The sequence below is a fragment of the Mirounga angustirostris genome, unplaced genomic scaffold (assembly GCF_029215605.1).
Source record: "Mirounga angustirostris isolate CCGP_5_RB_7025 unplaced genomic scaffold, mMirAng1.0.hap1 SCAF_6, whole genome shotgun sequence".
NCBI lineage: Eukaryota > Metazoa > Chordata > Mammalia > Carnivora > Phocidae > Mirounga > Mirounga angustirostris.
This window is the reverse complement of record NW_026991714.1, coordinates 100,014,463-100,156,721: the sequence shown is the minus strand read 5'-3', so window position 1 is coordinate 100,156,721 and position 142,259 is coordinate 100,014,463. Positions and strand designations below refer to the sequence as shown.

The 142,259-nt window shown below is 52.6% G+C and overlaps 2 protein-coding genes across 16 annotated transcripts; one reads left to right on the top strand and one right to left on the bottom strand.

Annotated features, from left to right (window-relative positions):
- Positions 1–27,410: 27,410 nt before the first annotated feature.
- On the top strand, positions 27,411–31,429 carry PRF1 (perforin 1). 2 transcript variants are annotated; one of them, XM_045878009.3, is made up of 3 exons: positions 27,411–27,481; positions 28,853–29,428; positions 30,301–31,429. In XM_045878009.3, the coding sequence occupies exons 2-3, from the start codon at positions 28,890–28,892 to the stop codon at positions 31,427–31,429; spliced, it is 1,668 nt and encodes a 555-aa protein (XP_045733965.1). In that variant the 5' UTR covers positions 27,411–27,481; positions 28,853–28,889. The 2 variants fall into 2 exon arrangements, with proteins under 2 accessions (XP_045733965.1, XP_045733966.1); XM_045878010.3 differs by lacking the exon at positions 27,411–27,481 and having other exon boundaries at positions 28,843–29,428.
- Positions 31,430–52,069: 20,640 nt separating this feature from the next.
- PALD1 (phosphatase domain containing paladin 1) lies at positions 52,070–141,040 on the bottom strand. 14 transcript variants are annotated; one of them, XM_054508196.2, is made up of 20 exons: positions 122,995–123,269; positions 85,730–85,943; positions 82,696–82,798; positions 81,306–81,485; positions 79,780–79,944; positions 78,754–78,914; positions 78,452–78,527; positions 77,581–77,732; positions 77,132–77,231; positions 76,833–76,937; positions 74,644–74,796; positions 74,074–74,202; positions 73,454–73,570; positions 73,208–73,363; positions 72,698–72,880; positions 71,504–71,644; positions 71,194–71,265; positions 69,037–69,177; positions 55,351–55,506; positions 52,070–53,842 (listed from the first exon to the last, which is right to left on the bottom strand). In XM_054508196.2, exons 2-20 carry the CDS (start codon positions 85,912–85,914, stop codon positions 53,690–53,692), a joined length of 2,628 nt encoding a protein of 875 aa, XP_054364171.1. In that variant the 5' UTR covers positions 85,915–85,943; positions 122,995–123,269; the 3' UTR covers positions 52,070–53,689. The 14 variants fall into 14 exon arrangements, with proteins under 14 accessions (XP_054364171.1, XP_064450835.1, XP_064450825.1 ...); XM_064594765.1 differs by having other exon boundaries at positions 74,644–74,739; positions 122,995–123,267; XM_064594755.1 differs by lacking the exons at positions 52,070–53,842; positions 55,351–55,506; positions 122,995–123,269 and adding exons at positions 64,726–65,893; positions 86,411–86,592; positions 140,724–141,040.
- Between the last annotated feature and the right edge of the window lie 1,219 nt (positions 141,041–142,259).

Genomic DNA, 142,259 nt, shown 5'->3' with positions numbered 1-142,259 from the left:
TGGTGCCCACACGAGATTCTCCCACCCTCATCCCCTGAGAGGTCGTGTGGGTCAGTGTCTTCCTTTTTTCTTTTTAAAAACCTTTCTGTTGTGAAAACTAGAATGCACACAGAAGAGTATTATCTGCTCGTTTTCTACACAGGGTAAACTGAGGCCCAGAAAGCAGAAGTGACTTCTCTGAAGCTACACAATGGGCTTGTTCAGGGGCAGGATAACAACCCAAGACTCCTGGCTCCTGGTCAGATGATCCTAGGGCATCACCCTGTTGGTCGCTCCCACCCAGGACTTCGGCCCTTTGGCTACTCATCATTGGTTCTAACCTCATTGCTAAGGGAAGAAGAAAGGTTTAGAGTTCTTCCTCCTGGTATCTGAGAGCCATAGTCCAACTAAGAAGTTCCAGGTCAGTAGTTCTCCAATCAGGGTCCCGCAGACCCGCAGAATCAGCATCACTTAGGTGTTTGTTATCAATTTGAATTCTCAGGCCCCACCCCAGACCTGTTCAACCGGAATCTCCGGGGGTGGGGCCCAGCAACCTGTGCTTTATCAAACCTCCCAGGGGATTCTAATGCATGCTCAAATATAAGAATCACTGTTCTAAGCAAAGCCTTGCAAACGAGGGCCAAATTAGGATGAGAACAAACTCACTGAGGATCTGTGACCTGCTCCTCATTAAAGGCTGCCACCCTCACCGCCTATCGTCAGTCTCTAAAGCCTGGCCTCGAGCTATATCTGAAGTCTGGGTCTGGACAGAGATCCAGATGCATCCAGAGCAACCAGAGACCATACCTTGTGGTCCTTCTCCACATCACCCCCCTCCGCCCCCCTCCCCTCCCCACCCCTCCCCTCCCCTCCCCCCACCCCTCGCATTCCCTTTGCACATTTCTTGGCAAGCATTTAGTGACTGTATCTAGGAGACCCGGACGGGTTAAGTTAACCACAGTGATTTGTCATACATTACAGAACAGCTGACACCCCCGAGACCGGCTGAACCATGAGATCAGTTAGAAACAATGCTGTTTGTGCCCTGTGTGTAGACACTGTATGGTTGTGGTTACTGCATGTTGAGGGGTTCAGGGAGAGGAGGTCTCCTTGTCCTTGTAAGGAGGGATGCCAGAAAGGCCAGCTGTCCTTCAGGAATTCTGTTTCTGCTATTTCCTTTCCAGAAACAGTAGGTTTATAATTGCAAACCGAAGTCCGGTGCAGCCCCTGTCATTGGCCCCTTGGGGCTCAAGAGAAGCAGGCAGAAAGCAGAGACCCTCTCCTATTTCCAGGAGCCCCTAGGTTGTGATAGGAGGTCTCAGAAATATTTGGCAAGGACTCATTGCTCACAAGCCTTTCTTTGAATCCTGGTGTCCTCTTCGATGTCATGGTAGCATCCTGCAGCAAAGATGGGCCAGGCCTCCATTCTGGTCCTTTCTCTAGATCAGTTGGGTTACATGTAACCAAATAAATAAATATGGCTTAATGTATTACTCCACATAATATGGAATACTGAAACATGCCTGTGCCTGCCTGGTTAATTTGGCAGCCCAACAGAATTATCCAGCACCCCATTTCCTTCCTCTTTCTACTCTGCCATGTTTGTGGTTAGTCTTATCCTCAGCCTTGTCCCCTCTTAGTCACAAAATGGCTGCATTAGCACTGGCCTAATGCATATGTTCACCAAATGCAATGGTGACCAGAGGCAATGGAAAAGGGAGTTCTTTCTTATGCCCTCATTTTAAAAATTTTATTATGCAAATTTTCAAGCACACACAGAAGAAGACAGAGTAGTATGAAGCCACCACCCACCCCCCCAACACCCCCTGCATTTACCCACAACCCAGCTTCGATCATTGTTAGCCCAAGATGGGTCTTGTTTCACTGTTATCCCTCCCCTCCATACATCCTGGGTTATTTTAAAGCAAATCCCGGACATCATCTCCCATTTAAAATGTATCAGTAGCTAATAGATAAAGACTCCTTTAAAAACAAAAACAAAACAACATTAACAACAAAAAGACATTTCTTTGTCACATCTAACAAAATTATTCACAATTTCTTAAAATCATCTTATATCTGCTCATTGTTTACATTTCTAGGTCATAGAAATCTTTGTTTTCTTTAGTTTTGTTTTGAAGACTTGGTTTGTTCAAATCGGGGTCCAAACGAAGTCCACACAATGTGTTTGGCTGATGTGTCTCAGAAGACTCCTTTAATCTAAACCATGGGTGGGCAGACACATGGGGCCAAACCCAGCCCACAGCCTGTTTGTGTACACACACCCCACCACCTTCACTTGTTTATGCTTTCTCGGCTTCATTTCATGCTGCAAAGCAGAGTGGAGTTGTTTCTACAGAGCCAGGTTGAGCCACCAAGACTAAAATATTTATTACTTGGCCTTTACAGAAGAGGTTTGATGACCCCTCATCTAAACAATTTCCCCCCGTCTTTTTTCTTCCTCTCCATTTTTTGGGTTGAAGAAAGGAGGACATTTCTCCCACAGAATTCCGCATTTTCTGGTGTCCCATTTGAAGGGCCAGGTAGAAGCTTCCAGAGGCCGACCCACAGCTGTGTACCCAGCTGAGGCCCTCCTCGGAAGCACGTGGCTGCTCAGGAGCTGAACGAAATCGGATTTCTATCGGGAAGGAAGGAGGGGAGTGAATAGTTAGGTTGGAAACCGAGGATGATGATCCCAACCTTCCAAAATGGGCCAACTCAGCAAAATGCCGGAGGGGGTTGCATCTCCCTCTGCTGGCTGTAACCAGTCGGGGTGCCCCTGCGCCCCCAGGACACAGATTCTCCTTGCTCCATCTTCCAACTCGCGATCAGCATCTAACAAACCCTTGGTACGCCCCCTCTCCCAGGTTTGTGCCTGACACTAGAGATCCAGAGGGGACTATGGCACACCCCTCTGAGCTCATCATCCACTGAGGGTGTTTCCGGGATGGGAGCAAGCACAGGCCCCGGGAGGGCATGGAGAAAGGATGCCAAACCTGCATTTGCACAGCCGGAGGAGGTGCCCAAGGGCTGGTGGGGAGGATGGGGCAGGATCCCACCTCTCAGGAGCTGAAAAGCCCTGTTAAGGGGTCTGGCCCATCCAGAAGGCTCTCAGCAGCCCCTGGAAGCTTCTATGCGGGGCCAGGAGCAGCATTAGACTTGAGAAAGTTAGTGAGGTGTAAAACCTGCTATCAGATTCCTCACTCACACAGAGGCATGAGTCAACCATGGTTGTATACTGGGGTGATTAGACCCCAGGGGGTGAAAGCGTTAAGATACAGTATGAGGGGTGTTGATAATAGGAATTTGTCTTTTCCAAAATATGTCAAATATGTACATTTTTAATGCATCTATCTTTATATTATATTTCATATTATATAATCTCTATTTTAATGTACAATTTATGAACAATCTGAGGGTTGCTGGAGGGGAGGTGGGTCGTGGGATGGGGTAACTGGGTGATGGACATTAAAGAGGACACGGGACGTAACGAGCACTGGGTATTATATACAACTGATGAATCACTGAACTCTATCTCTGAAATTAATAATACACTATATATCAACTAATTGAATTTAAATTAAAAAATTTTTTTAAATAACGTACAATTTATGCATTATATATTATATACTATAAAATCTGTAATTATACCACAATGTATAAGATGCCTAATTTATTATATATTTAATATAAAATTTTATTTATATAGTTATTAAATTATATATCAATATAAAGATATCTATCTGAATATCTATCTGAATATCTATCTGAATATCTATCTGACGTATTTCATACAAGAATACTCTTGTATGTCTGTATTTCCAACGTCCTGCGGTGCATCGCAGGGTGGCATTCTAATGATGAAACTGAGCCTCTGGAATGACACCACGGAGGTAGCACGTTTTCTCTCTTCACCCAAAGCCACCTTTGCTCCAATAGGTGGCTCTGGGCTATGGCCCCTCTTGGAGCTGGTTTTTAAATCTGGAAAATGAGAACAGAAATCCCTATCTCCCATCAGGGATGGACACACACGATACCAGCCATATATCTGGAAGTCCGTTAAGAGCCGGGGCAGAGGAGGCAAAATACTATTGGCATTTTGCTTCCTTCTTAGCTCTTAAAACTGAACGCCCTGCGTGCCTGAAAAGCATCACTGTCTGCCACTCAAAGGGCAGACGGGTTGGAGGTGAGGCTACATTTGCTCATTTCCAGGATGACCCGCCCTCTTTTAAATGGGGAGGGGGTGGAGGGGACACACAGACACCCACACTTTGCCTGTGGAATTCCTGCCTTCCATCGGCACAGAGCTTTCACAAGCCCTGGCTTCAAAATCATCATGAGTAGACAATTGTCCTCTGTGTCCTCCAAAAGAGGGAGAGGTCTTTGTTGAGCACCGACTGTGTACTGGGGGCTCTGGAAAGCACTGTCCAGGCCCCTAGAAACCCAGGAAACATCCAATTCTCCAGCTCTGCTCTCCGTGGACAAACTTTGAACGCAGTTCAGGTGACCTGGATGTATGCCTGCTTGTGAGTCCAGCGGTGAAGGTGATGTTGTGTATGATGTTGTGTATGCATTTGCCCAGCGAGAGGAAAAACCTCAGCTGGGAAGTTGGAAGGCTGGGGTTCTGGTCAAGACTCTGCTGCTAACGGGCTGGGGAGCTCTGGGCAGTGCCTTCCGGCCCTGCGCTGTGGGCGCGCAGATGAGATCACCTCTCGGGGGGGCCTCTGAGCGCCCCCCATGACTCAGCCCCCAGGGTGTTGCACACAGGCTCTTTCCTGAGCCAGGGGTGCCTTCCCCCACACCTCCTCCTGGCAAGCTTTGACTCTTCCTTTAGATCCTTTGTCAGCAACCACCTCCTCCCTGAACCCATTATGACACATACTTCTCAGTGAAGCATTTCTTATCAATTTTTAAAAAAGATTTTGTTCATATATTTGGCAGAGAGAGAGAGCACAAGCAGGGGGAGCAGCAGGGAGAGGGAGAAGCAGGCTCCCCCTGAGCAGGGAGCCCGATGTGAGGCTCGATCCCAGGACCCCGGGATCATGACCTGAGCCGAAGGCAGCAGCTTAACCGATTGAGCCCCATAGGGATCCCTCTTATCAATTTTCTTAAGGGCAGGGCTCAGGTGCCGTCTCACTGAGGCTTGGCACACAGCAGGTGCTCAATAAAAGCGTGCTGTATTGACCAGCATCGAGGTCCCTTCCCTCAGCCCTCCACGTTGGGTGAGTAGCACTCTCCAGAGGGCTAAGTCATTCTTCTAACGGTTTAAACCCTTTGCAGTGAAAGCTGTGAGGTGAAAAAGGACAGAGGCCTCCAGAGATACTCAGGCCTTGGGAACCAAGGGAGGCTTGAAACGCATCATCTCCCCCAACAGCTGATGATGACACCCTTGCGGTCACCATTAATCACCCACCCACCACAGGCACTTCTGTTCCTTTTATAACTCTGGGCAGCTGAGGCCAGCGGGCCCTACACCTGCCCCCACATTTATGCTCCACAGGCCTCCAGGATGTGCTTTTTGGCAAGGCCTCCAGATCAATTAGCCAAGTCAGTGCTGAGAAGTTGGGAGGTTTGTGGGGTGGGAACCGGGTCAGAAATCCCTCGCAGCCAGCAAAGAGCTACTTCGGGCCAGTGGAGCTGAGCCTTGGGCGGAAGGGTGCCAAGGGCTGTGGGAAGACCAGGTCACAGAGAGAGCAAAGTGCACGGGGCATTTAAAGCACAGGGTGAAGACCCAAATCCGGAGCGGGCTAAAAAAAGGGCCGTAGATTGCATGTTACAAGCTGTGTGCTCTCCCGGGTCCACTCCAGCTGGCCAAGAGGAAGCTTCCTCCCACCCGGCCGCGACTGACCTCCACCGAATGTTCCAAATAGGTCCACATATGTCTCCAGCGCCGTGGCCCAGAGAGCAGAGCAGCTGAGAGATGGAGCCCTCCCGGGAGGCAGCCACACCCAGTGACCTCATGGCTCACCACTGAGCCGGGAGCACCAGGGGGAGGCAGAAGGCTGGGCCCTCCATCAGTCCCCGGGGAGTGGCTTTTGGAAGGGGCACCCCTATCAAAGGGCAAATGGCCCAGATAGCCAAACACAAGCCACAGATTAGCTCCAAGACTACATGGGTTTATCGGTCACCTGCAGACATGTCAGCAGCTGCTGCCCATCGTGGGCTGGGGTGTCGAGCTGCGACAGCCTGGTCTCAGACTGGATCCGTCCAGAGCTGTCAGCTGTCAGCTCTGGGGACTCCTTGGCCCTTCCTCCTCCTCGATACAGGAGCACGAGTGACAGCCAAGGTGACGCTCAGCCCGCTTGCTTCCCTCCAACCTCCAGCCCCACAGCCTCAGTGACAGGAAGGACAATGAGGGACCCTTACTCCTCAACCCTCCGCCACCACCTGGGTGACAGCATCCATGGGGTCTTCTATCCCTCATCATGGCTCCCATGGGGCTCTTGCTCTTCCCTCTTCCAGAAAGCCATGTCTCTGTAGCACCCACCCTCATCACCGTAACTATAAAGATCTGTGAAGGTCTGAGATGTTACCCTCCTTGTGGGCTCACCCTCTTTTCCGGAGGAAGACACTAAATGCCTGGGTCAGAGACCAAGGACTTTGTTGTTCATGGCATGGTGGGCTGAGTGAGCTTCTCCTCCCCTGATGCCAAGTCCCATGGGGCCAAGTTGGAGGTGGGCCCTGGTGGATGCTGGGCCCATAGTGGGTTGGTGTCGCAGTTGAGGAACCCTGAGTTTAGGAAATGCCCGTCTTACAAGGGAGCTGCTAGCAAATGGCCCTGCCCTGGAAAAAGACAAGATCATTACATGCCAGGGCCATCTGCTATGCAAAAGTCCTCAAAAATGTGGTCCAGAACCAAAGCTATTCAGGAGACAGTCTCCTTAGAATCATGTCCCAACAAATACGGTGGAAATAATGCACGTCTGTGAGCTGTGCAGAAAGAGGCCACCTGTCTCCTTAAGTGCAAGGGCAGTGGGGAACTACATCCTTTTTTCCCTTGGCTGAGCCCTGACTCGGACTAGAGCATCGAGAAGCAGGGTCTGAGACACCCAGGGGAAGGCTGCTGGGGGAACCAGGTACCTGGGGTCCAAGAGAGGGAAGGAGGCTGCAGAACGGGCATCGGAACTGATAAGGGGGCTCCGGGAGCCCAGCCTGTGACTTAGGTGACCTGTTTGTGTCTGCCCCCAAAGAACCCCCACCCATGGGACTTCCTTCCCTGCTTGATCCACCTGACCTCCCCGATCCTAGCAAAAGGGAAGGCCCCAGGGGAATCCTGATCTCATGCAGCTGGTAGGAACCTGAGGGCTCCACGAATTTAGCCCAGAGGCTAAAGCCTTGGCCCTGGCGTCAGACTGGGACAGGTTCAAGCCCGGAGCAAGCCACCTCACCTCTCAAGTGCCTCGCTTTCCTTCTACGTAAAATTGAAAGAATAAAGGTAGCTCCTCATGAGAGATCTTGTAAAGATTAACCCACCAGTCCATGGCAAGTGCTAAGCTATCATGAAGCAGCTGCACCATGAATGATGACCGCTTGTTTCCCAGCGATGGTTCTGGTGGGAAAACTAAAGACAGAAAGTAGAGGCAGACTGGCCAAGGTCCCACAGCAAGAGAACATAAGCTCTGTATTCCAACCCAGGTACACCAACCTCCCTCCCAAGACGCCCACCACCAACTGGGGCTGTCCAATCCACTAACCCCACTTCCTTCCTTCCACCCCTTCTCTCCCACTCGGCAGCCCAGCACCCCCCACCTTGGGTGGTCGATGCCTGGCCAAGGGGATTCCACCCACTGTCCTAGGTTTGTCCTGTCAAATGCACACCCCGGAAGGGCTCCAGGAAAGTCCGAAATGCTTGTGACTTTCGGAACATTTCTTAACCCCCTCGAGCCTCAGTTTCCCTATCTGTAAAATAGGAAACTCAGAGCTGGTTTATAGGACTGTGGTGAGGACTGCTATATGCAGAGTACTTAGCAGAGTGCCAGGCACGTGATAAGGACTCAACCAATGTCGGCTGTTACTCTGACTGCATTTAGTAGTATTATCCTAAATGAAGACACCTAGATCTGGGGGCTTTGTGGATTCTCTGCTCCAAATGAGAGCAGGTGAGGGGGTGCTGACCATGATTAAGTGGCTCACACACGCACTTCTGTCAGAAAGGCCTGGAAGCAGAGCGAGTACATAGTGCCACAATGGAGGAAGGACACGGCGGCCACCAGCTGGACTCAGCTCTCTGGGGTCCCTCTGGGGTCCCTCACCGGAGTGGAAAGATGACCACAATGTGCACAGCTGTCTGATGGAGGTCCCCACCGGGCTCTCTCACGTTCACAATGACTCCATATAATCTGCTGGGCAGGTGGGGACCAACACTCCTGTTTACAGATGTGGAAAAAGCCTCTGGGCCACAGTTCCACGGGCCCAGAACTGGAACCTGTCCAGCAGAGCGCCCAAGGTCCCACAGAGGCAGAGGTCCCAGTGGGGCCAGAGCCAGCTGGCTCTGCAGCATCTAGAGGGCCTCTGTCCTACTGCTCACAGGTCGGGTTAAGCGTGGGCTGGGTGCATGGCTGGGGTCATCAGCTTGTCTTTGCCTGGCTTCTCCAGTTCGGGCATTGCCAGTCCTGGGCACACTGAGATGGGCGTGCACCCCTGTGCACCCTCAGTGGAGCCATCCCCAGCTTCTGCTGTGCACCCCACCCTAGCTGCACCATCGCTAGGAGACCTCCCCGCGCAGGAGGTGGAGGTACTAAAAAGAGGGTCAGGTGTGTCCGAGTCAGCAGTGGGGAGGTTGAAAGGAGGAAGGAGGCAAGAAGCTGCAGAGATCTGTCTCTTCCACTCCCTTTGCAGGCTCCGCTCCCCATGAGCTAGTGTCCCCCCGCTACCCCCATCTCTGCAGCTCCATGCTTCTCCTCCTGGGGCTCCCCTCCTGCCTGCCTCCTGGCTGGTGGCGGAGAGCAAGGATGTGACCAGCCACCAGTGCTTGGGCTCCTTCCTGGGGGACACAACGCTTCCAGCAGCCTGATGGCCCCTGCGTCCTCTGCCACAACACCCTGCAGCAGGGTGCCCTTCAGCACCTGCCCTGGCCCTCCCCAGCTGCCAGCATTACCTGGCCAGGGCCACATCCGGCTGTCGTGAAGTGGCCCAGGATTTGGCTGCTAGTATCCACAGTGATTGGCAGGTCCGACTGGACATGGCCCAGATGCCAGGGGTCAATGTGACTGTGGCTGTGACTGGCCCCACTCCAAGGCAGCCAACTCCAAGGCCCTGAAGATGTGCCAGGATCACAAACTTGGTGGCGTATCAGTTCTACAGGTTGTCAGGCACAGGGGTGAGGCCTGCTGGATGGCTGGCGGGGGCAGATTAAGTGCTTAATGCAGTGTCTGCCCCTGGTAGATGCTCAAAACAGTCGTTTTTAATTTGACCTTTCATCCCCAATATCACAGTGTGCACCCTCCCCTTCCAGCTCCCTTGCCCCCATGGTTCGGTACCCTCTAGATGTATAGCTCCTAACTGGCACCCTTCCCAAATCGGACATTTATCCCTTAGGTGATAGGGAAGCATGGACAGTGGTTGGGCAGGGGCTGTGTGACAGGCCATGGGAGAGATAGGGGTTGGGGGGCTGGCCCAGGATGCTGCCCACAGGTTCGGGAAAGGGCAGACTCTCTGAGAAGAAGCTGGGTGAATATACTAGACAGTTCGCAGCAGTCGGGGGAGAGGCTTGGAGGAGAAGGGGGAGCACATAAAGATGACCCCACTGGTTCTTGCCTTGGTGATTGCGGATGGGTGGGAAACATCCCCTGAAATGGAGAAGAAAAGATCAAGAGGGAGAGGGAAGAGCTCATTTGGAACAAGGTGAGTTTGAAGTTTCTGGAACAACCATGGGGGCCCACCCCCGGCATGCAGTGAGCACCCATGCCTGGAATTCCTGGGCGATGAGAGATCTGAGAATCATCAGCCTCTGGGTGGCAACAGAAGCCACAGGGATTGGTGAGCTGACTCTGGGGCCAAAGCAGTCAGGAGAGAGGCTTGATGGTAGAATTAAAACAACACTGACTCCTAGTAGCTGAAGGTCTCGTCCTCTGAGTTTTTTGACTCCTGGGCAATTTGCTGACCGTCTTATGGGACAGGATTAATTTTCAACCCCTTCTGTACATAACTCTCCAGCCCCTGTGCCAGGTACTTAATTCCCATCCTTGAGACACGTTCTTCAGTAGGATTCTGGGTCCTTCCGTAAATGGCACTTCCAGTGACTTCCCCTCCTCTCCAAGGTAGATGGATATGCAAATTACATCTCCATCATCTCCCTTGCCAAACCCTGGTGTTTGGGGCTTTTTGCTTTTATCTTTTAACTTTGGGCATGAAAATTTTCAAATATATACAAAAGCAAAGAGTATAAGAAACCTTCGTGTACCCATAAACAATCTTAAATAATTAACTTGTAGCTAATCTTCTTCATTTATACGCTCTGCACACCCCTACAGACACACACACACACACACACGCTCCATCCTCACCAGATTATATTGAGGCAAATTATAAATAGTTTAGTATGTATCTCTAAAATACAAGATCCCTTTAAAGAAAGTAAATTTCCATTTGAAGGGTAATATATATACTGAAAAGTGCACAAAGAGCATGTGCTCAAGAAATATAAGAAATCTACACCCCTAACTCATGTAAGTACTTCCCAGAACAAGCAATAAAGCATCGTGAGCTCCCCAGATGCCCCTCCATGTAGTCTCCCCATCCCTAACCCTTCACAAAATGATCACCATTCTGACCTCTGCCACCAAAGATTAGTTTTTCCTATTTTGAACTTCATATACGTGGACTCGTACAGTTTATATTCTGTTGTGTCTGGTTTCCTTCACTCAACATTTTACATGCAAGATTCATCCACCATTGTTTCCTGTGTTGGTTGTTGGCTATATTTTGTTGCTGTGCAGAATTCCACAGCATGAAGATACCACCGTTCATTCCCCCATCCTGTTGTAAGTAGACATTTGCATGGTTTCCATTTGGGCTGTTATAAATAACATTGCTATGACCATTCTTGTATGCAGCTTTGGTTGGACATAGCAATCATTTCTGGGGGGTATGTACACAGGATCGGGATTGCCTGACCATAGGATATATGTATGTTAATCTTTAAAAATCTTAAAAACCCATGGTTTAACCACGGGTTGTCTGTCTTTTTCTTATGGATTTGTAGAAGCTTATTTATATTCTGGATTTTAATCCTTTGTTGGACATGTCTATTAAAAAATGATTTCTTCTGGGGCGCCTGGGTGGTTCAGTCACTTAAGTGTCTGACTCTTGATTTCAGCTCAGGTCTTGATCTCATGGTTGTGAATTCAAGCCCCATGTTGGGTTCCATGCTGGGTTTGGAACCTACTTAAAAAAAAAAAAAAAAAAAAAAGGATTTCTCCTACTCTGTGGCTTATCCTCTTTACTCTTTTCATATCTTTTCATGAACAGAAATTCTTCATTTTCATAAATTCTAATTTATCCATTCTTCCTCTAGTAAGCCCTTTTAAAATCCTACTTAATAAATCTTTACCTCACCAAGGTCTTAAAGATAATCTCTTATGTTATCTTTTAGAAGCTTTACTATTTTTTTCATTTGGGTCTACATTCATCTAGAATTTATTTTTACATGAGGTAGAATAAGGTTCAACATGCATGTTTTTCCTATATGGGTATTCAAATTTCACATATCATTTTTTAAAATTTTTATTTGTTTTTATTTATTTGACAGAGAGAGAGATAGCGAGAGCAGGAACACAAGCAGGGGGAGTGGGAGAGGGAGAAGCAGGCTCCCCGCCAAGCAGACAGCCCGATGTGGGGCTCAATCCCAGGACCCTGGGACTATGACCTGAGCCGAAGGCAGACGCTTAATGACTGAGCCACTCGGGAGCCCCTCATATATCATTTATTGAAAAGAACATTCTTTCATTGCATTTCAGTGACACATTTCTCGGAAATTTGGTGATCATATATGTGTGTCTGTCTCTGGACCCTATTCTGTCCATTGGTCTATTTTTCTATATGTATGCCAACACCATACTGACTCAATTACTATAGCTTTACAATAAGACTTTATATTTGGTGGTAAAAGTTCTGCATTCCAGCTTTGTTCTTCTTTTATATATCCTTGACTATCCTTGGCCTTTTGCATTTCCATATAGATTTTAGAATTGGCCTATAAATTTCCATATTAAAACAGGATTTTGTAGAATTGCCTTATATCTATAGATCAAATTGGGGAGAAATGACTACGCTACAACCTTAACTCTTCTAATTCATGAACATGGTATATCCCTCAATTACATTATTTACCTCAGTACTGTTTTGGAGATTTTTGTATAGCAGACATTCTTCATTAAAATTTTTCCTAGGAATTTGATGTACTATGATGTTATGATAAATGGAATCATTCTTTAAAATTTATTTTATAATCATGGCTGGTACACTGACTTGGAATCCAGGGACATTGCTAATTTACTGTTAATTCAATAGTTTATGATTAGATTCTTTTCAATTTTCGATGTACTTAATACACCATCTTCATAAAGTGATAATTTCATTTCTTTCTTTCCAATCATATGCCTTTATTTCCTTTTCTTGCTTATTGTACTAACTACAACCTTCAATATAATGTTGAATAAAATTGGTGAAAAGAAGCACACTTGTCTTTTTCCCATTTTTCAAGGAAAAGCTTTTACTATGTCACCATTAAGTATGATGTTAGCAGTAGTTCTCATCTATTTTTAGATTTTATTAAGAGTTTTTATCATGACTGGGTATTAAATTGTATCAAGTGCTTTTCATATACCTGAAAAGGGTCTACTATCCAGAATATATAAACAACTTTTACAACTCAACAATAAGAAAAATAACTTACTTTTTAAATAGGCAAAGTATTTGAATAGACATTTCTCCAAAGAAAGTATACACAATGACCAATAAACACATGAAAAGATGTTCAACATCATTAGTTTTTAGGAAAATGCAAATCAAAACCACAATGAGATGCCATTTCACATGCACTAGGATGGTATAATCAAAAGGACAAATGACTACAAATGTTAACTAGGCTGTAGAGAAATTGGGACCTTCATACACTGTTGGTGGGAATGTAAAATGGTGCAGCTACTTTGGAAAATGGTTTGGCAGTTCCTCAAAAAGTTAAACCTGGAGTTACCATATGACCCAGGAATTCCACACCCAAGAGAAATGAAAATGTAGATTCACACAAAAACTTGTACATGAATGCTGACAGCTCCATTGTTTATAATAGTCAAAAAGTGGAAACAATCCATCAACTAATAATTAAATAAACAAAATGTGGTATAACTATACAATGGAATATTATTTAGACATAAAACAAATAAAGTACTAATAAGTGCTACAACATGGACAAACTTTGAAAGCCTTATGCTAATTGAATGTACCCAGACACACAAGAACACATATACTTGTCATATGATTCCATTTGCATGAAATTTCTAGAATAGGCAAAGCCATAGAGAGGAAAAGTGGATTAGTTGTTGCCAGGGACTGGCACAAGGAGGGGAGGAGAGAATGGGGAGTGACTACTAATGGATATGAGGTTTCTTTTCGGGGTAATGAAAATGTTCTAACACTACATAGTGGTGATGGTTGCACAACATTGTGCATGTACTTAAGACTACTAAATTTTACACTTTAAAAGAGTGGGTTTTCTGGTATGAATATCTTAATTAAAAAAATAAAAACAGTTTTACAGCTGATAAATAGAGTTAAATTGACTTATAATCCAAATTATTCTTAACAATCTCTCAGGAAGGCATAACATTGGAGACAATGACCCTGAATAAATCAGTTGATTTCTATATAAAGACAATATTTTATACAACAACAAAAAAAGGAAAAACATTTTTTTTCTAGGTTTGGGATTATTCAGACATTTCATTCCATGTAAATTTTGGTAAGCTATTGCTTTAAGGAAATGTATTGATTTTATCTAAATTGTCAAGTTTATTGGTATAAAATCATTCATAATAACTTCTTATGATCTTTTTAATGTATGTAGGCTCTGTACTGATAATGCTTTTTCATTCCTGATACTGTCGATTTGTACCTCTTCCCTCTCTTTGTCTATATCAGCCTTGCTAAGGGTTCATAAATTTTATTTATCATTTAAAAAACCAAGCTATGGCTATTAGTTTTCTTTATTATATATTTGCTTTCTGATTCATTACTTTCTTCTCCTCATTATTTCCTTCCCACACTGTTTGGATTTAATCTGTTGTCCTTTTTAACACCTGGAAATGGTTTTTTGATTATTGATAGTAAATCCTTCTCTCTTTTTTTGATGTGTGTATTTATGACTATAAATTTTCTCCTAAGTATGATGTTAGTCGCATCCCACATATTTTGGTATATCCTGTTTTTATTATCATCCAGTTGAAAGTATTTTTCAATTTATTCCTTGACTTAGGGTTATTTTGAAAGAATTTAATTCCCAAACATTTGGGGATTTTCTTTTGTTTTTTGTTCATAGAATTGATTCTAACTTAATCCATTGAGTCATAGAATACTGTCTGTAAAATTTCAACCTTTTGAAATTGAATTCATTTTCTAGACTTATTTTATGGCCCATTATATGGCCAATTTAGAGAAATATTTAATGCGCACTGGAAAAGAAGATTTATTTCTTTAGCACATGGATGCAGTGCTCTATACACATCAATAGAGCCAAGTTTATCAATCATGCTGTTCAAATCTTCTATATCAATACCGATTTTATTGTTGTTTACTTACTTAGTCAGTTATAGAGAGAGGGAGGATAAAGTCTTTCACTGTGATTGTGTATTTACTCTGTCCCACTGCTTGAGTTTTCTTCTTTAGGTTCTCTTTTACACAGAGGTTGGATCTTCTCTGTCTTCCATATCTATCTCTTTCTCACATGTCTTTTCTTTTTCACTCCCCAGTTTATTTTTATTTCTTTTTAACTTTCCTCCTTTTCATCTATTTCTCTAATGATATTATTTGTGTTATTTGTTCATTCTCGTAGTCACTCTAGTTTTTTTTTTTCATTTCTGACATGGTTTTTCTTTTTAGAAAAGAAAAATTGTCTTTCTTAACTCTATGTGAGCTCTTTTCAAGTCTTCCTTTTGTCCAATCATCTCATTTATTAATTTTTATGATCCTGAGTTAAGCTTTAATTTCATAGCTTCCATCATTTTAAAAAAAATTCTTTTAGCTCATTTTGAAATATTAAATTAAAATTTTCGTTTGTTTGTGGGCAAGTCTTTCTAGGGGCCTTCATGGTCTGATGGCCTGTTATTATGCTCATTAGTCTCTTTTCTTATAAGAACTCTGAATGGAGCTGGGTTCCTTCTCTGCAATCCTATTCTGTTGCCCATGTTTAAGTGAGATAGGCTTCCCTGTACTCCTAAGTGGGGAGAATGGGAGAGGATTTCTTGGCTAAGATTCATGACTCTAGGGCTCCATCTTCAGTTGTACTGAAAAATGTCTTTGAAACTGCCTTCAGAGGAGTTTGAGAACTGTTTCCTCTGGTACCCCCCCCCACTGTGTGTGTGTGTGTGTGTGCGCGTGCATGCACGCGCGTGCGCACGTGTTGTGCATGCAGGCATTCACAGAAACCTGGGTCCCCTATTTTATCTGGATCTTCTCCCTACTTGGCTCTGCGCTGTCCTTTTGTTTACTTCTAGCCATTTCCCCTCAGTGTAGGGCTTTGTCCTAGAAGAGATATTTGGCTAATGAATTCCAACATTTCATAGGGAGATGCCATGTGTTCTTGGGAGGATTAATTTACATCATGATTGTAAAGCATTCCCCAAGGTTCCTGGCAGATAGTATTAGACATAGGATATTTATAATAGTTATAATTATTAATGCCTACCACCTTGTACCATACATATTAGTCCTACCCCTAAACACTCTCTCTTTCTTGCCTCCATGCCTCTGCTCCTGCTATTCCTTTCCCTGAAAAACTTCTGCACAATCTCTGTCACCTACCAATCCTTCAAGAGCATCCTATTCTGGTTATATGAGTGGGTTAACTGAACCCAACCACCACTCTGGACCACTGTAGCTCCATTTCTAAGCCACACATCCTAAACCTTCTCTAAGATTTTATGCCAATGCCCTAACTTTTATTTAGATTTTTTGTCCTATGCCAAGCCTTTTACATATATTACCTCTTAATCCCCACAGCAAAACCCTGATTATAGGTATAATTGGGTAGATCTAATTATTGGCCTTATTTTACATTTATGGACAATGAGGTTGAAAGAGATTAGATGCTTATGCCAAGGTTGATTGTTGGTTGTAATAAAGCAGGTATTTTGACCAGGTGGTCTGGTTCCCAAGACTATAAGCTTGATCATGGTGCTACAACTCTCTGGATTGTGGTCTCCATTAAGGATGGAGTCCTGGCTTATATGCCTTTGTAACTCTCTCTGTAATCATCAGTTCCTAGCAGCACCCAGCACACAGTAGGTGTTCAGCAAAGATTTAATCGTGAGCTACAGTAGATGAATGTGCACAGTACGTTGTGCTGCTTAAATGCACAGGGCTGTGAGGTTTTAGGAAGAAACTTTTCTAGCTGAAAGGCAGATGGAAAAGTCTCAGACACTGCTCAATTTCTTCCAAAGAGTCATTAGTCAGACTCTTACTCAGAATTTCTTTTTTTCTTTTTTCCATTCAGGTTTGAGCTCAGTGAGATGTTTATGTTGTCACAAACCCTTGGCCACTAATAACTCATCGCAAAACTCCCAGACATGGCTAGGCACAGTGCTGAGAACATTCAGAAAAGCCACACCAACTTTCTGAGCTCTATAATCTGAGGCCACCACTCTCACAGAGAAATCCCAGACCTACTGTTCTTTAATAGAAATATCAGAAAATTGAAAGCTCACTGATGAGTTAGAAATCCAGTTTTTCCAGACGTTGGAATTTCACTTGGATGTGGATTTACTAGGCAGCTGTATGTGAGCTGGACTCCTGAGAAAGCACTGGCCTTGAGCCAGAAAACCAGGGTTTGGTCCCTGCTCTGCCACTTGTTGGCTGTGTAATGTTGGGCAAGTACCTCTTCTTGTTCGTTCTTTGTTTTTTCTCATTGAAAAAACAATTAGGGATAACAACATTCTGCTTATGTCACAACATTGTTAGGCATAGACAAAAATAATGTATGTGAAGGTCTTTGTAAGCTAGAAAGTCTGTGCCATATAAAATCAAGAAGGTAAGCCATGGAAGCCAGTTGGGAAGGCTGGGCTGCCATTTTCTCAACAGCCATGATGGCACCACTGAAGCAGATGGGTGAGCCAAGAAGGCAGCCTGGTGAAAGTGGAGAATGGAGCAGAGAAAGGAAAGGAGATGAAGGCCATGTCATCTGAAAGAGAAATACAGAACACACAGGAGGAGAGAACGAGGAGCCTGATGTCTTTCTGGTTTCCACAAGTACAGGCATTCTGGGTGATTTCCACAGTAGGCTCTCCTTATAGCAACCTCATTATTCACAAAAGATTCAATTTCTACGACAACATCATTTCCATGATATGTACATTAGCAAACTGGAGTCTTATTTTTTTTTTTTAAGATTTTTTTTATTTAAAGATTTTATTTATTTATTTGACAGCGAGAGACAGCGAAAGGAGGGACACAGGCAGGGGGATTGGGAGAGGGAGAAGCAGGCTTCCCGCCAAGCAGGGAGCCCGATGCGGGGCTCGATCCCAGGACCCTGGGATCATGACCTGAGCCGAAGGCAGACGCTTAACGACTGAGCCACCCAGGCGCCCCTGGAGTCTTATTTTATTAATCAATAGAGATTAATGTGATGGGATAAACTGCAAACCAAGGGTATGACCAATGCCCTCTTAGTGCCACTTAAGTTGGGTCAATCTCACATAAAAATGTTGTCAGGGGCACCTGGGTGGCACAGTTGGTTAAGCGACCAACTCTTAATTTCTGCTTAGGTCATGATCTCACGGTTGTGAGATCAAGTCCAGCATGGGGCTCCATGCTCAGTGAGGAGTATGCTTGAGATTCCCTCCCTCTGCCCCTCCCCTCTCTAAATAAAAATAATAAAATAAAATAAGATTGTCCAAGCATGCTCTTTCACTCTCTCTCTCTCAAATAAATAAATAAATCTTTTCAAAAAAATGTTGTCAGTATGTAACCACCACAAACCTGGTCATAGCCATCGTCTACCATGGGCTTAGACTTCTTTGTTGAAACAGGAAAAAATTTCCCCTTCATTTAATGGTGTGTGAATTAACTGGTGATTGCTATACTTACCAGTTTTGTGCATCTTTTGGAATGAAATAGAGTAGAATAGATTAGTCTAGCACATAGTAGGTGATCAATAAACATTTATTTCATTCAATATTATTGAATGAAATATTTATTGAATAAATAACATTTGTGAGATCAAATATTGTAGAATAATTATTCTTAAAATCTACCTTGCTGCAAAAACACCTAGAAAGGCTGAGTTAAATACAACGACATGTATCAGAAAGCATAGATGAAATTGAAAATAAGTGAGAAATATCCCAAGGAGTCAAAAACTGAAGAAGTAAGAACTAAAGAGAAAAGCAGGCCAACCAGCCATGGATGCCCTGAGGCACATGCCAATCCAGGAAAACCAGATCCGGAGTCATAATGACCACAGAAGTAAAAGGCAATAATGTCTTAGGGGAGGGGGAGGGGAATGGAAGCTGAGATCATCCCACATAAAGCTTAAATAAATTCTCCATGGGCTAATAAAGTCAACGGAAGTGTAGACTAGAAAAAGGATCTATTTACTAGGAAAAGGAATCAAGGAAGATACTTGTTTGTGTCAGTCTCAAATCTGAGTAAAACGACAGTCTCTCCTAAAACCTAGTAACCACAGACTTACCCTCCCTACATTTGTGGTTCAATTTTACCCTACTGCTATAGGGCAAACTATGCCAAGCCAACAAATGAACATAAATAGGTGGGTGGGTAAAGCTGGGAGGTGCCTCACAAAAGCAAGTGCAAAAGAATATTCTTAGCCCAGGCTTTGCAGGATGCCCACAGGTAAAGAGAGGCCAAGCATGAGAACACAGTCTAAACTACAGGCAAAACACCCGGGATACAAGCCACCAAGAGGGCAGATTCCATTGATAGAACAAGATAAAGAATTAGATGCACCAAAGTCTTCGGATATTGGCATGCCTAGATGTGAAATTTTAAATAAGTATGTTTGAATGTTTTAAAACTTTTTATTTTATTTTTTTTTTAAGATTTTATTTATTTATTTGACGAGAGAGACACAGCAAAAGAGGGAACACAAGCAGGGGGAGTGGGAGAGGGAGAAGCAGGCCTCCCGCCGAGCAGGGAGCCCGATGTGGGGCTCGATCCCAGGACCCTGGGATCATGACCTGAGCCGAAGGCAGACGCTTAACGACTGAGCCACCCAGGTGCCCCGTTTTAAAACTTTTTAAAGAATATAATCACAATGCATAATCACAGAATTCGGAACAGAATGAAAACATAATCACAAATTTGGAACTGAGTGAAACAGAGATCTTATAAATAAAAAATAAATCACTGAAAGTAAAAATTAACTGAAGAAAAATCTGGAAGACCACACATTCTGTAGGTAAGGTGGAGGTAAAACCAATTCACTCATGCATTGTTGGTAGAGTGAAAACTGAATGCCAACCCTATGGAGAGTGTTTGTTGTGTGTGTGTATGTATGAAGACACACTTCTATATGCATGTATATATCCACTATATATGTATATGTGTAAAGTATGTATAGATATGCATGTATATATATGTAAATTGTGTGTGTGTGTGTGTGTGTATTTTATGTAGGATCCACACCCAGCATGGAGCCCAATATGGGGCTTGAACTCATGACCCTGAGATCAAGGTCTGAGCTGAGATCAAGAGTCAGATGCTTAACCAAAAGAGCCACTCAAGTGCCCCTGTGTGTATGTACTTCTGTATGTGTTATACACAACAAAATTGAACACTCATAATGTTCTGATCCAGCAAATGAGTTATGTATGGGTTATGCAACTGCAACATTGTAAGAGCAAAAGACTGTAAATAACTCAAAGGGCCATCAGGAGGAGGCTGGTAAAATAAATTATGTTTCATCTATGTAATGAAATACTATGCAACCATTTAAAAAAATAAGAGAATGAGGAAACTCCCTAATATTGAAGAGGAAAGATCTCCAAAGTATACTATTTTAAAACAAAATAAAAGCACAAAGCAAGATGTATAACATGCTTCCTTTTATGTGAGGAAGGAAGAAAATAAGAAAGCATTTTTACTAGTATTTACTTATATTTGTACAGGGGGATAACTCCAAGAAGACACCAAAGAAACAAAAAAAGAGAAAGAAAAAAAGTGGCAACCGTTGAGGCAGGTTGGAATGGGGCAGGAGTGAGGTTATTCACTAAATATGTTTTTACATTGTTTGGATGTTTGCATCTTGGTAAATGTATGAGCTAATCTAAAAAACTCAATGGATGGATTAAATCGCAGACTAGACACAGAGAAAGCAAGCGTTAGGGAACTGGAACAAAGAAGGGGAGAAAAACCAACGAGCACACGGACAGACACACAAAAAGTAGGAAATAAGAAAAAGAGCATGACAGACAAGAAGGAGAGAGTGAGGGGCCTTGTTGCATCGCTGCTGGGCACCCCACAAGGCAAAACTAGAGTGAGCCGGGGAGATGGGGTATATGAAGGGATGATGGCCAAGATGCTTTCCAGAATGAGGAAAGATGAGAATCCTCAGATTTAGGAAGAACAAACCCCAAAGAGGATAAATTAAGAAGAAAGTCATATCTAGATACACATTTTGTAGTAAGCTTTCAAAAAATCAAAAATGAAAAGATCTTAGAAACAGTCCCTGCTCCCCCCAATAGATGAATTCTCTACACAGAATAATATGTAAACAACAGCCACGATGAAAGACAGGAACAGCGAAATGACCTCAAAGTGCCGAGAGGTGTCAACCATCAGGGACTTCAAAGTGTCAACTCGCTAAAATGATGATCCAAAACCGAGGGTGAAATAAAGACGTTTCAGGCAAACAGAAACTGAGAGCAGGCGCTGCCAGAGACATTTCCAGTGCACAGTAGTTTAAGGAAAAGAAAAAAAAAACGATCCAAGAAAGCTCAGAGATGAAAGACGAAGGAGCAAAGAAATTGACAAATGTGTGAATAAGTATAAACAAACGTTGACAGTATCCTCTAATAGCACCAATGACTAAGTTAGTACAGGAAGAGTAAGACTGAACAAAAGTCCCGGACGACAATACCCCAGAGAATGAGAAAGGGTGATTTTAGTTAACGGCATCCTAAGGTCATGAAATCCCTAGAAAGGAGAACAACGAGAAACTTTCGACCTTGCTAAGAATGCATGTTAGCCTTTTTAAGGGCAACCACTAGAGAATCAGAAGGGCTCTAAGAGTCAACCGGCACAGAGAAAAGAATGTGACTTTTTTAAAAGTTCCGTCAATCTAAAAGAAGGCAGGAGAAGGGGCGCCTGGGTGGCTCAGTCGGTTAAGCGTCTGCGTTCAGCTCAGGTCATGATCCCAGGGTCCTGGGATGGAGCCCCGCATCGGGCTCCCTGCTCCGCGGGAAGCCTGCTTCTCCCTCTCCATCTGCCGCTCCCCCCTGCTTGTGCGTGCTCTCTCTCAAATTAATAGATAAAATCTTAGAAGAAAAAGGCAGGAAAAGAGGGGAGAAAGCATGGAAAGCAGGACATTGATCAAACACATCACGGTAGAAATAAACTCTCACAGAACAATAAATATAAATGAACCTAATTCAGGGTCACACTGCCAACTACCCAGATTGGGTGACATCACAAAATCCAATGACTTGTAGTTAACGAGACCCACCTGAAACATAAAAACAAAGGGAATTTAAAGGTAAGATGAAAGATCTCCCTGTGAGGACTAATCGAAAGAAGGTTGGCACACTGAACAATGGTCAAGATGGTAAACTTCATGTTATGTGTATTTTACCACAATTAAAAATAATTAAATTAAAAAAGAAAATTGGAATAGCTCTATTAAGATCTGACTAAATTTATATTTGGGGGGGAGAAGCATCATTTGGGGTGGTTTAAAGAATTTAATTCACCGGGAAGACAAAGCAATACTAAACTTGTTTAATAAAATAGCCTCAAACATATAAAGCCAAAGTTGACAGAACTCTCATTGCAGGAGAAAATCTATAGGTCTTGAACAATCTGTCTTCACAGAGCGAGAGTTTAACATGATTTCCTTAGGAATTAAAATATCAAGAGACCGTAGTTTTGAACATAGTACGCTGCAACAAAAAATCAACCAACAGATATTCTTCTCACGTACACAGGAACATTTACCAAAACATTTAGTTAACCACCGAGAAAATTTCAACCAGCATCGAAGAATGGCTTTCATCCAGACACGTCCTGCTACAGTGTGACTATATTAGAAATCACTAGCCAAGTGATAGTATTTAAAACCCCATTTTCGGGGCGCCTGGGTGGCTCAGTTGGTTGGGCGACTGCCTTCGGCTCAGGTCATGATCCTGGAGTCCCGGGATCGAGTCCCGCATCGGGCTCCCTGCTCTGCAGGGAGTCTGCTCCTCCCTCTGACCCTCCCCCCTCTCATGTGCTCTCTGTCTCTCTCATTCTCTCTGTCTCAAATAAATAAATAAAATCTTTTTAAAAAATAAATAAATAAATAAATAAAAATAAAACCCCATTTTCTTGAAAATGTAAAAAACATAGTTTTAAATAACTCACAGGTTAAAGAAAAATCAGGACTTTTAGAAAATGTTAAGAAACCAGGCAGTAGTGAAGAAAGACTTCCTACCAAAACTGTAGAGAAGCAGTTTAAAAGATTTTTAGGGCAATGTAGAGCCTTAGGTGTTTACATTAAAAAGGAACAAAAATGAAAATTAACGAGCTAAGGACTTAAGAAGTTTGTAAGGGGTGGCTGAGTGGCTCTTGGTTTCGGTTAAGGTCATGATCTCACGGTCGTGGGATCGAGCCCTGTGTGGGGCTCCGCGCTCAGCACGGAGTCTGCTTCAGATTCTCTCTCCCTCTGCCCCTTCCCGTGCTCAGGCTTTCTCTCTCTCTAAAATAAATAAATAAAATCTTTTTTTTAAGTTAGTAAAAGAACAGTAGAAGGAGTTCAAAGAATATGGGAAAAAGGAAGGAAATTAAAAGGTAAGAATGAAAGTGATCAAACAGGAAATAATGATTCGATAGAGAGGATCAATAAAGCCAAGAGCAGCTTCTTTGAAAAAAATAATAAAAGATAGAAAAATCTTTAGCAAGACTCATCTAAAAAAAAGAGACAATGATAAAAACCTGTGATCAAAAAGAAAACATCGCGGGCGCCTGGGTGGCTCAGTCGTTAAGCGTCTGCCTTCGGCTCAGGTCATGATCCCAGGGTCCTGGGGTCGAGTCCCGCATCGGGCTCCCTGCTCGGCGGGAAGCCTGCTTCTCGCTCTCCCACTCCCCCTGCTTGTGTTCCTGCTCTCGCTATCTCTCTCTCTGTCAAATAAATAAATAAAATCTTTAAAAAAAAAAAAAAAGAAAACATTGCTAAAAAGATTCAGAAAGATATTTTTTCTTTCTTTTTTTTTTTTTAAAGATTTTATTTATTTATTTGACAGAGAGAGACACAGCGAGAGAGGGAACACAAGCAGTGGGAGTGGGAGAGCGAGAAGCAGGCTTCCCGCGGAGCAGGGAGCCCGATGCGGGGCTCGATCCCAGGACTCTGGGATCATGACCTGAGCCGAAGGCAGACGCTTAACGACTGAGCCACCCAGGCGTCCCAGAAAGATATTTTTTCTAAGAGCAAGAGAGAGAGAGACTACTATAAATAACTTCATGGTCACAACAGTGAAATTTCGGACAGATTGGAAATTTTCCTAGAAAAATATAACTTACCAAAACTGATACCAGGAAAAAAGCCAGAAAATCCGAATAGAGCCATCACTCCTGAAGATATGGGCTGAGTACAAAAACTGGGTGCCAGTGTTCCACAGAATGGAAAAAGAGGAAAGACTGCCCGGGTCTTTCCCATGAAGAACCCCAGAGGAAGAGGGAACCAAGAATAATCACAAGATGAAGGGAATGTCACTGTGACTGCATTTGGTTTTTTGTTGTTGTTGTTTTTTTCAAAATAGGCACGATAATTGCAATCTGCACCCCCGTTTTGTTGAAGGACCTCTCTGATTACAGTTCGTGTGTGTAGTGCCTAGAGTAAGTAGAGTTTATGTAAGTAGATGCAATCAGGATCAACAGTTTCCTCATGCATTCTGTGTAGAGTATCCATGGAACCTTTCTGTCAAGGGTAAATATTTAGTAACCTTAGGAAAATAGACATCAAAACCATATCCACAAGCAAAGGAATAAAGTTGGACCCCTTTACAAGCACAAAAATAAATTCTAGGTGAATCATACCTAAATGGGAGAGGTAGAACTATGAGACGCTTAGAAGAAAGTATAGGAGTAAGTCTTCGTGATCTTGGGTTAGGCAAAGACCTCTCAGGTATGACATTAAAAATATAAGCAACAAAAAGACAAACAGATACTTTGGACTACATTAAAGTTAAAAAAAAAAGTTTTGTGCTTCAAAGGACACTCTTAAGAGAGTGAAAAGATAACCCAGAAGAGGATAAAATGTTTGCAAATCATATATCTGAAAAGGGTCTTGAATCCAAAATATATAAAGAACTATTATAAATGAACAACAAAAAGACAACACAATTCAAAAATTGGCAAAGCACTTGAATAGACATTTCTCCAAAGAACATATACAAATGACCTATAAGCAAATGAACAGAAGCTCACCATCATTAGCCATTGGGGAAATCCAAATCAAAACCACTGAGATACTACTTCACATCTACAAGAATGGCTGTAATTAAAAAGTCCAATAATAACAATGTGGAGAAGTTAGAACCCTCCTACAATGCTGGTGGGAAAGTAAAATGGTGCCGCCATGTAGGAAAACAGTTCCTGAAAAGTTAAATGTAGAGTTACCTTATGACCCAGCAATTCCATGATTAGGTATATATCCAAGAGAAATGAAAACCCAGGTCCACACAAAAACTTGTACGCAAATGTTCATAGCAGCATTATTCATAACAGCCCCGAAGTGGAAACAACCCAAATGGCCACAATTAATGAGTAAATACAAAGTGGTAACTCCATACAAGGGACTTTTATTCAGCCACAAAAAAAGAATGAAGGACTGATAACATGGTACAACTTGGATGAACCTTGAAAATATGATGTTACATGAAATAAGCCAGACACAGAGGTCACATCTTCCATGAGTCCATTAATACGGAATGTCCTACACTTTCTGTCCTCCATCCATAGAGACAGAAAGGAGACCAGCGTCTAATGAAAAGAGCAGTGACCACTAAAGGATACAGGGTTTCTTTTTCAGAGTGATGAACGTGTTTGAAAATTGATCATGGTGGTGGGTACGTGACTCGGAAAGTGCCAAATGCACATTTCATCAAGAATCCAAGGATTGTGAGAAATCCCCAAGTCCTCCGTTTGATGTTATGGATGAGCAAACTAACCTGGAAAGGGGTTCAAACTTAGCAAGTTTCCAACAAAGTTGAGTCTACAACCTGTTCCCTCTTCCTCACCTGTCTCTTCCTACAGAACTAAACTCACAGCCTCGGCAGGCTGACCTCTTTTTTTTTTCTTTTTTCTTTCTTTCTTTTTTTTTTTTTAGTTTTTCCCGGGTGATTTTTATTTTTAAAGGTGACAGCAGCCGTAACAGGGGCATTCAACAGATATGTTGTGAATCACACTAGATTCTAAATATGTTTTGTGTTCCTGAAAGAGACATGGCGTGTCCCTATCCATTCCTTAAACGCAGAGATGTAATTTTATTCATGCGATGGTATCAACACTATTCGACATGTAGGGCCTTTTCCTCCCTGTTTAAATTGAATTTCATTTTGAAAAGCTGATGTTGAGATGTGTCGATCTATTTTAATCGGGTTACCTTCTACTTCTGTAAAAACAACACTAATTTCTCTGAATGCCGCTCCAGAGTACTTACCTGGTAGCGGTCTCTGAAAAGTTTCAGAGATCTTAATATATATCTTCACACTGCCATGCAAACAACAACCCAACTCCTGTTTACGTCCATGTGACAAAACTAGGCACAGACAGATAGAAGGCGGTCAGGAGGCTACAATTTCTGGAGCGGGGCGGAACCTCGGGGATGAGATGACGTCCAGGTTCCCAGAAGGCAGCATAAGCCCCTGTTCCTGTAAGAGCAAGGCCCTCATGGGGAGACAAAGACTCAAGGGGTGAGCTACCCCTTGGTGTCACATGTGGTCTGGGGCCTGTGGGTATTTGTTCCCGTCATGTACACCAGTTGGGAGTGTGAACTCTTAAAACAGCCCCCCCACTTACCCAGCTGTCTTCACCTCAAACCAGTGTGATTTTGGCCCCCAGAAGTTGCCCTGTGAGTCACTCAACCCATGGAAACCTCACCCCACCCTGACCTCAGGTAAGACAAAGGATGAAGACCCTGGGCCTCTGGCCCCACTCACATCTCTTTCCCCATTTGTTCACCCACCCACTCTGCGGCTGCAGCCTCAGGCCAGGGCTGGGGAGGGGCTGGGGAACCAGTGTGGCCACTGGTTGTCCTCACAAAAGGGGGACCAGGTCACTGTGTCCTGGGGTACGTTGTCTGGGGTCTAGAGCCGGGGCGGGCTGGGAAGCAGGTGTGGGTAGGAAGTGGGCCAGGAGGTTAATTTCTCCCCACTGCCTGGGGAGCAGGAAATGGTCACCTGAGTTCACACATGCTGAGAACCGGACACTGTTCTAAGCCCATCACACGTAGTAACTCTCACGTTCTTTACAACCTGTAGGGTCTACACTATTATCATCCCCCTTTTCAGCCAGGAAACTCAGGCCCAGAGAGGCTAGAGAAGCTTGCCAGGTCACACAGCTAGAGCCTAAAGGAGCTAGCCCAAGCCCAGGCGGCAGGCTCCAAGCCCCATGGTGAGCTCTTATGCTATGCCACCTCCTGGGCCTCACACACGTGACGCTGCAGATCAGAAGCAGGGGGACTGCCCTGCTGGCCCACTCGTCAACCCCGGAGTTGAATCTCAAAATCCCCAGGCCCCTGTGTGTGCTCCACACCAAGCCTCACCTGTCAGCCCAGGCCTCCGCGCCCCAGGCAGCTCTGCTTGAGGGATGAGATTCTGGCCCTCACAGCTTTGCTTCCTGGAGGGCTGTCAGAAGGGCCGGATGGGGAGGTGAGGACAGGATGGGTGCTGGTGGGAGGGGGAGAGCGGAGGGGACCCATGACCACAGCTGGAGGGGCGGGGCAGGAAGCAGAAGTGATGTGCACGGTGGCCTGGGTGATGAGCTGTGTGGTGAGCCTGCCTGGGGGCTGACACCACCATTTCAGGAGCCTCTCCTGGGGGAAGAGAATGTCCGTGTAGAGCGTCTCCGCCCAGGACCCCAGGTAGGGAGGAAGGCGGGCATCGGGGAGGCTGCGAGCCCCTGGGTGGGGACAGAGAGGCCCGGGAGTGGGGCTGCTCCATCCGGGGAAGAGCCTGTTGGAGCAGGAAGTGCTATGACCCATGAGACTGTGTTCTGTCACTGACTTGCTGGGTGGCCTCATGCCTGCTCCGGGCCTCGGTGTCCTCACAGAGAAAGTGGAAACGCTATAGGGCATCGTCTATAAGGCCGCTTCAGATGCTGACAGGGAGAGCCTTTTAGAAAGCTGGAAACAGGCTCCCTGGAAGATCATATGACGAGGACCAGGATAGAGATGGAGCTCTGTGCATTAAGGTCATAAACTGTGCTGGCCTCCCAAGTGGGATGACCCCAGAGCCTTCTCCTATTTACTTCCCCTGGGGCCTGCATGTCACCTGGAATCCCACCACCCAGTCACTCCTTCAGGTGAGGCGCAGAAGGCCCTGGCTAGAATGCAGGCGTTCCTGCTCTCCACAGCCCCCATGTCTCAGAGAAGCTGCGGTCCCTGGCAGGCGCTGGAAGGGACAGCCCTCCCAGGAGTCCAGTTTGGATAGGGGGAGAGTATGGAGACTCCAGATTATAAACGGGTCCCTGTGAGGCTCCAGAGCCACCTCAAAATTGGGAAGAAATTTCTAGCCGATGGTTGCCCAACAATAGGCCACAGGTAGCTCGCGGTGCTGCCGGAATTCTGCAGAGCATGGCAGAGAATGCCAGAGGAGGCGTGGGCATCCGGAGATCTGGAGAGGGAGCGTGAAGCCCTCCCCACACAGGAGGCAAGGGCAGAGGCACGTGCTCAGCCTCCAGGCTGGAATTCGGGCTGCTGTTCTCCCATGAGGCTCAGAGAGCAGGCCCCAACGGGAAGGTGGGGACAATAAGGGCAACGCATTCTTTCTTTCCCAGTTCTGGTAAGGGCTGAGAACGAGAGAGGGCAGACAGAGAACGAGAGAGGTGGGGTGGGAAAAGCATGGCTTGTTCTGGGGCCCAAAATGATACTCCCCCAGAATCCAGGCTTCTCTAGAGTCCCAGATCCCTCCCCAAAATCGCTCCATCTGCGCTCTGCCCCCACTTCCGCGCGCAGAGCCCCTTCCCCACCAGCAGCGGCTGTGGTCCTGGGGACAAAGCCATCAGTCTGAATCCCCATCAGGCCTTAAATAATGAAACCCTAGCAAGGGGCTCCTCCTGGCTGTGTGACCTCCGGCAAGTCCCTTCTCATCCTCGGGCCCATTTGTACAGGTGGGGGATGGGCCAGGTTTGTAAAGGCCATTGCCGCTCTGACGTTCAATGACTTACGAGGTATCCCATTCCCTCTCCATTCCATATGCCACGACGGTTCATCCCGCCATACCTCTGCCCGCAGCTTCCAGAGCCCAGACGCCCCCCGTCTCCGCAGCTCCATGGGTGCCCGCCTGTTCCTCCTGGGCCTCCTCCTGCTGTTGCTGCCCACGCCCACCCCAGCCCCCTGCCGCACGGCCACCCGCAATGAGTGCCGGCGCAACCAGGTGTTCGTGCCCGGCGCGGCGCTGGCCGGGGAGGGCGTGGACGTGACCAGCCTCAGGCGCTCGGGCTCCTTCCCGGTGGACACAGAGAGCTTCCTGCGGCCGGATGGCACCTGCACCCTCTGCCAGAATGCCCTGCAGGAGGGCGCCCTCCAGCGCCTGCCCCTGGCACTGACCGACTGGCGCTCCCAGGGCTCAGGCTGTCAGCGCCAAGTGGTCAGGGCCAAGGCCAGTTCCATCAAGGGCGTGGCCAGGGAGGCGGCCAGCAGCATCCGCAACGACTGGCGGGTGGGGCTGGATGTGTCTCCCAAACCCAGCGCCAATGTGCAGGTGACCGTGGCCGGCTCGCACTCCAGGGTGGCCAACTTCGCTGCCCAGAAGACCCACCAGGACCAGTACAGCTTCAGCACTGACTTGGTGGAGTGTCACTTCTACAGGTGAGTGCTGCAGGTGGGGGTGGAGGAGCTCAGAGAAAGGGCTGGGGAACTCGGCGTGGTCCCGGAGCCCTGGGATGGCAGGGTGGGGACTAGGAGGCTGCGTCCACCAGGAGGATACACAACCCTGGTTCTCGCACACTGGGTGGTATGGTGCCCTCGGGCCTCCGCCCCGGGGTCCCCTGAACAGGAAGAGCCCTGGGAGAGAACAGGTGGAGGAGGAGCGAGCAAGGCTGTGCTGAGATCCGCAACATGGTGCCATTTGGATCTACGGAGTGCCCAGTTCCCTCTGTCCTGTGGGCAGGAGACTTCCCATCACTGGGCCTCATTCACCCACTCGACCACGAGCATGCCTGTCATGTATCAGGCTCTGTGCTGGGAATTAGAACTACAGGGCTAGACAGCAGCAATCACACCCCTCCCTTCAGGGACCTGGGTCCCACAATCCCAGAAATGCATGGTCTCCATGGAGCACCCAAGTCACCCACCCTGATTTCTCCCACAGTGAGACAGGGCGCCTCCTGCCTTGTGGCCAGAGCTATCAGGAGCCCGATCTAGGGGACAGACGGACAGGGCCACAGGACTAGGTTCCAAAGCTAGAGGGTCACCATCAGTTTTCTAACTAGAAAATAAAAAGGAAAGAAAAAACTTTACTTTGCGAAGGAAAAGCAGAAATTCAGCATACCTGGGTCACCAAGGAGCAACCTTGGGTTTCCCTGACAGCTCAGTGGTTCAGAGCTTGGGCTTGGAGCCAGGCCACCTGGGTTCAAGTTGTCTTTCTATCACTTACATGTGACCTTGGGCGACCTTGAGGGATGGCTGAATGGGGAAAACTAACCACTGCTGGCCCATCTGATGTTTCTCTCCCCTTCCAGTTTTCACCTGGTACACTCTCCCCCACTCCACCCCAACTTCCAGAAGGCCCTCAGTGACCTGCCCCCCAACTTCAACACCTCCACAGAGGCTGACTACATCAGGCTCATCTCCCACTATGGCACCCACTTCATCCGGTCCCTGGAGCTGGGCGGCCGGGTCTCGGCCCTCACTGCCCTGCGCACCTGTGAGTTGGCCCTGAACGGGCTCACAGCCAATGAGGTGGAGGACTGCCTGGCCGTCGAGGCCCAGGTCAGCATCAGTGGCCGCGCCAGCTCTTCATCAGAATTCAAGGCCTGTGAGGAGAAGAAGAAGCAGCACAAGATGGAGACCTCCTTCCACCAGTCCTACCGGGAACGCTTTTCCCAAATAGTCGGGGGCCACCATACCTCCGTGGGCGACCTGCTGTTTGGGAACCAGGCCGGGCCGGAGCAGTTCTCAGCCTGGATGGACTCACTGATGGCCAGACCCGGCCTGGTGGACTACACCCTGGAGCCTCTGCACGTGCTCGTGGAGAGCCGGGACCCACGGCGGGAGTCGCTGAGGCGGGCCGTGAGCAAGTACGTGATGGACAGGGCCCGGTGGAAGGACTGCAGTAGGCCCTGCCCCCCGGGGCAGCAGAAGAGCCCCCATGACCCATGCCAGTGTGTGTGCCCCAGCTCGGCGGCCACCAACCAGGACTGCTGTCCCCGGCAGAGGGGCCTGGCCCACTTGGAGGTGATGAAATTCCAGGCGACGGGCCTGTGGGGAGACCACTTCACTGCTACAGATGCCTATCTGAAAGTCTTCTTTGGAGACCAGGAGCTGAGAACCAACACGGTGTGGAACAGTAACCACCCCCAGTGGGAGACACGGCTGGACTTCGGGGACGTGCTCCTGTCCACGGAGAGGCCCCTGCGGGTGCAGGTCTGGGACGAAGACAGAGGCTGGGACGACGACCTCCTCGGCACCTGCGACCAGAAAGCGCAGTCGGGCTTCCATAAGGTGATGTGCAACCTGAACCACGGTCACCTGAGATTCTTCTACCACGCCAAGTGCTTGCCTCACCTGGAGGGGGCAACCTGCCTGCAGTATGCCCCCCACGGTCTTCTGGGGGCGCCTCCAGGAAACCGGAGTGGGCCAGTGTGGTGAGCGCAGTGGGCCTTGAGAGGACCAGGGGACCTCTGCCTGGACTGAATGGGGTCCTCACGGAGGGAGCCAGGGCCTCTCTCCATATCCCCAGTAGATAGATGGAAAACTGAGGCTTACTTTTTTTTTTTTTTTTCAACGAAGTGGCTGAATTTCCAGGCCAGCCCTGAGTCTCCTGTCCAAACTGCCTTAGCTCTCTGATATTCTCGAGCCCTGGAAATGAGCTGGGGCCAGGCCATGCCCTCCAGCGCCTGCTACCCACGCCACAGCCTGGGTCAGGAGCTGGGCAGAAGGCCAGGAGGCCCTTCCTCCCAGACTGCTTGCTGTCACTGAAGACTTTCCCTTGCAGCCCTTGCCCGCATGGGGAATTCTTCATCCCACTGGGTCTAACCCTGCCCGTCCCGGCTGCTCTGCTTGCTCTCTCTTCTTGGCCCAGCAGCTGTGCCCCTCAGCCAAATCTGGGACCGTCTGGACCGGCCTCGCGTGTGCACAGCCTGACGGAGGACTTATACCCTTGCTGTGATGGCCACCGTCATGGCCGTCCCTGTGGCAGAGGAGAGGGCCGGGACCAAACGCGGCCGGAGAGACGGACGTCTACATCAGCAACCCTACGCAGCAGGACAGGGCGCTCACCCCGGAGTAGGCCAGCAAGTGGCTTTCCACTTGCGCTGGAAACGTGGGGACCCAAAATATTTCACTTCCCTCGAAACTCCTGATTCGAGACCCAGCAGCACAAACTCGGGGAGAAAGGCAACAGACGTTCAGCCCCTAGCCGGGTGGCCACAGGGAAGGGTGAGGACTATGGTGAGCTGATTTATGGAGCTCTGGCCCCGCCAGGCATTCCCAGACAGGAGGGCTGGCAGGGCTGGGGATTTCTGAAAGTAGCCAGAAACCCCAAATTAGCTTCTCTAATTGTTGGCAAGGCAGTTCCCTTTGTAAAAATAAACCTACGTACAAGTCACAGAGAACGTGTGTGCAGGCCGAAATCGAGCCAGAGCCATCAACTTGAAAGCTGTCATTTCACCAGAACCCATGTGACGGGCTGAAGAGCTCTCCCTCGTCCCCCACAGTTGGAGGGGAGAAGGCATTGGCTCCAACCAGGGGGTGACTGAGGCTTCCTGGCCTCGGCATGTGGGGAACCCCAGAGCCTCGGGGGTCTGCCCTCAAGTGAAATGGTCTTTGTTTCACTCGCTTGGGACACAGGCCCATGGGGGTGGGTGGCGAGATTCAGGCAGCCTGCTAGAACGGGCAGGATTGGGCCGGGCAGGGCTGCCGTCAGAGGGGCCCTGGGTTGCTGGCCTGGCTTCCTGACTCTCTCCGAAACTCCCTGCAAATTAAGGCCTTTGAGGTTTGTGTGGACCCATACTCTCAGAAGCCCAGCAGTCATGTTACGCTGACCCCAAATCCCCAAGGGGGGTGGGGGCAGGAGGGACTGGCTGGCTCTAAAAGGCTGCTTGAAGCCAATGTTCTTACACCTTTCCCTTCACAGCCACGCGCACAAACAAGAGCACAAGAAAAATCTTGAAAGGTCATGCAGGCTGCTGCGCTCATTGAAAATAAACATGGGTGTGGGCCGTAGCCCCCTGGGAAAGCAGGCCTGGCTCGGGGGACTGCTCTGACTGAAGAGGGGAGCCTTGTTTAAGTGCCCACTGGATCAGTGACCTCCAGCAATCGCTTTGTTCCCTGGGCCTTGGTTTCCCCAGAAGGATACTCTTCATTTTTCTCCGTTCCCAGGACTGTGTGGAAGGGGGCCACAAGCCTTTCTAGAAGGTCAGTGTTCCGTAAAGGGTACTGAAAGGCCATCTTGTTACCCCTCCTGGTGTTCCATCTAGGGAAGCTGGGACCCGGAGGATGGAGCTGCGGTTGTAGAAGTTACTAGCACAGTCAGGTCTCCGAGTCCTGCGCACGGCGCTCCGAGCCCCAGTCTTGGGAGAGACCAACAAGCCTCTAGAAAAAGGGCCCTTGGGCGAAAAGGTGTGGGATGGCCAGGGAGGAGGAATGGGCCAACCTTGTTGAGGGGCAGCTTGCCCTCAGCCCCAATTCGAGACCCAGTGTGCAATTTCCCCTTCCAACCCACACAGACTGGAAGACTGTCAGCCCGAGGCCCCTTGTTTGCTCGGGGAGTTCCCTGCTGGGCCAGATTGCTTCCATCGGCCCTCCTCAGGCTCTGTCCTCACCCTGTCCCACCCTGCTCTGGCCTGGGAGGCTGATCTGTCCGCACCCGTCTCTAGGGGGCAAGAGATCGGGGGCTTGGGGGGGTTGGTGGGAATTTCAGAGACTCGAGCTTTTGCTCCCCTCCAGTCTCTCAGTGAGGTGGCCCGGGTCCAGCTGGGTCACTGCTCTTCCCAGGGGGCTTCTGCCTGTCTCTGGGCAACTGCCCCCCTCTCTCACCCTTTCAGACCCAGGGATGGCAGCAGTTCCACTGTACCAATCCTGAGTTACTGCACTATCCCATGTGTTTCTCTATAACCGCCCCCGCCCCATACACAGGCCTTTTAGAAACAACCCTCCCTGAAATTATTACAATTTGAATTTGCCACTGGCTTCTCTATGGCCTGAATGTTTGTGTCCCCTCAAAAGTCACAGGCTGAAATAGTAGCCCCCACGGTGATTGCCTCAGGAGGGGGGTGCTGTGGGAGGGCATATGAGCAGGATTAGTGCCGTCGTAAAAGAGGCCCCAGAGAGATTCCAGGCCCCTTCCACCGTTGGAGGACCCATGGGAAGGTGCTCTCTACAAACAGAAAACAGGCCCACTGAATCCACCGACACCTTGACCTGGGACTTCCAGACTCCAGAATGGAGAGGAACGTATTTCTCCCATGCGTAAGCCACCCAGTCTGTGATATTTTGTTGAAAAAGCCCCAATGAACCGATAGGGGCCCTGATGACACACCACCTATGAGTCCCGGTGGAAAGCAGAGCCCCACCCCCCCAGCAGCTGGAAATGCCCGACTCTTTTGCTTCCCCGTCCTCCCCTGCAACTAGGAAAGGACATGCGATGGGGTCTGTCCGTAGGAGGCACCTGCCCCAGGTATGGGGTCCCTTCAGGAGCAGAGGTGAGCCAAAGTTTCGAGGATAGGTGATTTATGGGAGAGGCAATCCCAGAAAGCCCAGCAGGGGAGAGGACGAGTGAGCCAGGGAAGGGACAGTGACCCACCATTCAGCAAGTCACCACCGTGGGCCCCCAGAGCCAACGAAGAACACGCACCTCAGAGTTATCCCAGCTCCGCGTGGAGGGAGTTGGGCGGCAGTATATAGCACCTCCCATCGGTCATTGGTTAGAGCTACATTCTTTTTCTACTGAGTTTATCCAGACTTGGCTTCTCTTTCTGGCAAAGAAAAACCCTGGCTTGATGACACCGTCCATCTTCTCCCTCACTACTTCAACACTCCCGTCCCCTTTCCCAACCATCCTTCCACCCCCATCTGTCCTTAGAGCTGCTCACTTGTCCCCAGCACTCCCCCCGCCCCCTTCCCAAGCGCACAGAGCACAGAACGCTGGGACCACTCACAGGTTCCATCCTTGAGCAGATGGTTACAGAGCACCTTCTGTAAACCAGGTCCCGCAAACTAGCCGTGCAGCCCACCTGCCCTCTGGCGGCCTGTCTGATCGGGAGACAGATGTGGACTTGGAGGACGGTCCAGGGGGCAGGGTGGCGTTCAGACTGGGGGGGCGGGGCGCGGGGGGTCTCGGCTGCATTGCTTTTTTCTCATCCCCCGTCCTAGGTCCAAGTGATCACTCCTCAGACCTGGGGCTGGCACCAAGCACAGCCCAGTTTGGGGGTTTTTTAAAGCAGTTCCTTCACAGCACCTTCATCTCCCTTCAAACCCGCTGAGTGATCTCTGGGGTGCGGCCCCGCTGCCCTGGAGGCTGCAAAGGGGGACCTGCTGGAGAACAGGCAGTGTGGGGGTGGGGAGAGCCCTCTGAGAGGCGCAGGGGCCCTTGCAGCTTTGGGAGGTGTGCATCCTCTCCACAGTGTTCCTGATTCCCCCCCCGTCTGTCACCCAACCCTGGGCATTTCCGCATCCCGACATTTGTGCCCTTCTGCTCATAACCTCAGCCTCCCCGGGACAGCAACATCTCCCGGACATGTCTTCCTGTGGGCTCCTCACAGATCCCTGGGCTCCTGTCTGCTTCTCAGTGTCCCTCCAGCCTACCGTCCCTCGGCCCACTCCGAGCCTGCCCCCACATCTCTGCCCGAGGGCCTGAGCTAGGCCTGCTCTGCCTGCCCCACGGGGAAGCTAGAAGAGCCAGGGCGCAGTATCCGCGCCCCACCCATCCCAGACAGCCTTCGCCCAATGGCCGATGGGAGGTGGGTGGCGCATCAACACTCCAGCTCCCTCCCCGTCGGGGGGAATAACTCTGACGGAATGCCCAGGGTTCCCCAGCAGGGTGAAGCTCCCGTACCCACAGGGGCGACTTGCTCGACCACACATGCTCTCTTGGCTGGCCTCCTTGCCAGTCTCAATCCCTCATTCCCCTACTGGTATTTTCTGGAATCACCCCCCACCCCCCACAGAAACAACCTGCTGATGAACCCCTGTCTCAAGGTTTGTTTCTGGAAAAACCAGCTAAGACACACATCTGACTATGTCATTGCCTTGCTTAAAACTCTTCACTGGTTCCTTGTGGCTCCCGAGATAAAGCTCAGACCCCCTAAGGCGACCCCATGTGCTGACCTCACTCTCACCTCTCTCAGCCCCCCACCAAACCCTGCCTCACCGAGCTTACCGGCTCCTCGCTGGCCACGTTCTCTCTTGCCCTTCCCACATGCCGCCTCCTCTTTCTGCAAATTATCTCCACCACCCTAAGTCCTCCTCAGCCTTCAGGCTTCAGCTTCCAAGACAGTTTCCTCCAGGAAGCCTTCCCTGGTTTCCAGGTCAAGGTCACAGCCCACTGTCAGGCCAAGGGCCACTTCTATCTTGTCAGTGTGGAACCAATAGTCCAGCCCCTGGCCTAAGTCTGCTGCTTGAAAACTACTGGATGGGCGATTAGATGGGAAATGGATAAATGAATGAATGGGGCATGTGAGCAGACTCTTCCACCCTGTGCTTGAACTCTCCCACAGGCAGGGGGCTCATTACCTCGGGAGGGAGCTGTTCTGCCTGTGATGGGCTCTAACCATGATCTGTCAGGGGACACAGAAACCTGTCTTCTCAGAGCGTGCAGCCCTACCAGCGGATCAGGCGCCCCCTGTATCTACATCTCTGGTCCCGTCTGCAGGCTGACAGACAACCTGACAACCACCGGCTGCCACCCACGCCTCCCTCCGGGAGGTTGCCACAAAGGGAGCACACAGGGCCCGGTGCAAGGGCTGGCCCAACCGCCGCCTCTCTGTCACTGACAGTGGAAACCAGAGCCTCTCAGGGACTGGACTGACGGCTCTTCACTCTTACCCACCTCTCACCTGCAACGGCCCCAGGCACAACTGAGTCAGTTCCAGCTGGGGGTAGCTCTTTCTCCAGGCGCAGCAGGTGCCCCCTTGGCCTGGGCAAATCGTGACCCCTAACCTGCTCACGGGATCCCTCTCCATGCCCCCCACCCTGCTGCCTGATGAGGCCTTTTCCAGCTAAGGCTTCCGTAGCCCGAGCGGCCACACGCACAGGCAGGGCCAGACTGAGCATCTGACTGGCCTCATACAGTGCAGGATGGCGGGGGGTGGGGAGAGTGGGTCTGGCTCAGCTGAGATTCTCACCAGGTGGTAAGGGTTAGTGTCACGCATAGGAAGAGATCAACCTCCATCACAGACAGGACCCTCAAGAGCAGCCAAGGACTGACATCCAAGCCAGGCCACAAATGAAATGATCCCGGCCACACATTCACCCAGACTAGCCAGAGACATATCATATGAACCTTGATTTTGATCCAAGATTGAGTCTCAACCTCAATTAGTTCTCTGTAGTACGCTGCAATCACGCAACCCCCCTCCCCTGCAGATCTCGTGGTTCCCAGCTATAAAACAGGGGCTGGAACCCTGATTTCTGCACCGCTCTCCCGCTGGGAGCGGCTGGGCCTTGGCCCTCAGTGGGCATGGCCGGATGGACCCAACGCCCGCAGTGCCCCCAGGGAGCACCCCCTGAGCACCACCTCCCCCATGCTTGGAAGAAGCCCGGCCCCGCTTGCCTTCCTCTTTCCAAAGGCCCAGACACACAACCCAGCCCGCCAGACCCCCAACAGCTGCTGCTGTTTTGTGGGCTGTCTTGGAATCTGTGTGCCGCGGGGTTCCCACTGCACATCTGGCCTCACCAAGAATCTGCACAACAGCTGGATCCCAGCTTCCTCTTAAAAGGGCAGTGACGTCAGCTCGCTGGCAGGACACTGGCTTTTCCCCTGGGAAACCCAAACTCCCTGTGAGACTCAACCATCCTGCAATGAGGCTGACCACCCCCCCTCCCCCGCCCCAGAACACGTCTTTGTCCCCTCCCTTTTGTCCGTATTCACAGGAATCGGCCCCTCTGGGACCGGGGACCTTTGCCCAAGGTCCCGCTGCCGCCAGCTGAGGCCACGATGCAGCAGGGACATGGTGCGATCCATGCCTGCCCCTCTCCCACGGGAATGCGGGACTTGGTGTGATTTCATTCTGTAAAGCATTTCTCCAAGCTGGAGGACTTGAGAGACTTGCTGCCCTTCCTTGCCCCTTCCCTTCCATTCTTTCCCCTCGCCAACACCACAGAGGAAACGCTAACAGACAGCATTTCTGCAACACTTACTGTGGCGTTCGAAGGAGCAGACCTGTGCTGATGCATTTAATCTGCCCAGCGGCCTAGGAGGGGGGTGGACTTATCCCCACTTTAGAAATGACGTCTCCCAGAAAGCGGAGGGCCTTCCCCCACTTCGTTCCGAACCTTCTCCGCTCGTGCCACCGTCGGACTGCCCAGATGTTGAGAGCCCAGTTTGCACTCCCCCTCCTAGTCTTCAGGACCATCTCCATGCCTCAGAGCGGCTGAAGGGGACCCACTTTAGGGGGCTGCTCGCCGGGGGAGGAATCTCTCTATGCCACGGCTCGCTTTTCAGAAATGTCATAAAATATACCTCGCATATTTATCACTTTAACCATTTGTAAGTGCACACAGGTCAGTGGCTTTAAATACATTCCCAATGTTGTGTAAGCCTCACGCCTCTTTACGCTTGGAAATTTTCCAGTATCTCCAACAAAAACTCTGTACCCAGCGAACAGTAACTCCCTCTCCGTCCTCCCCCCAGCCTCTGTAACCCCTCTTCTACTTTCTGTCTCTACGGATTTGCCTGTTCTAGGTGCCTCGTACAAACGGGATCCTACAGAGTTTGTCTTCTGTGCCTGGCTTCTCTTGCTAAGCACGGTGTTTCCAAGATCCATCCAAATTACAGCACGTGTCAGGACTTCGTTCCTGTTATAGCTGAATGATATTCCGTCCTATGTATGTATCATTTTGTTTATCCAGTCATCAGTCCACGGACACTTGGGTAGTTTCCACTTTTTGACCGTTGTGAACAAAACTGCTATGAACAGCCGCGTACAAGTATCTGTTTGAGTCCCTGTTTCCATTTCTTTTGATACATACCGAGGGGTGGGATTGGTGGGTCACATGGTTGTTCTATGTTTAACCTTTTGAGAAACCACCAAATTGTTTCCACAGCCTGCCACTAGCTTCTTCGCCACTCTCTGCCCTCACCTTCCTGTGTTCAAATCAGGACTTGAACCCAGATCCAGCTCAGCTGTCCAGCCACAGGGAGACCATCCTCACACTCATGGCAGGACCATGGCAACTCCAAGCTTTCCTAGGGGCCAAGGGCCCAGCTTTGCCCACCACTCCGCCTCCCCCCTACAGAGCACAGGACCCACCGGGCAGGGGCAGGGGGAGAAAGCTGAATGGGTGGGCACCTGTTCCTGGGTGGCAAGATTCTCTTGCCTAGTATGCTAAGTCGCTCTGTCGTATCATAACTGCTTCCACAGCCCCTCGCACGCTCCTGGCATATAGCACGTACTCAATAAACACTGGTGAGTGAATCCCTGTTGACGTGCATCTCTGCCCCCAAAGGACTATGAGCAGGGGGGTGGCTGAGACAGCGAGCATGGAGCCCAGCTCCTGAGAAAGCAGGCAAAGAATGCTGTACCTGAGCTGGGCTGGAGGAAATGCCGTGAGGTCCTCCCTCCTTACCTTCTGGGAGAAGCAGGCTCCCCACTGCCCCCTGGTAGCGTGGGGAGCTGATATATTTGGAGAAAGGGACCCACCAGAGCCAGCCAAGGTGCCCCTGGCCTCAGGCACAGGTGCATAGAGGTACAAACGCCTAGTGAGATGCCAAGGTGCGGATGGGACTCTAGGGGTTTCTGTTTTTACCTTCACGTACCATGTCTCAAGGCACAGGGCACACAGGGCAGGCCCTGTGTAAATATGCATTATATTATTTTGTTTTCCTGAGAGCCCCACTTCACAGAGAAGGGACTGAAGCTAAGGAAGGTGTGGTAACTTGTCCACGATGCTGGGAAGGGTGAGATTCGAACCAGGGACGGTCCTGCCAGTGGTCCAGAGTACATGTCCTGCACCTGCCCCCAGGCCTGCCCTCCCAGTCTGCCTTCCCTGGGCATCAGCCCCTCGGCTGCTGCAGACCTGAGGCGGTGCCCACACCCCTAAATCTCTCCTTTGCTCCCACCGGTTCTGGCTTTCCCTCTGGCTCCCCATTCCCTCCGCCCTGGTCCATCCTGCACTGCAAGGTTCTCTAAGACCCTGGCCACCCCCTCTGCTCTCCTTGGCATTTGTAAATGATTCCTACAGGCTACACAGCACTCTCCAGGGGCTAGAACTAGGGGCACTCCCTGAGCCATACCCTCTGGACCAGAAGAGGGTAGGGAAGGCTGGATTGGGAATTCCAGGAAGCTTGAAGGAAAAGCAGGGAGCATGCATTTGCCGAGCATCTCTCTGGGTGGGGCCCGGTGCTGGGCATGCAGACCCTCCTTCTCTCTGTCACTTTGACCTCCTCCGCCAGTAGGCAAGGACCCCGTAGGCAGGACAGGACGAGGGCTGGTTCGAGGCCTCACAGACTGGCCTGGGAAGCCCACTCCCTTCCTTCCGGATGGCCGCCCGATCCCCCACAGGGGACTGGAAAAGAAGCAGCCAGTTGCTGGAGGCAGCTCAGGGGAGGGCCCCGGGGACAGGACTCCAGCCTGGCCAGAAACCCCCCTCCCACCCCTGAAAGAGCAAAGCTGGACAGAGAAGTAGAAAAGCCTGTGTTTAACTGGAGCCAGCAGTCTAAACATAAACATCTGTTCGTGATTTCAAAAACAAAACAAAAATACGGTTTGCAGAACCAATTCACAGAGCAAACGAGATGGCAGGGAATTCTAGAACTTTGTTAAGAACCCACAGTGCTTTCAAGTCCTTTGGAAACCATTTAAACTGTGCAAATGTGCTTATTAAGCAAACCGTGCAAATTAGCTTATAAACTCTGAGTAACACCTTGTGACTCCGATCTGGTACCTACCAGTGAAGCAGGTGCTGCAGGGACCCAGCCCGGGCACACGGGAGCTTATTCTTGGCTAGCATCCGTAGCATCTCTGAAAACGATACTAGGGCTTTCCTTGAAAAGGTTCAGTGATATAGACCATCTGGTCGCTTCTTCCCTAATCATGTCCCCCACCTAATTCTAAAAAACATTTATTGTCTTCGTCGTACTAACAAGACTGGGCAAAGGGGCCCTTATCCTTGCCATCGGGAGCAAAGAGCATTCCCCTAGCCCTCCCAGACCAGATGTGTGGGGGGGGCTCTGCCCTTACTCGCTAAGTGACCTTGAGCAACTGCCTTCTCTGGCAAGTACCCAGCCGCGCATGCGTCACCTGGCCAGACGAACAGCTAAATCACACGTATGCTTCAGCTGGAAAGGACCTCACGTGGGAGCAGCTACAAACACGCCACGTACAGCAGCATCGGAAAGGGGCCCTACTCGTGGGTGGGGGCCCGTCCTGCTGCTGATTCCACAGACAGTTGGGGAGCTCAAAGAGGGTCTCGAGGGCAGGGGAGCATTATGCACTCCATTTTAGAGATGCAGAAACGGAGGCTGGGGCAATGTATCAGGCACATATTCGGGGCCCAGTAGTGCCCACTGGCTCAGGACTCACTCATGGAGACTCTGCCCACTTACGGAGACATAAGGACCCGCTCCTGGGGTGGGGGAGGGGGGCAACTTTCCTCTCCAGCAAACCTTCCCTAGAAAAATCTCTGTGTAAAGCCAGGTCCCCCTGCTTGTCCTCAGCCAAGGAGAGAAGGGGCCCAGAGGGGGAGACCGCCAGCCAGTGTGCTGACGCTGGCCTGACTGGGAATCCGAGGCAGGAGGGACAAGGGCCTGTCTAGACTGCAGCAGCCTCGCGCAGGAGGGAGGGAGGGAGGGACCCAGGCAACCGGAAGGGGGGCTCATCATGCATGGCCAGCACCTCCTCTCCCCATGCTTTCATGCCCCCCTCCCCCACCAGGCTTGCCCTTCCAAGAAGGTTAGGGGCAGCAGGTTGCTTCAGCCACTCTTCATCTGCATTCTTCAGATTCTCTCTCAAAACCCTTGAGAGGAAATTGCGCCCCGGGGACAAGGACATGACCTCCCTCTGTGAAAGTCATAAACACACCTGTGTTCGTGCCCATCTGGAAAGCCCAGGAAAGCGCCCCTGGCACCACCGTGCGGGAAACACCACCCAGGAACCCAGCAGAGCCTGTGCCCAGCCAGCTCCGGCAGGTGCTTTTCAGAACCGTCTGCAGCTTCTAGGACACAAGCTCTAAGCAGATGCTTCTCTGCGTAGAAGGTGCAGAGCAAGGCTTCCAAAGGCAGGTCCACACTGACGTTTTCCGTCGGGGACAAAGGAGCAAAATAAGGACAGAGACAGCGTGTTACAGCCGCCCCTTTATCTACTTGAAGACCTGTCACTATGCCCCACCCCAAGAATTTGTCCTTGGTTTAGGAGGTTAAAATGTCCTTTTATGATATGATAGTGGTGACATATGTCACACCATAGGTGTGACAATGGTGAATTTCTTTTGAATGGGCTTTGCAAAATTTTGCGTCCTAATATTCTTTATTTTATTTTATTTTTTTTATTTATTTGCGAGAGAGAGAATGACAGACAGAGAGCATGAGAGGGGGGAGGGTCAGAGGGAGAAGCAGACTCCCTGCTGAGCAGCGAGCCCGATGTGGGACTCGATCCTGGGACTCTAGGATCATGACCTGAGCCGAAGGCAGTCGCCCAACCAACTGAGCCACCCAGGCGCCCTGCATCCTAATATTCTTTTGAAAATTCTATTGTCTCTGCAATCAAAATATTGGGGAACCTGTGGAGAGAACACAAAAGGGAGGCCCCCCACATTTTTGGGGGGTCACAGTTTTTGTGTTTGCTTTGAGAGCCTGATGTAAACTCTGGACCCTCTCCTGAGAAAAGTGTATAAACACACTTTTACATGCAACCTCAAACCTCGGAAGCCCTGAAACTCTCAGTGAAGGAGAAAAGAGGAAAGTCCCATCAGCACGTGCCTGCTTAGGTACCCACAGACTCAGGGAGGTTCTTAGGAAATGCGGTTTCTTTGGGGCTTCAGGCTGTGGGTTAGTGATTGGTATCAATCTAGATGCTCCAGTGGATCTGGAAAAGAAGGGCAAAGAAAGAACCCTGGGCAGGGAGTCAGCGTGCTGGCTCTGCCTTGGCTCCCTGCATGACCTTGGCTAAGGCATGGCCCTCCAGCCTCGGATCCCCCATCTGCTATGTGGAAAGGTCCGTTGTGAAGTACAAGCTCCCTCAGAGACCATATTCCAGTAGTGAAGGGATTTCCAGTAAGTTTTATTCATTCTTTCTTTCAAAAAGAGTTCCTACACCTGCGACCTGCCAGGTCCTGGATAATTGGAAACGCATGAGCCACGGTCCCCAGCCCCAGGTAGCCTCCGGTCTGTGGAGGAAGCCACAGTGCACTGTTACCAGCAGATACTCAGGGCAGCTTGATGACCTCAGTCCCAGCTCCCTCGGGGATGCACGTGGAGCCTTGGACAAATGGTGAAACCTCTCTTAGTCCGCAAATTAAAAACGGAAACCCCTGCCTCACCTGACCTGCGAGGCTTTGGCGAAAGATTGCGCACAGCGCCCTGATCTGACATGTGGAAGTCACCACAAGCATCCCATCAGTGACCGTCCCCTTCTACCTTGCCTCACGAACACCAAACGCTCTGCGAAGTCCTGAAGCATCAGACGCTGCTGTCACCGTCCGTGTGCCGAGCCCTTCCAGACCGCGGGGACAGGAGCCCAATCTCACGCGGCCCTTCCCTGAAGCAGTTCGCGGGTTAGCGGAGGATAGAGACCAGCGCATGCACAATAGCGTACAAGTGCATTTGGGAAGTGGGCGCGGGGAAACACGGATGTTCTCTAGACAGTTCTTTCACCTTTCCTGTAGGTTTGAATTTGCCACACTGAAATGTCAGAGAGAATCATGGCTCGAGAAGCCAGAACCCTTTCTGCAGGTGCCCGTGGGCCTTCAAGCTGCCTGGTGGCAGAGACCCGAAGCCAGCGGCCTGTGGAGGCCACACAAGGGGCTAGAGAAAAGAGAGAAGGCGCACCAGGCCGAGGGAAGGGCGGAGGTGAATTCTGGAGGTGTGAACGAGCACAGAGTCACTAGACCCAAGTTGCCCGGTGTCCTCCTTGAGCTGTCGTGGAGCTACTGGACGGGTGGTGTCCACACAGGGCCTGGAAGAGGGCTGTGCTGGTTATTCCCTGCTCCTCTCTCTCCCCACTCCCCATCTCTGGACCCTGGTCCCCTAGACCATGGTGCTGGGACCTTCTCCAGTCAAAGGGAGGCACTGACAGATCAGCGGATGAGAGGAGAGAGAGGTCGGGCCTCTCCCCTGCCTCCACCAGCCCTGCGCTCCATGATGTTGCTCGGGTCAACAGTTGCTGTTCCAACAACTCAGTTCCTGGCAGATGGTCCCCAACGTCCCCTGAAGATACGTGTAGTGGGCTCAGGGAGGGAAGATACGTGTAGTGGGCTCAGGGAGGGCTATGCTGCCCCTTGCTCCTTCGGGTCCAGGGTGGTTACCACTCACCCCTGTACTAGCTCCTGGGTGCCTCACCAGTCCTAGCTGGTCCCCTTCACCCGGCCCATGCCTCTGCAAATGGTCCTCACATTCGGTTCTCATCACAATCCAAGCTAAGGCTGCCGTTCATTCTCTGCCAGGACCCTAACTGCCGCAGGGCCCGGCACATAGTGTAAACTATTTGTATGTAAAAATTAAGATTAGGGGCACCTGGGTGGCTCAGTCAGTTGAGCGTCTGCCTTCGACTCAGGTCATGATCCCGGGGTCCTGGGATCCAGCCCTGCACGGGGCTCCCTGCTCAGCGGGGAGTCTGCTTCTCCCTCTGCCCCTCCCCCTGCTTGTACTCGCTCTCTCTCTCAAATAAATTTTAAAAATCTTAAAAATTAAGATTAAAGATATGCTCTGATTTCCCTTTTCCAACCCAAAGTCCTTCAAATATCATAAAAAGTGTACATACAGCCTTAAAATTCTATGCCAGTTCTGAAGAAGAGGTCAGAAACTGTGATGGGTCCCTGAAAGACAGAAGACCAGTGGGATGGGCCAGGCAGGAGGGTTGGCAGCCCGCAAGCCGTGTAGGTAAACGCCCTCTGTGAGAGGAGGAACCCGCCTTCAGGAAGCTTTGGCTCAGAGATGCCAAGCCAGGGAGCAGGAGGAAGCCTGGGCCCCCATCGTGGCATGGCTTGGAACATTCCAGCAGAGGCAGCTGGAGAGTCTGACTCTCCCTGGGCCCCCTAAGGAGCCTGGGTCAAGTCAAGGTAGCAGTGGAGGGTGCCCTCAGGACAGCAGGGAGGGGGGCACTTTGGGCAGCACCCTGGGGCCGATACACACCTGGCACAAGGGGGCACCCCTGCCAGAAGGTCAGCCACTGGCCCACACGGGCATCAGCAGGTCCCATCCCTCCCCCCGAGCTGCCAGCTCAGGCTGCACCAAGTAGGCACAGACCTTACAAACAGGATAATCTGAAATCTCAAGACAAAGATGAGTGCACAACCCAAACTCACCAACCACGGAGAAAAACCAACAACATGAAAGACAAGCCCCCCACTCACTAAAGAACTAACGTCCAAGGAAACAGGGCTAACCAAGTCAGCCCTCAAATAAGAAGATCTTCAAAGAGATGAGGCTTATTCAACCAAAAAAAAGAATGAAATGTAAATCTGAAACATATAAAATGTGACTGGGGGTGGGGGTTGGAACAGACCCAGTACATACTTATCAGAACGGCTAAAGTTAAAGAGACTGACAATACTAAGTGTTGGTAAAGACGTAGAGGCACTGGAACCCTCACACTGTTTGGAAAAGAGCTTGGCAATTTCTTAAACAGTTCAACATACACCTCATGTGTAAGTCACTCTCCTCCTAGGTATCTAGCAAAAGAAATGAAAGTTTATGCCCAGGGGCGCCTGCCTTCGGCTCAGGTTATGATCCCAGGGTCCTGGGATCGAGTCCCATATCAGGCTCCCTGCTCAGCGGGGAGTCTGCTTCTCCCTCCCCCTGGCTTATGTGCTCTCACGCTCTCTCTCAAATGAATAAATAAAATATTTTTTAAATAAATAAATTAATTAAATAAAATAGTTATAAGACCAGAGAGACTGGATGAAAGAATTGGCTGTATATCTATCTACCTACCTAAGAATTAAACAGATTGTATTAAACATTTATGCTTATTAATTTAAGAAAGACAACCTGGTAGAAAAATAAACCCATAAGAGAATAAATCCAAAGGGCCAATAAACATATGAAAAGATGTTCCATCTCAGTAGTAATTGGAAAAGTCATATTAAGATAAAAATAAGACATTTTTTTCTTTATCAGATTGGAAAAAGTTAAGAAAACTGGTGACCTCAAATGTCAGAGTGAGAAGGGGGAAGTGGGTATTGTTATAAACCGTTGGTGTTTAATTCAGCCCAGAAGACAGCCTCATTTAGTTCAAAGAAAGAATGACAAGAATGACAGTTACTTTGGGAGTGCATAGACACGCTGTCCCATACGCTTTGTGCATGGGTGACGTGAGTAGATGGTAGGAAAAGGAAAGAATCCACTAAGAGGAGGTATGAAGTCAAATTTGAAAGGCCCAGGTCTTAGAAGATCTGTCACTATGACTCATGGGAAACAAGCATTTCTTGTGGGTATTGAGGGGAACCTCTTGAAAGCACGTAGGGGTTTGAATAGCATCGAGTCCGAGAACCACAAGACCTTGAGGGAGGGTTTTCAAAGAAATCATTCCGTCCCCCTCAGCCCCTCCTCCACCCAAGCAGAGAGAGCTAGGGCACTCTTCCAGAAGGATTCTTTTTTTTTTTTTTTTAAGATTTTATTTATTTATTTGACAGAGAGAGACACAGCGAGAGAAGGAACAGAAGCAAGGGGAGTGGGAGGGGGAGAAGCAGGCCTCCCGCGGAGCAGGGAGCCCGATGTGGGGCTCGATCCCAGGACCCTGGGATCATGACCTGAGCCGAAGGCAGATGCTTAATGACTGAGCCACCCAGGCACCCCTCCAGAAGGATTCTAAACCTTGAAAATGTCAAAGATGATTCCAGTAGCAAAGAGGATCCCCAATATTGCTGACTCCAACACCCACCTCTGAAATGAACAAGGGCTTGGAATCACTCTCCGGGCCTCAGTGTCCCTATCTATAAAATGGGGGTCATAATACTACCCTGTGGTATTGTTGGGGTGTTGAATGGGGAGAGGACAATAAACAAAGCCAAATACAGCACCTGACAAAGTAAGTGCTCTCATACAGAACATAATAAAATAAGCACAGGTTAAAAAACCATTTTAAATTTTCAAAAATAAATAAATAAATAAAAATAAGCACAGGTTATTGATCTGAGAACCACCTGGCTACGGTGTGGACTGAGGGCATAGAAGGAACCCTCTTACACTGTTGGTGGGAATGCAAGTTGGTACAGCCACTTTGGAAAACAGTGTGGAAGTTCCTCAAAAAATTAAAAATAGAGCTACCCTATGACCCAGCAATTGCACTACTGGGTATTTACCCCAAAGACACAGATGTAGTGAAAAGAAGGGCCATATGCACCCCAATGTTCATAGCAGCAATGTCCGCAAATAGCCAAACTGTGGAAAATGCCAAGCTGCCCTTCAACAGATGAATGGATAAAGAAGATGTGGTCCATATATACAATGGAATATTACTCCGCCATCAGAAAGGATGAATACCCAACTTTTACATCAACATGGATGGGACTGGAGGAGATTATGCTAAGTGAAATAAGCAGAGAAAGTCAATTATCATATGGTTTCACTTACTTGTGGAACATAAGGAATAGCATGGAGGACATTAGGAGAAAGAAGGGAAAAATGAAGGGAGGGAAATCGGAGGGAGAGAGGAACCATGAGAGACGATGGACTCTGAGAAACAAACAGGGTTTTAGAGGGGAGGGGGGTGGGGGGATGGGTTAGCCTGGTGATGGGTATTAAGGAGGGCACGTACTGCATGGAGCACTGGGTGTTATACGAAAACAATGGATCGTGGATCACTACATCAAAAACTAATAAACCCCTAAGAGAAGGGGTTTGTATTGTATGGTGACTAACATAACATAATAAAATTAAAAAAAAAAAAAAAAAGAAGGATGGAGAGGACAGGCTCTAAGGGAACGTGTGTGTCTGATGACATTTTAAAGCTAAAAATAATGCAACATACATGGGAAAAGCAAGCGTTACCATCTTTACAAATCAAGAAGGAAAAGACAAACCCCCCAAAGAAAAAGTCAGCAAAGAACACACAGACAATTCATAAGAGAAAATACAAATGGCCAATAAATATGAAATAAAGTTCAACCTTACTATCAATTTCAAAGAAATACAAAATTAAACAAGTATGAGATCTATTTTGAGCCACAAAATGGCAAGAACTTTTTAAAAATGTAACAGGCAATGCTGGCTAGAGAGAAGAGCACACTCAGGCATGAACTGCTCTTCAGGACTGCAAGGAGGACGTTTCTAGAGCACACATTGGAGGTGCGGTTCAAAGACCTTGAAAATGGGGATTCCCTTTATTTAGAAAAGAATCAGAGGTTCGCACCACCATATGCACATTTGGGGGTATCAACTCCTTCTGTCCTCCTGTCTTTCCCACCCCTCTATCCACAGGTAAACGTGAACAACGGTGTCCTGGCTGCAGTCCACAGTCCACAGGACCAGCGGCGCCTCCCTTGAGACGAAGGGCAGGGCAATGAAGAACAGGTGAAGTTGGAGACAGGGGGTCATTCTCCCCCGAGCAGTGCCAGAGAAGGTTGACCTTCCCCAGGAAGCAGGACAAAGTAGCTGCTCAGAGAGGCCAAGACAAGAGTGAGGGGGTGTCGTCCAGGTCCTCAGAGTGATGGACACCAAGATGGGATTAGATGTATGAGAGATTTATTTGGGGAACCCCACGAAGGAGGAAGGGGGAGTAGACAGAAGGCAGGGAGGGCCTTCAGACCATGATGCGGGCTGACAGTTGGGGAAAGAGAGAGAGGGAAGGAAGGGGCCCCCACGGCCGTGTGGCTTGAGGAGCTCTGGGGCCGAGCACGGGGGCGGCGGGAAGACCCACGGTAAGCTGCCAGTTGGGAGAGACACTGCAGTGGGCAGGAAGTGCCCAGCTCTAGCGGCCCCTGAAGCTTCCTGACCCAACGCAGCTCTCTCCTGGGCCACCCAGAGGCAGGGAAATTTTCTGGAAGCCGGGCTGTCTGCCCTAATCCAACTGCAACAAACTTAATCGCTCTCCAGTCGGCTCCCCAGGGCTCCGCCGCCGCTGCCTTCCTCTGGGACACCACCAAGTCAGCCCTTCCCAAGGCCTCTCCCTGGCCTGCTACCTACCACCCCTCACGCCGGCTGCCCTGCACCTGCTCTGGGTGTTAGAGAAGTCAGCATGGCTTTCCTAAGAGAACAGCTGCGTGAGACACGGAGCAGTGCCTTCGTCCCTCATACTGGCTCCTCCAGGAAGGAAGGAGACGTGGATGAGCTCTGCCCCCCGGGCCCCCTGGCCTCCGGACCCCCTGGCCTCCAACTCCCTGCCATTACTTGCCTACTGGCTCAAGCTTCCCTGACTTTCAGGGAGCCTCCAGTGTCCCCGTCACTACTTTGGTGACACCTCCACTGGACCTCCTTTGCTCCGGGTCTTAGAATAACAAACTCATCAGAACAAAACGATTCCTGCGGGCATTCCTGCCAAAAGTAAGGCACGGTACTGGGTCCCCTACCTTAACTTTGATCTTTCCCTACAAAATAAGTATTTTAATCTCCTTTACAGTTGAGGGACTGGAGACTCAGACAAGGGGAGTCACCCACGATCTCAACGGCCAGGGTACACATGCTGAAACCACTCTTGCCGCCGGAGCAGAGAGGGGTGTGCGTCTCAGCTGGGGCCAGACCAATGGGCAGCGAATGCCACAGCCAGGGAAAGCACCGCCAGGAGAAAGGCCCAGCCGTCATGGGCTTCTCTAGCAACACGGGTGCCTTCTCTAGCCAGAGGGTGGGAGTGGGGGTGGGAGCTGGGGGCGGTGAGGATACTGGTTGAATTTTCATAACGAGCTGCTGATCGTGCTTTACTTACGGGAATAAAAGATAAGCAGCCTTTTGTAAGGAAAAGCCCAGGTAAAGATCTAACAGTGCTGATTCTGCAGGAGAAGCTGGGGGTCCCCGGACTGGACACAGCGGGAAGATCTGTTAGGCAACATCTGGGTGGGCGCTCCATTTTTCCAGCTCATCCTAAACTGGTTCTTGGGACGAGCAGAGAAGACAAAGGCCCTCTGGGGGTCCCCCTTCCACAGAATATGACCAATTCCTGGAGTCTGGTCAAGGCTGGGAGGGTAAGCAGGGTCAGGAAGAACTCAGATCATTTGAGCCCTGGGGGTCCAAGGGTGAGGTGGTCTGACTCCAGGCCCAGCATGTCCCTGGGCTCCATGCCCCCAGGGTCCACACCCTCAGTGTTTCCTTGTTCTAGAAGCTCCATCAGAAGGGAGCAATGGAAGCCAGGGCCCCAGGCTGAACTCTAGACCTGGTATCCGACCTCACTGCTCCTGTCTACCGGCAGCCCGCGGCATCCCAGTTCTCGCCATACCCAGTGCGAACGACTCGTTCATTCTCTTCCCAGAAATACCACAGGCTCTGGAAGGTGGGGCTGTCCCTGTCACAGCCCCATGTGTGACTGTTGAATCACTGCCCACAGCCCACATACAGGCTTCTCCACCTTCCACAGTCACCCTTATATACAGAAGTCCGCACGTGCTCATTAACACCCACACGTACACCCCTAAGGCAGGCAGGGTCCCAGCAAAGGCTCGTCTGGTTTGGGCACAGAGGCAAATTGGCGTGGCAGGACCCCCAGAAGACCCAGAAGACTTTGGGAAAGAACGCAGGGTACGGGAGTGGGAGCCAGGCATATCGAGGCTGCTGGCCTAGGTGCCAGGCCCCCAGGGGGCAGTGGGAAAATAGGGTGGCAGCTCAACCAAGTGACCTCGTCGGGCTCCTTGACTGCAAGTAAACGCAGACCCCAGGCCCTAACCCAAATGACACCTCCCAGCCTGGGCACTTGAGTGCGGGAGAGCCTCCATGATGTCTGAAGTTCTGGAAGGCGCAGGGACGCCCCCACAGCGATGACCAGACGTGGGATAAGTGAGGGACTACTCCTGAGCACCCCAAAAGGACCGGCGGAGAGACTTTGCGAAGTTGGCTAAAACTGACCTCACGCTTACAATGCATCAGGGGCTGTTCGAAGGTTTCGCGTGTCTTCACTCAGCGAACAGAGTCTTCAGATGCCCTGCACCAGAGGGGCTGCTGACCTGGGAGCCAGCACCGTCCACGTAACTGCCAGATGCCCTGCCACAGGCAGGACGGGCCCAGGGAGCCTGAGGGGACACACCCGTGAACACATCATCCACTCCTACGTATCCCCAGGCCGAGAACTGCCCAGGTGTGCGTGCATGCACACACACACACACACCACTATGCATGTCTCTACATTCACATTCAGAAGCCACAGGGAGCATCCTTGGACTCTGCTGTGCTGAGAAATAACCCCAGGAGGCCTTCCCTCCCAGGCTGAGAAGACCACCACCCCTAGCCCACGGGGCTCTGGGTTCCAGCTGACCTCGGAAATACAACCCAGAGGGTCTCATTCCCCTAACGCTGGGAGAGCATGGGGAGGAGACTGGGATCTATGCCCTCTGCCTCACTCTCCTCACTGCCTCTTGACACGCCAACCTCTCTATGCCATTGTGTCTAAGTATTTGGGGGCCGGAAGGGGCCAAGCAAAGCCCGCGGGAGTGAGAGAAGGAAGTAGAGGCTGAAATCCGACCTCCGTCATAACCCCTGAAATTTCATTTTGCTCCATGTCCCTGAACACAACAGTCCTTCACACTATAGCATGAATTAGCCTATTGTGTGGCTTTCTTCAAGGAGGGGCTCAGCATGACAGCCCCAGGCATCCAAAGTGAGATGGTCACGCATGAAGGATGTGAAGGAAGGAGAGGGATGTCTGGAAAAACCTACCTTCTCCAAGAATCAGTGCTTTCAACTCACCTTGCCCACCCACCACTACTCTGAAGGAGCCAGGACCACAGCTCACATCAGTTCTAGAATATACTACAGACATCAGCAGGCAGGCACACTTTAATTTAGCCATTTTTAATGCTCAAAAGCTCTGTACAAAATAAAGTCACAAATGAGTCCTCACAACACCCCTGTGAGGTAGGTAGGCAAGTATTATTCTCCCATTTTACAAATGGGGAAACTGAGGCAGAGAGGCAAAGTGACCAGCCCGTGGTCCCAGCACAGCTGAAAGTCAGGGTCAACTGTGAGAACACAGAGGATCCCTCCCAGTTCAGCCTGATCTGTGACCCCTCATCTAGACTTTGTCTGCAAAGAAATGAAAACTTTTTAATTCATGCAAAAATAAAAACAAAAACAAATCCAAAAAGGTAGTGAACAGACATACAGTAGTTTTGCAGAAGATTTCAGCCAAGATGGCCAAATATTTTCCACTACTAGGTAGATGTGAACAACTCTGGCCTCTCCTCCTGAGACCAGAGACGTGTCCACTGGTTTTCTGCAGAAGTGCATGCGTCCAACCAGGGAGGGCTCCCAGGCCGCCACGAGCCAGGCCCAGGGGGGCAGCCTCCACACCGGTCAGCCCCCGGGGCTTCGGCGGACAGTGGTCCCCAGAGGAAGAGCTGCACGACTCACCTCCACAGGGCCGGCCCTTCCAGCAGCCTTCCCACGGTGGGGACAGAGCTGCTCCTGAGGCCTCCCGCTCCTCAACCCTCGGCCCCTCTGGTCCCTCTGGAGGGAAGCTCAGGGGTCCTCAGCCAGGATGGCCTGGAACCCCCCTTAGCCCACTCGCATGCTCCGCTGTTCACTCAGGGCCCCCCAGCGGTCCTCGGGGCTCCTGCTGCAGCAGAAGGGGACCTGGGGCCACCTGGGCAGCCAGGGCGGGGAAAGTGTGGTAGAACCAGCTGCAGGGAGCCTGGGCTTCCTTAGCACTGCCCGCCCTGGCTCCCTGGGAACTGGGGCAGGCCTCTTCCATAGGGCTGCACCCATCTTCTAGAAGCTCCTTCCTCCCGAGAGGGACTCCTCCCTTCTAGCTCCTTGGGGACCTCCACAGTCCCGCCAGCCCCAGGGGAGGGGGAGGGAAGGAAGGAGCGGCAGAGCCTCCGCCAGACCCAGCAGGCCACGCCGTTGCGCTTCTCGGGGTCTCCAGGTTGGAGATGGGGCACGAGAGGCAAGGAAACTGGGTGAAGCTGCCACTGAGGTGACAAATCCACCAGAGCCCTGTCTGTTCCCCAGGGACCAGGGGCCCCAGGGCAGTGCTCAGGCAGCAATAGGGGAGAGGCCAAGCGGGGAGGGCAGCAAGAGAAAGCAAGCAGGAAACCGGCTCCACACCCCAGGCTGTCAGGACCACTGTGAGGTGGCCGAGGAGGGTGCGCGTGGCCGCAGCGAGTAGCTCTGCTCGGCTACTTGGGGACCGAGCTCCCTGGAAGCCGTCTGCGGTCTGCAAAGCACGCGCGCCTGTTGTTCACAAGTGTAACCGTGCACTACTCGTCCTATAAAAAGCTCTTTTTAAAACAGGGTCCCAACCCCGCCCCAGTCTCTCCGGGGGCCTGGGTTCCTCGGCACCACTCCCCGTGAAGAGCACCTGGAGCATCCCCAGCCTGCATGGAGCTCCGTAGGAGGAGGCGGGTAGGGGCCGGGGCAGGGGCAGGCAGGGGCAGGGGTGGGGCAGGGAGCCCAACCTACAGGAAGTCCCCAGCGGCGGAGGGCTCGGGCCAGCGGCTCTGCTCCTGCCACCGGCAGCGCAGCCTGGAGAAGGGCTGGTCCTGCCCGCTCTCGAGCTCGGGGAAGCCCAGCTGGTTGAGGATCTCATAGACTCCGGCCTTCGATGCCACCTGGGGGAGACAGCAGAGCTGGGGGCTGTAGTCCCAGGGAAAGAGGCTGTCATCCAGGTCCACCCGCCCCCTCCACATCACCACGCCCTCCTCCCCTCGGCAGGCTCTAGATCACACAGCTGAGCCTGGGGCCCAGCGCTGCCTTCCACCAGCTCAGCAACCTGAGCAAGTTTGCATTTTCACTACCACGAGCTTCAGCTTCCTCATCATGGGGACAACTGTCTCTACTTCCCAGGACGATGCTGGAGGGCTCCAGAAACACAGAAAGCACCCAGCAGATAGTAAGGAAGAGGAGAGCGGCGCAGGAAGCCAAGTACCCCTGTGCCCACGCAGCCCTGATGCTCCCATTGAGACACTAGGGGTCACGGGCCCAGTGGCTCATGGGCATTACAGCCGGGGCCCCCACGGAGGGCTAGAGAAGGCGGTGTGGGTATGGGAGCCAGCAAGCAACCCTGTGGCTGTGTGTTCCGGCCGTAGACCAGGCAGGTCTGTCACAGGCCTCCCCTCAGGCGGGCGGGGGGGGGCCTCCTTGGACGTTCTCCATGCAACCCTGTGGCCCAGGGCCTGGGAGACACAACCCATTCAGTGACCAGCCCCCCTCTCTCTCCACCATCTTAGGAGATGGGGAGGATGCAGGCTCCACTCACCAGAGGCAACCTTCACCCCCACCCTCCACGCATCCGCAGGAGGGAGGGACAGAGGGCCCCTGAGGCGGGAGCCCACACTCCTGACTGGAACAGCTCTCTCCTTTCTAGACAACCCCCAACATGCACCACCTAGTTTCAGCTGGTTCAAGCTCCTGCCCAGCCCCTGGTTCTCCCAATGTCCACTCTCCAAGCAGAACCCAAGCAGAAGTGTCCTAGGTTCCCCACGACCTCCATCCCACCCAGGGGTCCAAAGAGGAAGCCAAGTCCAGGCCTGCTCAAGAGGATGGCCCCAATGTGGCCCTGGGTCCCCTGACTCAACACTCATCCTCGAAAGGACCACCCTTAAGGCTGTCTTCAGCTCACACAGGGCCTAGCGCATGGCACCAGACGTATCTCATGGCATCCCCACCACGACGTTCTCAGGTGGCAGGGACAGCATTAAGACGATCTCCGCCTTCATGCTGAGGACAGCTAGAGGGAAGGGCCCACCTGTCCAAGGTCACGGCTGGAAGGGGGCAGGGGCCAGGCCACCACGCCGTCCTGCCCCTCGCAGGGCACAGGGGAGGAGGGAACACAAGAATGGGCACGAAGCACGCAGGTCACCTCAGCCCTGGGGATGCCCAGAGCAGGGCCGGACCTAGCACACTGCCCTGTGCCGTTCCCCACACCACCCCCCTTCTCACTGATTCATGCCTCCGACTTCCCCCGACGGCCGGCCACGTGCAGACGCCGGGCCAGACACCCAACGCTGAACGAGACACAATCCTGATCCTGGAAGCTTCCCGTAGAGCCAAAGGACAGCTCTGCCCACGGGGGAGCCTGCTGCCGGGCCTGCGGGGGCCGCGTGGGGCGGCCTCTCACCTGCCGCATCCACGAGCTGAAGGGCCTCTGCCAGGAGTCAGCCTTCTCCAGGTGGAGGTAAGCGTTGAAGAGCACCAGGTACACGTAGCGCTCCAGGTACTGCAGGCCCCGCAGCAGCAACCTCCCGGCCTCCGGCTCCGATTTGGCCGCTTTTGCCTGGAGGACGGCAGAGGGTGAGAGTCCAGCGGGGCCTCGCCCCCCACCCCCAGGCACGGACACAGCACACACACAGACACACACGGACACACAGCACCAGGGCTGGGACGGGAGGGTTTTGCACAGCGAGGCCCACGGCATGGCCCCGGCTCAGGCTCCACGGGAAGCCAACGGACGGCAAGGCTAAGCCATCGGGGCTCTGACCGTGGACACAGCAGGGCCTCCCCTCCGCCCCCGAGGCCTGGGCTCTGCGGCCTCCAGTGGCTCCCAGGCAGGTGAGTGCGTCTCTGCCTGGGAGGGGGACCCGCATCTTGGCCTCTGACCCCAACTGGTCCTTAACGGACCTCCTTGCCCATTTCTCAAATGGCTCCGGATCAGGGGCAGAAGGGGGTGAATCCAGCCATCCGGCCCCGGCCCCACCCTCCTCAAGGCTGGAATAGATCCTAGAAAGGCCACCAGGGCTGGGGGCAACGAAAGATACAGAGGCTGAGGAGAGAAAGAGGTGCGTGTACTGGGTCGGGGGGTATTGGTGCTTTTAACAAGCCATCCTGAGCACCTTCTAAGAACGGTACCAGGCCACGTGCCAGGGGGAGAAGGAACCGCCACGCCACGTGACTGGAGATAGGCTTCCCAGAGAGCGTGGGATGTGGCTGGGCCGTGCGGGCCGGCAGGGTTGGGGTGGAGAGAGCCAGCAGCCCATGGGGCGGCACAGAGGTGTGGACGGTGCCCAGCAGGCGGGACCCGGAAGGCGCTGGCCTGACTGGATCGAGGGTGTGAAGGGACAAGAAGGGGAACTGGGCTGGCAGGCAACTGTGGAAGCCCACGCTCTACTCTAGTCCAGCTTCCCAGCCTAGCAGGCGGACGCCGGGGCCCCAGCCCAGACCCATCAGAGCAGAGCCTGAGAGACACGGGCCTACGCGATCCTGAGAAGCTCCCCGGGGACTCTCTGCAGCCAGGGTGGAGCCCCGTGGCTTTAGCTCAGGGGAGTCACTGAAGGTGTAGGGGCAGGAGTGACCTCTGAACAGAAGACTCACAGGAGGCTAATGCTTAGGAGGAAGGGGACTTAAATGGGGTCTTCTTGAGGCTTTCTCAGCGTGGGCATCGGTGGGCACCCCAAGGCACACAGAGTCAGCTTCCCTGTGGCACGGTGTCCTTGCCGCCATGCCTGAGTTGCTCCTGTGACCCACCACGGACGTGCAGCCCGCCCTGGAGGGGAAGCCCAGGAGAGGGAAGGCCACACCTCACCCCACACCCTCCAGGCGTCCATCCGGACCCACAGCAGCTCTCTGTGCACCAGGAAGAAGACAGAGCCCAGGGGCGTCCCCTCAGGGGCCAGGAACATCCTCGGAGGGCACAGCCAGCCCCAGGCCCCCGGGAACCAGGAAGGGCGGCCTCCCCACAGCTGGGCCGCAGCTGAAAGCCTTCCTGCTCGGCACACCTCAGCCCAGTGGGTCTCCTCTGGAAGGCTCCAGGGTGGGCCCGCGCCCCTGACACGACATGACCCATAGCCCCAAGAACCAGGAGCTGGAGTGGGCCCGTCTGCAGGGCCTGTGGTCCCCCACCTCTCACTTCCGCCTCAGCTAACAGCCTTCCCGGGCTCGAGTGAGTGCTCGGTAGGAAGGAGTTCTGGGGCACTGGGGATGGGGCAGGGGTGGGAGGTGGAGAGAGGATGGGGCCCCGGATGGGCGAGGGGCCCATACCCACTGCCCTGACTCCCTGCGAGACACGGCTCTGGGCTCGGTGCTGCCATCGAAACTCTCAGCTCCCAGGTTTCTGGAGGTAGGATTGCTCAGGTACGTAAGGTACGAGGAAGCGCCTGTAAACCGTGAACGGCCACAGCAAGTCATAGCACAGAAGAGAAAGCTACAACATGGGGGTGATGTGTGCATGGGCCCCGCCTGCAGTGACCCTTGTGGGCGGGGGCAGCGGGAGAGGGCAACGGCAGAGCAGCCGGACCAAGGGATCAAGACAGGGTGGGGGGCAGCCGGACCACGGAGGGCGTCAAAGAGGCAGCGGTATCTGAGGTGGGTTGGGGGGCAGAAAGGTGCCCTGAGAAGGGGAGGAAAGGGGCCAGAGGGTGAGGTGTATCCAAGGTAGATGACACGGAAGAGGGCGCAGAGGGGGAGGCAGTGGGGGGCGACCGGGGCCCAGAAGAGGGTGTGGAAGGCCAGCCAGGCCCTGATCCTACAGACAAAGGGGCCACCGAGGGCTTCTGGCGGAGGTGAGGGTGGAAATGGCCCCAGGGCTGCTGCAGGAGCTGACTGGAGCAGGGGAGAGCAGGGTGCCTCTTGTTTTAAGGATCAACCAACCAGGTGCTCAAAAAAAAAAAAAAAAATGCAATTCTGTTTAGAAATTAGGCAGTAGACACACACACACAAAAAAACAAACACGATTTTACCTAGAGACAAAGTACGGCCAATACACCACCACTACCACCCCGCTCTCCCGAAGGAGGATCATTCCACGCTGCCCGGCACGGGGCACTCCCCACCCCATCCCTCCCACTGCCTTCCCCGTCTCCATCCCTGGAGCTTCTTGAAGGAGGGGAAATTACCCACAGTTCCACCAGACAAGAACCATTTTAAACTACTTTCAATTAGAGAGTGCTCAGGAAACATCCTTTGGGCAAGAAAAGCCCACGGTTCTGGGGCTGGCCCTCGGGCAGTCACCTCAGCCCTATCTTCTCCAAGCCCCCGCTCCCACGGGGACAGGGGCCTGCTGCTCCCAGAGACACCAGAGAGGACTGCGTCTGAGCAATATTCAGGGTGGTGAGGTTGGGTGATTCCTTCTGAGCCCTACTGGCAACGTAGGGTAGAATTATCCCTAAATTCAGACCGCAAGTAAAGGTGACAGCTGACACCCCCCCAGAAGGTTCCATGGGCCCATCTTGCGCGATCACAGTCTGTGATTTGAGACAATGACCCATCTTCCTATCAAGGCCCTGGTTTCCTTAAAATCAGCCTATGTGGGCACTGTCTGGGGAGGAGGATAGGCCAGCCTCCTCCTGTTGATAAAAATAGTGGAGCTGTTTTTAAATGGCCTGGGAGGCCAGGATGTCATTAGCTGTGGTGAAGCTGGACAAGGCTTCCTCATCCATTGGGACTGAGCCCTAAAATAGAAGAGGCCTAAGAAAGGTGGCCAGGGCGCTGGGCACTTCAGCTCTCTCAGGCCAGTGGTCAGCCAGCACCCACGTGGGCCCGGTGTTGCCAGCGGTGGCCCCCTTGAAGCTCCTCCCTTTGCTGGGCCACGTGGAAGAGACCCACCAAGGCAGGGCTGATGCCCCTCCCCAGGTATGTCCAGGGTCTACCACACACCACATGCCAGGCTGAGCATGTCACATCCAGAGCGGAGTGTTAGATCCTAAAATGTCTCCTAGAGGGACACCCATTTTGCAGATGAGGCTGGGTAAGGCCAAGTAACTGCCCAATGTCAGAGTTCCCAGCTGGGACACAAATTCCAAACGCCCAGCTGTCTGACCACCCTGGGCCCTTTCGCCATCATCAAGCTCAACCACACCCTGCCTCATGTTTGCCTCTATACCTTGACCCCACCATGCCCCCACCCACCCCCTCCCTTCCTCCTGCCTGGAAGGGCTTTCCCCTCCACCAGGCCTGGCCCTGTTCCACTCATCTCTCCAGGCCCAGGCTGAGCCCCTGCTCTCCTGAAGCCTGCTCTGAGTGCTCCAGCCTCCAGCGTCTTCTTGGCCTCCTCTACTCCCCAAGGAATAATCAGTCTGGAAAACAAGCCTGGGGGCAAGCACCAGATTAGAATGAGGTTTACATCTTCCCTGCCCCCCCGTCCCCCCCCCCGAATGTCAGGGTCAGGACACAGACTAGGCATGCAGTAGTCACCCAGCTGGTGGGTGAGCACTGACTCCCCAGGCCCTCTCAGCCAGTCTCATGCTTCCAATGCCATCTGGAATCTAGAGTCCAGACGGGACACTGGGGACCCCACATGCACGCCTCCACCCCCGGGGATCCAAACTCCATGCTGAATGGAGACTCCAAGCACGCTGCCGTGCTTGAGGGCTCCAGGTAGGTTATCGATCCAGCTTCTCCAACTCACAAAATATGTCCCAGGCGAACCTCCTGAGCTCCCCCAAAACCTGCCCGTCCACATGTCTGTGCATCTTAATGTCTATCCTTCTTGCTGCTCAGGCCAAAACCTGGCCTTCCTCCCTAACTTCGCCCTTTCTCGGCCCCACATCCAACCAGTCAGGGCATCCTCCCAGCTGCTGCTCACCTCTTACCACCTCAGGCCAAGCCGCCTCACCTCAGTGACAGCGGCTGACTGGCCTCCCTGGCCCCCCCTACCCCCACTTCTGCGGCCTAGTCCCAACACAGCCCCAGAGTGAGCCTGCTAGAACCTTAAGTGGGCACCTCTGCTCAACCCGCTGCACAGGCCCCCCGCTGGCACTCAGAGTAGAAGCCGATGTCTGTGTAATCATCTGTGCGATCCCAGAGCAGGCCCCAACCCACCTGCCCCCGTAACGTCTGACCTCCTCTCCTGCCCCTCAAACATACCAGGAAGCCCCCCGCCTCAGGGCCTTTGCACTTGCCAGATCCCTCTGTCTGGGTGTTGGCATGGCTCCCCCACTCACCCCCCTCAGGTCTGTGTTCAAATGCTACCTTTTCATCAAGCCCCTTCTTGAGACAGACCCCATGTAAAACTGCAACCCCCTAGCCCCACAGATGTATCACGACCTGATACAACGTGACTTTGACTTGTGTCTTGTTCCTTGTGTGTCTCCCTCCCTGGAGTGTGGGTTCCATGAGGGCAGGAACTTCCCTGTGCTGTTCATGAGGTATCTCCAGAACTAGCACAGTGCCTGGCACTCAGGAATCCTAAGAGAAATGTCTGCCGAATCGGGGACCAACGAATACTTCTATCTCCCATTTTTATTAAGCCCTGCATCACAGACTGCCCGGGGTTACCTAGATCAACGCTTCTGCTTTCCAGAAGGGGAGACCGAGGTCAAAGAGGTGAACTGACCTGCCAGGGTCGCATGGAGAGCTGGACGCAGCCCAGGCCATGGGAAAACAGAGCCCAAGGAGAGAAACAAGAAAAAGCGAGGCCAGGCTCAGGGCCTGAGTCAATCCAAGCCAGACGACACCCCATTACTGGAGTCTGCCTGCTGCCCTTTCCCTGACCCACTCAATAGGAACGAGCATGGAAGGCCTGGTGCCTTTGCTGTCCAGCTGGGCAGGCAGCTGACAGAGCTCAAAGACGGCTAGTCTCTAAGGGGCGAGGTCCCAGAGCACCGACCCCATCATCCTTCTCAAAGCTCAGTGCCACCCACTCCTCGTCAGACACTGGCCCCAAGCAGTGTCAGCCGCTTCCAGGGGCTTTTCTGTGAGTCCCTGCAAACTCCCCTCAGGCCTGTCCTGGGGCCTCGAGCACAAGGAAGCTTTCTCTACCTAGGAAAATGGCCCTTGGCCCATAGACAAGTAATCAGTTTTCCAAAGAAAACATTCTTTTTTTAAGATTTTATTTATTTGAGAGAGAGCATGAGAGCGAGAGAGAGCACGAGCAGGGGGAGGGACAGAGGGAGAAGCAGGCTCCCCGCTGAGCAAAGAGCCCCATGTGGGACTCGATCCCAGGACCCTGGGATCATGACCTGAGCCGAAGGCAGATGCTTCACCGACTGAGCCACCCAGGCGCCCCCAAAGAACACATTTTATTCAGGACTTCCAAAGCAGGAATGGACTAAACCCGGCACCACGGGCTTCTCGGTGCACCATTCATTCCATGAACGTCGTTTACCCCTAGGTCAGGCTCTGGGATGTGGTGCCAAGACATGGCCCTCAGGCTCCCACTGCCCTGCACGTAAGCTAGTGAGTTGGCCAGGTGGCCCAACCCCCCTGCCCACCGCACCCTATATACCCCACCCCTACTTCATCTTGTACCCAGGCTGTGCTCACCGCCACCCTTCCAGGCAGGTAGAGAAGCAACGGTGACCCCAAGTGACAGATGGGAAAGGAGAGGCCCAGGCAGGCCAAAGCAATTAGCCCAGGGGAGTGCAGGGAGTTCCCAGCAGAGCCCAGGCTAGAACTCGGGGCTTCCGACCTAGACTCAGGGCATTTTTGGGTGGCTGGAGAAGAGTGTCCTCTCTTGGCAGGCCAACAATGTGGACAAAGAACAAAAAGGTATAAGGAAGGGTAGGAGTCAGTTTTCCTATTTAATCACATGGTGACTTATTCAACCTTTCGCCCATTCGTCTGCTCACGAGACAGACGTCTGTGGAGCCCTACCTGTGCCAGGCAGAGTCTGGGGGTCAGGGGGTAAGAGACAAGCCATGGCCCAGCAGAAGAGAGACGAGCAGCAGAGAGCGGCGCCCCTGGTGACAACCACAAGGCTAACAATGGCAGCAGTGAGCACAAAGGCAGGGTCTCCTTGATGGGGACCCCCTGAAAGCTCCAAGCCTGATGGTGCACATGTAGGAACAAGCCTGGCTCACGGCAGGTGCTCAGGGCATGTTTGCTGTCGGATAAAGCAGGAAGTCCCCCTGGAGGGTGGAGATTGTTCCTGCTCAGCCACACCATGGGAAGGACGGGAAAGCAGAGAGGTCTCAGCTCTGAGAACATGTGCCCTACACACACACGCACACAACATGCATGCACACGCGCGCACACGCACACACACGCACACACACGCACTTCGAGCAGCCGCTCGTCCACCCACTGGCTCTATTTTGGGCTGGGTGTGAAAGAGCCCTGGGAAGCAACCCTTTCCTTCCATCATAGTTTATGTGACAGCTCAGTTCCAGGGCTGCGCTAATTGCACGGTCCAGGCCCTGGAGACACATTACCTATTGGAATGAGGTCTCCAGGGAACAACTTTGGCCAAGCCAGAGTCGTGGAGAGACTGAGAGGGACCCCACCTGGGGCTCAGAGCCAGAGCTGTCTCACTCTGTATTTTTCTGAATACCCTTTGTCTTAGGGGGCACCAAGCTGAACCTCTGACCTTTTGGCAACTCTGCACCAACCCAGGGCAGCACGTACAGGAGGCCCTGGTGGCTTCCTCACTGGCCCCTTCCTTTCCACCCCCCACAACAAAACTGCCCCAAGTGTCATGGCCATCGGGGAGGAAAGGAACACAGGCTGAGGAGTTGGGAGATAGGTTCTGGTCCTGCCTCAAGCTGATCACGGTGTCATTAGGCCTCACTGTCTTCCTCAGTAAATTGGTCTAGTAAAACCTACCGTCACCTCCTTACCAGCTACTCTGAGGACCAAAGGAGACAAAAGAGTAAGTTCTTAGAAAACAAAAAGCACTGCTCAAAGTTAGAGATCTACAGACTTGAAATCTCAATTCGAGACCAAAAGACATCTTATTATATCTCTCTGTGTGGCTACTTTTATCTCAGTTTTTCTTCAAACTCTTTCTGAAGGAACAGACAGGAGACACATTAGACTGTTTTAAACACAGAACACTAAGAATTAACGTCACCAGCCAAGGCTAAGGAAAAGGCCCCTGGCATTAATGATTCTAGCAGGACTTCCTCCAGGAGCCCTGACCTTGGTTTCTGTCACAAATATTTCTCCCTTTCCAGGCCCAGCAGGAAACAACTAATTCACCAGATGGTGTCCCCACCGTGGGCTGGTGGTCATCCCAGATTCTCCTAAGCCTAGGGCCCAGCTTTGTCACCTCTATCACAACCTCACGGAGTGGCTTAGTTCAAAGAGCTTTCTCTTTCTTTTTTCCTTTTGAGGTGGTTTTTAAAATGCCCTAGCATTCTGGCCCCCTCACACACATAGCGTTGGTCAGGTCCCAGCCCAGGCTCACTGACGCTCTAGAGAGTGGAGGACACATCGCTGGCCTGCAACCTGCAGAGGCCAGGCAGCCTGGGACAGGCCCAGGCAGAGAGGGGAGTCAAGGCTGTCGGACCAGGGAAGGCCTGTCTCTGTGGAAAATGTATGTACAGTTTTAGTCCCATCCCCCCTCTGTGCCTATGACCTGAGTCTGCAATGTGCTCTTGTCCTCTAGCCTTCTCAGGCTGGGAACACAAGGGCATGGGTTGTGGCTTCTAGTTCTGATTCCCCCACCGCCCCCAGCAGCAGGGCTTGAGGTGGGAGGAAGGCGGGGCTTCCTCCAACTTGGGCAGCAGGATGGCGGGGCAGAGAGGGCCTGATCTGGGAATCCGGGTCTGGGGTCTCGCTCTCCTCCTGCCATCCACCAGCTGTGGGTTCTTGGGCAAGCCCAGCGCCTCCTTTCCTCAAATGCAAACATGGATGTGATGGTACAGACTGCCCTTCATCAGGCACAGATACAGAGTAAGGACTGAGCCAGACCGTGGATGTGAAAATGCACAGTGAGCCATGGGCGGGGGGGGACCTCCCACGCTGTCTCTGATTCGGGACGTATGGGGGGGGCTTGGTCCCCTGGCCTCCAGCACTGGCCTCTAGCAACTCCCAACCTCCCCTCAGGAACCCCTCCATCTTCCTTCCCCCAGCCCACCCCGGTCACCCAGACCCTCAACACAGACTTCAGGTTCATCTGAGTCTAGAGGAACCCAAGAGCTCACCAAACCCAACATCCTTCCCCTCAGCTTTAGAAAAGCACCTCCCAAACCTCCTTTGAACGTGAGCAAGTCAAGTGAAAACCCAAGCTCTGGCCCTGCCTTCCTGCCTCCACCACACCTCAGTGCGGAGGATCTTTCTGGAATTACTGCAGTTAGTTAACGGAGGGGGAATGAGAGAGCCAGCATACCAGCATTTTGCAAACCCTCCGTGAAATAAAGAATCCAGGGGATGAGCACCAGCAGCTGCCCGGTCACAGAAGAGACCAGGGGGCCTTCTGTACCCCCGTGGCAGCCCACAGCATCACCCGTGATCAGTTAGAACCAGGGGTACAACTAACCAGGTCCAGACTGCGGATGACTAGGAAGCAACCCGCTTACCTCTGGGGTTACGCTTCTGGGGAATAAAAGGGGGAAGAGCTGCTCTAGATTCCATGGGCCACATCAGCCAAATGTGACATATGGTTCTTATTCGGATCCTGATCCAACTGCAAAAAGACTTTGTGAGACCACTGAGAAAATCTAAACATGGACCAGGTGCTGAATGGCATGAAATAACTTTTAGAGGGTGGGGCCTGGGAGCGAGGATCTTTGCCTCTCAGCCCCGCTCTGATACCAACTCACATGGGATGCTACACAACCCACTCTCTAGCTCATCTGTCAACAGAGGGGACAAATGCTCTGTAAGTCTTTTAGCACTAAAATCTGAGGGTCCCTGTGGGGATTCTGAAGCTACAGGATATCACAGGACACTCTGGCCCTACACGGATCCTCAGAGCCCTCCCATTAGTTGAACACTTGACGTGTGTCAGCCCTGTACTTCCGGTCCCTCGTGTCCTTCCCGCACACAGCCCTGCTGGGAAACAGTACTGATACAGCCTGGCAGGTGGGACACAGGCGGTCAGAGAGGATGAAGACGGCTGTCACCCACATCCACATTCCTTCTGCCAGTCAGCCCAGAACAATCCGGCCATTTCAGAGTCTACACACATGCATGCATGGAGCAGGCCAGAGGCCCCTTCTAATCTCAAGGCAGCTGGGGCAGCTCAGGCCATCCTGACCTCAGGCAGGACATACACTCTGGGTCTAGCCAGGCCAGGTCAAGCGCAGGGTGAAGGAAAGACATTCTGCCTTTTCTGGCTAAAGGACATAGTGGCCTGGTCACCAAAAGCTGTGATTCACAAATCCGTGTCCATAACCAGTTTCACAGGTCTACAGGAACTTAGAAACACAGATCTGTTCAAGGACTCTTAACTACTCTGAGATCATGTCCACTCTACTCTGAGATCATGTCCATTCTACTTTTCTGGTACTAAAATATTCTTTATTTTATGAAATGCCAACCGTGTAGATGGTAGTTAGGTTTTTAAATTTTTGCTTCTTTCTTTCCTTCCAACTCTCCTTTCTTTAAAATGGACACATTTAGCAAGGTTATATACTGGCAACCCTAGAAAGGTCCTTCCCTGTTTTAAACGGGCCTCTTGAATCCCAACTACCGGGATTGAGGTTGCTTTTAGCTCTTTCTTTGTTCTCTACCAGTAGTTCTAGGATCTCTAAGATTAGTGTCTTTCTAAGAAAATATATCAGACAGCGCCTTCCCTCTCTCTCTCCCATCCCGCTTTCTGTCCACATCCAGGTACCCGGGAAAGGCTGTGGGAGGACACGGTGAGAAGGCAGCCATATGCAAGCAGGATGAGAGAGCTCAGTGGAAACAAATTGGTCAGAACGTTCATCTTGGACTTTCCAGCCTCCACAATGTGAAAAAACAAATTTCTGTTGTTTAAGCCATGTGGTTGTGGTATTTTGTTGTGGCAGCCCCAGCTGAATAATGCACGTATGATGGCCTCTCCCTTCTCGAGGTTTCGGTCTCATCTGCAAAAGTGAGACAGTCACATTCTGTGAGGCCGGCAGGACCCTAACGCCAAACTGAACAAAGACATAAGAGACCAAGATCTCTTATGAATCTGACACAAAAATCCTCAACAAACCAAATCTAGCAACATAAAAGACACACCATGACCAAGCAGGATTTATCCCAGAATGTAAGGTTGGTTTAATACCTTCAATTAAAATATCATACCATATCAATAGAATAAAGGGCAAAAAACAAGATAATCATCTCAACAGACATGGAAAAAGCATTTAACAATATTCAATATCTCCTCATGAAAAAAAAAAACAAACCACTCAGTAAACTAAGAATGGAAGGGAACTTTCTCAAGCTGACAAAGAGTATCTATGAAAAAGCTACAGTTAACATCAGATTTAATGTGAAAGGCTGAAAGCTTTCCCCCTAAGATCAGGAACAAGAGAGGGTGTCTGTGCTCGCTACTTTTACTTAACATTCTACTGGAGGATCTAGCCAGGGCAATTAAGGAAGAAAATTAAATAAAAGACATCCAAATTAGAAAGGAAGAAGCAAAACTATCTCTATCTGCATACAACATGATCTTGTAAACAGAAGATTCTAAGAAATTCACTAAAGAAAGTATCAAAACTAATGAATTAGTTTAGCAAGCTTGCAAGATAGAAGATCAATATACAAATATCACTTGTATCTCTATATAGTAACAATGAACAAACTAAAAAATGAAATTGAGAAATTAACTCCATTTACAATAACACAAAAGCAATAAGCTACTTATGAATAAATTCAATATAAGAAGTGTAAAACTCACACTCTAGAAACTATAAAATATCTTGTAAAAAAAACAAAGAAGTCCTACATAAATGGAAAGACATCTCATATTATGCATCAAAAGAGTAACTATTGTTAAGATGGCAATACTCCCCAAATTGATCTGCATCAAAATCCCTATCAAAATCTCAGTTGGCTTTTTTTTTTTCTTTCAGAAATTAGCAAGTTAATCCTAAAATTCATATGGAAATACAAGGGACCCAGAACAGCCAAAATAAGTTCTGAAAAAGAAGTCGTACTTGGAGAACTCATTTCCTGATTTCAAAATTCACTACAATACTATGGTAATTAAGGCAGCAGTACTGGAATAGAACAGACAGATCAATGGAACAGGATTGAAATCTCAGAAATAAGCCCTCACATTTACAGTCAATGGATTTTTTTAGAGGTGTCAAAATAATTCAATAGGGAAAGAATTGTTTTTTCAACACATGTGCTGGGACAACTGGATATCTCCATGCAAGAGAATGAAGCTGGATCTCTACCTCACACCATATATAAGAATTAACTCAAGATGAATCAAAGACTAAATATAAGAGCTACAACTATAAAATCTTGGAAGAAATCTACTTACCTCTTTGAGGTAAATTCTCATGACCTTAGATGAGGCATGACACCAACAACAGAATGTGATGTATCCATACAATAGAATATTAGTCACAGAAATGAACGAAGTAATGATCCGTGCTAGAACACGGATGAAACTTGGAAACATCATGCTGAGTGAAAGAAGCTGGTCACAAGGACCACATCTGTATGATTCCATTTTTATGAAATGTCCAGAATAGGCAAATCCATAGAGGCAGAAAGTAGATTCACGGTTGCCTAGGGTTGGGGAAGGGCGAAATGGGGTGATGAAAATGTTCTGTATCTGGTTGTGGTGATGGCCACACAGCTCTGTGAAAGTACTAAAAACTGTTCAATTGCACACTTTAAATAACTGGATCGTATGGTGTGTGAATTCTATCTCCATAAAGCTGTTATTAAGAAGACAGCAAGAGGGTGAGACTCGACTGCAGCAGATCCCCCAGTGTGGCCCCCCACCAGGAGCATCAGTATCACCTAAGAGCTTTCCAGACCTACGGAATCAGAAACTCAGAACTGGAGCCCAGCAACGGGTTCTCCAGGTGATCTTGAAACTCACTGCAGCTGGGGACTCCCGCTTAGACGAGGTGGTCCTCAACCCTGACTATGCATTGGGATCACCTAGGGAACTGTACCAAAAAACACTCACACGCTGGCCCCCCCAAGCAGACCTAGTAAATTAGACTCTCTATGCATGGAACTCAGGCATGGGAATGTTTCAAAGCTCCCGTGTGAAACCAGTATGCTGTCGCCGCCGCCGGGTGAAAAGCACTGCATTAGAGAGTGAAGGCCTTGTGTTCTTCAGCCTCTTTGAGAGTCTGACCCAGGCCCAGCTCACTAAGGCCCCCTGGTGGCCATACTGGGGAATGACCATCTTGCTTCTGCTCCACCCCCACCCCACCCACCAATCCACCACCAGGGAGCCCTGGGATGGGGTTCAGGGATCCCTATCGTCCCACTGCTGAGGTCAGCAGCAGCCTGTCCTCTGGAACGGGGGTGGGTGAACGTGGTAATCAGAAGATAATGTCAAGTCATCTGACTGGGCCAGGAGAGCTGTGTAGGACAGAGCCCCACAGACAGCTAATGGGAAGGCACTTTTTTTTCTAAAGAGACTGAAATTCTGGATTTTTACATAAAATTTGTACCTTTATGGAAACCGTTTCATTTTGATGATTTCATGAGTTATCCAAACACAATTTTTAACTGAGGAGGTCAATCTGGGGGCCAGCCCCAGCCCGAGGGCAGCGCAGACATACATAGGTCCTGAGTGGGCAGTCATGCGGCATCAGCCATTAAAACACTGAACGGCTGCCCTGCTGGTCATTAAATGGCCACCTGCCAAGCCCCGGGAGTGGCCCCATCTACCAACCTGACTCCTGCCCCGGACCCTCGACACCGCCCACGACCCAGAACCTGAAGGGTTAACATCTGACACCACAGGGGTCAGGACAGGGCGTTAGTTCTGACTGGCCACGTCCTTGACTGGTCCCAGGGCTGCCACAGCTGTCAAATACTCTGAACATCACCAGCGCATATACCTCGTCAAGCACTCCCGAATCAGGCAAGGGTGAGTTGGGGCTGGGCGCGTTTCCATTTCACAGGTCACATCCAGGAGGTGAGGAAGTAACAGAACCGAGGAGGGCCCCACGGGAGCCCTAGCCACCTCACATCCAGTCGGCCACAACCTCTCTGTGCACTAGGGGAGGGACACGTGGGTCAGGGCGAGGCTCACCTGGCGGTAGGTGCAGATGATGATCTCCCGCAGGTGGTAATGCATGGGGGTCATGGTCTCACTGACTGTGTCCAGGGCCGCATCTACCTCCTTCTTCATGCGGTGCCCGTCAGGTAGCAGCTGCACCACCTTCATCACCACCTGGGGCCAGGGGAACACAGAGAAAACCAAGGGGGGTAGGTGAGGCCGCCAGCCCCAGCAACAGACTCACCCCACACGAAGGAAAACCTCAAGGCCCATCTCAACAGTGGTGCTGGGAAAATTGGATATTCATGTGCAAATGTAACTCAAAACAGATCAAAGACATAAACACAAAGCTAAAACCATAAAACTCTTAGAAGAAAACAGAGAGGAAAACTTCATGACGTTGCATGTGGCAATGACTTCTTGGACAGGACATCAGAAGCACAGATGACAAAAGAAAATGACACCATCAACAGCGTAAAAAGGCAACCAACAGAATGAAAGGAAATATTTGCAAATCGCATATCTGCTAAGGGATTGATATCCAGAATATACTGAAAAATTCCCATAACTCAACAACAAAGCAAACCAAATCAAAAATGGGCTAAGAACTTGAACAGACATTTCCTCATAGAAGACATGTAGGTGGCCAATGAGCACATGGAAAGATGCTCAGCATCACTCATCATCAGGGAAAGGGGACTCAAAACCACAATAAGATGCCACCTTACATCCACCAGGATGGCAACTATCAGAACAGAAAACAACAAGTGTTGGGAAAAACGTGGAGAAAACTAAACCTCTTGTGCTTTGCTGGTGGATATGTTGCCACAGACAACAATACGGCCGTTGTTTAAAAACTAAACAGGTTACTGTATGATCCAGCAATTCCACTTCTGAAAGTGCAAGCAGATATCTGAACAGGTATCTGTACTCCTGTAGTTCATAGCAGCATGACTCACAATCACCAAAGGGTGACAAGAACCCAAGTGTCCACCGACAGATGAGTGGATGAACAAAATGTGGTCCATACGTACAATAGGATAATACTCAGCCTGAAAAATGTGTGAAAGCTAACAGACCCTCAACATGGGTGAATCTTGAGGACATCACGTTAAATGAAATAGACAAGACACAGAAAAACAAATACTGGATAATTCTACTTGTATGAGTTCTATGGAATAGTCAAATCCATAGAGACAGAAAGCAGAACCACAGTCACCAGCAGCTGGGCAGGGAGGAATGGGGGGTTATTGTTTTATGGGTATGGTCGGTTTGCAATGAATAGAAAGTTCTGGAGACGGATGGTGGTAATGGTTGCACAACAAAGTGAATGTACTCAGTGCCACAGAACCATACGCTTCAACACAGTTAAAATGGCAAATTATATGGTAGGTACATTTTACCACAATGAAAAAAATAAAAATCTAAGAATCAGCGAATCAGCAAGAAGGAAGAGAGGAGTTTTAGGAGAGGAAAGAGCACATGCAAAGGCCGAGAAGCTGAAGGAGTTTGGCAAGTTTGAGGGAGCATGCAGAGGCCAGGGTGACAAGACAGCAGGGACAGCGGGGGCGGGGGACGGGAATGTGATGAGGCCAGTCGACGAGGCAGGAGCCGACCACAGCGCTGACACCAGGGAGCCACATGCGAGCTCTGAGTGCCACGTTCCCCGCCCCCCGTAAGACAGGGACTTTGCCGCCTACTTGCAGGGCGTCTGGGCTGACGGTATGTAGCAGGGGCACAATACAGGGGTGACTAAATCGGAAATGTGAGTGGCCATCCACCCAGTGCCCTGGACTGAAATAGGGGTGGGGTGGGACAGGCCATGGCCTGGCATCAAGGTCACCGGCCCCAGCTGGGGCCCAAGCGCCTGTGAGGCAGGCGTCAGCGTCACCCAGACAAGATGTGGCCAGGGGCTCCCCCAGGGCACAGAGCAGCCCAGCGGCAGGGCCAGGCAGACGGGGGTCAGTCTAGCCCCCTCTTCTCCAAGAGCCATCTGTCAGGGCCCGGAGCCAAGCTGACCTGTGCTTTGGTTTGCTCATCTGTGAAATGGGAGCAGGGGAGCACTGAGATGATGAGGTGCAAGAAGGTGATGTAATTAATAGGAGCTCTGAAGATCCCCCAGACCTGCCAGCAAGACTTGCCCTCTCCCCTCACCAGGTATCCCCGGGGGACCCCGTGGGGTGTGCTCACCTCAAACTCGCCCTTGGTGAACTTGGCATCAGGCACACTCACGAACTCCTCCTCGCCCACCTCGGGGAAGCCCTGGGGGAGGACAGCTGCTGGGACAGGGAGCACGTCCATCCAGGTCGCGCCCTCCCCCACGTGAGGAACCCCTTGCCGAGGGTCTGCCAGTCCCCAGGCCCTCTGCCCAGGACTGATGGGAGAGGCTCCACACCATGCACCATCCCTGTCCCCCACACGCTCCTGCCCCTGCCACAGCCAGGGTCCCCGGGGCCGAGTACCACCCTGCCCCTGTCCACACAGGACGGGCCACACAAACCTGGATGTGCCAGAAGGCGAGCACGGCCACCACCATGGCGGTCGTGGTCCGGCCCTGGCCACTGAGGCAGCTGAACACGAAGCCAGTGCCCGGGTCCTTGGCGAGGGCAGCCCGCAGAGCCTCGAGCAGTCGGTCAAAATCCTGGGTGGGGAGACCAGGGTCTGAGTCAGGCAGCTGGTGCTCCAGGCTGCAGACTCCCGACGCGGCCCACCCCTCCAAATGGCAACCCCAAAGCAGCGGTCCTGGGGCAGCCAGGCACAAGATGACATGCTTGTAAACAGCCGTGCCCCTGCTACCTTCCCCCCTCCCCCAGGTGCGCGAGCGCACACACACACGCACACACGCACCCTCCGCCAGGCAGCGTATGAAACATGCGTATGCCACTCCTACGTGCTGTGTCTCCCGGGGCTGCGCAGGGACCCCTGGCCTGGCTGCTTGCCTGAGAGGGACCCAACCCAGGTCCCAGCCTGAGGGCAGGGGTCCGACCTGAGCAGATCACTGCAGCACGCGCCCACCAGGGGGCGACAAACAACAGGCAACCAGACCCGCAGAGGCAGGAACCACAAGCCCCGTCTCTGCCTCTCACAGGCTGCACTTGAGAGGTCCCCACACGCCCCGGGCCCAGAACCACACCCCGCACAGACACCTCACCCAGACAAGCGATGTATCACACGGGCACGCGGCGACCCGCACGCAGTGAGTGCTGGGCACACACACCACGGACGGGTCCGTGGACCCTAAGACACACAAACTACACAGACTCTTGCAAAGACACAAAGCTACAGAGAACACACAAACAACCTTGGTCACCCACAAGCACCCCTCAAGCCCCCATACACATTGCACACCACACAGTTCCCAGACACGCCTGCCACATACCCCCTGGTAAAGACAAGATGCACATCACAGATTCCAGACCAACACACCCACCACACACCTGCACACGCTCCAGTGATACCCACACACTCTCCAAACACGTCTCCCTCACGGACGCACATTCACGGACACCATGGAGGTGCTCCCGCACGCACACCGACGACACGATAATAAACCACTTGGTCCTATGTGAAGGCTCGTGGAACACGCTCCCAGTCCCTCGGGGGTGCTGCGTCCCGAGCCAAGGCCCAGGCCAGAGCGGGGTGGGAGAGGGCCCCCTCCGGCTCCCCAGAGGCCAGGCCTGCACAGCCCCCTCACCTGCTCACAGGGGGCGCAGAAGTCTGGCAGGGGGATGCGGTGGTAAGTGAGGCCGGGGTAGGCCCCACGGTGCTGGGTGAAGACCTCCCGCGTGGTGAGGCATGTCTGGAACTTGCGGGTCGGTGCACCCCCCGTGCCCGGGAGAGGCATACTCAGGTGGGCCTTCAGCTGGGACTCCAGGTTCTAGAGGAGGGTGGGACAGAGGGCTCAGGCCACTGAGGCAGCCTCCAGGCCAGCCCCGGAAGGCCAGAGCCTGCCATGGCCAGGACCAGTCCTGGCTTTTGGGGGCATCCCTGCCCCTTCCTGAGCCTCAGGGATCAGAGCCAGACCCAGAGCCAGGGAGATGGCCACCGTGGGAGTCCTGAATCAGCCACTCCCTGAGTCTGCTCCTCTTGGGGCCTCAGTTTCTCCATCTTACAAGAGGAGCATGGGACCTTCCAAAGACCCTCCCAGGCCAATTTTCCAGAAGGCCTCCAAGTTAGGGATGTGCGGAAGGCAGGAGGGCCTCACCTCAAGCTGGTCGGAGGCCATGGGGGGCCCAGGCCACCGCAGGCTGTGGGTATGCCCGTCACACTCCAGCACGGCCTCCTCCCTCAGGTTGACCCACACGACATGCCGTAGCTTCCTCTTGGCATCAGTCAGGTAGGCCAGGATGCTCCCCAGGGCCTGCGGGGAGACAGGAGGGCCATCAGTGAAAGGGCTCAACCATTACCCCACTCAGCCCACGAGGGGACGTAGGGCCCCTGGGGTGGTCACCTTGGCGCTGGGCTGGGCTGTGCCATAGATGGGCATGCGGGGCACCCGTCGAAAGTTGGCCACATCCATCTCTCTGACAGTGCTGAGTGCGTCTGGAGAGATGAGGTCGTCCGCCCCCTGCGGGGAGAGCAGCAAGCCTGGGACCCACAGCAGCTGACTGGGATTCAGAGCCCAGCCCAAGGTGGGGCAGGGCAGGGCAGGGCAGGGCCCAGCTCTCTACAGTTTACCAAGCATTTCTGCACACTTGGCACTTCATCACCACCCCGGCAAGGAGAGAGGCGCTAGTGCCCACCCTCCAGATGAGGAACCTGAGGCTCAACAGGGAGAGGCTGGTGGCAAAGACATCAGAACCAGGCCTCCTGCCTCCTCGCCTGCAGCACGTGGGTTTGAGAACGAAGAGAGGGAATGACAGCAGTAGCCAAAGCTGCAAACGCTTCTTGGGGCCGGAGATCAGCCCCATGTCACGCACAGGAAGAGTCTGCTGCCCCAAAGGCCATCGCCCCTTTGTCTTCTGGGAAGGGCAGCAATGTTTAACCCAAGCCCTCAGGAATCAAGGGCCCACCAGCCCCGGGGCCAGCCCACACCCATTCCCACTTCCCCAGCCACCCGGCCACACTCACCAGAGAGCCCTTAGTGACGAGGTCCCCGGGGGCCACAGACCCCGCTGAGCTCAGAGTCACAGGCAGGCGGTACAGCTCAGGATGGGCACAGAGCCAGCGGCTGAAACTGAGGGCAAAGGCCAGCGGGTACTGCAGCCCGAGGCAGAGAGAGATGGGAGTTCAGGGGCACGAGGCCATCCCAAACTCTCCCAGCTGGCCCTGTGGTGGGGGAGCCCCAAGAGACCTCCATCATGGTCCAGGGCAGGGAGGGGGGCGGTGAGGAGACAGGACCAGGAGGTCCGAAGCAAGATCCTTCCAGGCCCCAATGCCCCAGCTAAGGGTACAGAGACTGGGGCTCAGGGCAGAGAGAGGTAGGCCCTCTCTCTGCCTGACCTGCTCTAGGACCACCACTCTATCGGGGTCTCTCCATGTCCCCCACACCCACCTTCCTCTGGAACCAACACACACGCCCCCACCCTCCTCCCCAGTTCCACAGGGGTCCTCGACAACCCCATGCCAGTCACCGTGGGAGACAGGGCTGGAGGAACCCCAGGAGGAGGGCTTGTGGGTCCACTCATCCTCCAGCCGCACCTGCTCGTGGAGATAGTAGTTAAACAGGATCAGGTAGAAGTATCGCTCCAGGCTCTGCAGCGCCCTCTGCGGGACACCGTGCTGGCTGCAGCTTCCCTGAGAGGAGGTGACCCAGAAGCGGGGTGGGTGGTGAAGACAGGGCTCGGGGCCATCCTGTCCCCATCCCCAGAAGGGCAGGAGGTAAGCCTGAGAAATCCCCAGAACACCACCTATCCCCTCCCTTTATAACTTCTGCCAGGCTGGAAATTCTTCCAAGCGTCTAACCGCTCTCCGATTTGCTGCGACTAATCTGTAGGTGAAGGGGAAGCAGTTGGTGACTACCCCAGAACCACTGCTATCAACCCAGGGACCGCCTCGTCCTCCGGGCCTGTGCCCACAGACAAGCTGGGACCCCCCCCTTCTTTGCACCAAGCCGTGCACGTGCAGGGCCGTGCACAGTCGTGTTGAGGAAAGAAGTACATACACACCCTTCTCTAAGCCAGAGGCCCTCCCTTAAGAACTGTGACTCACCCCACAAGAAAACAAAAAGACTCTCATAACAGGGCTCCAAGGGGGCCATGATTTTTACCCTTACTTTACCGAGGTTCTGAGAAATGAACGGACTTGCTCAATCATGACGCTGATGGCAGAGAGAGCTGGATCCCCAAACAAATGTCCTAACCCCAGCCCAGCATGCTCTGCGGTCAAGGAGCTGTCAGAGAGAATCCCAAGCTCCCTCTCTCCACCTTCAGATCTCAGGGATCGCCTGCTGGGTCAGTACCACCTTCTGGAGGGCAAGTGAGATTCAGAGAGGCCCGAAAGAAAGGTCATACCCTTTGATGACATTGAACCCCATCTTTGGGAATCTAGGCCAGAGGTCAGCAAATGTCTATTTCTATAAAAGGCAGTAAATATTCTGGGGTCTCTGCTGTACCTGCCCAACTCGGCCACTGCAGCGTGAGAGAGCCGGACGTGCTGGACTGAATGGGCAAGACCATGTTCCAATAAAACTTATTCATGAAAACAAGGTGGCGGGTTGGATTTGGCGCATGGGTCACAGTTTGCCAACCTCTAATCTAGACTAAGGGAAAAAATCCTAAATACACAACAGCTTCATTTTCATGAAGTTATCTTGATGCAAAAGGATTTACACTGATGAGGAACCGGAAGCAACTCAACTGTCCAACCAGAGGGGCGTGGTTAGTAAACCATGACAGGTGACATCCCAGGGACATCTGCTCCATGCAGACTCCCTTCTGAGGGCCTCATGGCTCTTACCCCAGCTGATCCTCACAACAACTCTATGGGTTGGTTATTATTCGTGGCTCCCTTTTTACAAGCAGGGAAACTGAGGCACGAAGCAGTGAAGCAGGTGGCCCACGTCCACACACCTGTAGGTGGCAGAGCCAGGCCTGGACCCCACGTGGTCAGGCCAGAGGCCACGCTCTTAACCTAAAAGGCCAACGATGGCTGAAGTCACACAGCCGGCAAGAACGGCGATGACGAAAGCAGGGATGGCACAGGGATGCTGAGGAGAAGGGCTAGAAGCAGGCCGCAAACGTGCCCTGGGGCACCCGACACAAGATCGTCACCAACAAAGCACGTGGGAGGAAGGAAGCTGGCCCCAAATGCTCCCAAATGATGGGTGACTTTCTGCCTTCTCCAATTTCTCAATTTTCCATACTATATTATCGCTTTCAAAAGATGTTTTTTTAAAGTGTCGAAGAAGAAAAAGTCTCTGCAGGCCTTAGATGGCTTCCATGCACTGTACTCTCAAGACAAGGCCTCTCCCCAGAGCTGAGGGACAGGGCTGCTGAGACAGCCCAGAGCCCATCACTCTTCCAGAAGCAGCAGGCTGGACCAAACCCCGGCCTATCCAAGGAAACAGCAAGGGACTGACTCACGGAGGGGAACCAGGAGCAGTCTGGGAAGTCTCTGGATCCAGAGGCCCCCGGCACCCTGGCCAGCAGCCCCTTCCTCCATCCTGTTTATTCTGCAGCAAGGGGACCTGGCCAGGGAAAGTAAACTTTCCCTCTTCCTTGTCCATCTTTCCTGCAGGCCCAGCTCCTCTAGCTTGCCTTCCTCTGAACGCCTCTCTTCTCTGGGAGAAGCAGCAACCAGGAAAAGTTAGTTGGAAAGAAGCTAGTCAAGAGGTTTAACAAAATGAGGTTGCAGGACTCGGGCAAAAGCAGACCCTCTCCAGGCCTCACCTGGGCTGGGCTCTCTGGCCGGGGGCCTTCCAGCTTCCTCTGGTGTTCCAAGATGACCTCCTTCAGGTCATGCAGCTCCGCACAGGCAGTGATGGCTCTGTCCACCTGGTGCCCACGACCAGGGCAGGGAAGGGAGAGGGAAAAGGGCCGCAGGGCCGAGCAAAGATGGCAGAGGCGGAAGGGAAGAGAAAGGGAAAGAATGGTTTGTCAAAAAGGGGGCAGTGCAGGGGAGGAAGAGACCCCACCAGCAGAGGAGTGCACGGCCCTCCACGGCCCCTGCCCCCAGCCCCCTGGCTCACCTCATCCACCATCTTCCTCCCCTGAGGCACCATGTGGAGAAAGCTCTGGATCAGCTGGAGCTGCTCCAGGGGCAGTGGCTTGGTCTGCAGGGGTACAGCCCTGACAAGGAAGGGGTCAATAGCATAAGCAGTACCCCCAAAGGCCTCTACCACCACCCCCCTATTGACATTTCCATTCACATGGCCGCTGAGGGCACTGGACTACAGTCTCCCAAGTTTTCCTTCCCATTCAGGTTGGGGGAAGCAAGGGGTATTTTCCCCACTGGGGAAACAGGCCCAGAAAGGTCAAGTGACTTTTTTCGCATTACTCAGCAAATCTGTGGCAACCCAGGAAATGAACCCCACATGCCCCACCTCCAGCTCTAGCCCTGGGCTCCTGACACGTCCCCAGCACTCTGGCAGCCCTGCCCCCTCCTCTCCTCATCCCCGCAGTGCCTTGGGACACTCACTCCGGCCTCGAGGCAGCCCCGCTGTGGTGAAACAAGATGAGGGTACCCAGGGTCATTCCCAGATTGGTCCTGCCCACGCCTGTCTGGCAGCTGAAGAGGAGAGCAGGGGGAGGCCCGTGGTCATCTCGGAGCTGCAGCAGGCTGGGGGTTTCCTGGGAAAGACCATGACCATCAACAACAGCATGCCCTGGAAACCCTCAGACTGGACCAAGTCGAGGGAGGGGGGTCATGACATCGGCCCATCTGCACCCCACAGTCTTTGGCAAGGGGGGCCTAGACAGGTGGCTCAGCCACTTTTGCCAAACTTCAAAGCCCAATGTGCTCCATCTGCCCCGAAGAGGACTGTCCTGCCTCCTTCCCAGGCCCTGGGGGAGCCCAACCAGCTGGTCCTGGGAGTGAGACTGCTCAGAGGGGACAGGCCTGTATTTGACATTGCCGTGAGATGCAAATTAAATGAGGTGGCCTCCCGCAGGGCCTGGGAAAGAAACACCACCAGTCCTCAGGAAACACCAGCTCAAGAGGCTACGGATAAGAAATTTTTAGCCCCGGTGAACTTGGTGTCTAGAGAGGTCAGGTGATTTGTCCAAGATCACACAGCAAATTAGCAGCTGAGCCTGCCCAGAGTCCAGGCCTTCAGATGGTCAGTGCTGGGCTCTGTCATTAGAGAATGTACAAATATACACCCCCCCAACACACACACACACACTCCACCTCTTATACAACACAGAAGGAAACCTTCCTCTGAGGAAAGCCAGAGGCCATACTCGCCCTGAGCATCACCGTGGAGACAGGGCCTAGACCCAGACCCGCTCTCCAGGCTCCTGTCCCTACTCTGTGCTCCCACCACCCACCACCTCCTGCCCTGACTTACCCGGAGGACACTCACAAAGACATCAAACTGGGCTTCCAGGGGGGCCCCTTGCTCTGGCAGGGGCAGGCGGTGGTACCTGCCAGGTGAGGCGGAGAGACCCATCAGGCAGGCCACACAGCCCGGGCATCCCCCACCCCGCATTCCTGTGGGAAAGATGGGTGTGGGGAGCTCAGCCCAACCTGCAGACGGTGAAACTGAGACCACAGCTGGGGAGCAGGGCCAGAGAGCACCCCTGCCCAGCACAGTGGCATCCATGCGGCCCAAGTCATCTGCTGTCACTGGGTAGGACTGGCACTCGGTACCTGTAGGCGGGCCTCAGGAAGAGGGGTCGCTTATACACCTCCTCGGTCACGTGCACATCGTCCTCGCCCCGGATGGCCACAGCGTGGGGCTCCCCCAGCAGGTCCTCGACGTTGTGGTAGACGTGGTACGTGTTCTCACTCAGCTGGGCAAAGTCATGGATCTGCATGGAGGAGTGGGGGCCAGAGGACCACGACTGACCTGCAGGCCCCTGCTGGCCTTCCTGGCCGAGCTCTAGAGCGAGGAGACCACAAAGAGGCCACGGACAGGCTGCTCTTCCTCCAGGGGGATCCATCTGGCCAGAGGTGCTCTGTGCCCTGGGAGTCCTGACAGGATGGAGGTGGCCAGCGGCCCGAGGGGGCCACCTATGCACAAGATGACATGGCCCACACTGGGGCCAGGGAGGAAGCATCCTGCCCTCTGGGCAGCAGGGGTCAGCTAAGCCATCAGACTCAGGGACAGGGGGAAGCTCAGTCAGCTGGGTGCTAGAGGAGACGAGACCCCAAAGGGAGATGGGAGACAACCGGGCTCCTGCCCGTGGGAGTCTCTGGGGGCACCACGATGGCACCCTCCATGCACACACCTCTGTGGTGCGTCAACAGCCTCAGAAACCTTGACAGGGCCCCAGGTGGCGGAGGGGAACAGAGGCACCTCAGACAGACAGAGGCCCGTCGAGAGAAGTGCCTCATCTGGGCCTCACAGCTCACAGAGGGCTGACCCTCGGTGTTGGGCCTCCTAGTCTAATGCTCCTTTCACTCCACTAGGCCCCTGCTAAATAAGGATGCTGAGTGCAGAGGAGGTGCGCATGGTGGGAAAGGGGCAGAAGCAAACGGAGCCGGGAACAGGAAGGTCTTCCCCTAGCTTCCCGTGAGCCGGCCTTGCATCCAGCTACTCGCCCAAGCAGGGCAGAAGAGTGGGTGAGAGCACTTTGCTCAGGTGAGAGCAGAGCTGGGCTGGGGGCTAGGGTCCCCTCAGCCGCCCACGGCCTGCCAGGGAAGGGGGCCTCCACCTACGCCAGCGACCCTTGCCTCTTTCCGGATGGCCAGCTCTAAGCTCTCTGCCCGGATCCCAGGTCCCAGGCCCTGGAGGTTCTCATGAAGATTCTGCTTATCCCGAGGCGTGTAGGGCACGAAGTCCTCCTCAGCACGCAGAAACAACACGGGCTCCTCCCGCACACAGAAGATGATGCACCCCTGCCAGGAGCCAAAGGAGGAAGAAACTGTCCCCACTACCCAGCACAGAGACCCGACCTTCTGCCTTACCTCTGTGCCTTGCCACAGACCGGTCCCTGCTCTTTGAGTGCCTGTCACCCCCACCCCGTCCCTGCAACATGAATCTTACCCAGGAAGCAAAGCTCGGTCCAAATACCACCTGCTCCTGACTCTCCCTCTTCTTGGGGCCAACAGCCCTCTGTCTGAAGGTCATGGTGTTGCTTCCTGCTTCATCCTAACATCATCAGTGACTACATCTCCCTCCATGGACTACAGGTTCCTTACATGACGAACCATGTTCTAGTCATTTTCACATCTCCACTATTCCAAGCACGGAACGCCAGATAAATCAAGTGCTTGATAAACACTGGGGGAAGAAATGAATGCCTGCCATCGCCATGCAATCATTCATTCACTGAGCACCTTACACACAGAGAGAGATATGGGCAGACCCTTCCCTGTGGAACTTGCAGTCAGGCTGGGAAGAGAGGATCCGCCCAGAACTAACACCCCACCCCACTCTGGTTCACTCAGGGACCCTCCAGCTAAACACCAGGTCAAACGAGATGCAGGCTGCAATCAGATGGGACCCTCAGCCTCTGCCCTGAAGACACTCAAAACCCCGCCTCAGCATCAGGCAGGAAAGAGGAGTCATTAAAAACAGGCATTTAGGGGCGCCTGGGTGGTTCAGATGATAAAGCATCTGCCTTCAGCTCAGGTCATGATCTCCAGGTCCTGGGATCAAGCCCCACGTCGGGCTCCCTGCTCAGCGGGGAGTCTGCTTCTCCCACTCCTCATTTGTGCTCTGTCTCTCTCGTTCTCTCAAATGAATAAATAAAATCTTTAAAAAAAAAAAAAAACAGTCTCTAATTTAGAGTTCAGATGCCTAGTTTGGGTCTTGGGACACCACTCCTAAGCTGTGTCACTCATCCTCTCTGGGCCTCGGTTTCCTCCTCTCTGCAATGGGAGGAACTGCCCTGCCTTCATAGGGCTGACACAAGGACCTGTGTCCGCTGTGGTCCTCATGCTGTGCCTCTCTTGTTATGACCTGGACCCTCTTGTCACCCTGTCCCCCTTCTCACTTCTCCAAGGTTCTCAAAGTGGGGTGTATAAGGGGCTTCTGACCTAGGGCCCCCATGTCCACATACGACAGGGAAATAAAAATTGACCCAGAATTTCCCAACCATGCTGACCACAATGATCATTGTGGCATTCAAGGCCTGCAGAGCCTGGTCTGGGTCCCCAGGCACCCTCCCCATCATGTGGCCAGGCCACTCCCGGGAAGAGCCCCTCTGCCAGATTTGGGGGGCTACGAGACCCTGCCCGGAAGCAGTCCTGCTTACCCTGTGTCCATCTTTCTGGAGTTTCTGGAGGACCCGCCTGAAACCAGAGAGGCTGGGCTGTCCCATGCCAAACACGGTGAGGCCACCCCGCACTTGCCGGAAGTTGGGGGCCCCACAGCTCCGCACAGTGCCCAGTACATCCATCTTCTCAGCAACATCCCGCACCAGGAAGTAGCGTCCCTGGCAGGGGAAGAGCCACAAGGGGTTACTCAGATGCTCGGGGACATCTTCTATCAGTGGAGCTCTGTCCCAGGCCCCAGAGGATGGGGAGCAAGAGATGGGGCAGGGGACATGGTCTTCAAGTTGTCTGCAGGCTTTTGGAAAAAACAAAATATGTGACCATCTGTGATCCCAAGAAGAGTGTCATTTAGCATGGGAAAGGGAAAAACAACTCCTCCTGATGGGGAATCCGAGAAGGCTTCATGGAGCAGGCAGCATTGGGGGCAGGTCTTGAGGAAAAAAGGAGGAAGAGGCACTCCAGGGGCAGGAAACTGAGGCTGGCTCTAGGGTGGGGCCTGAAGCTCTCCAGGAAGAAGTCAAATGTCTCCCGCAGCCAGAGGAAGGGCTTGGAGCAGGGGCCCAAGTGGGGAGTCACAGCTGGGGCCCCAGGAATCAGCTAGAGGAAACCTGCACTAGCCCCCTCCTGAGGTCCTGAAGCTCTGAGGACGGACGGGGCTCTCCCTTCCCCGGCCGGGGTGATGGATGTAATGAGGGACAGAGTAAAAGGGTGAGAACAAGAGGCGCCAGGGGAGTTCATTCCTGGGCACAAAGGAGCTCGGACATCATCTGGCCATGCCCCTCCAACAGGACCCACACATTGCCTGACAGATTAGAAATGGAACCAGTTCTTCCAGACACCAGAAAATCCCAGCTACTCTTTCAACAAACAGTTTCATCAGCATGATTATCCCTTCTCCGACTATTTACTGAGCACCTACACGGTGCCGGAGCACTGATCAGGGCTGGGGGCTGCTGCAGTGAACAAGAAAAATGAAAGTCATCTGGGCGTGTGGACCTGGCTTTCTAGGGGATACGTGAGGGAGAAAAGCAGCTAAGCCAGAGAAGTTCTGGAGCGTAGAGAACAGGATAGAGATCCCCCAGCTGGGGCCCTGACTCTGTTCTCCCTGTTGCTCCAAGGGCGGGGTGTGGGCAGACTGAGGCCAGGCAGGGACCTGCCAGAAGAGCCGATCAGGGGGCTCCGCGGGGCAGGGGGCATGGCCCAGGAAACCAGGGGGTGACAGGAAGTGGGGGAGGAGCCCAGAGGGTGGGGTGAGGACATGACTCAGAGAAGGGGTCAGTGGGGAAAGCAGGGGGGAGGGACCCTGTGAAGAAGGAGGACCAGAGGTGGGTGGGGGAGGCCGAAGGGGGAAAGGGGCCGGGCTGCCCTCACCTGCACCAGGTAGTGCTCGGGGGTGGCGTCTGAGAGCCGGCCCAGCGTGTAATGGGCCTTGAGCAGCTCCTCATGGATCTGGAACTCCTCCTTACAGTTGTACCTGTCAGGGCAGAATGGAAACTTTCATGATCAAGGTAGCCTCCACCCTCACCAGACTCCGTAACAGGACCACCCCACCGGCGCCCGTCTATGGCAGAGACAGCCTGCTGTCCCCAATATCCACCCTCCCCTCCTTCCTCAGCAACAGAACCCTGGAATTGTGACTGGGCCATCCGGCTGAGGACTACATTTCCCAGGCTCCCTTGCAGCTAGGATGGTCACGTGATTAAGGTTTGGCCAATGGGATATGAGGAGAAGTGATCATGCGTACAACTTCTGGGCCATCCCTTAAAGGGAAGGTGGGTGCCTTCTACTTTCTCTCCTTCTCCCTGGCTAGCATCCAGAAGTGATGGTGAGAAGCAGATGCTAATGATGGTGGGGAAACAAGAGAGGGGCCTGGCTGATCACAGAGTGGCCATTCCAGCTTGGTGCACCTCCCAGACTCTTGTGTAGAGAGAAGCTTCGGTCCTGTTTAAGGCCTCCTATTCGAGGGTTACCTGGGTCCCAGGGGACCCTTCCATCAGATTGTCTCTGAGAACAACACCATGGCACAGTGAGGGGGCTCAGGACAGAGGCTTTGGGGTTGCATGATCTGGGCATGAACCCAACTTCACCACACAGCAACTTTGGGGCTTTGGAGTGACTCACTCTCTCTGTGGTTCCCTTTCCAGTAATTCTCACCTCCTAGGGCTGCTGTGAGATTTCAAGGCACTGCTGAATGGAACTGTGGTCAGCCAAGGGCCTTGGGCACAGTGTTTATTAATATAATTATTTTTACTAGTCGCAGTGCTACCTCCACACAGGCCCATTTCAAACAAAACCCACAGGTATAAAAACAGATTTCTGCAGATGCTAAACCAGGATGGGTCTGTCTGTCCGCTCAAGACATAAGAAGCTTCCGTGCTGATTATAACAGTGAATAAGACACTCGCACCCTGGTGTCTACTCCTCTTTACAAAAGAACTGCATCTAGGAAAGGCAGGGCAGTGGAATGAGTGAGGCAGGGGAGCCCGAAGCGAGAAGTTGAGAGACTTGGGGTCCCGCTCCCAGCTCAGTCTCTTTCTCACCACATGGTGGACAAATCCGTCTACCCCCGGAAGCTTGGTATTTAGATCCAGTCTTCACATCTGATCTAAAACGTATTCAATCAGGACTCGGCAAACGTTTTATATCGAGAACTGGACAGTAAATAATTTTGGCTTGAGAGCCATACAGTTTCTGTTGCAACAACAACTCTGCGATTGAAGTGTTAAGCATCCACAGACAGCATACAAAGGAATAGGAGTGGCGGTGTTCCGATAAAACTTTATTTACAAAAGCAGATGCGAGGTGGGGTTCGGTCCACAGGATACAGTTTGCCAAGCCCTGTGTTGGGTGATCTCTAAGGTCCCTTCCCCACAAACATGCTATAGCCCCAGGGTCCCTGCGCTCATACTCGCTCCAGGAGGTAGATCTTTACAGCAGGCTCATGACTGTTCTGAGCCACACCACTTGGTTAAGTACTCTGCACGTCATCACCATGTAATCTGATAAGAAAAAGAAGACCCAGGGGCGCCTGGGCGGCTCAGTCATTAAGCATCTGTCTTGGGCTCAGGTCATGATCTCAGGGTCCTGGGATCGAGCCCCGCATCGGGCTCCCTGCTCAGCGGGAAGCCTGCTTCTCCCTCTCCCACCTCCCCGCTTGTGTTCCTTCTCTTGCTGTGTCTCTGTCAAATAAATAAATAAAATGTTAAAAAAAAGAAAGAAAAGAAAGAAGAAAGAAAGAAAGAAAGAAAGAAAGAAAGAAAGAAAGAAAGAAAGAAAGAAAGAAAGAAAGAAAGAAAGAAAGAAAGAAAGAAAGAAAGAAAGAAAGAAAGAAAGAAAGAAAGAAAGAAAGAGGGAAAGAAAGAAAAACGAGACCGAGAGAGGGGAAAGGATTTGCCTGAGGTCACAGAGCAAAGCCCAGGACGTGTGTCTCCGACACTGCCCTCAAGGGCCAAACCTAGATGTGTCATCTCTGGTAGAGAAACAATATCACGTCTCTTCTCTTCCCCTTATCACGAGCACAGTAAGGGATTAGGATTCTAATTTTCCTGTCAGGCCCCAAAGCCAGCAGGCCGCTTTATCATTCCCACCCCTCAGGTCTCCTGACACACAAAGTCCCATCTGCTAGGTCTCTGCCAAACTTCTATGTGTAGAATACAGTTCATTCTTAGCTCACTGTGTCCTACTTCCTGTGTGCTGGAGGGGCCCAGAGGCAGATTCGACGTGAGCTGAGGCTGCCCAATTCACCGGGAGACAGAGCCCATGCCTCTCTTGTCCTCCTGGCCTCTGGCTCCCAGCACCCACTCCTTCACTGACCCCACAGGGCAGACAGGGTTGCAGAGCCCCCTTCTGGACCCTCTTCTTCTGGACACATGTAGTGTATCCATGTGTCTCAAAATACGGTGCTTGAACCCACTCTCAGCCTCCTCCAGGAAAGTCCCTCAAGGACCTAATTAAGAGAGGTGACCAAGAGCTTCCAGCTTTTTCAGCCACAGCTCTTTTACGACCTGGTATTAACCTCAGTTTCAAACCATAATTACTAGTTGTGAAAAATAAAAAATCTAAATTTTAGGCACCTTAGTATATAAACTCTGTTTGAAAATGTTTGGCCAAAAATGATTTTCAGAAGGGTGTCCCCCCACCGGCCACTTCTCCTTCTCCATGCTTCCTGGCCCTATGGACATAAGCTAAGAGACCCACAACAGAGACCCACTCAGGCACTTGCTTGCTGTGTTACTCCAGACAAACTGCTTAACCTCTCTGGGCCTCAGGATCTTCATCTATGAAATTGTAGACTCAGTGCTTTATGCCACCACTCCTCCGGGAAGCTGCCCCAACCATGTCTTCCAGGGACACGGTCACACACACACACACACACACACACACACACACACACCCCGCCACTCACGTGATCACGACGGGGGCCACTTTGTTGGGGATGATGGACTTGGCCTTACTGTTGTGCAAGCCTGTGGTCTGGAAGGAGTGGACACTGAGTGAGTGCTGACTGTCCATCGTGCCGCCCCCGTGGAGGCCCTCGAAGGGGGCGCCCACCGAAACCGTCTGCTGGGCTGTGCTGGCCGTAGTACCCATAGTCCGCTGGCAGCCTCAGGACCCCAAACCTGCGGGATGAGAAGGCATGGGGTGTGTGGAAGGGGTGGGAAAATCCACAGCAGGAAGGGACCTAGCCCAGCTCCACCTCCACCCCCACCGCCCAGATGCCAAGTCTGAGGCCCAGAAAGCACCAGCTCAGCCTGCAGCAGGAGACAGAGGGCAGGTGTGCCACTTCCCAGTGTTCCCTGAATGCCTACCCTGCGCCTGTCCCTTGGCTTCTGCTTTGGGGTGGGTTACGGACATGAAGAGACATAAAGACACATCCCCTGAACCCTTACGGTTATACTCCCCTGGCAAAAATATGACCGTTAGGAAGGGGTTAGCCCTCCACACCAGGTCAGGACCTCGGGCTCTAAGTGACTGGGTCAGGCCACATAGAGGCAGGGCCCCCCAGATGGACAGAAGTGGGAAGACCTGGGGCAGGTGCAGAAGGAAGTCAAGCTTGGCTCTGAAGAATGTGGAGGCGGGGGCGCACCTGGGTTGCTCAGTTGGTTAAGCATCCGACTCGATTTCGGCGCAGGTCATGATCTCAGGGTCATGAGATCAAGCCCAGCATCAGGCTCCGTGCTCAGCAGGGAGTCTGAGATTCTCTCTCTTCTCCCTCTGCCTCTGCCCCTGTTCACTGCGTGCTCTCTCTCTCTCTCGCACACACGCGTGCTAAAATAAATAAATAAATCTTTAAAAAGAGAGAGAGAGAATGTGGATGGAAACAGGATACAGGAGGTCACTCTAGCCATGAATATCACAAAATGAGGCTGGGGACATCCAAGGGTTCAGTGAAAGCACCAGGCCCCTGAACTTGACATCACCAATCATCAATATCCCCATCAACAGCCAAAGATTCCGCCCCCCACGAGGCAGGCTGGGTGCCCTGGTGGACTCAGCAATTCCCCTGGTGGGCTCTCTCCCAGAGAAATACTTAAGGATGTTCGCAAAAACCAGGCTTCTGGGATGTGTTGCTGCCGGAGGTGTTGTTTACAACTGCAAAACACGGGGAACCACCTCCAGCCAACAAGAGCGGCTCTGCTGAATAAAGTTGGGGCATCTCTAAGGTCAAAGGTTAAACAGCCATTGAAAAGATCATACTGATGGGATCTGGAAAGACATGGAGGACACAGGGATAGAAGGAGCAGGTTGCAAGGCAAGAACGGGCTCCAGTCCCATTTTAATTCATGAAAGTGTATCAGGAGAAAAGCCTGGAAGATACACATCAAGATGCTAATGTGAGTTATCACCAAGTGATGAGATGAGAGTTCATTTGTCTTCTCCTTTTGCTTTTTCTCCTCTGAACACTAACTGGGTAATAAAGTTAAAGCCTATTGAGAACAGATAAGAGAATGTCTGGGGAAATGGCCGGAGACGGGTGAGGAGTTGCTGGAGGGTGTGAGGAGCCGTCCCTAGACACAACAACTCCCTCAGCTGCCCTCAGCCCAGGGTGAGCTGCTCCACATGGTGGGGACAATCTGCTCCCACCACCCCGCCCTCTGGAAACCAGCAGCGGCACCCGGGGAAGAGGGTCAGCGGGTCAGTGTGAAGGCTGAGCTCACTGGGCCTTCTCTCCCCCAGGCCCTGAGTATTCGGGCTCCCCCTCCTCGGAGCCGCCTAGACAGAATGACTAGACTCATCCACCCCTCCTCAAACCTTCCCAAACCACCACCTGTCCCTGTCCCTCTGCGGTCTGGAAAGGGCTCCCTCTCTCCCTCGGGCCCTGCCTTGTCATCCTTGAAAACTCCCAGTAGCCATGCAACAGCTCTGTCAACATGCACACTTGTGCTTATAAGAGCCTCATCGCACCCCGTCCAATTTCCCCCTCCCTCCATCCCTCTCTCCCACTTTCCCTCTCTCTTTGTCTCTGTCAAACGTGGACGGAATGAGCCTCTGTTCCTAAACAGAAACACGGGCTGCTCAGAGAGCATGAGGGGCTCCACAGTGGGCCCCAGCCTGCCAACAGCAGAGCCAGAAACTTCTCTCCACTTCTCCCCCAACCCAGCTCACCAAAGTTCCCTCCGGCAGCCCGGGCCAAGGAGGCATGGACAGGAACAGTCTCCTCCAGGAACAGGGGCACGGGTAGCTGTCCCAAATGAAGGCATGAGGGACAGGAAATGGGAAGGGCCTAGAGGAGGCAGCAGCTGCCCACAGCTGCCCAGCCAGGCCAGGCCCTGCCCGCTTTGGGCTGAGCTGCAGCCACCCCCGTGTCTCACGGGCTCCATAGTCGACAACAGGCCCCAGCTGGTGCCCTGTCAGGGCAGCCGGGAGATAATACACATGTGCATAGCTGCAGGCTAGAGGGCTGGGGGAAGGACAATATCCTTTGAAAGCTGACTGGCTTCCAAACTGTCTAGAGGAGGGTGAAGCCCCGGGATCTCCAGGCCTCCCACTCTGTAAGACTCCTCCTGAAACCCCTCTCCACCCTGCCAGGAGTGAGCCTCACCAGCCCAGGGGCCTCCTCCTGCTGGCCCCATGCTGCAGGGCCCAGAGCAACTTCCCCATGTCCCCAGCCCTAAAATGGCAGTAGGGACGGCATGGTCCAAAAGCCTCTTCCAGATTCAAACAGATCTGGCTCCTAAGACTGGAGGTCCTGGTGGTCACACCCCAACTGCCCACTACCAGGGAAGGCGGTCAGCAAGGTCAGGTTGGGGGGGTGTTAGTTGGGTCCCTAGTGCTCAAACCTCTGCTTGGGGGAAGAATGGGGAGGGCAGGGTGGAATGTAGGCAGACTGAAAGTTGTGGTCCATGGAGCCTGGATTGTTTGCAATTATGCTAGTCCAGAACTTCATCGGATCCTGAGTGAAGGCTGTCATCCCCACTGTGCCGCTGAGACTGGGACGTGGTCGCCATGGAGCTCGCGGGTGGTTTACACCCCACTGCCACTGTGATGTCTGGAAACACGGCTTGCACTCATCCCGGACCCGCAGGATAAAGAAAATAGCAATGAATCTACAGTTAACTCTATACCACACTAATGTCATCTGTTGCTTTATGTTTTTTTAGCTTAAGGAAAACTTAGGAGAAAACGAGGTGCTTCACGGAATATTCTAATTGGGAGAAAACTTTATTTCCTCTTATTTCTGTTGTGAATTTTTAAAACATTTTTTAGAGCTAAGTGATAAAAGGCCCTTATAAGAAAGTATTTTTGTTTTTGCATAAAATTTAAATGTTTAATTTTTAAAATAATTTTCTAAGTCTCAACAGTTTCTTGAGAATTTTACTTTATTGGTAAACCTTCATTCTCTTTTATTTACTAGGTTATATTTTTTAGAATGTGCCTTCTGACCGTTCAGTTTTATTTTTTTACATTTATATCAAGGGTCTGATTTATTGCCTACTTAGTTGTGAAGAGATATTCATAAATCTCCTGTTAAGTCTACCAAAATGTTCTGTATGGGAGGCTGCCTCCCATTCGTGGAATCCGTGGCAGAGAAGTGACCTTGTTTCCCCAGGAACAATTCAACATGAGCTCCAGCTCATCAACTGACTGCCTGATGCTACAGCACAAATACTCAGGCTACAGAGTGATGAGCTTCTCGTCAATGGCAGCATTCAAGCCAAGGAGGTGCCAGAGCAGGGAGGACAGGCAAGAGGTTCAAGAGCAGAGCCCTCAGGCCTCAGCCCAAAATACCTCGTGAGTCTAAGTCTGTTTCTGGAGAACTGAATCGTCCCCATTCCGGTCTCAGTTTCCACACCTGTAATCCAAAGCTCACAAGCCCCCACCTTCTTTGTCCCTGTCCCGACGCAGCAGCCGTGACCTCCACGCTTGGCAAACCCTGTGGGCCTTTCCAAAGCAGAGTTTGGCTCTTGGGACTGAAGTGGAAAGCTGCCCATCAGCTACTGACCCCAGCCCCGTTCCTTTCTCCTCCCTCCCTGCCCACCGGGATGGACCCCAGACCCTCCTGCAAAATCCCAAGTCCCACCTCAGAACAAGATGTGACTCCAGGAACCACCACAACCAGCTGTGACCACAGGCCCCCAAAAGCAGCTTCCGAGCGGGCTACGCCCCTGGAGGCCAGCAAGTCCAACCCTCTCTTTCCACAGATGAGGAAACGGAGGCCCAGGGAGGGAACGCGATGTGTTCCAAGTCACAAGGACAGAACTGAAACCCAGAGCTCCTGCCTCCCACGCGGAGGCTCCCTGGCTGGGCCCCGCCCCCTCTAGCCTGAGCAAAGGGGAAGATTCTGTTGTGAGCACAGGGAGATGGTGTTGAGCAGATATTGCACAAGTGTGTGATTACGCTAGCCAAATCAGGGTGTGTGGTCACCCTGCCTGAGATAGCCAGTGGCCCTCACTGCAGAGACGGGATGCAGGGAAGGCCAATGGGTGGATCTCTGGGTGCAAAGCACTTGACATATAGTATCTCATTTAATCCTGACCCTAAAAAAAAAAAAGAGGTGTCAACTCTTGGTACCAACTTGGTACCACATTAACAAGAAATCCAATGAAAAATGAGTAAAAGATGGGGCACCTGGCTGGCTCGGCCAGTGGCGTATACGACTCTTGATCTGGGGTTGTAGTTTCGAGCCCCATGTTGGGGTTAGCGGTTACTTAAAAATAAAACCCTTTTCTAAAAATGAGTAAAAGGGGTGCCTGGGTGGCTCAGTCGTTAAGCGTCTGCCTTCAGCTCAGGTCATGTGGGATCAAGCCCCGCATAGGGCTCCCTGCTCCGCCGGGAGCCTGCTTCTCCCTCTCCCTCTCCCACTCCCACTCCCCCTGCTTGTGTTCCCTCTCTCCCTATGTCTCTGTCAAATAAACAAATGAAATCTTTAAAAAAAATAATAAAAATGAGCAAAGATTTGAAGGTATATGCAAATGCCAAATAAGTATATAAATATACACCCGGCACCATTCATCATCAGGGAAACACATTAGACTAACAAACGTTAAAAGACCAACACCAGTAAGCTCTGGTTAGGATGTGCAGCAAAGTGGGTCTCAGATGTGGCCACTGAAGTGTAAGATCATACGGCCACTCTAGAAGACAGCTTTACCATTTCTAACGATCCAGCAATGTCACCGGGATGTGCTAGAGGTGTAAAACGCACACAGATTTCAAAGAGTTAGTACCAAAAAAAGTAAAATATCCCATTAACAATCTCTTATGTTGATACATGTCAAAATGATTCTATGTTGATATATTGGGTTAAACAACGTTATTAAAATTACATTCATCTATTTCTTTTCACATTCTTTTTTTTTTTTTTTAATTATATTTATTTGACAGAGAGAGACACAGCGAGAGAGGGAACACAAGCAGGGGGAGTCGGAGAGGGAGAAGCAGGCCTCCCGCCGAGCAGGGAGCCTGATGTGGGACTCAATCCCAGGACCCTGGGATCATGACCTGAGCCGAAGGCAGACGCTTAACCACTGAGCCACCCAGGCGCCCCTTCTTTTCACATTCTTAACATGACTAAAATGACACAGGCGGCCCACGGGACATTTCTCCGGGACAACGCTGCTGAGTCTCCGTGCTCCTCGGTCCAGCGGGCACCCCTCGGGTCGCGGGGGGGCCGTCAGGGTAGAGCCCCACACCTGCTGCAGGTAAGAACTTAATGACCCTGTTCCGGGCATGGCAACTCCCGGGAAGCCCGTGCCAACATTCTCACTTATCAGACAGAGAAGTGGGGACTCACGGAAGCTACAAGTGACTCTCTAATGGCCCGGGACCTAGTCAGGGATACAGCAGCTCCAATTCCAGGAAGCGTGGGCTCTGGGGCCCAAGACTGGCGGATTCATGTCTCCACCACTCCTTAGTGACTCTCGGTGTGTGGCTACCTTCCCCGGGTGTCAGTTTAGGAGGGGCGTCCCTGTGCCTCCTGAGCTGGGCTGTATGAGGCTGAAATCAGTGAGTGCCTGGAAAGCAATAGCTAGCCAGCCTGACACACAGCAGGGGCTCCGACTCATCACCCCCCCCCCCCAGGGCCCCATCCTCATGCATGTCTGTCCCCTCCTTCCCACGTCCCCTCCCTGCCACCGCTGGATGTGAACCTCCCTGACGGGGCCGGGGGCCTCACCCAGACAAGGCCTATTAAATGGAAGTGTTGGGAGGAATAGGTGGGCTCAGCGGAAGGCCGGCTCCGATCCCGAGCAAGCAACAGGGCAGAGCGGGGTTAACACACAGTTCTAACTCCCCATTTCACTCGGTCAGTCCGGGAGGCCACTAGGGAGGTTTCCATCCATTCCTGGCTGTCACCATGAACCTGGAGAGCCCTGCTCTGTGTGGCTTTGGGCAAGTCCTCTGCCCACTCTGGAACTCTCCCCACAGAAGAACGGGTTTGCCCCCTCTCACTCCCTCCCGCCTCTGCCACCACCTGGTCCAGACCCCCAGCTCCTCCCTTTCGCTCCTGTCCCCCCACAATCCATCCTCCATGCGGCAGCTAGAGGATCCTTTAAAACCCCGGAATCAGATAACACTGCAACATCCAGGCCTGTCCCCTGCTGAGGAGGCCCCGCCCCTCCGCCCTCACTCACCCTGTGTCCTCCTTGCCTCCACGCTCCAGCCACAGGCCACAGGGCCCTCTTTCTTCCAGCGCCCCAGGCCCACGCCTACTCATAAAGGCTGTGCACCTACCACCCTTCTGCCTGGAACCTTCTTCAGCTTGTTCACACGGCTGCCCCCTCCTGTGGTCTTGGCTCAAATGTCCCCGCTCAGGGAGGCCTCTCTGAGCCTCTGATGACTCTGTCTGCCCACAGCACCCCACACCACAGTCCCTGTCCATCCACGAGCCCTTTTATTTCTCGGCTGCCTCACTGAAGGCGTGTATGTGTCACCTCAGTCTCCCCCGTCCCTCTCCGGCAGTGCCTGACTGGTCCACACGGCGGCCCCAGCACCAGGACAGCGCCCGGCAGATGCTCAGGAAATATTTATGAGATGAGCATATGACCAGCCTCAGGCACCTGCAGCTTCTAGGCCTCCGAGAGGAGCGGGCAATGGCACTGAGGAGCAGGTCTCAGTCCTTCACAAGAGGGTGAGGGGGAAGTCACTCCCACCCAATCCTCCTCTCCCCTGGACTGCCCTCCTCCCCCACCCCACCCCCACCTTCCCACATTCCACCCACCCCTCCAGGTTAAAGCCCAGCGCCTCCAGGAAGCCCTCCCTGACGACACACCCACACACCCCCCCCAACACCCACAGCCCATTGTGATCATCGCAAGATGGAACACTCCATTCCCTTCCATGGCATGCTCTTCCTGGCAGGGGCCATCCTGCGTCCTTCCTGGCTCCGTCAGCTGCCTGGCTCAGGGGAGGGGCCGTACACATAATGACGGAACAAATCAGCTCCATCTCGTTACCTCCCCACCCCGCCTGGCTCCTCGGTGATGGGAACAAGGGCGGCACCCCACAACAAGGAGGCACAAAAGACAGGAAGGATGTTTACTTACTCCTGAGTGGGGGCACCGAGTGATGTATTTACTTTCCTTTTGCTTATCCATCGCTTCTCGATTTCCACCGATGCACAAGATTACTTTGGGAACGTTGTTTTAAAGTCTAGTTATTTGCAATGGTTTCAGAGTTGGACAAAGGTCACAGCGCCTCACCTAGGGCACCCCCTCGCCCCCCACTGTGCTCCTCCAGCTGTGTCTTTGTCCCCCGCCCGAGTCCCGCCGCCCATTGCCATCCACGTTCCCACGATAATCACTCCACTCATACAGCCTGGTGGGATTTTTCATGTCTTTGCGGGGTTTTGGTCTTTGATAATGTCAACAACCTCAAAAGGAAGTGAGACAGGGTTTATGACCTGCGCCCCCCCAACTTTACAGCAGAGGATGCAGCTAAGCAGGGCCAACGACAGGAATTACCCCAGGCTCCACAGCTCAGTAGAGGGAGAGTCACGTGGCTTCTGCCGCGTGGCCCATCGTCTCATATCTCTGAGGGTCACCCAAACCTATCCATCCGCCACCTCCATCCCTCAGCCTCCTTCTTTTGAAAACTAGGAGATCAGAATACAAAATAAAGCCACCAGGGGTCTGGGATCGCAGGAGAACTTCATCTGCTAAACTTCGTGTTTCCAAAATGTTTTCACTTTTTTTCTAAACTGAAAACACAAAGGTCTAAAAGCTAAAACCAGAAGGTGGAGGAATGTCTGGAAATATTACCACATATGCAGCAGGTGGACTGTCACTGCGGGATGGGCCTGGAGTTCTGGGCTTCAGCCTGCAAACAGCAGGGAGCCTTTGAGGGTCCAGGTTCTGGCCAGGGAGAAGTCATCCTTGTCACCCCCTGAGATGACACTGGGGTGGGCTTGGAGCCAGGAGTAGACAGAGTGGGCAGAGGGTCTGGGTAGCCCACTGAGGAGCTGTGGCAAGCGGGGGCCAGCAAGGGACAGCAGGTCCCACTGTAGATGGAGCGCCCGAGCTGGGAGACGCTGCAGGGTGGGGACTAGCCTCCCTCCCGGCTCCCCTAACAGGCAGAGGACAGAGAAGCGGCTCCTGCCAGCTCTGTGGCCAGCCAACACCTTGGCCCTTGTCACCACATGCTCCAGCATGGCCCCTGAGGCTCCTGGAATTTGGGACCCTCAGGAAGGAAAAGGGTTCTCTCCAGCACCCCTCGTTGCCTGCCTCCAAGCCTGGGGAGTCCCACCACCACCTCTGAAACTCCCCTGTAGGTCAGCTCTGCCTGACAGAAAGCTCCGTCTCTATGGGAGCTTGGATTAGGGAAGGGGGAAAGATTATAATGAACATTCTGGGGACAAGTGGGAAATTTTGAATATGGATTGCATGTTGGATAAATAAGTTAAGTCCTTGGGTGTGATGATATGGTGGAGACTGTGCTCCTGGGAGACCCAAGATGAAGTGTCTAGAGATGAAGCACCTTGAAGTCTGTCAGTTTTAGGTGGTTGAGAGACAGAGATAGACAGCACAAGCAAATGGAGTGAACATCAGCCACCAGCGAGGACAGACACTAACTATACTCTCCTCTCAACTCTTCTGGAGGCTTGAAAGTTTTCCAAATACAAAACTGGCGATGAAAACATTTTTTAAATGAAAGTTTTAAAAAGTTAAGCTGTGGGGCGCCTGGCTGACTCAGTCGTTAAGCGTCTGCCTTCGGCTCAGGTCATGATCCCAGGGTCCTGGGATCGAGCCCCACATCAGGCTCCCTGCTCAGCGGGAAGCCTGCTTCTTCCTCTCCCACTCCCCCTGCTGTGTTCCCTCTCTCGCTGTGTCTCTCTCTGTCAAATAAATAAATAAAATCTTTAAAAAAAAAAAAAAAGTTAAGCTGCCTCACAAGAAGCGAGTCTTCCACACATTCCCCCAGGTTCTCCCCCTTGAAGACGCAGGAAGCATCTCATCTAGAGGGAGGAGTTTCGTAGTCCGAAGATCAAAGCGGTTGCTTGATCCCTGCAGGTTTATTTTCCACTCTAATTAGCTGCCAGTACTTAAAAATCAAGGGGTTTCGAATAAAAGTGCAGATGTCTGGTTTCTCCTGAAGTGGCGTGCAAGCCCAGGGCGCCGCGGCAGGGAGGCAGTCCTGGGGCCCTCCCTGGCCTCGAGGGGGTGGGCAAGGGTTCCCTGGGGCAGCCCTGCATTCGCGGCATTCTCTCCACCTGTCACAGCACCTGCAGCCCCTCTGCGAGCCCCCAAGTCTGTGAGTCCCCTGGCCTCCCTGCCACCCTCCAGTGGGGGGAGCGTGTCCTCTCCCTGCGGCCCCAGCAGCCCAGACACAGGCCACACTTCCCGGGCAGACTCTGACCCCCTCAGGAGAGGCTGGTGCACCTCCCTTGTTCTGACTGATGCCACTGGGCTGCCTCCTAACCCCCAGAGAGCTTCTCTGCTCCCTCTTGCTGGCCCTGGGGCATGGGCTTTCTGGTCCCAAGTCAAGACTGACCTTCCCCAGGGGGGAATCTCCCTGGGGGAGACTGGCCCCACTTCTCGGCCTGGGGGCGTCCTCGGGTTTGACCAAAATGCCCACCATGCCTCCACCCCCTCCCTCCCTGCCATGTGTATTAAACAAACCAGATGAGGGGCAGGAGCCCCCTCCCTATCTCCCCTCAGGTACCTGTGACCAGTCCCAGCTAATGGGACATAAGGGGCAGTGTCACGTGGCAAGTTCCAGAATCTTCCCTATGAGCCCCCCCTTTCCTCCCTTCCTCCATCCTGCTGTCTGGAACACAGATGTGATGACTGAAGTTTCACAGCCATCTTGAACCACGAGCACATGAAGCCACACCCTCTGAATGGGAGAGGTCAAGTTCCCCCAAGGAATCCGAGGAGTGGAACCACCACCCCAGGCATGGGCTGCAAAGCTCTGGGTTTGGACAGGACATAGAAATCAACTTCCATCTTGTATAAACCATTGTTACTTGGCTTGTCCTATTACTCGCAGCCAAATCTAATCCTGACTAATGCACTCCATTATTTTTAGGTCTGACCCTCAGTGACCGCACGCCACATGGCAAAAAGACAGAACTTACTTCTCTCCCCTCTCGCAGGAGAATGTCAAGTTTCCCTGCTCGTAAGAGTCAGGCAGAGCGACACCAGGATCCTGTGAGCCCAGCCCGTGCTGGGGTGTGGGGGTTCACAGAATACAGAAGACATGTCTCCAGCCACCAGGGCCCACGGCGGGGCTGAGCAGATGCACACAGGACACCATTAGAGCACCAAAGATTGCTAGATGGCGTGGTGCAGCAGTTCTCCCCAAGTCAGCCGCAGAGATTTAGAAGCTCCAAGCAGCTAAATGTTTGTTCCAGCCTGTAGAGAGAGGCTTGGCCTCCATGACTCCAAAAAGGCAGAGACTAACTACAGGTGTCTCCCCATCTGGAGTCTCTCTTTGGCCCTCCTGGGCTGTTCTGGAAAACAAAAAGGTGTTATCTGGATGGGAGGTCCCCTGCCTGTTGGATTTTTCAGGGAGGAGCGAGAGGAGGGGGATGTAAAACTCCCCAGGGAGGGCCCAGCCTGCTCCGGGAGGGCAGTCATTCTGCTCCTGAAAGAGTATGAGGCACCGTCCATCTCCAGGTTCCATGCACCTGGGATTGGGGGAAAGGGGAGCCAAAACGCCAGTGGGGAAGACCCTGGGAGGACAGAATTAAGAGTACGTGGACACGCTCACCTGCTCAGCTCTAAGAAGTTGGCCATCTGGGCATTTCAGTGTCAGTAGAAATCTAGAGTTTCCTGAGACCCCACCCAGGGCTCTGGGCCTGCTGATACTCACCTGGCCACTTCCAGGGACTGGACCCCAAAGGGCCAGTGAGACCTTAGGCTGGACCCCCACTTCTGACCTCCAGTAATGTCATGAGGGCCTGAGGCATCCTTTCAAGAAGCTGTGAAAATCCATGACCCAATTCTGGGGCCTGTCCCCATCCTTCCACGTCTGTGGCTTTCAGTCTAGACTCCCTTGCCCGGCATTCAAGATGCCCCCCTTCCCACCCTCAGCACCCCCTATTAACCTCCACATGCCAACCTTCCAGGCAAATCCCGGTTCCAGATGCCGTACGGTACAGAGCAGCAAAAGCCCCAGGAGACATTCCTCTCCAGCTTGGGCTTTCCGAGAGGTCTCAAGTTCCGCACAGCCCTCTCTGGACCATACTTCATTGCCATCTGGAAAGTGAGGGGGCTGGACAGGATGGGAGGCTTTCCAACATTTTACCAGCTGAGCCCTTTCAATCCTTGATGAAAGTCCAGTGTGCAACACAGCCCGATGTGCAATATAGACAGAAGCAGAGCCGCTCTGCCAGCAGCCAGCCCAGGAAGGGAGATGCAGAGCCTCCTGCCCCCAGCCCCACCACGCGGCTGCTCCTAGGGAGGAATGCTCCAGAGCTCCTGGCCAGGGATGCTCAAAACCCCTTCCTGCTCAGACCTCCCAGGACACATCCAGCAGTTCCCTGCCCCCATGCATCTGTCATCCCTGGTCCCAGAGCCAGGAACACCATCCATTCCCTCACCCCCTCATGCCCTCCACCAACGCCCAGTGGAAATGCCCCCTCTTCCTGCAAGCCTTCCAGCCTGCAGCCTGGGCCCCACGCGACCCCAGGCTGAGCTCCCTGGCCTGGTGTTTGGTAAGCACATGTTCCGTCTCCCCGCTCTGGATCCAGTGCTCCTCCAGGGCCCCCACAGAGCCAAGCCCACCATAGCTGTAGGTTCCATATGTCTTTTTCCTAAATAAATTCCACATTCACTACCTCATTTCCGCTTCAGAACAATCCTCTGAGAAAGGCAGATATGTCAGCCACTGTGCCAGTCAGCAGATGGAAACACTGAGGCTTCAGAGAGTTCACGACGTGACAGAACAACAGAACCAGGCCTCTGGCACAGCCGGGGCTCTTTCTACCGCATCATCCTCCCACCCTCCCCCATTTCCCCGACACTACCCTCACTTTCCCAAGAGACGATGGGAAGCGTAAAGCAGGAACCTGGTGGAAGGCAGAGAACAAGCTGGACCCCGAGAAGAGGACCCCTTCCAGGGCCACGGCCTGTCATGTGCACCCCAGGCAGCCAGATGCCCGGGGCGGGTAACAATGGAGCTAAAAATAGGGCAGGAGGCTGAGTGGCCAGCTGCCGGAAACATCTGCCTCAGCTGCAGAACAAACATGACGGAAGTCACCACTGCGGAGTCCCCTACTGTGGGGCAGGGGACAGCTGGGGGCGGGGGAGGGGAGGGTAAAACCCTCAGGTCTGCACCCAGGGCAGGGGCCTTGTGGCCCCAAACACACGCACGCGCACACACACACACAGTGTAAATCCACCTTGTGCACCAACACGTATCTCGTAGTCGGAGTCAGACGCACCTTCGAGTGCCCAGTCTGTTCCTCTCATTTTACAGAAGAGGACGCTGAGGTCCAGAGTAGGCCAGACAACTGCCCAGAGGCAGCTGGACAGCAGGGCGAGGACCAGGGATCTCCGACCCTTGCCTCTGCAGGTCCCGGCCCATCTGCCTCCCTGAGCACGTCCATCCAGGGCCGGGAGGAAGAGCTCTCCTGCCCCACAGAATGAAGCACGCCAAGCAGAGGAGACAGATCAGCATAAAAGACTTCAGTTTAGACTCAAGGAGGAACTACAGAGCGATCCATGACTTCTGCCAAGCAGACCCAGCCTCCCCTTCCAGCCTCGTGCTCCCCAGCCCCCACCCTTGTCCTCTCAACTCTAGCCAAAGTGAAATTCTTACAGTCCCAGGCACAGACATCTCAACGGGCCTTTGCAAATAATTAGCAACAACAAAAATAATAATAAAGCAGAGGTGCATCTTACTAGGCCAGGGGATTAGGTTGGGACGTTCTAGAATCTCTGTAAGGCAGGAACTGTGCCTTCGGAAATTCTTCCTATAACCATGGACAAGGCTGGGCCAGCTCTCCGTGGGTCCCACGCAGTCAGCTTTCCCTCTAGCGAGATGATACAGACGCCAATGTGTTCTGCTGAGCGGCAGATGAGGTTGAGAGCCACACACGGCCTCACGCTCATTCACTCCACAGCTTCCTGCCCCGCAGGCTCCCTCTGCCTAGCAGACCCCCATCCCCTCAACCAGGGAGCCTCCTTCACGTCCCCCAGGCCACATCCCACAGGGCCGTTGCCTCCATGAAGCCCACCAGGCCGGGGCCGGGGCTGGCCTTCGACGGTACCCTGGTGCTTGGCACAAAGTAGCCACTTGAAGGAACGAAACTGGACAGGTGTCTGAAGAACACCGAGAAAAGGTCAGCTCTGCGGGTGTCCATGCTGCAAATGCACATGACCCAGCACAGGTAGGTTTCAGCCCAGGGCCCAGGGCCCAGCAGGTACTCTGTAAATGCAGCCCTGTTTGAACCAGCATAAGAAAATGGGGCCCGGGGGAAGGACGCTGACCCCTGGGTCCCACATGACAGAGAAGGTTAATGAGGAAGCGACATGAAGGCCAGAGGCTGTGGAGACCCCTTCAAGCCAGGCAGGGGGGAGGGTGACTCTGAGGGCCCCCGTCTGAGAAACAGACCCCACCCCTGCAGGAGAATTGCCTGGCTGAGACCCCTGGGTCTCTCCTGTCGACTCTCTCTCTCTCTCTCTCCTTGCCTCCCGGAGGAACAAGAAGAAAGGGGCACCTCAAAAGTCCCCTGGACTCCTCATTCACTCCTAAGGACTGAACACATTAGCAGATTGAGCAGGATTTGAAATCACAAATGATGAACTAACTCCAAGTGGCTTACATCTCCACCTCCCACCCCAGGGTGCACTTTCAGGTTTGTTAGCGGGGAGAGGATAATTGTGGCAATGGGCAAGACATCCCAGAGCCCAAGAGAGGCCCAGGCCCTGCACAGAAGCCATTCCCCTACCACCTGACCCACAGTTCCCACTGCATGCTCCACAGAGCCGGGGTCCCCAGTGCCTTCCAGGCGTCCTCAAGGTCAAGACTAGTCTCAGGACAGTACCAAGTATCATCGCCTTCTCACCATGAGTGAAGACACTGATGGAGCAAAAGCTACAGGTGAGACTCAGCAGGAGGTGAGACTCAGCAGGAGGCATGGTACTGGCCCCCAACCAGGCTGCCCGTCACTCAGAGTGACAAAATATGCCAGAAGGTCTTTGATGAGGGGCACCTGGCTGGCTCAATCAATGGAGCATGCAACTCTTGATCCCAATGTTATGGGTTTGAGCCCCATGTTGGGTGTAGAGATTACTTAAAAACAAAATCTTAAAAAAAGAAGTCTTGGGGCGCCTGGGTGGCTCAGTGGTTAAGTGTCTGCCTTTGGCTCAGGTCATGATCTCAGGGTCCTGGGATTGAGTCCCACATCGGGCTCCTGGCTCAGCGGGAAGCCTGCTTCTCCCTCTCCCACTCCCCTTGCTTGTGTTCCCTCTCTTGCTGTGTCTCTCTGTCAAATAAATAAATAAAATCTTTAAACAAACAAACAAAAAGTATTTAATCAAGCAGTAAAACTAATTTCACTGAAGCTCAGCCCTTGAGTACACGTCTGTTTACTATTCTGTGTGATGACAGTGTGTACCTGGGCTGGTTCAGGGTACGACAGGTGTCTGGGGGAAAGGCACCTGTGAGCCTGTCTGGGCTCTCAGCTGAACTAGCCTCTCTGTTCACAGAAAGGACGGCCGACAGCCAGCCAAACACCAGTTATTCAGAATTGGGTATCTGGCAGAGATTATCTCAAAAATGAACAAGGTGAGCCTTTCCTTTCAAGGATCACTGTTGCCAATGATCAAGTTTGAGCTTTAAGGGAAACAACTGAATTTTGGAAAACTTGCATCAGCCATTGTGAGTCTGACAGCTTCCCAAAACACAAAGACTTTGCAATGACACGGTGATGATGCTAACATATGTAATTTCTGGATGTTGCTGAAATGAAATGTGTACACATTTAGAAGATCTGTATAACTCCGTGAACCAATATTTTCCCAATGGCCAATACATGATGTTACAAAACCACCCCTGTGTCAAAGATCCATTCAGGGTGCAGGAGAGTCTGATGGCTCTTAATGAAACGAATTATGAAAAATTCATTAATATGATTGCAGATTCTACATTTCAAATGACCTTTAAGAAACTATAACATGTTGAATTTTTATGTAGTCTCAAGAGAAAATATCCAGAGGCTAATAAAATATTCTTCCCTTTTCCAACCACTTATCTGTTTGAAGCTGGATTTTGTTTCATATACTTCAATCAAAACAACATATCACAACAGTTGAATGGAGCAGATATGAGAATCCAAGGGTCTGTTATTAAACTAGACATGAAAGTGATCTGCAGGGGCTCCTGGCTGGCTCAGTCCGTAGAACATGCGACTCTTGATCTCGGGGTCATGAGTTTGAGCAACACGATGAGTGTAGAGATTACTTAAAAAAATTTTTTTCAATCTTTAAAGTGATTTGCAAACACACTGTATTTGCAATACAATGCCACTCTTCCCACTGTATTTTGTTTTGGAAAACATAGTTCAGTTTTCAGGGGAAAAAAATGTATCTATGTTAACATACAATGGGTTTGCTATTATTTTTAAATAAATTTACACATGTATGTTTTTAAATATATTCAGTTTTAATTTCTAATATGGTAAATATCAGTTTATGTATATAACCCACATAAACAGAAGTTCTTTGGAGTCTTTAATTTTTAATAGTGTAAAGGAAGGAGGCCTGAAGCTAAAAGGTTTGCAAACAGCTATGATTTAACTCCCATAAACCCTTTGGTTAACATGTACTAGCATCAGTCCCATCTTGCAGGTACAGACCCTGAGGTTCAGAGAGTCTGGGTAACCTTCAAAGGTCACACTCTCACTCTCCAAACTATCCCTCCCCTAACATCATGCCCCTGAAGGAAGTGGAGAAGGATGACCAATGACATAGTAGAAAGGAAACCACATAAGTGAGAGAAGAGAATTTGGGGGCAGAAAAGAACTTTCTATACAATGCTAGGAAGACATATAGTTAAACATCAGTAGATCAAACTACATAAAAAATGGTCAGCTTTGGGCCGCCCGGCTGGCTAAGTAGATGGAGCCTTGATCTCAGGGTTGTGAGTTCAAGCCCCATTTGGGTTTACAGATTCCTTAAAAAGAAAAATCTTTAAAAAAAATGGTCAGCTTTTAACCAACACAGAAAAACCACAAAGCTAAAAGGCAAATGATAAACTGGATAAAGATATTTTTGACATATTTTTTTATCATTTATCATATTCGATATGGCTCTTTTCAAGCCAAAAAACAAGTATATCTTGAGAGTATAACAGACCCAAAAAACCCCAAAAACCCAGCCAAGAAATACAAATGGACAATAAATGTGAGAAAAAGACGTTCAACCTAACTTGTAATTTAAAAACTTGAAAGCATGAGGGGCGCCTGGGTGGCTCAGTCGGTGAAGCATCTGCCTTCAGCTCAGGTCATGATCCCGGGGTCCTGGGATTGAGCCCTGCATGGGCTCCCTGCTCAGTGCGGAGTCTGCTTCTCCCTCTGCCTCTCCTTCTCTCTCGTGTGCTCTCTCTCTAATAAATAAATAAAATTAAAAAAAAAAAACTTGAAAGCATGAAATGCCCCATCTTGCCTCTCATTCTATCAGATAAAACAGCATGAAAACACCCAGCGTCCAGATGGGTGCCAGGGATGGGCTCCCTCCGAAACACCTGGCAGGATGCACCTTGCACTACTCCCTAGAGGCCAATCTGGCACTAATTCTAAAATACCTTAACAACACACAACCCTTTGATCTGGCAATTTTCCTATCAGCTGATTCCAAGGAAATAATCAGAGATATGGCCACAAAAATGTTCATCATAGCTTTGCTTAGTTTAGTCAAAGCCTGAAAACATCTTTCACATCAACCGTGGTCAAAGTCCGCTGTATCGTGGATGTCATCGTGTAGTCATTAAAATGGACACGGTGTCAGATGACCATCACTTAACAGAATGTGGAGGGAAAGAAGCCAACACACTGTCTGATTCTGTTCGTCTAAAACTCAAACACAGGCCAAACTAATCTATGGTGTTGGAAGTCGGACAAGACGTCCCATTTGGAGCAGGAAGGAGGGGATGACGACGAGGTGCAGGGATCCGGGGTGCTGGGAGACTTCTGTTCCTTGGCCTAGGGAAGGCTGTGAAGGCTGTGCTCATTTGGTATAATCATCAGGGTGGATACTTGTGATGTGCCTACTTTTCTGACCATGGGTTAAACTCTTAACTTAAAAGTTTCAAAAGCGGGCGCCTGGGTGGCTCAGTTGGTTAAGCAACTGCCTTCGGCTCAGGTCATGATCCTGGAGTCCCCGGATCGAGTCCCGCATCGGGCTCCCTGCTCTGCAGGGAGTCTGCTTCTCCCTCTGACCCTCCCCCCTCTCATGTGCTCTCTCTCTCTCATTCTCTGTCTCAAATAAATAAATAAATAAAATCTTTAAAAAAAAAAAAAGTTTCAAAAGCAAGAAGTAACAGTTTATTTCCTCACATAGGAAAATCTCTATTGTGTGTTTAGTTACCAAAAAAAGACACAGTATACACAGGTGTGCCCACACATACATACACACAAGAAAAACTTCTGGAAGGCTAAATCTCAAAACATGCATGGTGAACTATGGTTATCACTGGAAAGTGGGGTCACAGATGGTTCTTCTAATCTTCCTACATATCTGTTTTCTCTGTTATTGTTTTTAAGATTTATTTCTTAGAGAGAGAGTGGGGCGTGCACTCGGGGGTGGGGTAGGGACAGAGAGAGAGAGTGCGTGTCAAGCAGACTCTCCACTGGGCAGGGAATCTGCCACGGGGCTCAATCCCAGGACCCTGAGATCATGACCTGAGCTGAGACCGAGAGTCGGACACTTAACCGAAGGTGCCACCCAGGCACCCCTCTCTGATGTTTCTATGATGAACATAAACTGTTGATAGAAAAAAGAGGGAAAAACCATAGCACGACACAGTATGGCCACTGACAGCAACAACCCTGGTTCTGTATCAACCTTACAGCCCAAAGAGCCCCTGACCCCACCGGAAAAGCCCAGAGGACTAGGTGTTCCTGAGTTGCCACTGACAGAAAGCTAAACACCTTCCCATAGAAATCATTAGGATCTTGGAATCAAAAAGACCTGGGTGGACCCCAGCCCTGCGCCCCCACCAGAGGCCTAGGTTACTTCCTGAGCCTCAGTCTCCCTGTGGTGGAGAAAGGCTTAAATGAGGTCATGGATGTCCAGGCCTGACCCAGTCAGTGCCCAGAGCGTATGTGATACACAGGCTCCCCCAGGTTCCACCGAAGAAGAAATGGGGGCCCAGGGGGCTGAGTGACAGCCCTGGGAGCACCTGTATAGCCCCCCTGGCCATCAGCTCCCCCAGAATACAGTGCTGGCTGGACACTGGACTTGACCTCAGGTAGCCTCCCCTGGAACTCACAACCATCATCCCCATGAAACCTCCACGTGGAAGACCAAGGCAGGAAAGGTGGGTGCCTGATCCAGACAGGAAGTGACCTCACCGGATGAATGACAGGCCAATATTCCACCGTGAGCCCCACCTGCTGGGGACCTTCGGGGTCATGGGAGCCAGGAGTGGGTGGGTACACGGAGGCCAAGGAGGAAACAGGATTTACTGCAGAAGGCCAGGCACATGGCAGACCCCCCGGCAGGGAAGTGACTTCATTTCACACTCTGTCGCCCTTGTTTCCGTCCCTGACATGGCAGGGAGTTAACCCTGACAGGGCCATTCTCCCCTGGGCTCTAGCCAACTCCACACAAGCCAGGGGGGAGAGAATCCAGGCTTTCTCCTTTCCCCACTCCTGGGATCCCTAATCCACAGAGAAGGAAAATGAGGCTCAGAGAGGCTGACCACAAGAGAGGAACTCCAGGACCTTTCTTTCTCTCTACACTGAGCTGCACAGAGGAGGGAGATGTTAATTCAGGCTCAGGAACTCAGGGAAGGCTTCCTGGAAGAGGAGACCACTGAGCTGGGCCTTAACGGAAGAGTAACATTTGACAGACAAGAAAGGCATCCCACATGGAGGAAACAGCACAGAGAAAGAAGTGCTTGGCAATGTACAGAGTACTTGTGAGGCCAGAATACAGGACAGGGTGGGGTTGGGCTGAAGCTCAGTTGCCTTGGGGACTGTGCCAGAGAGTCAGGATGTTGCTCTGTGGGGTGACCATTGTGCACACTGGGGCAATAGTAGAGTTGCATGATGATGCCCTGTGTCAACCTAAGAGGGCTGCATGGAAGAGGCAACACATGGAGAAACCATCTCGGCAAGGGCCAGCTATTACTCTGGGACCACTGGGGCCCAAAGCTCAGCAGACCTCACCGCCACCACCGCCACCACCCAGCATCCCCAACTACACCGGGTTTCTCTGCAAAGGAGAGGGAAAGAAATTCATAGTACCAATAATAGTGTGTGCCAAGCTATGTATCAGACGCCAGACCATAGCGTAGCAGGGCGCTGAGGGCACAGACTGTGTTCCAGACTTAGCCCCACGACCACCGGCTGTGTGATCTTGACAGAAACACTTCACCTCTCTCGGCTTCAACATCTGTCAGATGAAGATAAGGCCCATGCCACTCCGAGGATTAACTGAGAGGGTTCCTGGGCACGCCCACCTGAGCCTCCATAGCCAGGGTTCAGCCAGCATTCGCTGCCACGTTACCCTTCCAAACTCCCCCGTGGGCTACGTCTCGTGGCCATGCTGAGCCACGGACAGGCTGAGTGGACTGGCCTAGATCACATGGCAAAGAAACAGCAGAGCCAGGATTCAAACTCAGGCCCCCTAACACCCAGGCTGATCCTGGCCCATCAGGCAAAACAAACCCTGAAACCCTAAAACCTAAAACCCTCTGCGCTGGCTCTCCAGGCCTCTGGGTAGCTTCCGGCCGGGGAAGAGATCTACCACCTCAAACCTCCAGTGACCATGGGAAGGGCAGGGAGAAAACACCAGGGCACAGCAGGGGAAGAAAAATATTTTGAAGTTTCTCCCTGTTCCTGTTTATCTATCCTCTTGATCCAGAAGCTCCTGGTAGCTGTTTGTTCAGGGAAAGTTCTGCCAAGAGCGACATCCTGCCGTCAGCCACCCTGGGCCCAGCGGCCCCTGCCAGCCTTGGGCTGGGGACACTGAGGACCACATCCCTGCAGCCCGCTGCCGAGGCCAGGGAGGCTGCTTCATAAAGGGGCTTTCGACAGAAGCTGGGGCCCGGGAACGGGGACCCAGCCAGGGAGGAGGGGCCACTGCTGCTATCTCCTTGGCCCCTGCCGGCACCGATCAGCTCCATGCTCAGCTGCAGAGAGATGACAGACAAGGATTCAAGGAAAGGATTCTGAGCCTGGCCTGGACACTGCAATGGGCGTGGGACTGCAGAGCATGGGCTGTGCAGTCAGGCCGACCTGGCAGCCAATCCCGGCTGACCGATGACTTGCTATGTGACCTTGACCAAGTCACGGAGCTTCTCTGAGCCGAATCCCCTTATCAGTAAAATGAGGATAATATTGGAACCTACTTCATAAGGATGTGGTGAGGATTACATGAGACAACACAGGGAAAGGGCTGGCCCCTAGTAAATGTGAATAAATGTTATTTATTCCCACACCTACCAACAAGCTAACACTCTCGCTCAATCCTGAAGATCTGAGATACCTTTAAAATAAGCTCAGGGGCAACTGGGTGGCTCAGTCGGGTCACTGTCTGCCTTCGGCTCAGGTCACGATCCCAGCGTCCTGGGATCGAGCCCTGCATCGTCCTGCATCGGGCTCCCTGCTCAGCGGGGAGCCTGCTTCTCCCTCTCCCTCCGCCCCTCCCCGTGGCTCCTGCTCTCTCTCGCTCAAATAAATAAAATAAGCTCAAAAGAACAATTATAGCTTCAAAAAAGGAATGAAATTCTGACACATGCTACAACATAGATGAACCCTGAAGCTATTAGGCTAAATGTTTAAATAAGCCAGACACGAAAGGACAAATACTGTATGAGTCCACTTACATGAGGGACCTAGAGCAGTCAAATTCACAGAGATGGGAAGTAGAAGGATGGCTGCCAGGGGTCGGGGGAGGGAGGGTGATGGGGAGTGAGTGTTTAATGGGCACAAAATTTCAGTTTCAGAAGAGGAAAAAGCTCTGGACATGGTGGTGACAGCTACACCACAGCGTGAACGTACGTAATGCTACGGACCTATACAATTAAAAGTGGTTAAATGGGTACATTTTATGGTATGTATATTTTATCTCAATTAAAAGAAAAGGCTCATTCAAAAAAAAAAAGGCTTTTGGATGCCCACATTAATTTCTGTCCCTGCCTTTGGACAGTTGAGGGTCAAGAGGTGGGCAGGCATGGAAATTGCTGAAGGCACCACCTCCCAGGGAGTCGGTGCCGTCAGAGACCTGGGTGGGGGGTGCTGAGGAAAGAGGTGCGCACATTACCTCCTGGGCCCGGCTGGGCTGGGAGGAGGCAGCCCTTGAGCCAGGGGGGCACCAACTCAGACCGAGCCACTCTGCCAGGCTCCTTCCAGTGCAAGATGGGGTCTGAGCCAGGCAGCCCCACGCTCCTGCACCCACCAGGAGCACAGTGAGTGTGAGAGATGTGGGGGCCCACTCACACCTCACGCTTGCACGTGCGCATGGGCACCCCCCACACACACACACACACATGCTACCAGGCCAAAGACACCAGATCAGCCCTCACACACCAATCCCAGCCCGTGGGCACCAACATCCAATAAATAACAGCGGTTCCTCATCAATCCCAGCACCTACCACAAGGAAGGCAAACTGTGGCCCGCCCACCATGTCCAGGGCCAGGGATGGGGAAGGAGGTGTGTGAGCAAGAACTGCTCAGTGGGCATGCCCAGTGTAAGGAGACCTGGAAATACAGCCCTCCGGAGACCCCCTGACCTCAGCCTGACAACCCTACCCACAGGGCTAGGCTGAGAAGCAGGCCGCATCTCAGAGGTGGGAGGTGGGTAGGAACAGGGGTGAGAGGGCCTGGGGGTGGTAGACTGGCTGAGCTCCACCATGAGTCACTGTGTGACCTTGGGCAGGTCACTTTCCCTGCTGGGTCTTTTGAAGACTCCTTAGCTTCCTTCTTGGTAAAATGAGCCTTCTATCTCACCACCCAATGGGCATACATCCTACAGAAGTAAGTGTGTGTGTCCACCACAAGACAAGCAGGAGTGTTCAGCAGCTTTTTTCACCATCACCAAAAGCTGGAAACAAGCCGAAAGTCCATCTATAGGGAAAAACGGACACATGGTGGTATACTTCTATAGTGGAATACTATAGAGCAATGAAAAGGGACAACCCGCTGAGGCCTGCGGCCTCACAGATGACTCTTACTATTGATGCTGAGAGAAAGAAGCCAGAAGAATCCAGATAAAAACAACTCCTATTCTATGCTTCCATTTACATAAAGTTCAAGAGCAAGCAAGACTAATCCCTTGGGAAGGCACTCCAAAGCATAGACACTTGAGAGTGGGGCTCAGGTAACTGACCGGGAAGAGGCCCCAGGGAACCTTCCGGGGCACTGAAAATGTTCTCTATCTTGGTCTGGATAGGGGTCATCCAGGTGATACCTCTGCAACCATCCATCAAACTGTGCCCTGCTTTACTGTCTGTAAATGAAACCTCGATTTACAGAATAAAATACAAACAGCTAAGAACTCCTACTCTGTCTTCCTCTGAGGACTGCAGCGAGGGTCTGCTGGGAGTCTGCACGTGGAAAGGGTTGAGTGGTGGTAAGAACGTGGGCTGCGAGGCAGAAGGACCAGGGTTCAAATCCTGATGCTCCCTCTGACTGGGTCCATTTTTTTTCCCTTTTTTAGTTTATTGTTGCTGTCGTTCGCCAGATTTTTTATTACATAAGTATGTGTACCTACTGTCCAAATCAGATGAAGGTGTATAAAGAAAAGGCTTATGCCCTTCCCATCCTCCTCTGAGCCCACCTCTTAAAAACTTCCCTCTCCGACAAGGCTCTTTCCCTTAACTAGACAACACAAACACCCCTCCCATTTATACACAGACTCCCAACCCTGTCTGTTTACTGACAGTAAGCCATTTCATTGAGTTACTACTCATCCAACTAACAGCTACTACGTATCAACCACATCAACCAGAGGGGCGCAGTCCTGCCCCTTCATGGAACAGACATTCCAACAAGAGAAACAAAAGAGAGGGAGAGGGGATGGAGTGACAAGGGAGTCCACAAAGAAATACAACAATGACACATTGTACACACTGGGATGTGGGTTCCAAGGGGCTGAGAAGCTCAGACAGAAAATGAGGGAAGGAGGGAAAGGACCATGGTCACAGAAGGTCTATGCTGATATCTGAAGACAGGGAAAGTTTCGGCCAGGTGAGAAAGCATGCCAGGCAGCAGGGACAGCACGGGCAAATGCCCTGGGGTGGGGAAGAACACAGAACTGAAAGGAGACAGTGCGGTCTCCAACACACTGCCGCAAAATCCCTGTGCACACAGCCTTCCATCCTGGTGGTTTACGTCTTTAGAGCAGGCTATGGAAATTCACACCGCTGAGATAAAAAGGCATGTGCATTTAAAACTATAGTAGGTTCTGCCATCTTACTTTTCCAAAAGGCAGTAGCATTTTGCCCAGCAACTGGCAATTGCTTAAGAGGGCCAGTTTCCTCACATCTTCACTGGTTCAAGAAGTCATTGATCTTTGTCCTTTCTGCCCCATATGAAATCTGTCCACTTCCTGGTCTGTAAAGTGGGGTCAATGACAGTTCCTCCACCTCAGGATGCTGTGAGATTTAAGTGAGAAATAAATTCATCTAATCTGCTAAGCTCAGTGCCTTGCACAGAGCACTGAACAAATGGGGATAGCCTGTGACCATCATTTCTGCACAAATGCCAGGAGGTACACCTGTCCCTTCCACAATCACTGTACTGACCAGGCGAACTTCCTAAGGGGAGCTTTGAAGGCTCAAACCCACAGGGTAGAGCATGGCGTTCCCTGGAAACAGGGACAGAGGGAGAAGGAGGTAGAAATCACGGCTCAGGAGAAGAGCAGTGAACTGGGTGGGAGTCAAGAGACTAGGTTCAGGTCAACCTGAGACTCAGCTTCCTCGTCTATTAAATGGGCCAATTCATTTCCTCTTCATTCTGCAAATGTTCCTGGGGCACCTACTATGTGGGAGGAATTGTTCTAGGAGCTGACAACACAGGACAAAAATCCCACCTTATACATGCTGGCTGGAGGCACAGAAATACACTCCATAAATTAGTAAAATATATAGGGTATGGGGAGGTGAGAGTGACATGGAGGTGAGGCATGACATTTTAGACAGGGTACCTAAGGGAGGCATTTGAGTAAAGATCTGAAGGAAGTAACACAGCAAGCTATGTGGCTCTCTGGAGAAAAGCATCCCAGATCAAGGTGACAGCCCATGCAAAGGCCCTGAGGTGAGGTGTTCCCAGTGTGCTGAAGGTGCCCTGAGGCAGTGTGGATGGCTCAGTGTGAGCAAGGGGGTGGGTATTAGACGGGGTGTCCTGGAGGCTACGGTAAGGACACTGGCTCTCATTGTGAGTCAGTGGGGTGCCGCTGGGGTCCTGGGGCAGAGAATTGTCTTGATCTGACGTTCACGTTCTAACCCGGTCACCCTGTGTTGGGTAACAGGGTGGGGAACGAAGGTGGAAGCCCACAGACCTGTGTGGGGTATCCCATGGGAGTACAAGTGCTGCTGGGGGCTGGGCCAGCAGTGTGGGGAAGGTGAGGGGAAAAGGCTTCACCCCAGATCTACTGTGAGGGTGAGGCCCACGGGGCCTGCTCACACGTGGTTCCAGAAGTGTGAGAGAAAAAAAGGAACCGTGGATGACTTAGGTGTTTGGCCAAAACAATTGAGATGAGACAGACTGGGGAGGGACTTGGAGACCCACGAAGAAGGACAAACGGGACAGAGGAGAGGTCAGCGTGGCGCATCTACAGGCTTCACTGCCCAGAGTCTGGGCCACAGCCAAGGCTGGCTGCTCACAGGTGGGGAAACTGATGGAACTGCGTTCTACAGTGAACACCTGTTGTTTAGAAGCCAGAGAGACACAGAATGAGCTAAGGAGGTGGACAGGCAGGAAGCTGGCCCATTTGGTTCCTATGGCTCCCACCCACCACCCCAAACAAGGACCATGGGGTGGAGGCCCAGCGTCCCCACCACTCAGGAAGTCTGCAGGACCCCATGAGGCAATGCAGGATGGTGGCTTTTCCAGCGCCGGCAACATGGCTCAATCCAGTCTCCACGGATGGCTGCTCTGGGATCCATGAGCACTCTCTCTCTCTCTCTCTTTTTTATTGGGATTTAATTCACATACCATAAAATTCACCCTTTTAAAGTACAATTCGGCAGTATTTCGGACATTCCCAATGCTGTGCAACCATTACCACTCTCTAACTGCAAAATTTCAAACCCAAAAAGTTAAATGCAAGGTTACCATATGACCCAGAAATGCCATTCCTAGGTAGATACCCAAGAGAACTAGGTATCCAAACAAATGCTTGTACACCCATGTTCATAGCAGCACCATTCACAATAGCCAAAAGGTGGAAACACTCCAAATGTCCCTGGACTGATACATGGATAAACACAATGTGGTCTCTCCATACAATGGTCTTATTATTCAGCTATAAAAAAAAATGAAGCAGGCTACATGCTACAACACAGTCGAACCTTGATAACAGGATTCCAAGCCAGACACAAAAAAGCACATATTATATAATCCAATAGGTAAATCCATAGAGACAGCACACAGCTTAGTGGTTACCAGGAGCTGGGAAGAGGGGCAGGGCTGGGGTGGATCCCAAGTGACTGCTTAAGAGATACAGGGTTTCCTTTTGGGGCGATGAAAATGTTTTGGATGTTCAACATCACTGATCAAGGAAATGCAAATCAAAACCGTGATGAGATATCACCTCATGCCTGTCAGAAGGGCTACCATTTAAAAAAAGAAAAAAAAGACAAGTGTTAGCAAGGATGTAGAGAAATGGGAAACCTTGCACGCTGTGGGCAAGAATGTAAAATGGTGCAGCCGCTCTGGGAAATAGTAGCAAAGTTCCTCAAAAAATTTAAAAGAGAATTACCACGGGATCCAGCAATCACGCTCCTGTGGATATTTACCCAAAAGAACTAAAATCAGGATCCCAAACAGATATTACTATTAGCACACTCGTGTTCACTGTGGCACTAATCACAACAGCCAAGAGGTGAAAATAGCCGAAATGCCCACTGACGGATGAATGGATAAAGAAGATGTGGTCTAGCGTACAACAGAATAGCGCTCAGTCTTAAGAAAGAAGGAAATTCTGCGATATGCCACAACACAGATGAGCCTTGAGAACGTTATGCTAAGTAAAATAAGCCAGTCCCAGAAAGACAAATACTGTAGATTCCATTTATATGAGGTATCTAAAGTAGTCAAATTCATGCACTCACAGAGTGGAACCGTGGCTGCCAGGGGCCAGAGGGAGGGGAAATGGGGGTTAGTAATCAACAGGCATGAAGTTTCAGTGAAACAATATGAATACATTCTAGAGATCTGCTGAACAACATTGTCTCTATAGTCATCATTATTGCACACTTAAAATTTTATTAAGAAGGCGGATCCCATGCTAAGTGCTCTTACCACAATAAACTAAAATTTTAAGAAATGTTTTGGAATTACACAGATGTGATAGTTAGTTGTACAACATTGTAAATGTACTAAATACGCTGAATTAGCTGCGCACTTTAAAACAGTTAATCTTGTGTCATGTGAATTTCACCTCAATTTGTAAAAAAAAAAAAAAAAAAAGTAATGAGTGCATCCCCTGGGTCATCTGAATGACCTTATTCATAAGCAAGCACCGCCGTGCAATTTGGGGCTAAAGTCTGCCCCTGCGTTTACAATCAAGGTCCTTTTCTGTGAAGGCCAAATCACATCATTGCACATGGTACAAACAAAGGTGGTGGTTCAAGCAGAGGAGGGGGTGAGGTGGAGAACTGAGCCACCCCATACATAGCCCATGGCAGCCTGGACATGCCCAGTTCAAAGGGCTGCCTCTTAGGAGTGGGGACCATGTTCGTGTTGACAGCATCTGTGTGAACTGAGCAAAATCCACCTCTGTTTATGCCAAATGCCTGATTCCCACAGGAAGTGGGTTTAAGAGCCAATATAGACAGATTTCAATAACACCACTATTCCAACCTTATCTTCAATCAAACAAGCCAGCTTCCCAGATATCAAGTGGTGCACTACTGAGACAGACATTTGGGGATTACTCACTGGCAGTCTGGGCTCTAATGTGAGTGATCAGAATTACCCCCAAACCAGCCAACCAGCCAACATCATTAATGCCACTCTGTACAGCAAGTTCAAGTGACAGAGGCAGGGGAAACAGAAGAGACCCAGCTTTCTATCAATCCAACACTGGCAATTTAGGTGCAGCTTACATCCTTCCAATACATTAACATTGTTCATTTGCAATGGGTTGGCTTTCTGGTTTTATTGGTATTTCATGTTTATTTCATGGTTATGGAGAAACTATGTAAATGTAAGGCATTTACATCTAGTTTTGTATTTGTACACATTTAAGTTATTCTAATAAGAAACCTTCAACCAACGGAGTGAGGTTTTTCTCTCTCTCTTTTTTAAAGATTTTATTTATTTATTTGAGAGAGAGAGAGAGAAAGTGAGAAGCAGGCTCCCCACTGAGCAGAGAGCCAATGCAGGGCTCCGATCCCAGGACCCTGGGATCATGACCTGAGCTGAAGGCAGATGCTTAACCGATTGAGCCACCAAGGCACCCCCTATTTTTTTCTTTTAAAAGAGAGTCCACAAGGGGCACCCGGCATTGGGCTCTCTGCTCAGCAGGGGGTCTGCTTCTCCCTCTCTCTGCCCCTCCCCCCAATTCATGCTCGCGCGCTCTCTCTCTCAAATGGATAAATAAAATCTTTAAGTAAATAAATAGTAAAAACTTTAAAAGGGAGTCCATAAAACAACACACACACACACACACACTGCATGACTCCATGCAAAATGTCCCAAATATGCGACTTTAGAGACACAAGCGACTTTAGAGACACAGAAAGTAGATCAGTGGGCTGGGGGTGGGGTGTGACAACGAAGATACAGAATATCTTTTTGGGGGTTGATAAAAATGTTGTAATCAGATAGTGGTGACACAGGCAGGGCTCTAAATATACTAAAAGTTATTGAATTGTACGCTTTAAATTGGTGAATTGTATGGCATATAAATTCTATCTCAAAATGCAATTTTTTTTTAAGATTTTATTTATTTGAGAGAGTGAGAGAGAGAGCACAAGCTGGGGGGCAGAGGGAGAGGGAGAAGCAGACTCCCCACTGAGCAGGGAGCCCGACGTGGGGCTCGATCCCAGGACCCCGAGATCATGACCTAAGCCAAAAGCAGACGTTTAACCGAGCCACCCGGGCACCCCCAAAAATGCTATTTTTATTTTGTATTTATTTTTTTAAAGATTTTATTTATTTATTTGAGAGAGAGAAAGCAAGAGAGCACAAACAGTGGGGAGGGGTAGAGGGAAAGGGAGAAACTCCCTGCTGAGTGGGGAGATGGATGCAGGACTGGATCCCAAGACCCTGAGATCATGACCTGAGCTGAAGGCAGGCACTTAAGCTATTTTTAAAAGAGGAAGGGTCCACATGTTACCCAGGTCTGAGCAGCACTAAACTGGAGAAATCACAGGGAAATCAGCAAGCCCGCCTATTGTTAGCTTCCCTCCCAGGCTCACTCTCCTCTCCCTCTCCCTAAACCGTCCCCAAGAGCTCAGAGAAGGAGGCTGACATGAAACCCAGTCACAAGACAAGCCCAACCTGGAACACAACTCAGGATCCCCATCTCACAGAGTTCACTTCATACAACAACAGCAAAATACTATTTTGAATTATTAAACTAGGAAAAACTTGAAAACAATGAAAGCAACCGATGTTAGTAAGTATGCACAGAATGTGAATCATTTATACATGCAGGGCAATAGTCAAGGAAAAAAGCATGACAATACAGATGCAGAGCCTCCATGACCCCATCAGGCAGGGTCAGGTAGAGCCAGGCACATGCAAACCTGAGCCCAGGAGTCCCTCTTCCCCAGAAGACCACAGACATCCCCACCCCCCACCCGCACACCCAAGGTAGGGTTCCTGTCGTCTCGACAAGGTGCAATTTCACTGCAACAGGAAGGGAGGCCTCAAGGCCTTTGGTCGTCCAACAAATCACTCTCTCCTTAGGCCTATCCCTTCCCGCAACATGTCATGGAGCCTGGAAGAGGTAGCCCCTGCAGCCAGCTGCCAGTGGGAGGCGGGAGTGACAGAGGCAGGAACGCTAGCCCACCCCGAGGACAGTCTGATCTCTTGTGTTCCAATGCCTCCCTCCTCCAGAAATCTGATCTGAATGGCCCACCTCCAGGAAGCCTTCATTCTGTCTCCCCAAAGCCTGGCTGAGCCCCAGCTCAGAGCCAGGGGGAGAGGGACACCTGCCCGTGTAGCCCAGGCCCCCATCTCTGGGCCCGCCGATCCCAGGGAAGGGACACGGAGTTCCAATGGCAGTGCTGGGACCCTCCCCAAGACCAACGGCTAATAAGTGAGAAAGCAGCCCCAGGCACGGCCCCAGTGTGACTGACATCCCGAAATCAAAACTACACAAATTCACACGGAGGCACAGAAGAAACAACCAAGGGATACTCAGCAAACTGCGGACGGCGTTATCTCTGGCGAAGACAGGATTTGGGGCATGGCGGGGGTTGCACTTACTCTCTCTGTACGAAGCTACTACTTGATTCTTTCATAAAGATAATTACTTTATATTCTTTTTTAAAGATTTTATTTATTTATTTGAGAGAGAGAGAGAGAATGAGAGACAGAGAGCATGAGAGGGAGGAGGGTCAGAGGGAGAAGCAGACTCCCTGCCAAGCAGGGAGCCCGATGCGGGACTCGATCCCGGGACTCCAGGATCATGACCTGAGCCGAAGGCAGTCGCTTAACCAACTGAGCCACCCAGGCGCCCAACTTTATATTCTTTTTTAATTGTCGGCACTGGGCAGGCATCCCCTGGGAATCTAAGAAACAGTCCTCCCACACCCTGGAATACTACTCTGCAGTCAAAAAGGAAGGCACAGGCCATACATCCAGAACATGGGCGCATCTCAATGCCACGTGGAGCAGAGAAGCCAGACAGGAGACTACCTATGATGTGAGTCCATTTATGTGACAACCTAAGAAAAACAAACCCAGAGGGACAGAAAGGACCTAAGTGGGTTGGGTGCCAGGGGTGGGAGTGGTGACTGGCTGCACCAGAGCTCGAGGAAGACTTCCAGACGGTGAAGTGCTCTCAGACTTGAGGGAGGTGGTGGCTGCAGGTCCCTGGCAGTTACCAGCACTCACAGCTGTGCACTTAGAATGCACAAATTTTATGGTACATATACCTCCATAAAACTTTTTTAGGGGCACCTGGTGGCTCAGTCGGCTAAGCATCTGCCTTCAGCTGCCTTCTGGGATGGAGTCCCACATCAGGCTCTCTGCTCTGCGGGGAGTCTGTTTCTCCCTCTCCCTCTGCCCCTCCCCACATGCGCTCGCTCTCTCTCTCTCTCAAATAAATAAATAAAATCTTTAAAAAAAATTTTTTTTTTTAAGTAAGGCAGAGGTGGGAACAGGAATTAGCTGCCCCAGTGGGTTTGGGTTTTCCTTTGGGGTGATGAATGTTTTGGAACTTGACAGAAGCAGTGGTCAAACGACATTGTGAATGTACAGGCCACTGAAATGTACACTTGAAAATAATTGATTTTATGTCAAATGAATATCACCTCAATAAAAAAAAAAGTTTTGGTTTTTTTTAGGGAGGGAGGGAAAAAATTATGCCCATTTTGCAGATGGGAAATTGGGCTCCAAGGCAGCAGTGAAATGCCAGTCCAGGGCTTATCCACCTCAGGCCCGGTTCAGGGCCCAGTAGAGAGACCTGCACTGCACCTCCCTCAAGGGTTCTGCACCTTGGGCACCCCATCTCTAGGGAGGGCCCTTCTCTCTGAAGAATCTGGAAACCAGAGCTTCCCAACAGGCCTTGGAGTGAGCCAGCAGAGCAGCCCCTGCAGGAGACCTCCAAAGTCCATGAGGCTCCATCCAAAGGCAGGGCTGACGTGGGGGCAGGGATTGTGCACCCACCGAACAGGTGGTCAAACTGAGGCTGAAGAACTGCTGGGCCAGGATGTGGATGGGAAGGGAGCCACCATCAGATCCAGCCTGGAGGAGGTCTTCAAGGCCCTGCCAACCAGGGCCCTGGGGCTCTGATGGAGGGCTGCCCTCGAGAGTTAAGAGGTCAGCACCCACTTCAGGCACTCTAGGAGGAAGGACTCAATAACTACAGGGCAGCAAACTCTGTGACCAGCAGGAGAGAGTTAACTTCGTCATGGGGTCTACAGTTCCCGGAAAAGGAAAAGGAAAAGAAAAGAGGAGGGAAACTCCCCTCTGTGCTTTCTAAACATCCAACAATCTTCAAAACATCCAAGCATCCCTGTCCTACGCTCTGGGGAAGGCCTGGACAGAGGCCGCACAGCCTGCAGGCAGGCAGGCCCTGGGGCTCAGCAGGCAGCAGAGGCTCGCAAGGCCAAGGTCATCTGAGGGCACCCACCTCTCTCCTCCTGCATGGGGCCAACCCAGTCTCTTGGCAGTGGGTCCGTCTCTCATGGGAGAGGGCGGGAGGCCGAGCAGTGGACCCACAGCGCTCCCAGCACCACACCCTCCCTCCTGGAATTTCTAAAAGCCCTAGCTCCCTGGGAGCCCAAAGGGTCAGCATGACACACCCAGTTCCCAGATGCTCCCTGCTGCCTGCCTTGGGCATGCAGGTTACCCCAGATGCCCTGTGTCTCTCTCATCAGAGTACCCCAGCCAAGAAGGGACACCCTTCAGAGCTAAAGCCAGTCCGCATGTCAGTTACAGGAAATATATAAAACACTTCCCAAGGTCCCAGAATTCCACCGTTAGACATTCACTCCTTAGGAAAAGCTAAGGAGTTTTCAAAGGCTTCAGTTCATTCCCAAGATGGGGGACCTATTAAAGCATGGGTATCTTAACTAAGAGCAAAAATAGGCATGTTCCTGGGGCAGGAGCAGTCTGGAGCCCCATCTCAAAAACAAGGGCCCCTAGGGAGGGTTGACAGGCATTTCTAAGAGGCAGAAGGGTCTCTGGAGAATGAGGGGACAGCAAATGTGACTCCTAAAAGGGAAGTGAGAGGTGCAGAATTCTGGTGGGCCTCCAGCTTGTGTCCTGAGGGAACCCAGGGCTGCCTCTGAGCCCAGAGTGGGAGGAACAGAAGGTCCCAGCATGCAAGGGCTTTCTTGACAGGGCGAGATGCTAAGTGTGGGTCCCCTCCCCAAGTGCATGGATCTGCTCGTGTTCCTAAACACACCAAGCTGTCACCCCTCTGCACGGGCTGCTCTTTCTGCTTGGGAAGCCTTCCCTCACCTTTGGAAATTCTTGTCCATCCTTCAAAGCCCACCTGATGCATCACCCTACCCCCCAGGCAGGCCATTCCCTCCCTCCAACTCCCATCACAGCTAGCGCAGACCCCGGGAAGGTGCCAGTCGGGTATGGTACAATGTATGTATGTGCCTCTGTCACCCAGCAGGGACTCGGTCTCACTCACCTTTGGTCCCCTGCCCCTCATACTGAACCCAGGGCCAGGAACCCCAATCGAGAGGCATGCGCACTGGTGCCTTCGGACCATGAGGCACGGTGCAAGCAGCCTGGCCTCACACACCTCTCCCTCTGTGGAGAAAGCATTCATCACGGTAATCACAGAAGCATCTGATGTTTACTGAGCACTTACTATGAGCCGCATGTGACCCAGGGGCTCTCCAGGCACCACCTCCTTTCATGGTTGCGACATCCCTCTAAGGGATTTCCTATCATTAACCCTGCGCTACACTAGGAAATCAGGCACAGAGAGGAAAAGTGAGCTGCCCAGGGGCGCACAGCTAATGAGAGTAGGACCCGAAACTCAGACCCTGGTGGTACGGTTCCCGAACCAGTGTTCTTAGCCGCTACAGATCCACTGGCGGGTAGGAAGATGGTCAGGGAGCAGGTGACAAGCTCTGCATAGAAGAGGAACTCAGAGATTTGAATGGCCAGTTCTTCCCAAGCCTTCTCTTTCCCCAGGTCCCAGCCAAAGACCCAAGAAGAGCAACAGAGCCTCTTCCCAGACTGAGGCTGCTTGCAGGCCCACTCCTGTGCTGAGTGCCGGCTCTACAAAACGTCAAAGGGCCGGCAAGCACCTTGGCCCATACCAGGGAGGCACCCGGCTGCCCGCTGGGACGCAGAGCCATGATCTGGGGCTATTCTTAGCAAACCACTGGCTCCCCTCCCAGAGGCCTGGCAGGCAGCAGGCCCAAGCCTCCATACGCCCTGCCTGCCATTTCCTGACCCTGCATGTGGAGATCCCACGGGATTATGGAGTGGCTGGTGGGCAAGGGTTGAGGACAAAGCCCTCCAGCTTTCTAGTGAGAGGTGCGTGCCTGCCCCGCTTGCCTGGCCAGGCCCCTGGCTGCAGCTCTGGGGGGTCCTGGCCACAGGGGAAGGCTCGTCATCAAAGCTGCAGAGACAGTACTCACTCTGTACCATACCCTGGGCCACATGCCTTCCGCTGATTTTCTCCCATTTAACCCTCAAAACACCCTCAGGGGCTGGGGGTGACTGGCCCCATTTTAAAGATGAGGAGTTTTCTGCTAAAGGTAAATTAATTCAGACGTTAAGTAATTTGCCCAGGGTCGTGCAGTGGGTTAGTGTCAAACTGTGTCTAGACTCTGGGCTGGCTCCCAATCTCCAGGTTGGGCAGAACCGAAGTGATGACAGCCAGAACTGGGGGCCCCCTTCCCTGGCCAAGCCCAGAGTTTAGGGGAGGGGGCACCTGAGGGCAATAGTCTCATCAAAGACACCCCCCCCCCCCACGCATGTCTGCCTTTTCTCTTCCCTAAGAATGGTCTCTTCCTGAGGCCCCTGGCTCTTCCTGAGGCACCTGGCTGGCTCAGTCGGTACAGCCCGTGACTCTTGATCTCAGGGTCATGAGTTTGAGCCCCATGTTGGGTGTAGAAATTACTATTAAAAAAAAAATAAACTTTAAAAAAAAAAAGAATGGTCCCTTCCCTGCCAGAGACCCTCAGGCTTGGGCTCAAAAGGAGAGTCCCCAGCCAGGTTCCTTCCCTACCCAGGCCACACAGCCTCACTTCAGGAAACTTCTGGAAACCCAAGGAAGATGAGACTTAAAGGTTCAAGGAGCCCCTGCTGGTGCTTAGGGCATGCACCCAGCCCTGTAACTTAGGGAGTAGGGAGGTCAAATGAGTCTCAGAGTAAAAGAGAGAATACTAAGCCTTTTGGGAGCTTCAAACCCCAGTGGGGACCTAGAAACAAAGCCACACCACAGATCACCTGCACCACCACCACCCTAAATGGGACAATTTCCTGCTACCGCGCAGAGTCACAAGGATAACTTAGTGCACACCTCAGACTCCATCTTGGAACCCACCTCTGTCCATGTCCTGGCCTTCCTGTCAGGCGACTCAGCAGGCCCACAGCCAACTCCACGGCTGCCTGGTACTCGAGCTACTTCCTTGTGACTCCACACCTCCTGTCTGTGAATGGCAGCTCACATCCATGCTCGTCATCCATATGCCTGCCCTTTACACATCTGCCTCTTGCGTGGGGAGGCTCGAGTCCCCGTGAAGGCGTAATCTGCTTATATAGAGTCTGTGGCCCACGTGTGGTCCACGCTTATGTGTCCACGCTGTCTGCCCCTTCACACATCTGTTCCCCTGGGTTGCGTGCCCACCTCTGTCACCTTCCTGTGCCTGTCTTCATTCACATCTGCATCCAGTTCCTGTCTCTGCCCACACGGCTGCAGACCCAAGCATGCACACATCTCTGTGCACACCTGTGGCCGGGTGACCCTGTGTGTGCCAACTGCTTGGAGGCGGGTGGGTGTATTCACACGAGTGCTCACAATGCCAGCCACGGGCCGTGGGGTGAGCTCAGCACACCCTCTCCCAGAATAGCGCCCAAGGCCATGAGCACAATGCTGCCTCCACAAAGTGTTCCAGAAAAGCAGAAACCTGCCAGGGACGATGGGGGAGGGGGCAGAGCCCCCAGACATAGCAGAACCTCAGAGTGAGGTCAGTGCTGCCCCGGGACCACCCACATCAAGCCAACCCTGTCCTACCCTCCCCCCGCCACCTCCATCACGCCACCTTCAATACCTGATGGCCGGCAAAGGAGAGAGCGCCTGTCTGTGCTCACAGGAAACCCTGGCTCAGGGCCTCCAGCCTTCCAACCTCATCCCCAGCCCCTGGCAATAGAGGCTCTTCAGAAATGAAATGAAGACTTCCTCCCTGCTGGCCTCTGAACCTCCCATAACGTTGGATCTAGACCTCAAACCTCAGAGGCCCCAGGAAAGCTGGGAGAGTCCCGTGCTTGGCCTGACTCCAAAAACCAAATGGGTTTCTTCAGAAATCTACCAGCAGGAAAAAAACCCGAGAGTGGGGCTGGGGGCGCATACAAGCAAGAGAATCTCCTGAATCCTCCTGCGGCTCCCGGTCCATGGAGGTGGAGAGGTCCTCACTAGGAGCAGGATAACAGGGAGGGGAGGGGTATGGTGCTGGAACATTTTAAATAGATTTAAACATATGCATATGATTGCCTGAGAATGGGATTCCAGCCCCCCCAGCGATGGCAGCCTACATCACTCATTTAGCAATTAATCACGTGGAGCCTCTTGGCATTTCCACTATTATTAGTCCGGGACTGGTATGGGAAGCCTGTATCAACAGACTTTCTGTATATTTGTCTTGCATTCCCCATAGGGCTGAGCCACCTGAGGACAGCACCCCCCGAGTCCTCCCACACTCCCATCCTCCCCAGCAGAGCCGGGGGCGTGACATTTAAGAGGTGCCCAGTCACCGGGTCCAGCTGCTCTGCACAGAAGCCAAGGAGTTGGTGCCTAGACCTTTGGTTGGGAGAGTAAAAAATCCCAGAAGCTTCCTGAAGCCAGGACACTTTCTTCCATCTCTGACTCCCCAAGAGATAAGAACAGGTTCCAATCATCCTGGCCACTTTAGAGGCAGGTGCAGCGGCTCTCCCACACCCCACTCTGCTTTCTGACAAGTCACTGACTCTTCAGGAAAAAACTCTGAAGATGAAAAGGGACTCTCCCAGGAGACCCAAGCCTGCAGAGGGACAGAGCCAGAGGGGCTCAGAATCAAAGCTTGAGCCCACTGGGACCTCATAACTCCAACCAGTCCCATGGGCCTCAAGCCCGTTAAAGATGAGCCCAGGGACCCCATGTGTGGATCATGAGATGGCTTCCCTCCTCCCAACTGCTCAGTGAGCCTGGCTCCGGGGGCCCCGCCCCGGGCCTAGCCCCGAAGAGTGGAGGTGCCGCCAGCCCACGTTTACCCCAGTGCGAGGGAAACCTTGGGGGAGGAGACAGCCCAGCACCCGGCAAACGACTCAATAACCGCCCACTCTTTATTGAGGTCCCGCTTCTCTCCCAGGCACCAATACCGTGCAGGTTTGGATGGGAGCCCAGAACCTCTCCTCTCCCGGAGCCCAGGAGGCGTGCACAGCCGGGGATGGGGAGTGGGTGGTCTCAGCCGCCCCGGGCAAGGGGGTGCCCAGGGGACTCCGGAGCTGCCCTCCCATCGCCAGCTCCGGGTCCGGACGCGTCGATACCTGCCAGCCCGCGGCTCCGGGGGGCATCCGCGCTCCTGCGGCTGGCGCGCTGCGCCCGGACTGCGGGCGCCGAGTCAGGCAGCGGCTGGGCGCGCCCCGCGCGGGCTCCGGCTCGCTCCTCCCCACTTCCCCAGCCCATCCGTGGGCAGAGGCGGCTCCGGAGGCGGGCAGGCCGGGCGCAACCAGCCGAGGCCAGGAGAACCGCAGCCCGCGCTCGTCGGTGGTGGAAGATGTGCGCCCCAGCCCCAGCGCGCAGCTCGGCGCCCCGCGCCCCCCACGCCGAGGGGCGGACCCGGGCGGGCCGCCAATCACCGCGCCCGCCCCTGGCCCGCCTGAGCCCCCGCCCCAACCGCCGAGGGGGCGGGGGGCTCGGATTTAAAGAGACACTCACCCCAGCCGCGTCCGGATTGGCATCCCAGAGCCGCGACTCCGGGGCGGAGAGGGAAAGCCTGGCCCCACCTTCTCCGGCCCCGCTTCCTCCCTCTGCCCGCCCACCCTCCGCCGGGAGGAAAAGTTTGGGGCGGGGGAGACTGCCTGAGAAGCCAATTCCTCTTCCCTTGTCATTAGCTCGGCTCCTTCTGGAAGATGCCCAAACCCTCCATCCAGCCTGGCTGGAGAAAGAAGCCAATGCTCTCGGCGCCACACCCCCTCCCAGACTCCGGCTTCCCGGGAGATCCGCGGGCCAGGGCTTCCTTCGCCCCTCTCTGCTTTTTTAAAGCCCGGCCGTGCCTCGGCGGGACCCAGAGGAGCATCGGAGCCTGAATAAATGCTTCAGTGTGCTGTGCAACCTGAGCTGGGCGATTGCCCTGTCTGGGCCTCAGCCACTCCAGTGTCCACGGGCACAGAGCCGACTGTCCGCTCAGTCCTGGGCTCCTCCCAAGCCCTGGACGCCCCTCAGCCCTGAGGCTTAAAGGGAAGCGCGAGGCAGAAACTTCGGAAGGGGAGGGGACCCTCTGCCCCCATCCCCTGAGTGCCGGCGGTGACACGCCCAATCCCCGCCCCTTGGATGCCCGGCTCCCGGTCCCCACGCCCCGGCAGCCCACGCGGGCCGGTGGCTCGCACGCCCCCGCCGGCGCCCACGTGCCTTCACTCTCTCGCCGCCGCTTCCTCTCCGGGAGACTGGCTTTGTTGTGGTTAGCGAGTCACTTCCTCCCTCTCTCCACACTCGGGAAATCCTTCTTCCCACCTGTCACTACCTGTCTCGCCCCCACTCAGGGCTGGAGAGGGAGGTGGGGGAGCCGGATCTCCCCAGGAAGGAGGCAGCGCTGGCCAGAGGGCGACGGGCTGGAAGAGGGGCACGCATGCCCCCCCCCCACCCCCCGTCAGCCCTGGGAATAAATGAGGACAAAAGGAATGGTTGTCGTCTGTGGTTCTCTTATCAGGTCTCCAGCACCTAGGTTTCAAATGCTTCATTCACCTAGATGAGTTTATGAAAAAGTACTGTTATTACCCCTACTTTAGTGGGTGGGGAAACTGAGGCCCAGGGAAGACTTGCCTTCCGCTCCAGGCTTGCCTCTGCCCCACCCAAGATGTGCCAGAAGAAGGGCAGAGGAAGTCCAGGAGCCGCTGGGGAAGCACTCCTGACCGCCTTCAGAGTCCGGCAAAGCGAGACTCAGACTGGCTCGCAGTCTACGGGCTGTGTGGTGTGGGAAACGTGACATAAGCTCTCTGATCCCCAAGTTCCTCATCCATAAGCTGGTCTGTCCGCCTTCAAGGAGGTCTTGAAAAGCCAGAGAGCTGGGGTGCCTAATGCTTGGGGCTAGAACGCTGCCCATGGTAGGCTCCATCCTTGGGCGCCATTCCCTTCCTTCCTCCTCTTGCCACAACCCCATAATTCACCCCATCCCCTGCCAGATGCCCCACTGATGCCTCTGCCTGCCATCCTGAGGCTGCTGCATTCCTGGGTACTGCCCCCCTTGAGGCCGGGGGCTAAAGTAAGCGTGCGTGCCCCCGCGCTAGCATGAGCACGCACACACACACACATGCACACGCACACAAATACACACGTGTGCATACATGCTTCTCCCCCTCCCTCACTGTCCAGCAGATGCCGGGGGCTGTGTCTGCATCTATTCCTCTAAGACGGAGCTCCTGGAAGACAAAATTCTGACTCTGACCTGTCTTTTGGTCCCCAGAGCAGTACCAAACTCCTGCATTTGTAGTCACCATGCACACAGTAGGTGTTCTTGTTGAATCAAGCAGAAAAGCCTAGGGTAGAGGTGTCCCCAGGAGAGCCAGCAATCACAGCCCTTCTAGCTCCGACGCACAGCCCCAAGGCTCAGCTGGTAGACCCCAGAAGTAAAGGACTGGAGGCCTCAGGTGTTTCAGGGTCACCCCAGACACTCCATCTAGACCACAGTGCCCCGCCTCACCAGCCCACCCCCAGCTCCTGAAGTTCTGCCAAGTCCCTGCTGGTCTTGGGGCTAGGAGTACCCCCCAACCACAAGAAAGGCTCAGGACCAGATGTGCCCCACCCTGGGCCTGGGAGGGAAAGAGAGCTGAATACTGAGGGAGAGAAGAAGGAAGGGACACAGAGCGGCCCTAAGTATGACCAAGAGAAGACACTCTGCTCTCTCCCCGGCCCGAAGCAGGAGGGAAGAATCCCTTGTGCCAACTCTTTCAGCCCAAACTGCCCCAGAAGCTTCCTAAGAGATCTGGAAGCTCAGAGCAGAAGGCCAAAAGTCCCTAGAAAGGGATGAATGGTCCCAGAACAGGACTTCAAAAACCAGAAGGCTCCGGACCTACACCCACTCTTATGGCACCCCCACCAGCACTATGACCACCCCACATTCGACACGTACATATGGCACCCAAGACATCACGTCATCATCTAAAGGATGCCGGGGCCCCACGGATGGCCCTGTACAAATGTGTGCACTTGTGTGTGCATACATAGGTGCTTGTGTTCCTCATGTGTGAGCTCATGTTTGCAGGGGTGTGAATAAGGGTAGGCACGTGGGCCCAAGTGTCCAACGGGCGTGAAGTGGACACACAAGTGAGCATGTGTATACACGTGAATATGTGTCGCACACACACAAACCAACCTATCGCAGCCCAAAGCTACACAGAATAGCCAATAACCCCACTAGTCACACTTCCAGGATTGTCTGTGGCCTCCACAGCCCCCTCTGCCCAAGCAAGCCAGGTGCTGGTTCTCTTGGAAGAGAACTCCCACGTCCAGTCCCTGCCCAGAAACATAAGCTGCGGGAACCCCAGTTCCCTCATGGGAACACTAGAGCCAAGAATTATTTCCTTGACAGGCACAAATGACTCGCCGGAAAGCAGAGGAGCTGAGTTCAAACTAGCAAAGATGAGACTTGATGAAAGATGAGAAACAGGCCCTCCTGCTCTTCTCTGCTTCTTGCTCCCTGCCAAGCCCACCACAGGCCGTAGGAAGCTGGGCCCGAGACAAGGACAGAGTCAGAGCAGGGAGCCGACCTAGCCTTGCTCCCCAGGGCACTGCTTTGGTCGAGACCTGGGACCTACGTGGGCCCTCCAGGCTGAGTGGGTGTCTTGGAGTCTGCGGTCTTTCCCCTGAGCCAGGTAGCCTCTGAGCCTCAGGTGATCACAGCTGCTGTCTGAGTCCCAGCCTAGACCATTTCCCACCTGCCCTGGCTATCTGGGGTCCTGCTGCACCTGCCTGGCCTTCCAGGCCCACTGCCCCATCTCCAGGACCCAGCACCCCCCTTCTGTTCAAGCCCCTCCCATGTATGGCCCAGGCCTTATACAGACGCGGGCTCTGAGCAGGGCAGACTTGCCCTGGATCTAGCCTCCATAACGTTCCCTACCCTAAAAGCCCCCACATTTTTCGAGTCTCATTTTCCTCATTTGTAAAATGATGTGAGTGGTTCCTGCCTCCCAGGAGTGTCTGGAGGAATGAAGGGGTGCCTGGCACTCAGCCAGAGCTCACCGATGGCACCTCTTTCTAGCGTTCCTATTAGTGCCACCCGAGCTTGCACTCTGACCCAGCCCTGAACCTGCCAGGGCAGAGGGGTTCTTCAAGGCCGAGGTCACGTTCTACCTCCTCCAGGCAGTCTTCCCTGCTAACAGGATCTCTGTCTGCTCTGGATTCTTTCCCCCTCACCTCTGTGCAGGGCCCTAGACCTGAGCACCCTTACCTGGCATGGGACACATGTTCAATAATTGGCATCATACTTATCAGCAGGATCATTAATTTTATTGCTTATACTCTTCCACGTCTAGGTTCAAGAATAAGATCTACCATGACTGAAATTCACACATCGGATTCCAATTTTGGTGACTGAGACTCGAAGTAAGAAATACGTTTTACATTGGGACCACCAGCTACCCAGAGCCATGAAAATGTGTGTGTGCCACAACAAAATGCTTAGCCTTCTGTGTGTGATGCATTCTGATCCTTTCTAGTCTATCCTGTCCTGTTTCTTTTTGTTTTTGCCAATTGCGGTACACAAAACTGATTTTACCTATGACCTACAGTGTGAAAATGCTGTCCCCAAGGGCAGGGGGACCTCCCCTCCCTCCCCCCAGTACCACTCAGTGCCTAACTGAAGACTGCCCAGGATATATGAGAGGAGGGTCATTCTGTCTCCAGAACATTCCTCAGGAACAACAGAGAGAGTGCTCCATCAGAAGAAGAGAGAAAAGGGAGAAGAAATCCTGGTTCTTTCATTCAACAAATATTTCATTCATTTATTCATTCAGTCAGTTGCTCAATCAGTCAGTCAACAAACATTTACAGAGCTCCTTCTCTATGCTAAGCCCTGTTGTAGGCTCTGAGCAGGGAATGAGGCAAACAAGGTCCTGTTTTTATGGGGCTGACATTTTTGTTACAGCACAAGACCAGGACCCACGCATGTATTGACTTGTCCCTCCCCATTCTGCCCCCACCTCCCTACTCCCATCCTACTCACCAGAATTAGGCCTAGCTCAGTTTGAGCTGTCCTCTCTCTAAAAGCTAGGGCACTGAAGAGTTAAATTCCTTCTAGTGGGGCATCCCAGACCACCCAGGGCCAGATACCCACCCCCTGCTCCCACACCCAGAGGCCTTCACCACTCTACCCTGTGCTTTGAAGGGCTCCCAGCTGATCAGACCACGCCTGCCCAGGAACCTGGAAGCTGGATCCCAGCAAGACAGCAAGAGGGTGCAGATCTGAAACCAGCCCCAGCAAAATGCTGAAGGGCCCAGGTCGGTCCAGCTGGGGCAGGGACGCCCTGGAGGAGGACACTGTCCTTCGGGCTCTGCAGGGCCGTCAGACTGACAGTGAGGACCCTGTCTCAGGCATCTGAGCTCCGTGTGACCATGTTCTCTAAGTACCTACAATATGCCTGACCCTGGGCTCAGAGATAAGCAAGATCCCACCCTGCCCTAGGTGCTCACCAACCAGTGGGAGAGGCAGACAAGGGAACTGATCATTTCCCAGTGCGGTGTTTCGGCAGAGGGGCGGTGGGACCCAGGTGCTGGGGGAGCAGGGATGGGGGCACTCAGCATGACCTTCCAGGTCAGGATACAGTGGGTGCCCTGCCAGGGCCCTACCAACTCTAGCCACGTACAGGGATTCGTTCCAGTTTCGGCATCAGACAGATCTGAGTTTAAATTCAGTTTCTGCCACTTCTTAGCTGTGTGACCTCTGAGCCCCTCTGAGCCTCTGTTTCCACATTTATAAAATGGAAATAGTCACATCTACCTCGACAGGGCTTTTTAAAGCTCTTAAAAATGAGTTGTTGGAGAGGAAGCTCAATACATACTAGTTGTTATGGCTACTAACATCATCAGAAGGTTCCCTCCGAGGCCTTGTTCCTCTGCCTCCCTGTCTTCCCTCTTCTGCCTTCCTTAGCCAGCGTTTGCTTAGTGCCTCCCTAGAACATTCAGCGAATCCCCTGCCCTACTGCTATCAAGAGGGAGCTCTCAGTGGCCTTCTGCTGGGTCTCACTGCAGAATCCCAGGCCCTGGACACTGGGAATAATGAGGCAGGAGGTGGGGGGAGCTTGAGAGGGGGTCTGCCAAACCCTGTGGCAGGGAGATCATCCACTCCTGAATAAACAGGCTGTCACCCCTTCCCTCCCTCCCTCTCTCTCCTTTAAATAACCCAGATCTGTTGCCCAGTTGTCTCCAAGCAACATCACTCAGGCTCCCAAGGATGCCTCACTCTGACAGAGCCATTTATGAAGATGCTGTAGGGGAGGTGGGGGCAGGGCGGGGGTGAAGGGAGCTACAGAGGCCTGACACAGCATCTTCCCAGGACCTCCGAGTGGCAAGCTCCTGGGCCGACCCCTCAGTGGACCAGTGAGCAATGCTTGCTTACCAGATCCTTTCCAGGAGAGACGGAGGCCCCTAGACTTACAGGGAAGGTCCCCGGCTCCAAGCAGCTCGGGACACACAGGAGCCAGCCAAATGCCTTGAAAAGATCACTAGCCCTGGCTCAGTCTCCTGGACTCTAGTCTCAGTATTAACACTCACTAGCTGTGTCATCCCAGCCCAGTCACTCACCCTGTCTGAGCCTCAAAGAACCTTAGTGCTAGAAGACAGCTTTTTTTGGGAAGTGGCGGCAGGAAAGGGGCACTGTCACACCTCCCGACAACGTCTGTCCATATGACAACTACTGTACAGACTCTACTTCAGCAGCTGCACCCCCACGAGTTTCCCCTACATTTGTACACATGCACAGATTGACAACTGGACAAGGGTGCTCACACTTCATGGTGGTGAAAGATTGGGATCAAGCAAAATGTCTGTGGACAGACAGCTGATGGCTAGCTAAACTCTGCAGCATCCAGAAACAGGAAATACCACACCGATGTCTTAAAATACGAGGCAGATGTATGTGGGCTGATGGGAAAGGATGTCTAGAGCTGGGAGCAGCGTCCACACATGGACATGAACACGGACGATCAGGGCAGGGTTGTCCGTGACAATGCAGGGCCGGAGTCAGCATCAGGGCCCGTCTCCAGAGGAATGGGTAAGTCACATGGATTCCAACCATGGAATCTTGGGCAAGTTACACTCAACAGTCCAGGTGTACACACAGAAATGGGGAGCGAGCGTGAAAATGCAGTATTCTGGGATAAACTAAGAAACGGAGCTCGATTGGCCACATAATACCATGGATGGAAAGCAACAATGCTTATACACAGAACAATATCAGAGTGAGGATATGTACATTATGTGAAAACATTTGTCAAACTCCCATGGGTGCTTATGAGAAAAAGGAATAAGATGAAGGGAAAACAAAGAGAACAACACAAGAGAAAAGCCTCGTGCATATCAATGATGAGAAGGTGCTGTGGGTTCAGGAAAATCATTCACTCAACTCTGCAGAAGTTGGAGGGGAAGGAGGGAGGGGAGGCAATGGGAGGGAAACAGGGGAAGAAAGTACAGAACAGAATCTCTAATATTCTAACACTCGAGAAGCTATGCACACATGCACGCACACACAAACACACGCACTGACTGTCTCTGAAGGACAGGTAAGAAACCAGTAACTTTAGTTGCCTCCAGGAAATTGGGTGGCTGGGGCCTCGGACAGGAGGGATGCTTTTTGCTATACACCTTCCTGTGGATTTGAATTTTGTTCCACATAGATATGTTATCTATTTTAAAATAATTTTTAAAAGTGAGCTCATAGATTTGTATACCCACCCTCAGTGTCTACAGGCTACGGAAGATGCTGGGAAGGGGGCTCAGCCCTCGAAGGGGAAATGGGGCCCAAGGAAGGGCAACCGACTGGCCTTCCACTCACTATCCTTTTGTACAGTAGAATTTTTTACCCCGTGCATCTAGGACACGTTCTGATAACTAAGTCATTTTTAGTTTTTATTTTGAACATTTTATATACGCACCAAAACAGAGACGAGTACACTCGATTCTATGTACCCATCATCCGGATAGGACAACTATCACGATTTTGCCACCCCTGCTCCAACTCCTGTTGTCTCTTTTTCTCTTTTGCTTTTCTTGCTGGAGGATTTTAAGGCAACCCCTCGACATCACACCATTGCACCCCCACCTACATCAGGATACAATGGATGTAATAAAGGCAATTTACAGGAACAAAGCCTAAGGGGCGAGTCAGTGCACCCTGCGGGACATGGAAGGATTCCCTGTATGAAATTGCCAAAGGTAGTGGTCCCTGCCTCCACTTGACTGTTCCCAGAGACTGGGAACTCACTACCTGACCCAGTCTCCTTCTTTGTCTGTGATGGCCTAGAACTAGGCCTCTCAGAAAGGACAGACACCACCCCACTCTCCCTTTGCGGTCTTGGAGGCGCCCAGCAGTGGGCCTGGGCAGTTCAAAGCCACAGGGAAACAGGCCAGCTCATTAGAGGCTGTTCTTCTCCAAAACAAACTCGGAAGCATAATGGCACACCAAGCATATTCTCAGAAACCGGAGGCCCTTGAAGCTTGGCTGGCTTGGGGGGCCCGTTCAGGCACCCCCCGCAGGCCATCTGAGACAGGCATTCACTGTCCTGGCAGTCAGGGGTAAATCTCAGGCCAGGACTGGATAGTCGTTCCCCAGCCTGCCTGTGTGCCCATTTGAATCACCAGCGAGAAAGGTTCAGCCTCAGACCCTTAGGCTCCACTCCAGTCCTCCTACGCTAGGATCTCCAGGGCCGGAGACTGGGAGAACCCCCCTGGCTGGTTCTAAGGCTGTAGTCACGTCTGGTGTTTGGGGAACCACTGGGCCAATAATTCTGAGGCGTTCTTCCAGCTGCAATCGGCCATTCCAACTCTCAGCCACCTGCCCTTGTGCTAAGATTCCAGCCTCCCCCACCCATCAGCACCAATGCAACACTCCCACCTGCAGCTGATAGGGCGCCGGGTGGTGCCAAGTCCTCTTAAGAGTGTGCCGGCCAGGGCGCCTGGGTGGCTCAGTTGGCTAAGCGTCTGCCTTCGGCTCACGTCATGATCCCAGGGTCCTGGGATCGAGCCCTACCTCGGGCTCCCTGCTCCGTGGGGAGCCTGCTTCTCCCTCTGCCTCTGTCTCTCTCTCTGTCTCTCATGAATAAATAAATAAAATCTTTTTAAAAAAGAAAGTCAATACCAGGGCGCCTGGGTGGCTCAGTCGGTTAAGCGTCCGCCTTCGGCTCAGGTCATGATCCTGGGGTCCTGGGATGGATCACATCGGGCTCCCTGCTCTGCGGGGAGCCTGCTTCTCCCTCTGCCTGTGCTCATGCTCTTGTTCTCTCTCTCTTGCTCTCTCTCAAACAGATAAATAAAATCTTAAAAAAAAAAAAAAAAAAGGTGCTGGCCAAGGCTCAGAGAAGCACATACAGCCCCTCCACCAAACCCAGGGTGCTTTCTGGAGCTAGACACAGCAGATTCAGAGATGGCATCTTGCTCCCTCCTCTGCACCGTCTTCCCTCCTACAGGGAAGGACAGACACTGAGCGTTCCCTCTGTGTCACAGTCCGTGCACATTAACTCACTGAAGGCTGCCTCCATCCCGATGAGGCAGGAATCATCCTGGTCTCCTTTAGCAGATGAGGAAACTGAGGCTCGGGGAGGTGAACTAACCTGCCCAGGGCACAGAGCTGGTAAGGGGCATAGAGGGGATTCTCACCAGGCAGCCTGACTTCAGAGCTCACCCTTCTCCATCCACAACACTTGGCAGCCCCCACACTCCAGCAATCTGAGACAGACATCTGAGGTCCCCTCTGGCCTGCCACCCAGAGTGAAGGTGCCACTTTATACTGGATGTCAGTAATAACCCCTGGAAGGCAGACCGCAAGGCAAAGTTAGCCATGCCAGAGGCTTACTGGGGGAATGCAGGTGAAAGACTGGGTGGAGAGGCAGGGGTAGGAGGGAGAGTATTCAGAGTGCCCTGCAGGCCTGACACCTGTGGGGGGTGGGGGGCAGGGTGCTGCAGGAAGGAGGGTGGGAAGGAAGAGCCCAAGACCTGGCACAGGCCTGAATGCATTGCGGCCAGGCCGAGGGGGTGGCCAAAGCAAAGGCTACCCAGTAAAGCAGTCCTGCTTCTGCTTCTGGCAAGCGTGGCCCAGCTAATGTGTCAGCTGGGCTCGGCCACGTTCTGGGAGCAGCCCTGGGCGGATGGTAGCCTACGTGTGAAGGCAGCAGTGGACCCTGAAGGGGTGGCCACCGGGGGCAGCCAGGTCTCTGGAAGGGAGCTCGGAGTGCCCCTCCACAAGGCCGCCACCCCCAGCGGGACCCATGGGTCGTGGCTCGCCTGTCCCAGCACCAGGCAGTGGGCTCCCAGAGGGCAGGGAACGTGCCCCGTTCATGTCTGTATGCCAGCCCGGGCCATGGCATGTACGAGCAGCTTCCTGAATTCATGTGTAACTGGCCAGGCCTCCCTGGCAACCACTGCAGGGAGGCGGCTCCCTCGGTGAGAGGCAGTGTCGGCAGAGAAAACAAGGAGTACTTACCATATGCCAAGATTGGGGCCAAGATCTATGGGTTTTTTTGGGTTACAAAGGGCTTTCTCGAATGTACCATGTCGGTTATTCTCAGCCACACTGGGATGTAGCCACTACTCCCACCCCCCAAAGCAATGAGGCTCAGATGGTGACATCACTCATCTGAGGATGGCTCTCCTGAGGCCAAAACCTGCCAGGCTCTGTCCACGATAGCAGGTCCACAAGAGGCCCTGGGCAGGGGCTCCTCCTGGGACAAAGACAGAGAACTCCACACTTGAGACCTGAAGGAAGCTTCCTTCAAAACCATGCCTGGTGCCCCTCACCCAGCCTTGTTCCCAGCAAGACAGTCAGGCAAACCCCCTAGCTCAGCGGAAAACCAAGGGGCCCTGCCCAGACAGGTCGGGTGTTCAAGGCCCTGACCAGGCCTCCGGAGACCCAAGGCCCTAACCCAGCTCCTGCCTCACCACGTCCACACTGGGCAAGTCAAGGGACTTCTCTGGCCTCATCTGTCAAATGGACTCAATAACTCTTGTCTTACACAGAAACACAAGGTACTCACCTCACATCCCATCTGTGGTGGGTAGGGGGACATCTGGTGGCAGGTGACAAACTCAGACAACTCTGAACTCTGTCAGAATGAGCCCCGTGGTTCCCCTTCCATGGAACATCAGGGCTGAAGGATCCCTGGTGAGGATTTAATGGAACCCCACCACCTCATCCAAGAATGCTCCCCACAATTACCCCTGTCCTTCACGGGGTGCTTTCTAAGTGCTCCACACTGTGTTAAACTTCATATCCACAACCTCATTCCTCACTTTTTGAAAAGTATATCCCATTACTATTCCTATTTTATGAAGAAACAGAGGCACAGAGAGGTTGAGGAACTCACCCAATGGCCCCCAGCCCTTTCTGACTCCAGAGCCCTGTGTCCAGCCAGTAAACTGCCACCCGACTGTAATCCTCCCAGGGACAGGGAGTGAGGTCCCAAGGGAGTCTTCCCTGCCGAACTGTGACTGGCATGAGGACGTTTTTCGTCTTTTTCCTAACATGAATCTGACACCCCCTTCCCAGACACTCCCCTCAGTCCTCAGAGGGTCCAGTTCCCCCCACCCTGTGGGAGCACCAGATCACATTTCACTAAGTACCTCTTTCTTTCAAATATTTGAGAAATACCCATCTCATACTCCAACCCCAGATGTCTTCAGCTGTTAACACCCCCAGGGCTTTCAAAGCTGGTGGGAACCTCCAGAACCAGGAGAAACCTTAATTATATTGTACCTCCAGACTCCCCCAGGAGGCTCCTTCCCAAGGGGGTTAAGAAGAGAATGAAGCCCTTCTTTCTCTCACCACTCAGCACGCCTCCTACCCCCCAGGAAGCTGGTCTCCTGGCTCTGACCTCACACCTAGCTGACATCTGACATTTAGAAACCTCTAGACAAATCTTGTGGGGCCACCAGCCACCTCCCAGCCTGTGCGGGTGCAGTGCTGAACTGTTGCTGGCACAAGGCAGTGAAGGGGTTAAAACGCCCTCTGTGCCTGTAGGGGGAGAGAGGGAGCAGCTAGGATGGGGGCAGGAAGGAAATGAAGAGCCCAGTGCAGGAGTCAGGAAAACCCCAGCAGGGTCTTGAAGCTGAGCATGCTGAGTGTTCCACTCAGGGGCCCTGGTTGCCCCACAAATCCCTTTGTTCCACCCTCTCTCACTTCCTCTTGGCTTCCCCCACATCACTCAGGGAAGGCCACCTCCCGCCTCCCCTCGGAAAACCACTGTTCCAAAAGCCTCTGCTCCTCAGTGTTTAATGGGTAGAGAGTTCCACTGGGGGATAATGAGAAATCTGGAGATGGATGGTGGTGATGATTGCACAACGAAGATGTACTTGCTGTCACTGTACCGTATACTTAAAAGTGGTTAAAATGATCAATGTTAGATCATGTGTATTTTACCACAACTTTTTAGAAAGGACAACCCATGGAATGGAGATGATAGTCAGCCACACCCACACCAAATGCCTCCCCAAGGTCTCAAGGTCCAGCTCTGAGGAAGGAAGACTAGGGTGCGGGAGGGGAAGACCCCGCACAGCCCCAGGGGGGTGGCCCTAAAGTCCCAAAGCCCCCTCTCCCCTCCCTTCTCCCTGGTGGCAGCCCTGGAGCACGGGGTCCCTATCAGCAGACCCCCACTCCCAACCCCAGCTGAGAATCCTGGGAGCAACTCAAACATCCATCGAGAGGAGAGTAGATAAACAAACTGTGGTGTCCTCTCATAATGGAATACCCCCAGCAACTAAAATGAATGAACTACCCATACAATATCCTGGGCGAATCCCACAGACTCCAGGAGTGAGAGAAGCCAGGTAGAGATGAGAAGGTGGCAGAAGATGTCCTCCACCAAACTGAAGTCCTAGGACAGGCCACCCTAGCCTGTGACGGTCGAGGTCAGAGAGTGGTCACCCCTGGGTGAGGGGCGACACTGCCTGGGGTGGGGGGGCCTGAGGGAACCTTCTGGGGTGCTGAGCATGTTCCACGTGTTGCTCCAGGTAGGGGTTACAGGGACGCACACATCCTGATGTGAAAGCCCAGCAGCTTGGGACTGTGTTGTCTTCCTCAGCCCCTTCACCCACTGAGTTCCAGCCTAACTTGCTTGAGTTCTTCCAACGGGCCAACCACAGGACCTCCTCAGGGCCTTTGCGCTGGCTGATCCCTCTTCCTAGAATGCTCTTCCTCCAGGCCTTCCTTCCTTCTGCTTAGACCTTTGCTCAAGTGTGGCCTCCTTGGAGTGGCCTTCCCTGCCACCCCACCTGAAGCCACCAGCTCATTCCCTCGCTGTTGCCAAGCCCTGGATAATCCCCGGCACGGCACCCATCACCACCGGCTGTTTATGTTCCCCCACCTCCGAGGCTGTCAGCTCCATGAGAGCAGAGACATGTCCATCTGGACTCAGATCTGGGCTCCACCCAGAGCAAAGGATGGTATATAGTAGTAGCCACTTAATAAGGCTTTGTGGGATGAACACGCCATCTCTAGAGCAGGTCAGATTATGTCTCGCAACGTGACTCTCTTCTAGGTGGTGAGAGGGAATTCATTTTTTTGTGTTTTCAGCCATCCCACAAACATGCCAGACAGGCCACTATGTGCTGGGCGCAACCCAGACTCCTGAGGGGTTCACCATGGAACAGAGGAGAAAGGCGCACACCAGACCTTTCTAGTAGAGTGTGAGGAATGGGCAAAAGGGGCATGTGCCCGGGGCTGGCTCAGCTTCCCAGTTCCCAGGGCAGGGAAGCTGGAGTGGGCTCCGGGTGTGGCCATGGCTGCCCAAGCCAGCGGGGTGGCTGGGCAGCAGGAGGGCCTGGGCTCTGGCAGGAAGCCAGCCCCTTCTAAAAAGCCAGAGAGCTCGGCCAAGGCCAGCCACTGTCCGCCCTGCAGGCCCCATCCCCGGCTGCCATGGCAACCTGTCCTGTCAAGCCAGTGGCACTGAGCACAGGGGGCACAGTGTCAGGAAGGTGACAGGGCATCTGCTGGGCTCCCCCATCCTGGCATGGGAGGCACCTGGGCCTGCCCGAGCTGCGGCTGGGAGCGCTGTATACTGTTCCCGTACCCTTCCCTGTGTGCACGTGCGAGGCTGCCCAGGGCCACCGTGGGCAATCTCTCCGGCACCTGCGGTTAGGGGCTCTGGCAGGGGGTAAAGAATTGTTCCATTGAGCTGTCCTTCACTGAGCATTCACTCCACACCAGGCACCATTCTAAATACTTTCCACGGATTTCCTCAGTCTGGTCTCACAATGACCCTATGAGGCAAGGGCTAGTCTCATTTTTCCAGAAAAGCAGCCACGGATTGGTTAACTCACTTGCCCCAAATCTCACAACAAGTAAGCAACAGAGCCTCCCAGGCAACTGAGCTCCAAAGCCTTCACACTGACCACCAGGAGGACGGCCTCTCCCCAGGGCCAAGTCACCTTGTTTCCCACTAGTCATTGGTTCTGGAGCTCTGCACTGTCGCCAAGGGGGAAATGGGGTTAGATCCAATCTCTGGTCTAAGCGGCCACTAGACCTCTGCAGGAGATGTGGGCCAAAATAACCATGATGTAATACTTAAAGATAAAGGGGGTTGGGTGCCTGGGTGGCTCAGTCGGTTGGGCACCCCGCTCTGGATTTCAGCGCAGGTCATGATCTCAGGGTTGTGAGATGCACTGATGTCGGGCTCCTCACTCAGCGGGGAGTCCGCTTGACATTCTCTCTCTCTCCCTCTGCCCCTCTCCCCCCACCGTCTCTCTCTCTCAAATAAATAAATCTTAAACACACACACGCACACACAACGAGGAGCCACAAGTCTCAAAGAAGTGCAGAGGGCGGGGCGCCTGGGTGGCTCAGTTGGTTAAGCGACTGCCTTCGGCTCAGGTCATGATCCTGGAGTCCCGGGATCGAGTCCTGCATCGGGCTCCCTGCTCGGCAGGGAGTCTGCTTCTCCCTCTGACCCTCCCCCCTCTCATGTGCTCTCTCTCTCATTCATTCTCTCTCTTTCAAATAAATAAATAAAATCTTTAAAAAAAAAAAAAAAAAGAAGAAGTGCAGAGGGCAAGCTGGCTCCCATACCTGCCTTTTGGATCTCCAGCAGCTGAGGGGCCCAGAGACCAGGTGAGCAGTCCCGGAATGGGAGGACCCATGGAGTTCTGTCCTGGGAGGCCACCTGCTGGCCAGATGGCAACAGGACAGCCTCGCCTCTCCTCTCCTTCACAACAGGGAGCTCCTGGGTGCCCACTGGGTGCTTAGCACCGTACCAAGCGTAGAGATGCAGAACAACACAGACAGTAAAGTCAACAGCCCTGGGGGTGCTTACAGCCTGGTAGCGGAGGCCGACAGAAACCAATAGCCCCACGAGTAAAGACTAAACTAGAGCTGACAATAAGTGCTCTGAAGGAAATATATGGGGTATTTGGAGGGAGTGTGTGTTGGGGGGGGTCGTCTTTGGACAGGGTGGTGGCGGGAGGCCTCCCTAGGGAAGTCATATTTAAGCAAAGACTTGAAGGCTGAAGAGGTGTCTGCCAGGCAGAGTGGGAGAAAAGGCATTCCAGGCAGACGGGACAGCAAGGACAAAGGCCCTGAGGTGGGAAGAAGCTCATCAAAGCCCAGGAACTGAGAGAAGGCTGGTGTAGCCACAGAGTGGCAAGGCCTGCGGGGGCGGGGGGAGGGGGGGCTTCAGGAGCTTGTATTTGATCCTAAAGGCGGTGGGAGGCTCTGAAGGGTCTTCATGAGTGAAGCACTCTAGTCCCATCTATAATAGCAGCTCCCAAGACGAGTGGATTATGGGGGGCGGAGGAGGAAGGCCAGCAAGAAGGCCACTGCAGTTGTCCAGGTGAGAGTTGATGGTAGCTGGGACCAGGGTGGTGACAGAGGAGATGGAGGGGAACAGACAGGTGCTAGAGAATGATTTTGGAAGCAAAATCAACGGGGCTGGTATTGGATTGGATGTTGGGGTGTTGAGGGAATCAGGGTTGAGTAACTGGGTCGAGGGAGGGGCTTGAGTGAAATGGGAACAGTGGGCAAGGAACATGACAGAGCTCAGTCCTAGATGGGGTGGGGGGGAGGGCTCAAGATGTCCCAAGGGAGCCCAGGGGAGATGCCCAGGTGGGTGGTGGATCAAGGGTCCCTGGCTCTGAGGAGTGGTCTGGGGTAGAGAAAGGCAGGGCACTGTGGGTATCAGGTGGGGTTCAAAGCCTCCAGGAGAAGCGAGTAGTGGGAGGTCAGGAGAGCCATCTGAGCAGAGTAGATGGGGTGGAGGGAAGTGAAGGACCAAGAGGCGGAACAGCCAGGGAGGTGGAAGGGAAGCTGGGTGGCACGAACCCCAAGGGGTAGGGAAGTGTCCCAACTGTGTCAAAGGCTGGTGTGAGGTCAAGCAGGGCTAGAATCAGTTTGGCAGCAGCGGCCTACAACCCCAGCATGGGGGGTGGGACAGCAGGAGGCACTCTCGGGGGTGAAGAGTGACCCTGGGAGGCAGGGATTGTGGGGAAGCAGAACCCATCAACAACTTGGCTGTGAGGAGAAGATGCAGCAGCTGGAAGGGAACTGGGGTGCATAGCTGTAAAGATGGGATGTCAGGGCACCGTGGTGGTGTGTGCTGATGGCATGAGGGGCAGGGAGGCAAATAGAGGACTTTGGACGGGCTGTAGGAGCCGGCAGCTTTCCAGAGCCTCTTGTGCTCCATCCCCTTTCTGCCTGGTTTCCCCCTGGTCAATGACCACCCCTTCCTCTGATGAGCAAAACCGAGCCCCACAGAGAGGTCCCAGGTCCCAGGAGGGCTCTGCCTAAGCTGGCTCTTTCCACAGCAGACAAAGGGGGTGGGTGATGGGGGAGGGGGCAGGCTGTTTGGAGTCCTGGGAAGCCAAGAATCATGGTGTGTCATGGGAGCTCCTTGACCAGGTCTGGGTGCCCTTCCCTCCCTGCCAGGCCTACACACACACACACACACACACACACACAGACCCGGACAGTGTGGCAGAGGACGGCAGACAGAGGAGGTACCAAGAGACATCACTTGTTGTGGGGCCTGAGACTCTCATACCGTTGGGGGAGGGAGTCATTAAAAGAAAATACAAAAGTACAAATACAAAATAGGGTGGGGGGCCTTGGAAGGGTCTGAAACTTACACTTCATTAGCTTCAGGGTAACTCCACCTGTGGTTGCCATGACCTCAAGCAAGTGACGGGACCTCTCAGTGCCCGCTCTGTAGAGCTGGGAGCACCAAAGGAGACAAGCGTGCGCAGTGTTTCCCACTGTCTGGCTCGGGGGCGGGTGCGCTGGTGTAGCCCGGGCTCCCCGGGGGCTGGAGGGTGTGGGGACAGCCCTGCTCTCAGTGAGCCCAGGGCCGGCAGCAACTCCTGGGGGCAGGACACACTGAGGAGGACAAAAGGCGGGTAGTGGTGCGTGTGTGACCCACCCCTCCTGTCGCACCCCCGTCCCAGAGCTAGCCTGGCACCTCCTGGGGGCTCTGCAGATGGCCCTGAACTATGACTTTATCCTCGGGCCCCCGGTTTACAGAGCAGGCACGTGCCACCCCTCCAGGGAGTGGCAGGAGAATTAGGCTATTGGACAGAGGCCCAGAGTGGGGATGGGGCAGGTAGGAGAGGGACGCATCCAGCCGCCCCCAGAGCCCTGACCACCCTGCTGCGCAGGCGGGGGCTCACCTCGGAGGGCCCCCGTTTGGCGGGGCTCGCGTCCAGGACCCCCTGGCGGTGGCGAGACCCGCAGGGCTGGGGAGATGCCCGCGGGGAGGCTCCAAGTCGTGGGCGCAGCGGACAGGACTGGGGTGACTCCACAGCGCCCTCAGGCCAGGGGGAGGGGGGGCTTGGGGAGGGGGCGCCCCCGCCCTCCCGGCCCCGGGACACTCACCGCCGCCTCGGGCCTCCTGTGCGCTCGCGCGCCGCAGCCGCTCAGCTCCCGTCCCGCCGGGTCCGCAGTCTCGGGGCGCCTGGGCTGGGCCAGCGCAGCGCGGGGCGCGCCAGGAGGACTGGGCACCGCCCCCTCACATCCCTTTCCGACCCTTCTCCACAAACAAGGACGCGAACCCGAGGCAGGCACACACGCTGAAGGGCACGGGTTGGACTCCTGGGCCAACCGATGCTCCTTTCCTCCACCTCGGCCACCTCCCTGTGACAGCACCCAACCTTCCTGGGGAACGCAGGCTCTCTGATAAGAAAAGTACCCTTTTGCGTTTCATTTATTAGCAGCTGCTGTGCACAGGGCACTGAGTGCAGGGGTCGAAAGGAGACTTCTGCTGCCTGGAAGCTCATAGTCCAAGAGGAGGTGGGTCATAGGGGGCATGATGTAAGGGCCCTGGAATCATGCCAAATGCAGAAACAGGCTCCCTGGGGCCATGTGCCCTGGCCAAGGTCACATGCTGGTGTGAATTGAGCTGAGAGGAGATCCTAGGTGTCCCAACTCCCTTCACCTCCCCCCAACATACTGCAAGTCTAATTGGTACTAATTTAAACCAATACCATCTCCCCCTCCTGGCTTCCCTGACCTGGGCCTGGAGGAGGGGTTTTCTTGGCTGGATGCCCCAGTGGGGCAGGGCCTGCCAGTTTCTATTACCAGTTCCTCCAGCTCTGCTAGGGCAGCTCAGGACCTGAGGCAGGTACAGGCAAAGAGTTCCGTGATCTTAAATCTTACCAGTAGGGAAAGAGCAGCGTTTTGCAGGTGCAGCCCACAGGAAGGACAGAAAAGGGGAGTGGAGGGATGAGGTGGGAGAGGGGAGGGCAGGGGTGCTGTGAGCCGGGAGTAGGAACTGGGCCAGGGTCTCCTTGGAGGGAAGCCAGTGTAGCCTTTCCCACACCTCATAAACCCGGTCCCCTAGCTCTGAGTGTCAGCGGTCAAGGGAGTGATTGAGGTGTGGGGGATGGATATGGGAGCCGCAGGATAAGGTGGGGGTGTGGGGGGTCTTGTAGATATATAACATCTCAAATCCTGGGGACATGATCTCAGCACTGGATTACCCAGTCCCTGTCCCCCAAAGATGCAAATGTGGTAAGTGGGCAACCAGGCCCAGGGCCACCACCTCCTGTGCCTGCCACACTCACACCAGAGTGAAGAAAAGACCAGAAGAACACCCGGGGGTCTTAGCTGATTGTCCGCTTCCAAATGATAGGATGTCGAATGAGGGTTAGAGTCAAAACGGACCTAGGCTCCAATTCCAGCTCAGCAGCTTAGTACCAATGTGACCTCGGGCAAGTATTTAAGCAATCCAAGCCTCAGCTTTCTCATCAGTAAAATGGGAATGATTATACCTATAGAATACAATGTGAAGGGAGTTGTGCATGAGGCCTGTGTCCAAAGCACTCAGCACTATGCCTGGCACAAAATTGGTAACAACTGGTTTCCAACGTGTTTTTCCATCTATGGAATGGCCTCCACCTCACCCCTAATTCC

Coding starts and splice junctions, on each gene's coding strand:
- PRF1 (XM_045878009.3), top strand. CDS start 28,890: ATGGGTGCCCGCCTGTTCCTCCTGGGCCTCCTCCTGCTGTTGCTGCCC. Junction 29,429..30,300: donor GTGGAGTGTCACTTCTACAG/GTGAGTGCTGCA, acceptor CTCCCCTTCCAG/TTTTCACCTGGTACACTCTC.
- PALD1 (XM_064594755.1), bottom strand. CDS start 85,914: ATGGGTACTACGGCCAGCACAGCCCAGCAGACGGTTTCGGTGGGCGCC. Junction 78,528..78,753: donor TTCCTGAGGCCCGCCTACAG/GTACCGAGTGCC, acceptor CTCACCTGGCAG/GTACCACCGCCTGCCCCTGC. Junction 65,894..69,036: donor TCATCTGCACCTACCGCCAG/GTGAGCCTCGCC, acceptor TCACTTTTGCAG/ATGAGACCGAAACCTCGAGA.